The sequence below is a fragment of the Schistocerca piceifrons genome, chromosome X (genome assembly GCF_021461385.2).
Source record: "Schistocerca piceifrons isolate TAMUIC-IGC-003096 chromosome X, iqSchPice1.1, whole genome shotgun sequence".
Lineage (NCBI taxonomy): Eukaryota > Metazoa > Arthropoda > Insecta > Orthoptera > Acrididae > Schistocerca > Schistocerca piceifrons.
Genome location: NC_060149.1, coordinates 905,784,703 through 905,928,881, shown reverse-complemented (window position 1 = coordinate 905,928,881; position 144,179 = coordinate 905,784,703).

Here is a 144,179-nt window from a genome sequence, read left to right as displayed (position 1 = left end):
CACCTGGCAAGGAATGACTGCTAGTCAGACGCACCTATGCTTGTAGTATCAGTGAGCGAGCTGCCAGTGTGTAGAATGGGGAAGGCGCGCGATCTATCTGAGTTTGACCGAGGGCAAATTGTGACAGCCCGGAGGCTCGGCATGAGCATTTTCGAAACTGTACGACTTATCGATGAGTGCTGCGGTAAGTGTCTTCAACACGTGGCGAAACCAAGGTGAAACCACGTCCAGACGTCGTTGGCTTTGGTGGTCATCTCTCATTGTAGATGTCGGACGTTGTAGGCTGGACAGACTGGTAAAACAGGACAGGCAGCGAACTGTGGTGGAACTAACGTCAGACTTTAATGCTGGGCAGAGTACAAGTGTGTCTGAACATGCAGTGCACCGAGCATTCCTAACGATGCAGCCGCAGCCGACGACCCATGCATGTGCCAATGTTAACACCACGATATCGACAACTACGACTGCAATGGTCACGTGACCATCGGTATTGGAAGTTGGCTCAGTGGCAGAGCATTGCATGGACTGATGAATTCTGATTCCTTCTACGTCATGCTGATGGGAAGTCGCCAATCCGTCGTTTTCCAGGGGAACATCTCTTTGACACCTTTACCGCGAGACGCAGACAAGTTGGCGGCGGCTCCATTATCCTCTAAGGAACATTCACGGCCGGCCGGAGTGGCCGAGCGGTTCTAGGCGCTTCATTCTGGAACCGCGCGACCGCTACGACCGCAGGTTCGAATCCTGCCTCGGGCATGGATGTGTGTGATGTCCTTAGTTATGTTTAAGTAGTTCTAAGTTCTAGGGGATTGATGACCTCAGCCGGCCGAAGTGGCCGTGCGGTTAAAGGCGCTGCAGTCTGGAACCGCAAGACCGCTACGGTCGCAAGTTCGAATCCTCCCTCGGGCATGGATGTTTGTGTTGTCCTTAGGTTAGTTAGGTTTAACTAGTTCTACGTTCTAGGGGACTAATGACCTCAGCAGTTGAGTCCCATAGTCTCAGAGCCATTTTGATGACCGCAGATGCTAAGTCCCATAGTGCTCAGGGCCATTTGAGCCATTTGAACATTCACGTGGGCATCCGTGGGTCCAGTGGAGCTCGTGCAAGTTACCATGATGACCAAGGAGTATTGTACAGTGGTTAGAGAACACCTACATCCCTTCGTGACGATCATGTTTCCCGACGGCAGTAGCATTTTTCAGCAAGGTAGTATGAGCCAAGTTACAAGGCGATGAGTGTGATGGAGTGGCGAATTCCAATTTATGTGCTGCCCCCCCCCCCCCCCCCAACTCGCTACATCTAATGCCTATCGAACACATCTGGGTGCCGCGCGGGGTAACCGCGTGATCAAAGGCGGATTGTCACGGTCCGAGCGGCTCCCCCCGTCTGAGGTTCGAGTGGTCCCGCGTAAGTTAGTTTAAGTTAGATTAAGTAGTGTGTAAGCTTAGGGACCGATGACCTCAGCAGTTTGGTCCCATTAGACCTTACCACCATTTCCATTTCCACATCTGGGATATGATTGAAAGTGCGCGTCAGAGCTCATCGCCCCACTCCACGGAATTTACGGGAATTTTGGTGAATTTTGAGTGCAAATGCGATGCCATCTCCCACAGGCGACCTACTAAGGCCTCATTGCTTCCATACCACGACGCGCCGCCGCTGTTATTCATGCCGAAGGTGGACATACTGGCTATTAGGTAGTTGGTCATAATGTTCGGCTGATCAGTGTGTATTGTTTGTTGAAAGTAAAGACAGAAACATAGGCTAGCCAAAATTATTAAACGAAACTGTGAATCGTTATTGAAGCACATAATCAATGTTAACGGCGGCATGGAAAACCGTATTAAAATTCAGATTGTGTCAGGATTAACTACGAATGCCTTAGTTCAAAATTCATTCTTAGGTAAAGTAAATTTGAATGCCTATATTCCGAGGTTCTTGACTACAAAACAAGGCGTCGTCAATAAAGCTGAAACCTCCATTACGGATGACCAACTGCTAACTGAAATGATGTGTTGCTTTGAAGTTATTGCCATCAGTCGATCTAGTAAAATTGTAAACTTGAGCCGGCCGGTGTGGCCGAGCGGATCTAGGCGCTTCAGTCTGGAACCGGGAGACCGCTACGGTCCAGGTTCGAATCCTGCCTGGGGCATTGTTGTGTGTGATGTCCTTAGGTTAGTTAGGTCTAAGTAGTTCTAAGTTCTAGGGGACTGATGACCTCAGAAGTTAAGTCCCATAGTGCTCAGAGCCATTTGAACCATTTTTTGAACTTTTAGAATCGTTCTTGTCTGTGATAGTCCCACCTGACGTATCGCAACTTGTACGTCGGCCGCTGAACGTACGACGAGGGCCAAGTCGTCCTCGTAGGCTCGGCAGCGGAACATATGATATCGGAGTGGAATACTTGTGAAACGTCGCCGTAATCCGCAAATCAGTGGCTCTATCGCAATGGCATAAAGCACCGTCGACAGTGGGCAACCCTGCCGTACTGAGCGTTCCGTCCGTATAGGTTCTGTAAGTCTGCCGTTGACGAGAAGCTCGGACGTTGCCCCACGAAGGAGACGCATGAATGTCGTGGGAATCGCCATCTGGTCCATCACTCCGTTGAGGAATGCATGATTGACGCGCTCAAACGCTTGTTTGAAGTCTATGGGGATCATCTGAGCTACACAAGTACGACTCATGCCCCCTCCTCACAGCTTTACTTTCTGCCAGTACCTCGTTTCCTACCTTCCAAACTTCACAGAAGTTCTCCTGCGATCCTTGCAGAACTAGCGCTCCTGGAATACAGGATATTGTGGTGACATGGCTTAGCCACAGCCTGGGGGATGTCTCCAGAATGAGATTTTCACTGTGCAGCGGAGTGTGCGCTGATATGAAACTTCCTGGCAGATTAATTCTACCTTCCAAACATTCTTCCAGGAGTGCTAGTTCTGCAAGGTTCGCAAGAGAGCTTCTGTGAAGTTTGGAAGGTAGGAGACGAGATACTGGCAGAAAGTAAAGTTGTGAGGACGGGGTGTGAGTCGTGCTTGGGTAGAGCACTTGCCTGCGAAAGGCAAAGGTCCCGACTTCGAGTCTCGGTACGGCACACAGTTTTAATCTGCCAAGAAGTTTCATTATTTCTCTCTATTTGCCGTGTAATTAAGGTAAACTGCAGAAGGTCTCGACCCCCCTCCAGCCTACCCACGGGTTACTGTTCAGTACTTTTTTTAATCTCATTTTGCTCGTTATTGGTCGTTGTATTTCTTCGGGGCGGACGTCACAAGACACTTGTTCAGGATCATCGTTCACCCACTTACTCAGCTTTTTATTACAGAAAGCAGCTAACCCTGTGAACGTATATGCTGAGCTACCGTGCCGGCGTTTACGCTGCGCCAATCACAACCTAAACCTCACGCTAACTTAAATGGCTCATGCCTCACCCTACCCGAGCCAAAAACAACATTTTTTTAAAACGCTTTTGCGTACGCAGCTACCACATCTGTCACTATCAATTCTGGCCGAGCCCTGCTTATACCATAAATTAGGACGAATTCTGTGAAGACGAGTAGGCACGGTCGCCTTATCAGCTCTACACTCGTGAAGCCAATGCACGTCTCTTGTAACTTGTGCGAGGGGCGTTCAATAAGTAATACACCACTTTTCTTCTGAAATTAGGCTGGTTTCGTTCAGAATTCCAAAATAGCACATAATTCCTCACTCTTTTGGCTACAAAACTTTGCTTTCTAATATAATCACCGTTTAAAGCGACGGCCTTACGCTACGTTACTGGGAGGGCCTGTATGCCCGCATGCTATCACTATTCTGGTCGACATCAGTAACCTCCCCATCATCCACGTACCGCATCCTTCATTTGGCCAAACAGATGGAAGTCGGAAGTTGCTATATCCGGGCAGGAGTGTGAATGAGTGAGAACAGTCCATAAAGTTTTGTGAGCTTCTCTGGGATGCGCAGACTTGTGTTAGACATTGCTCTGTCATGGAGGAGTCAGCAGTTTTGTGGCCACGTTCGAACTTTGCAGGAATCACAGCCGTATGTGTGCGGCCGGCACGCGGGAGATATGACAGATTTGCGCGACCCTGTTGCGTCCAGCGACTCACAGTAGTTCTGTTCACTATCAGGTCTCCTTATACATTCTGCAAGCGTCTATGTATAACTGCGATGCCCTGGTTTTCCACCAAAAGAAGCTCAATGGCAGCTCTCTGCTTGGAACGCACCTCTGTTACAGACGCCATTTTGAAGGCAACAATAGCGTCACCACCTATCGCAACTTCGTGAGGCTAAAGCGGGAATATTCCACCATGTCCCACAACAAATTCCGCATTTTTTCGACCGAAACTGGCCGAGAAAACAAATGTGATGCATTACTTGCCGAGCGCCCCTCGTAAATTGTAGCGGCGCTATAACAGCTCCCTCGGGGGCCTCCTGAAATTACGTTTGCATTATAATTTCTCGGTTGAACACCTGGAAAGCACATTATAAATCAATCGCGCAGAGAAAACCCGAGAGATAAGAACAATTCCTTCCTTCATTGTCATCCAACTTTCGCAGTTGTCATAGCGCGAATGTAACATGTTCCTTTTTCCGAGGGAAGCGGTAGCAGCTCCTACACAGGGCCTGTTTGCCGGTCTCTTTCGGGACGACGTGAGAGTGTGAGCATTTGGGAGGAGGTTGCAGCGCAGCGCCAGCAGGTGGCTATGTAAATGAGCGCCTGAGCGCCGCACCTGTTGGGGTCGGCCGCCGAGGGCCCAGTGCCACTACAGCGCCGCCCGCCACCTGCAATAACATCCCCAGTCTGCGCCAACATTCCCTGTCCCCGTCGCACACATCCCGCCTTTTCTGGTTTCATTAACGAAATATTGTATCTCGGAACCGACTATAAGCGTTGACAACGTCTAAGAGCTATTTCAAGTTCGGATTATGTTAGTATTAAGTTGAGTGTAGTTTGGTGCAATGATTACTATCTGAATTCTCATTTAGGGAGCCCGCATCTCGTGGTAGTGCGGTAGCGTTCTCGCTTCCCACGCCCGGGTTCCCGGGTTCGATTCCCGGCGGGTCAGGGATTTTCTCTGCCTCGTAATGGATGGGTGTTGTGTGCTGTCCTTAGGTTAGTTAGGTTTAGGTAGTTCTAAGCTCTAGGGGACTGATGACCATAGATGTTAAGTCCCATAGTGCTCAGAGCCATTTGAACCATTTTTGAATCATTTAGGGAACACGTGTGTAGCATTCGTCGGTACATTCCCTATACTCGACGTATCAGAGAATGCTGGCGGAATTAAAATAGGAAACGAGACAATGAAAGTTGTAAACAGCTTTTGCTGTTTGGGCAGGAAAATAACTAACCATGACCGAAGTACAGAGGATATAAAAGGAGGGCTAACTTCAGCAAGAAAAGCGTTTCTGATGAAGAGAAACTGTAAAATTGCTTTCACTTCTAATATAATCAAATGCCTTTAATAGATGATAGATTCCGTGGTGGTGGTAAGTTCCTATGGGACCAAACTGCTGAGGTCATCGGTCCCTAAGCTTACACACTACTTAATCTAACTTACGCTAAGGACAACACACACAGCCATGCCCGAGGGAGAACTCGAACCTACTACGGGGCGAGCTGCGCGAAGCGTGGCAAGGCGCCCCAGATCGCGCGGCTACTCCGCACGGCTTACCTTTAATACATGAAATGTAGCAGCTGTGTAAGGGAATGACGACAGTGAAAATTTTTGCCGGACTGAACTCGAACCCTGATTTCCCGTTTTCGTGAGCAGTCGCCTTAACCGCTTTTGCTATGCATGCACAAACTGTGGTTAGATCCGAACTTCAATTTATCATCGTTCCTGTGTCACAACCTGTACTCGTGCACACATTACGTAATTTCCGTACAGGGGAGGACATTTTTAATTGCAAGTCGCTACCTATTATAGGCGGATGAATACGATACGGCTGTTCCTGTGTTTTTAAGAGAACCCATGCAACGTTTCTTCGGACATGCGTGCGTTTTCTGGTCCGGCAAAAATATTCGTTGTTGCCATTCCCTTATACAGCTGATGGTTGTTCTTACAGTTCAGTACTTCATAGCGGCTGTAGCCATCTCAGCGACTGTTCTTCCAGACGTGCGTGCTATCCGAAGGAATATTGCATCGTTCTTCTTAATAACACAGATACTGCAGTATCGTAAATACCTGTAAGGCTACAGTTATAAGAAACCTCCGTGGTCTATGTGTATTTACGTACAAGTAAATGAGGCTCTGATCGCTTTTTGTTACACTCTTGCACTATTATACTACTGCCCCGTACTCTGGTTATCGTGTTAAAAATTTCGCAAATATTTTACAGTAAAATAAATTACTATGAATCTGGGAGTCGTGTTGATATTGCACAGTATAGGGGGACGGCTGAGACGTGTAACCACTGGTCATTGTGAAGATACAAGTGGTCTATCGACGATCGTTTGAAAGTAAGCGTTTTCACATCACCATTTTTATGGTCCTGTTTAAGTGAACGGTTTTACAATGCCAATACACTTTTAGATCGTTTTACGAAGCTTTAACATAGTGTTCTGAAACAATGTACTGAGGCTCCTGAAAAATTCCCTACCTTTTTCAAAATATTTTTCAGCTAGTTGCGGAATACAGTTTTCGAAGGTCAGCACGGCGTCCACTTTATTGAGCAAATGTATTCCTGATGCAGTGAACTACTTTGTCCAACGCGTCTGCGAATCTTAAGGAAGAGCCACCCTCCATTCAGTCTCATAGCGCGTACTCTAAATCTTCGAAGTCCGGCGGTACAAAGTGGAGAGATAGCGGAACTACTGCGATAAGTTCAGTTAGCTGAAATGATGAAGAGTATCTCCATTTTGCTGATACTCGAAGTATAATATGTCAACAAATCCAAGGCTAAACCAGGGAAAACAGCGTCAGACCGTCTCGATATCTACACCGAAATGCGCTGTCATAAAAAGGAAACACTCGTATAAATAAATTGTACAGGCGTCTACCAAGTTCATACACACCCATCTGACTCCTCATCATATAACATTACTCGAGAAGCCTTCTTCAATTGCTCCACAGGTAATGACGGCTCTGTTTACACTAATTAAAGGGACGTTGTACATTTATAATTGTGTCAGTAGCTACAGGGCAATATAATAGTTAATTTCTCAGGCATGTAACAGAGATGGCTAAATTTTTTGCATCCCTGACTTTTCTACTTCAGAATTAAGCGACTAACTTAGATATGACGACATGTAACTCTTCTAAAATCTCTTTGGCGAAATACACGCATTTGTTTAATCCTGTTAGATTTTTCCCACCGTAACCTCATTCAAAACATGTTCCGAAATTTTACCGAATTATTTCAGACGGATACCGGAATGGTAAATTTGAAAAAGTCATGACACATCCTTTCTCGTCATTGTCCATCCAAGTTTGTATTGAATCCTTCATTACCTTATTATGGACGAGATGTTCAATCTTAAGTAGCAGATGCTGCAGGATAGAAATTTTGGCTCACGTAAAAATGGTTCAAATGGCTCTGAGCACTATGGGACTCAACTGCGGAGGTCATTAGTCCCCTAGAACTTAGAACTAGTTAAACCTAACTAACCTAAGGACATCACAAACATCCATGCCCGAGGCAGGATTCGAACCTGCGACCGTAGCGGTCTTGCGGTTCCAGACTGCAGCGCCTTTAACCGCACGGCCACATCGGCCGGCTGGCTCACGTAAAGAATTACTCCTAAAATTCACAGATTAGGTTACAAGACAAATTTCTGCCACATGATGCTAAAATTATCTAAGGTAGTTTATTAGCTATTTGATGTTCCATGGAGGATTTGCACAATAAATTGTAATGATGTGGAACGAGTCAATTTATCTTAATATTTCACACTGGTACATAATGTTGCTACACGCTATCCATTCACAGTTCATGTAGCTACATGCTGACAATTCATACGTTTAAAAAAAAATACGGATGAGAATTAGTATTTCTTACCAACCATATGTTTCATATTACGTAAATAGAAATTACTGTACAGAATAGAAAGTGTTGTCAAGGTTCAGTCCGTTTTCTAATTAAATTTTGCTGTCTGTCAGCCATTTTATATCATTGGGTGAGTGACCAAAAGTTCTATGGCAACATTATGCACGCCCCTTTGTGCCAAAAACAACTGTAGTGTGGAGTAAAGAATGTAATTTCTTCTTCTGGTGTTGTAACTACGTACATCATTGTTCCTTTTCAACTGAAATGGGTTGTTTATAACAAACTTCATGAGGGAATAAATATCGTATGAAATGCATGTTTGACCTTGAGCTGCTTTTATTTTCAACCTAAATAAAGACCGGTGTCAGTCATGGAACGTTCACGGATAAGGGTTAAGAAGTGTACACTTGGCATTAGTTTGTTTGCTTCTAAAAGTCCTGTGTCGACTATTACAAGACTACACTTGATATTAGTATGTTTACTTCGAAAAGTCCTATAACGTATATGGATATTCATGACATGCTCTCTACATTATTTAAGTAATGTCAAATGTAATGTTGTGGCTTAAACCATTTTAACCCATATCCGTGAAAATGTTCCATGACTGAAACCGGTTGATATTTGAGTTTAACATAATAGCAGCTGGTGGTCAAACACGCATTTTATACATTACTTGGCAGCTGTTGATTATCAACTTCCAAAAAATGTTGGAATAAATATCCTGTCTAACCCATTACCCTGGGTGAGCACCACGTATTATGCTTACAACACGTTTTTGAGCAATGAAACCTTTCTTTCTTAATGATTAGTTACCCCAGAACATTATACCATACGACGTTATTGAATGAAAATTTGTAAAATATGTTAAATTACTGATTTGTCTCTCCCCAAGATACGCAATGATTTGAGGTGCAAATATAACGAAACTGAGTTGTTTCAGAATTTGAAAAAGGTAATTTTTCCCTTTAAAATCCACATCAATATGAACACGTAAAAATTTTGAAGTTTCCACCCTACTTATTATTTCCTCACTTTGCGTTACAATTATCACTGGTGTAGTACTCATAGAACGGAATATTTTGTGTGTTTTTGAAGTTTTGTAGAAAAACACTCAGTAGCGCTTTTAACAACATTATTTACCATTTGTAGTGTTGCTGTATGTATGTCTGGACTGATAACAAGCGACGTCTACAAACAGAACGAATTATGCTTGTTGTATATTAGAAGGAACAACGTTTAAATAAATGAGAAACATTTGAGACCTAAGGTTGAGCCTTGCGGAACCCCATAAACGATTTCTCTGCAGTCAGAAGAATCTCCCCAGTTCATATATGTAGTTTTAGCGTTCTGCCTGCACACCGACCGTGAACAGAACAGGACGTATGTAAAATGGTATTAATAACTCCTGCCACACAACATACCGTACCTGGTGAAGTACTGTATATACACTCACAGAAAAAAATCGCAACACCAAGAAGGAGTCGTGCGACATAAACGAAAGTTGATAGGCGAGTTTTTACATCTGAAGGAAACTGTCTATTCACGTTTCGCGCCAGTCGCTTATGAGTGGCGCTAGTTGCACCACTATGAGGATACAAATCAGATTTGCTTTAAATACGTGCTGTAGCGGTCGTGAATGCTAAATAAACATTCACACTGGAAGTGGTGAGTTGATTCTAGTCAGGAATGCCTTTAAGGCGATAAAGATGAAAGATGCCATTAACAACACCTCACTGATTTTGAACGAGATCGTGTAATATGGCTACGAGAAGCTGGGTGTTCCTGCAGAAAGCCTTGGCGGGATTGTAGGCACCGTACATGACTGCTGGTAGCTGTAGTCCTGGGAACATACGGTCACAAGAAGACGGCTTCGTGGCGCTACCGAGAGCGAGACCACCGTTATGGCGTGTAACCCTTGCGCATGGTACTGTATCTGCAGCAGCAATTTGAACCTTAGACTGCGCCACAGTGATGCAACCATCTGTTACCACTAAGTTACTTGAAGCGCAGCTCCGAGCCAGACGCTCCATAGCGTGCATTGCACTGATCCCAAACCACTCCAGTGGCGTCGAGCGAGAGCTGATTGAAGGGCAGGGTGGAGGTCTGTTGCGTTTTCTGATGAAATTAATTCTGTATCGGTGCAGGGATGGCCCTGTGTTGTTGGAACCAGGCGAGTTGAGGGCCTGCCAACGACATGTCTGCGTGCTAGGCACACTGGAGTTATGGTCCGGTTGCGATTTCGTATAACAGCAGGTGCACTCTCGTGTCTATCCAACGCACCCTCACAGCAAAACTGTTCGTCAGTCTGGTGATTCGACCTGTTGTGCTGCCATTCATGTACAGCATTCCAGAGGGTGTTTTCCAACAGGATAATGCTCGCCCACATACCGCTGTTGTAACCCAGCATGCTCTCCAGAGTGTCGACATGTTGCCTTCGTATGTTCGATCACCAGATCTGTCTCCGAACGAGCACACATGGGACATTATCGGACGAAAACTCCAGCGCCATCCACAGACAGTGTTAACCGTCTCTGTACTGACCGACCAAGGGCACCTGGCTCGCTACTCTATCCCACAAACTGCAAACTGACATCTGGCGCCTGAATGACACAATGCATGTACGTTTGCATGCTTGCATTCAACAGTCCGGGGGAGGGTATTAAACTGGTTGTTAATGTACCAGGATTTAACATTTGCAGTGGCTTATCTCGCGCTTACATTAGCTTGCGATCTTGTAACGTTAATCACCGAATATGTTACCTGGGGAAACGTACTCTCTAAATTCCACTACTCTATATTAATTCTTTTTGGCGCTGCGGTATTTTTCCGTCAGTTACGTACGTATAGATAACTTTCACAAACAAGTAGTTTAACCCTGACAAACTCTCGTTAAAGACCGTTGTCAGTACTAAAGTTTTATTCTGATATTGTCAGGTAACACTATCTTCCAGGTTATTCCTCAATACAGCTAGTATAGCATCAGATGTGAGGTGAATTGTGGCAGAGTAAGTTCGTGAAAAAATGAGAACGTGAATATCGCGCGTCTGTATCCAGCTGCGCGTATATAGACGAGCAGCACATTTTGCGTATTGATATGGGAAAGTGAGGGAGCCGGTGCTCGGACGGAGTGTTTATCTAGAGCGGAGCTGCGGCAGGTGCTTTTGTCTGACACGGCACAAAAGACGGCCAGCCCGCAGCCCCCGCGAGCGCTGCCTTTGCGGTTGCCACAGATGCGGCCTGCTCCACGCGCGCAGTCTCCGCAGCACAGACCTCGCGGGCTGAATCAAAGAGCGTGTCCCGCGCCATATCGAGAATATTCCCGGAATGCTTATTTGCGGTGCTGCCATTCAGCCGAGGCTCAATGGGCTGCCCGGCGGTCCCTAACAGCAGTTAGAGCTGCGCTCCTTTCGCCTCGTAGGTGCAGCGTTCTAGTGACTTACTACCTACCCTTTGTTATGCTGTGCACAACTGAAAGCGACGTGAAACGCAACGGGCACGGAAGGGCGGTTGTAGAGGAGGCGACTGGACGCCTTCGGTCTACTGAGAGAATTCTGGGAAAGTGTAGCTCGTTTATAAAGAAGACCGCAAACGTAAAATACGTGCGACCCATTTTCGAGTACTGCTAGAGTGTTTACGATCACGTCCAGGTTGGATTAACGGAAGACATCGAAGCAATTCGAAGTAATTCAGAGGCGTGCTGCTAGATTTCTTACTGGCAGGTTCGAACAATACACGAGAACTATGCAAATTCTATTTGAACTCAAATGTGAATCCCTGGAGGGGAGAAACTTTCTTTGCGGGAAATTACGGAGAAACAAGTTTCTTGTGGCGGCGATTTTCGCACCAGCTGCACATAAATTACAGCAGTTCCAAAGAAGGACGCCTTTTGTATGGTGCAATATAGCACTGTAACTGCCATTTTCTGTGTCTAGGGTCTTTAGTTTCTGTAGCTTACCAACTTTCTCAGGTTTTGCTTTCAATTGTCTTTCCTTTGATTATATGCCTACTGATGTAACGTGTGTGTGTGTGTGTGTGTGTGTGTGTGTGTGTGTGTGCAAAAATTTTTAAATTTTTGTTTTATTATTTATTTATTTAGACATATATTTCTCTAATTTTTACTATTTACTGTTATTTCTTGTTTTCCTTTTACAGTTTTCATTTATATACTTTGGAGATAAATGGGATTTGTGATCATCTATTGGCATTACTGTCTGTTATATTGTCATTCTATGTAATAATGAGTGATTAGTCATATTCACTTGGCCATTCAGTAGTAATTTCTTTTCAGACTTTGTTTTGTATATGTGGTAATTTTCTTATAGGATTAGGAGGTGTCTTTCATTATTTACGGTATTTGCATATCTTACTCTCCTGTTGTACGTTTGTGATAATTTACTCTTAAGTGTTCTGCAGAAGTTGAGTGACTTGTCTCATATTTTCATGCGCTGACTTGGTGTTTGTTCCGGGTGTCGAACGTTTGCCGGTTTGTCCTGCATATCTTCCATCACATGTGTTACATTGTAGTTGGTGTATTCCCGTCTTCTGGTAGAAGTTTGTGCCTTTTTTCTAGTGTACAATTGGATTGAACTGTCTGTTCTGAATTCAAAGTTTATCCTTTATCTTTGCTGTTTAAGCTGGAGCTCGTGCTTGCAGGACACAGTGTACCACTTCAATCTTCTTTCTTGTTTTCATGTGTTCTTTGTGTTGTTGTTGTGCTTGTTTTGTGTGGTTTTTGCTGTGGAGTTGTTTTTAGCTTTCTATGTGTTGTTGTTTAATTTTGTGACTACATTACTGTTGTACCTATTGTTTGTTGTGATGATGTCTAGTCCAGCAGCTGCGCAATCTGCAGAACGTTACCACTACCAACAACATTTATCTTGCATGAGGACCCCTAAGAAAATATAAGGAAAATTTGGGACCGTACGGACGTATATGGACAACGATGTTCCCTGTCTCCATCTGCGGGTGGTACAGGAAAGTTAATCGTTAACATTAGCGCAAGGTACACTACGCCATGCACCGTGCGGTGGCTTGCGGAGTACGTATGTAGATGCTGAAATACGTAGAAGGTCTGGTGCTCTCGATTCTCTCCTTTCTCGCACAGAACTATGTAATTTTTTTTTTTCTTGAGACGGAGAATAAACACATTCGGAAAAGCAGCGGAGGTATCTCTGTGCTGCACTGAGAATTCAGACCGGGGTTTATACCTCTTACACGCATGCTGTACCAAATGCATCATTCGACGTCACCTCACGGGCCGACTGTAAGAATCCTTCGGCTAGTCCCTTTACATACCTGTTGAATTCTGCAGAGGATGTTCCACAACGCCACGGACAAAATTTTTCTGGCAGAATGGATGTTAATGACGGTTAGATTTAACCACAGGATCAGGGGACGTATTCTGCGATGGGCTTTTTGACGAGTGAAAACAGTATGCCGGACTGGGACTTGTATTTCAAAAATGACGGCTCACTGCTCGAAAGGCAGACATTTTAAAACTTCCTTTCGTCCGTGCCTCAGAACTTCCGGGGCATCACGTGAAGTCACACGCGTGGCTGTGGCGAGAGTACTCGCGTCCTTGGCGATGTGCGGTGCACAACATGAACTATGATATGTAAACTGAAGGTGGAGGGAAGGAGAAAAGAAAGAACAGTGAAGGGATTACTGATGTCAGAGACACATGTGGTACCAGCGGCAGCGAGTGAAAGTGTGTGTCAAACGGGGATTCGAACCTGCGATCTCCCGCTTACTACGCAAGTACGTTAATGGCTGCGCCTCTGCACGGACTATCTCGGCACGCCTCCCGGCCCACCCACACCGAGCGCCACCTGCCCGCAGTCCCTGCCGATTTCATCCATGCTCTCACCGGAGGCCGGACGTACGTGTGCATCCGCACTGAAACAGGTGGATCCATTGCCCATCTAGGTGAATCAGTTTTATGAATGTCCGAAAGAACAGACGCCACGCATTCGTGTATGATGAACTACGCAGCACGTAGGCATGGGGGGTAAAGAAGCAGCGGATGAAGCAGCTGAGAGTGTCCGCTTAGAAAATAAATTTTCTGTATGTGCTGCTCACATACAAGCAGTTACCCCCGTGTTGAGGCACAGAACTGTGCATCTGTGGGAGGAGGAATGGTGAAGTTTGAGAAACAAAACATCGGAGGTCATCAGTCCACTAGAACTTAGAACTACTTAAACCTAACTAACCTAAGGACGTCACACATATCCATGCCCGAGGCAGGATTCGAACCTGCGACCGTAGCAGTCGCGCGGTTCCAGACTGAAGCGCCTAGAATCGCTCGTCCACCGCGGCCGGCGAAAGAAGGTTTGTCTGTATACATCTGTGTGGGCTCTAATCTCTCTGATTTTATCCTCATGGCCTCTTCGCGAGATATACGTAGGAGGGAGCAATATACTGCTTGACTCCTCAGTGAAGGTATGTTCTCGAAACTTCAACAAAAGCCCGTTCCGAACTACTGAGCGTCTCTCCTGCAGAGTCTTCCACTGGAGTTTATCTATCATCTCCGTAACGCTTTAGCGATTACTAAATGATCCTGTTTCGAAGCGCGCTGCTCTCCGTTCGATCTTCTCTATCTCTTCTATCAACCCTATCTGGTATGGATCCCACACTGGTGAGCAGTATTCAAGCAGTGGGCAAACAAGTGTACTGTGACCTACTCCCTTTGTTTTCGGATTGCATTTTCTTAGGATTCTTCCAATGAATCTCAGTCTGTCATCTGCTTTACCGACTATCAACTTTATATGATCATTCCATTTTAAATACCTCCTGATGCGTACTCCCAGGTAATCTATGGAATTAACTGCTTCCAGTTGCTGACCTGCTATATTGTAGCTAAATGATAAGGGATCTTTCCTTCTATGTATTCGCAGCACATTACACTTGTCCACATTGAGATTCAATTGCCATTCCCTGCACCATGTGTCAATTCGCTGCAGATCCTCCCGCATTCCAGTACAATTTTCCATTGTTACAACCTCTCGATATACCACAGCATGGATAGTATGCCTCGACGAATACAGGCATGCATTCATCCATGGAAGAGGACGTGCTGCTGGGTATTAGAGGTACCGGTGTGTACTGCAATCTGGACCACCATCTCTGAAGGTCTCGCTGTATGGTGGTAAAACACGCAATGTGTGGTTTTCATGAGCAATAAAAAGGGCGGTAATGGTGCTTATGTTGATCTATATTGCAATTTTCTGTACAGGTTACGGAACCGAGGTGATGCAAAACTGCTTTTGATGTGTGTAGTTGCAGTGATCGGCTATGACTGAAGAACAAATCAGTTTGTAGCTGGCAAGTAACCCAGATTTTGTTGCAAAACTGTTTCGTGCTTCGCTTCCGGATATGGTTCCATATGTTGCCGAAATTGTTTCGATTACACAGCTAAAGTTTCGTCGTGAAACGCTTACACATCCTCCGTACAGTCCCGATTCTCTCCATGTGATTTTCATATTTTCGGAGCCCTGAAGAGAGGCTTGTAGCCGTCGACTTGCTACGGAAGAAGAGATGCACGGCTAGATACAATCATGGTTCCGCAGTATAATAAAACTATTGGATCATATGAAGGGAATGATATCGTGATGAAGACGTAAAAAGCAAAAATCCATTACTACAAAGCTATGCGAAAATGTTGAAATGTCAGTGTCTATAAATACTTAATATAATAATGATTATGGATATCTGAGAGAAAATATAGGCACTTAATAGTATTTTATTTATGCCCCAAAGATTATTTTGTACAAATAGAACGATATATGATAGTAATTTTTTGGTACATGTTGTTAGAGGAAAATGTTTGTTCTTGTGGAAGTTTATTGTACGAGGATGGAGAACAAGTTATGCGTGTTTTATTGATTTGTATTGTGAAGTGAATTGACTGAAAATAGATGCGTAATTCTCGAGAAATTCAGCCAAGTTTCACATTGTTATTGAAGTAGTAACCCGGTCACCCTCTATATAGTTACAGAAAGATGAAGCACAGAAAGGAACAGAAGAATGAGCCATCAACTTACAACAAGAAAGAGCAACAAGAAAGATGAGTATTTTTATTATTAACAGAACTGGTTATTAAAATTCGGTTGTCCTTGTCACTCGCTGCAGTGTGGCATTATCTCAGTGTGGCACATGCTGTGAAAATGTGATCAGCCACACCAATTACTGACTTACTCCAAACATGACTTGACCTCATATATTGATGCACTAAACACGTCATGTGGGGGATGCCGCTTGTCCTCTGCCGGAAATAGAAATCTGGCATGATGGGTGGATCGCGCAGTTTGCATCTCGTTATTGAAAAGGTAGTTACGTCGGTTGTCGAATATAGCGGCTGCCACGCTTCTGGAATTTAAATTGATTCTGTAACTCCTTTGGACTGTATGATGTTGTCTTAGACGATTCTAGCATTAATACTGTTACTTATAGCGGCAACGTTCGCTCTGTATGAGATTTTTGGTGACAGCGTCGATCCTGATTTCCACACGCTACGTGATTCGCGGTTGTACGGTATCTAGTTTAATGTCAGGCTGTGGCACACAATGTTGAGACATGTGTGTTCCTGAAATAAGACTGAATTGCGTTATTCATCTGTTATTTGCTATTGCATTAACATGTCCTAAAACTAAATATTCTAAGTAGTGGGAGAACATCTACAAGAGGTAACTCCCCTGCTATAATTTCTCTCTTGTTGTCACACTTTGGGCTGCTTTTGTCAAGGATATAGTAAGTCAGAAGTCGAAAATTCCAGCTCGGAATAACGTCTTTATTCACTTGTAAATCAATACTACAATAAAGAGCTAACACACTATCTGTGTTTTAGCTGTGTAGCTTTGTGAGCGGCATTGAAATCCGTTACTATAATGCTTTCCATCATCACCATCGAAAATTAGATATGGTGGATGCTGGTTCTGCATAAGCTGTAGACACCGACGCGCGCTTTCCTGTCTCCAGTTGTGGAAATTATCACAATATCGCTACGCTGAAAATGTCAGAAATCACTTGATGAATATGTGCTAAATTAGACATCTTGAAACTTCGTGCAAAGGACAGAACCGACGAGGATGCTCTTGTATCAGCTAAGTTTTGGTCCCATGATTACACAAATATTTGTGATATGTTATGTTATGGCAGCAGAGAGGATACTTAGGTTTTACTCTTCAGTTAGCAAATCTACGAGGGTTGGAACTTTAATAGTTGCAACTATTTATTTACGGCTCGTACAAAATAGATATATGTTTAAAAGTTTTATTGACCTTTAGTCACCCGCATAGTGTATAACCCGCTGCCAGCGATGTGGAAGTCGTAGGATACTCTTAGCAGTGCCAGTTGTGTTGACAGTTCGAGCGGAGCGGTCTATTTCCCGAAGAATTTGTAGCAGTTCTGAAGCGAATGCCGTGAAGTGTTTCCTTGAGTTTAGAAATTTGGTTGAACTTACGAGGGCTTAAGTCAGGGGAGTGCAGTAGGTGGTATAGCACTTAGCAGCCCCGTCAGTCAAACAAATCAGTAACAGCTTGCACTGTACGTGCTTGAGCATTGTCCTGCAAAATGATGGCCAGATCCTGCAGAAAGTGTCATCACTTCTGTCTCTAAGCTGGGCGTAGGTTGTGTTCCAAAAATGAACAGCATAGAGACAGAAGTGATGACACTTTCTGCAGGACCTGACCATCATTTTGCAGGACAATGCTCAAGCACGTACAGCGCAAGCTGTTACTGATTTGTTTGACTGACGGGGCTGCTAAGTATTACGCCACCTAGTGCACTCCCCTGGCTTAAGCCCTCATGAATTCAACTCGATTTCTAAACCGAAGGAAACACTTCACACCATGCGCTTCAGAACTGCTACAAACTCTTCGGGCAATAAACAGCGCCGATCGAACTGTCAACACAACTGGCAGTGCTAAGAGTATCCTACGACTTCCACATCGCTGGCAACGGGTTATACACAATGCTGGTGACTACTCTGAAGGTCAGTAAAACTTTGAAACATGTATCTATTTTATACGAGCTGTAAATAAATACTTGCCACTATTAAAGTGCCAGCCCTCGTATGTCGTATGTTCATGAGTTACATTTATTGTTAAAATTAACCCGTAATTTACGATTTCTCTGTCCTGTCTTGTGCCGTAAGTGCTTAAGGCATAGAGGACTACATTAATACCGTCAAATCACGTTATTACGACCACGTTAGAGAATACAAAATAGATGTAATTTATAGCCCACAGGACTTAAGTAGACCAGAAGTAAGTAGCAGATCATATAGTGCTATATCCGAATGACTATCTCGTCTTCCTGTCTACAAAATGGCGCGTGTTGGAGGATTTACACAGCGACTGTGGCTATCGGCCGGCCGCTGGTGGCCGAAGGGTTCTAGGCGCAACAGTCTGGAACCGCGCGACCGCTACGGTCGCAGGTTCTAATCCTGCCTCGGGCATGGATGTGTGTGATGTCCTTAGCTTATTTAGGTTTAAGTAGTTCTAAGTTCTAGGGGACTCATGACCTGATATGTTAAGTCCCATAGTGCTCAGAGCCATTTTTTGTGGCTATCGATTTGACGACACAAACGTTTAATCGGGTAAGAGTGCTGCATAAACAGGAAACTACTGTGAAACTTTATTGTTGTTAAAACTATTCGTGTGGAGCGGGATTGATGTTTGGCAAGAAAATTACTATTCTGAAAGATTCTGCGCTCTCTCGGGAAGACAATCAACACGTAAAAGGAAAATTAGAACCGGATAAGTACGAATTGGACTTGCAATCCGAGTGTCCCTTAAAAACTTAATTATGCATATAAATAGTTAATCCATCCCGATAATCGAGAACCGTGACGATTTATCCCTGTCATTGATATCTACACTGGTAAGATATCTATCCGAAGAATGCCAAGACTTTCGAGAATGTATTAATTTTGAGTCTCAAGTTTATATTTTTGTGTGATTTTGCATTTGGTACTGTAATTTTTCATTTATTTTATTGATTTTGGAGTTACATTAACCTGCTTTGCTAATTGACAACTGCACATGCTTTGACATTGTCTCCTCTCGTTTGTTTTGCGATTGCTGATAAGATCTGACGGAAGTGTTCAGAGAAGAAAACGGTACAGCCCGCCATAAGGCTATTGTTGTTACGCAAATCTCGAATTTTTTGTTCAAAATGGCTCTGAGCACTATGGGACTCAACTGCTGAGGTCATTAGTCCCCTAGAACTTAGAACTAGTTAAACGTAACTAACCTAAGGACATCACAAACATCCATGCCCGAGGCAGGATTCGAACCTGCGACCGTAGCGGTCTTGCGGTTCCAGACTGCAGCGCCTTTAACCGCACGGCCACTTCGGCCGGCTCTCGAATTTTTCTGTGGATCACTTCAGTGGATATTTTATGGGATGTTGGAACCTCACTACAAACAACGGAAGTGCATTCGTGCATCAGTTACGAGTATGACTTTGTTTTGAAACAGTACAGATGCTGTACCTGTTGTAAGCATGGACTGTTTCTAAGCAGAATGGGGTGGTGTGGCACGGAAGTCGGACGGCATTACACCTGTCATCACTAGACAACAGATGCATCGTTTTCACAGCGGCAGAGGACTCCACTTCATCGTAGCTCAGCCAGATAACACGAAATATTTGTAAATTATACTCACAAAGCTTCCTCTTGAATCTCTTACTGAAAACCAGATCAGAATCACTACAGTAGTAGCTGAGATTTTTGACAGATTACGAATGCAATGTACGTTTCTAATCGCAAAAATATTTTATCTGATATTGTTAGAAATGAACTATTTTCGGATTTTTTCTTTATTTTTACTGTGAAACGCTGCTTCTCGTGACATTTCATAATCGTTGGTCAACGGTAAATGTAAGTTTGTATCTTTTTATTCCATTTACTTCGAAGTTTAAATTTTTTCTCCGCCAAGGGACAGTAGATATTAGTATGAGACGTAAATTTTAACTTGATTCGTCGACCCGTTCCTGCGAAAAAAACGGTCTGAACAGTGGGACAGACGGACAAACAGGCGGAATATGAAGTGATCCTGCAAGGATTCCGTTTTTACCGAGTGAGGAACAGAACCGTAAAAAACGTTTATGGCTTCGTAAACTGTTCGTTCAATGGTGCCTTCCCCATGAATGAATGATTCTAGATGGCCCAATGGAGCATTACGCGACCACTACGCTGAGCGTAGAGTACTAGTGTGTTCTCCCATCAGTGGCTGTACAGAATTAGCTCTCTGACTTTCCTCAATGGGCATCCATCTGTCCTTTCAGCCAGAACACGTGATTCATTAGAGAGGGCTATACGTCATTAAACAGCAGCGCGTCAGCTTTAATATTGTCAATTAAATACTACTCTGTTTCTTCGACGTAGTGGCACTACACTGGGTGTAGATACCATCTGTCTATTGCCGAACAGCATGCTTGGCTGAGTTTGCAGTTGCAACTCACCCCCGACGCTAATGGAACGTGTAGGTCAGTAATTTCAACGAACGCTATTCGAAGCGGTATTATTTGTCAATTCATGACGCACTTCCTCCACACAAACGCGCAAACAAATTGCAAGCTCCGCTAGTTAGAAGATATCCCTTCCCACCCACCTCAGTCTCAAAGCCGAAGAACCTCTCATATTCAAATTGGGAAATTGGCTTCGACTATGCAGGACAACAATGAATGAAATGCAGACAGACGGTCTGCGGGTACCCTTACAAATCAATTTCGCCGTAACAAGTGTCATATTTTATAAGCGGCGGACTGTACACCCATAATGATATGACTTTATAGAATACGATTACTATGCGAAAGGTTATAGAATGCAAAAATTGATGTTTACTAAAGAAATAATAACTTTGTGTTTTTACATATAGGAAGGAAGTATTTGATAAAAAACAGAAAACTGGTATAAGAGCAACAGATAAACGTGTCAAATGAAATTTTCTCCACCAGTATTTTGATTGTAGGGAGAGGATAACTGATCAACAGATTTTGCACCACGGGTACTAGCTAAACTACAATCCGTTGGCATGTGGTACCGCCTATTGCGATCACTATGTGACGTGAGGAAATCTTACTCTCAGGCCTTCTTTGTGTTACTCGGGATTAGGAGGCTATGTATCAGCATCGAGTTTTAACTTTTACCTTCCCTGCACTTCCATAGTAATCAACAAAAACGATAGAACGTAACTCTAGTTTGTGCAAACCCTCAGCACAGCCATCCACAAAACAAACTCACAGTTGCGCGCAACTTTGAGGAATTGTGTCCTCCCTTAGAACTGTACAATACTAGGTCCAATCAACACCAATAAAAAGAGTCACTGCATTCGAACCTACCCCAACACTCAGGTGGAGAAAGTCTAATTGAGTACTAGTTCATTCTCTTTCAGACAAGTGAATCAAGAAAGTAAAAACATATCAGTACCGTTAAGAGACAGGCCACCTTCAAAAGAATCACAACTTCTTTTGCCCGCTTTATATCTCTAAAAGCATGCTCGCGTAACATTAAAACCAATATTTCATTGTGTGTTGATTGTTCTTTCGAAAGAACTTCGTCCATAGTGAATTGGGGTGAAATCTAACGTTTTGTGTCATGTGCCATAATTAAAAGTATTAACGAATCGACCTGATACAGACAGCGTAGCTGTCTTTCGGTTTTCAATGTGAAGTACATACTGTGCAAGGACATAAAGGTTTGGCGGGTAAGATGTATGTCAGGCGAGGTGGGCAACCGTTTAGGAGATGGTTGCAGAGTGTGAAATCAGAAATGCCTAAGTTTACTATTGAAACTGAGTGATGGCATGGTTTATTGTCTGCACTTGTGGAATACAGAAATAAAGTATGAAATATTTCGTAGAAGGTGGCGGCCTCATGGCCAGAGAGGTGCGGAAGAAAAGTCTGAACAATCCGAGAAGAGGCTGAAAAGAGGCCGACAGAACAACTTCACTCGCTCGCGCTTCGCAGCTATCCCGCTGATCCCACGTGCCACGTGACCCATTCCATTCCTGTGATTGGCTGCGCCCTGCACAGCGTCAGCGGTGCTCGGTCGTGGCATTACCTTGGCAGCACAAGTTCACACTCCCATCACGTGGACAGAGCGTGAAGTGGCTGGCATCCGGTGCTGCAGCTTAGAAAAATCTTCGAGAGCTACCCATGAACGAAAATTTAAAGAAATAAATAAATTTGTTGTGTACTATACCTGCCCACCTTGTACAATATATACCTATAAGTGGGTACTGCGCTGGTCATTAGCAAATACGTTGATGGTCGCCGTAATTTTTATCAGACGGCTTCAACACTTTAACAGACGCCTTGTCAGTTATATTTATGCATTTTCTATCCCAGCTCAAATAAATAAAAGGAAAGAAAAAACAGATTATGTAATTTGGGCATCGAATTTTAATTTGGACGTTTTGCTGTTGGCTACCGTCCCACTATCTTTGGCCGACTTCTGTGTAACGGTTTTTCTGACGAGCCGTTGGCATTGTCAAAAATTAACGCTCCAGTGATGGTGGCGGAGGATGGAAATTGAATCTTCGTCATTGCCAGTCACTCGTGATGGTGAAAAATCAGAAAAGTCGCCAAACAAATGTCGGCTAAAGATCCAGAGACGAAAGCCAGCAGCAACACTTCAGCAAGTGGCCACGAAAGCCTCAACAATTTAATGAACTTAATTTTACTGACCTCGATTGCTGATGCCTAAACTGAAAAGAAAAAAAAAAAATGGAATGGTCGCATGGCATTGATAGCCGGGAGTTCCCAGCCGGGGAAGTTCGGCAGCCGGTTTGCAAGTCTTTTCACTTGACGCCACATTGGGTGACTTGCGTGTCGATGATGATGAACTGAAGATGAGTCACCGAGCGGAGAAAATCTCGTCTCCGGCCGGAAATTGAACACAGGTCCGCCGCATGGCGGTCAGACGCACTGACGACTCCGCTAAGGAGGTGGACATTGCTTGAACTTAGTAGCCAACCAAAAAGGTGTGTTACTACTTTCAGATACAAATGTTTGTCTATAGCGTAACTCAGAAATGGAAAATAAAGTATTCAACAGAACGACTCAACAGTTCTTCAGAACTCTCACTGTGACTACGCGTTAACACATTTGTGTTAGGTCATGTAGTGAACTGGTTCACCACACGGCCTGTATACAGCTCTCGATGCACGGAAGAGAGGCGTAGCGCTAATAGTTTAAGAGTTAATTACGGCGTTCTCCAAGCTGCGGAAGCTCTTGCAGGGCTGTCGCAATATTGACGGGGAGATCTGCCCGTGCGGCACCTCGCAGCTGAGGCACGCTGCCTAAGACCAAGTTATTAAAGCCGCTCCTCATAGTCCCTCGGGAAGTTGCCACTTCCTGAGTAGCTCAGTCCGCTATACGTGGTGCACCGCCGCCACGGCGTTGTCACAGCCAAGCAGCTGAGCATCCGGCATCGTCCACTCACGGGCTTATCATAGTATCACCTTCTTTCCGTTTACAATCGTTACTGTACGTGTTCCACGCGATTTTATTTCTGGGAGAAGAGATTGACAGACCTATACTGCTTTTTCATCACAACCGTAACTCCACGAAGCACGCAAAATAACAAAAGTTTACATATTATGCGAATACAGAATAGTAGGAAGAATTCATTATTAGTTGGGGGAATACAGTGTGTGAAATTTAATGGAGAGAGCCTGTGTACAGCGGGAGACATTTGCTGCAGATAGCCGCCGTAAGCCAGGTGGGAATCGAGTTGAACTGTTTCAATTCAATGACAGAGTCCATCAGTCGTGGCGACTGACGGGCAGCTGCGTGCCAATCTCTCAGTAATCAATCACTAGATGTTTTCAAACGGTGAGAGGTCTGGACAAAGTGCTGATCGGTGCAATAGTTGAACACCCTATGTATCGTTGTTGGTCAGGACAGCACAGACCACATAAGTTCTTGTGTTATCTTTTTGCAAGATAGCGTCATGGAGACCTCGAAGCTAGGGTAGAAATGTAATTGCTGTCGTTCAGATTACTAGCTATGGGAACAGCAAGTGTTCACGTTCCTTCACAATGACGATGTCGATGACGATCAGGAATGGCAACGTTCATTCTCCTCGAGTCTGTACACATGCATACGTTCATGGTGATATTGTACGCAGAATTGCGACTTGTCTGAAGAAACGACTCGGTGTGCAAATCCTATATTAGAGAAACTCGTCGCATTAATAACGACCCTGTACGATTAACAAACGTAGTTCTAAATCGGTGCTTGCTCCAGATAAGTTTAATTACCTTTGAAAATCAAATATGGAAACGTCTTTTAGGAAAAAATACCACTGCCCAGTCGAGTAAGGCAGGTAGAAGCTAAGTCGGATTCTTTGGGTAGCCAACTAGAAGACAGCAAAGAATCGGAGCGTTTGCAATCAGTCAAATGCACGCTGACACACAAAAAGAAGGTTCAACATAAGCAAATAAATTATGTAGCAACACACAAAATAAGTCATACTTAAGACCGGAAAACTCAAGAATTTCGCAGCTGAATCAAATAAACAAAAAAATTTAATAGGAGGAGGGGCCCATAAATGAGAAAAACGACAGATGAACGATCGAATCACAAGAATACAGGATTTATAAGGGACAACTGGGACAGAGGCTTATGAAGCAATGTCTCAAATCTGGAACACGATTTATGATGAATATAAAAATAATATATTCAGTAATTGATTTTCAAGTGGTCTCACCTAAAACTGCAATTCTAACTTTTGAAGCAATGAACAAAACTTACACAATAATTAATGGTCATGCTCCTAAAAATGAAAAAAATTTCTAACAAAAGCAAACGAAGAGATAGATAAATTTTGGGACCTTCTCGAGAAAACTGTGAACAGAATAAAGAAAAGGAATGTAAAAATATTATTGGGAGACTTCAATGCTCAACTGGGAAAGGAATGAAAATATAAAAATATAATTGGAAAACGGAGTCCACATAACTTTACAAACAATAATGGTCGAAGACTTGTAGAACGCTGCACAGAACACAACTTTATATCTAAACCAAAATGCTTCAGGAGGAAGGTGGAGTGGCAGCTAGACAATATCGGTATCGACAAATATTTTCATAAGGAAACCTACAATATTTAAGTTCTGAGAGGAGTAGACAGAGTCTCAGACCGCTAAATAGTTGAAACTAGCTCCGCCCCGTGGTGTAACCCACTGTTAAACAGATATTTATAAAAATGTCTGGGTCTGTATTTATTCCAGACTTGTATTAGTCTATCTATTCCATCCCCTCTCTCTGCCCATTTTCTTTCCGCCTCCCTCCGTCCGTCTTCTTCCACTCGCGCTGTTCTGCTTCTGCTCTCTCCTCTCTCCTCTCTCTGTCCATCTCCTCCTCTTTTCTTTCTCTGTCCATCCCCTCCTCTCTCTGTCCACATCCTCTTCCCCCATCTCCCTGTCCATCTCCTCTTCTTCCATTTCTCTACCCATTTCCTCCTTCCCTCTATCTGTGTTCATCTCCTCCTTCCCCATCTCTGTCTGTCAATTTCCTCCTACCATTTTCTCTCTCTAAGTTATCACCCCCACCCCAATACGAGGCTGGTGGCTCTTATCCAGCCAACATTTCTTTCCAGATCCTAACTAATGTAGGTACCACATTTGGGTGATATCGTTCCAGTGGTTTAGTACGACCCTTTTACGCGTTTCTTTGGCTGCCAACGCACATTTCAAATACATTTAACACGTATTTCACACCTATTTGTGTGCATGTTTCACCTATATCTCTAGCGAATTACGCCCTCCAGTTTTATTTTCATCCAGCTCGATCTCCTGAACTATGTGTCGTACAATGACGCAATTTTGCAGGAACATGCATCGGTATATGTGGCTGCTGTCTGAGAAATTTATTGCGAATAGAGTTTGTAGTACAGAAGTAATAAATTTCATAAAGAAAGTTACCAAGTATGGTCAAATTTTCAAACACGCAAAAAATAAGAAAACGCAATCAAAAAAGGAAAAAATTCAGACAAAACATTAGGAGAATCAAGAGACGATTCCATAAAGTACTAATGTACGCTACAGAGATAAATACCGCAAAATCAGTCCCAGGAAATACTACAAAATCTTTGGGAAACAGCTGCAATTGCACGAGTACTGAAAGAGGAAGTAGGAAGACTGGCACACAATAACAAAGAAAATAAATGAAATCATGGCAAAAATATTTAATAAACTTTCAAACTGCGAAGAACCCAAAGATCCGTTACAAATACACGTAAATACCCCAGTACAAAGCACACCTTGGAAATTAGAGACGCCAGCTTCCAAGAAGTAGAAATAGTACTCAAAAGACTAAATAATTATGAGGCGTGGGGAGACGATCAGGTTTTTGTAGACATGTTTACCTATTCCCGTGACTCAGTCAAGACTTCCTTACACATGACTCTAACAAAACTTTGGGTAGCAGAAATATTTCTCAAACATTGGACCACGGCCATCATTCATGTACTGCACAAGATGGGGGATAAGAACAGTCTGGACAACTAAAGAGAAATCAGTCTCCTAGACTGAACATATAAGATTCTATACAACATCCTATATGGATGAATCAAGGGACAACTAGAACAGGTAATTCCAGGGAGGTTTCAGATCACTGAGAAGCTGTGTAGAGCAGGTTATTAGTTCAAAACTGATTATAGCATGCTACAAATCTCAGGCAATAACATTTGTAGACTTTAAGAAGGAATATGACTATCTTCACTTACTTTCAGTATTAAAAATGGTAAGGTATCCAGGACTCCAGTCAAAACTAATTAAATTAATAGAACTTACTCTAACAAACACTAAATCGGAAGTGAAATTTGGAGGAGAATGTTCTGTACCATTCCTCATAGAAACAGGGTTAAGACAAGGTGACTGTCTATCGCTATTATTGTTCAACTGTGCAGTGGTATCCATAATGAATGACACAAGGATAACTGAAAGAACATAAGAAGTGCGAAAAATGATATAACTTTATATTGCTTGGAATTCTTTGATGATCTTGCTCTCATAGCCAACAATGTTCAAGAAGTCAGACAAAAAATAAAATAACTACAAGAAATAGGACGGTAAATTGACCTTAGAAAATGATTTCAAAAAGCAGGGATTATGCTAATTGATCCATCATTTGCAAACAAAATTACAGTAGAAGAACGGAAAATCGAAATTGCTGGTAAACTTAAATATTGAGATAAAGTCATAACATAAAATCTGAATGTGAAACGAACTTAGCAAAACAGAATAAAAGAAACTGAACAATGCAAATTACAATACTGAAAACACATACATCAAGGAAAGTCTATCTATAGCTGCAAAATTAAAGCATTATAAACAGTTACACAACCAGAAATAACATATGCAACTGAAACCATCTTGAAAGCAACTAATGCAGTAGAAATTGACGAAATCCTAAAGATATAACAAAAGAAAATTTGGGAATAAACAAATAAACAATGTCAAGTAAATGAGCACTGGGGAACAGCTTCAAATGACATTGTAAACAAGAAAATTGAAACAGTAATGAGCAAGATCAGGAAGAAACGCATCTTATTCCTTCGATATCTGATAAAAAGATCAGAAAATAGAATTCATAAGAGAATAACAGAACCGTTCTGGAGCAGTAACAGCAACATATAGCGGATCACAGAAATAAAGGAAGATATAAAAGAACTTCAAGCGACATTAGATAACGTAGAAAACAAAACAGAGAAAACAAGAATACTGCAAGACACACAAACCAGACTACAAACAAAGATCAATAAAAGGACTGCATGAAGAATTATCTCAGATGAAGAAAGAAAGAAAGTATCTGAAAGAATGAAAAAATATTGGGCAGAAAGAAGAGCAAAACACCGTTAATATAACAATAAATTATAATAATCTTTGTATAACAGTTGAATTATTGAATTGCCGTAGTGAATTATTATTGAACCGACTTGACAGAAAATCCTAGGAAGTTCTGGTCTTACGTTAAATCAGTAAGAGGCTCGAAACAGCATATCCAGACACTACGGGATGATGATGGCATTGAAACAGAGGATGACTCGCGTAAAGCTGAAATACTAAACACCTTTTTCCAAAGCTGTTTCACAGAGGAAGACCGCACTGCAGTTCCTTCTCTAAATCCTCGCACAAACGAAAAAATGGCTGACATCGAAATAAGTGTCCAAGGAATAGAAAAGCAACTGAAATCACTCAATAGAGGAAAGTCCACTGGACCTGACGGGATACCAATTCGATTCTACACAGAGTACGCGAAAGAACTAGCCCCCCTTCTAACAGCCGTGTACCGCAAGTCTCTAGAGGAACGGAGGGTTCCAAATGATTGGAAAAGAGCACAGATAGTCCCAGTCTTCAAGAAGGGTCGTCGAGCAGATGCGGAAAACTATAGACCTATATCTCTTACGTCGATCTCTTGTAGAATTTTAGAACATGTTTTTTGCTCGCGTATCATGTCATTTCTGGAAACCCAGAATCTACTATGTAGGAATCAACATGGATTCCGGAAACAGCGATCGTGTGAGACCCAACTCGCCTTATTTGTTCATGAGACCCAGAAAATATTAGATACAGGCTCCCAGGTAGATGCTATTTTTCTTGACTTCCGGAAGGCGTTCGATACAGTTCCGCACTGTCGCCTGATAAACAAAGTAAGAGCCTACGGAATATCAGACCAGCTGTGTGGCTGGATTGAAGAGTTTTTAGCAAACAGAACACAGCATGTTGTTATCAATGGAGAGACGTCTACAGACGTTAAAGTAACCTCTGGCGTGCCACAGGGGAGTGTTATGGGACCATTGCTTTTCACAATATATATAAATGACTTAGTAGATAGTGTCGGAAGTTCCATGCGGCTTTTCGCGGATGATGCTGTAGTATACAGAGAAGTTGCTGCATTAGAAAATTGTAGCGAAATACAGGAAGATCTGCAGCGGATAGGCACTTGGTGCAGGGAGTGGCAACTGACCCTTAACATAGACAAATGTAATGTATTGCGAATACATAGAAAGAAGGATCCTTTATTGTATGATTATATGATAGCGGAACAAACACTGGTAGCAGTTACTTCTGTAAAATATCTGGGAGTATGCGTACGGAACGATTTGAAGTGGAATGATCATATAAAACTAATTGTTGGTAAGGCGGGTACCAGGTTGAGATTCATTGGGAGAGTGCTTAGAAAATGTAGTCCATCAACAAAGGAGGTGGCTTACAAAACACTCGTTCGACCTATACTTGAGTATTGCTCATCAGTGTGGGATCCGTACCAGGTCGGGTTGACGGAGGAGATAGAGAAGATCCAAAGAAGAGCGGCGCGTTTCGTCACTGGGTTATTTGGTAACCGTGATAGCGTTACGGAGATGTTTAATAAACTCAAGTGGCAGACTCTGCAAGAGAGGCGCTCTGCATCGCGGTGTAGCTTGCTCGCCAGGTTTCGAGAGGGTGCGTTTCTGGATGAGGTATCGAATATATTGCTTCCCCCTACTTATACTTCCCGAGGAGATCACGAATGTAAAATTAGAGAGATTAGAGCGCGCACGGAGGCTTTCAGACAGTCGTTCTTCCCGCGAACCATACGCGACTGGAACAGGAAAGGGAGGTAATGACAGTGGCACGTAAAGTGCCCTCCGCCACACACCGTTGGGTGGCTTGCGGAGTATCAATGTAGATGTAGATGTAGATGTATTGTTGAATAACGAAACAACTTATATAAACCTTAGCATAATGAGCAGAGTGGTCAAAAGAAGGCCATAAAGAAAACAATAATAATAATAATCACAATTATAGATGCGATGAATACCGACGCCATTTAATTTTAGTGTAGACATAAAAATCTGCAGTTTCCGAGGACTGTCTGAATAAAGCACGTTAGATGGATTATAAGTAGAATTGAGCTCTACCAAAACTACGGTTCGATAGTTTTGGGAAACTACATAAATGACGTAGTAAATGGTAGGATTACCAGTAATATTGATAGCATTGGTAGGGAAAGAAACATAAATGAATGTGCAAAAGAGAAATTGGGAGCCTCTAATTTCTTTTTCTTTTTTTGTTTGATTTGCACATATTTAGAACCACACATTATTCAGTGTTAGTCCACAGCATATTTTATATCGTTACAGAATATAAATTGCGTTTTATAAGTAATAAAAATTTGATTGCATACCTTCTCCTCTTTCATGTAACCATACAACTTAGTTTTGATGCAAGTAAAGTTTACATGCATAAATACTCAATAGAACATTCTTCATCATTATGGAAGACAAAGAGATTCCTGTTATTATTGAAAAGTGTGAATGTTGTTTACTAATAACATAACATGTTTTATATAAATGCGACAAAGTATTGGAGCGACATTTGATAAGTTTTTGTTTCGCATTCTTTTAATTTAAACTTTTTTTGAGGAAACTGCGTTTTCTATCGCTATATGATAAATCTGTACTGTTTCCTGTTTTCACTTCTACACCCCTGTCTGACACTACAAATCGACAATTTTCGGATAAAACCTCAAGTAAACAGAGGCAGTTTCAGTAATCTAGTAACATACTGATCGCATATGGAAACAAAGGGGTCGAAAAGAAGTAAAGCCTGATATGTAAGCAACACACCTAATGTAGATGTACCGCAGTTACAATCTTAACTGTACAAGGCAGCTAGGAAAACTGCTGTAGTCTATGCTTGCTTATGATAGCCTTTGACACTTTTGCAGCTCTAATTATAAGCAAGAACAAGATCATGACAGCTACTTCTTTTTATAGGGATGGCGTTACCAAAGAGGCTGTCTTCGACGATACAGCTAATTCTTTAGTAGATGAAGACACTGAATACAACCACAGTGATGTGTAGTATTTGGCTGCATTTCGTTAGAGCGCGCTCTCAGACAGATGCCAAAGCTAAGCACTGTAGCTTGCCAATTGTGGAACTCCCGTGTGGTCTTCCACCAGCAGTCATCATCACCGTCTAATGACCTTACACTTTTCCGAAATATTGCCAAGTTACAGCATTTACTGCTCTCAGTATCTGTCCTGATTGTTTATATTTTTAGAATTCTGTACAAATAAATTTAAAATAAAAATCGTAAAAATGCTAAACTACGTATGAGGGCTATTATGATGAGTTAATTACGTGTTTGCAGGTGCAGGCTACGCTCGTTCCGTCCGGGCCCGCAACACGCAGCACTCAGCGCGCACGCAGCAGCCATGATATCGCCAGCCAGCTGATGTGCCGTGGCCGCTGCCAGCTGCAAACCTCTCCTGCTGCTCATCTACCTTTCTGTCTCCGTAAGTAGTCTGCTGCTCTTCTGCATTCCTCTATTTCCAATGTACGGTTCGCTTTGACTTCTTTATACGCTGAGATGACAGAAGTCGTGGGACGCCTCCTAACATCATGTCCGACCTCCTTAAGCGCGGCGTACTGCAGCAACTCGACGTGACGTGGACTAGACAAGTGGTTGGAAGTCCCCTGCACAAATACTTAGCTATGCTGCCCCTATAGCCGTCCATAATTGCGAAAGTGTTGCCGGTGCAGGATTTTGTGCACGAACTGACCTCTCGATTACGTCCCATAAATGTTTTATAAGATTCATGTCAGGCTATCTGGGTGGCCAAAACATTAACTCGAATTGTTCATAATGTTCGTCAAACCAATCGCGAACAATTGTGGTCCGGTGACATGGCGCACTGTCATCCATAAAAATTCTATCACTGAATGGCTGCAAATGATCTTCAAGTAACTGACCGTGACCAATTACAGTCAATTATAAGGTCAGATGGACCAAAGGATCCGGTCCATTCCGTGTAAACACACAGCCCACACCATTACGCCGGCACCACCAGCTTGCACAGCGCCTTGTTGACAGCTTGACTCCATGTCTTCGTGGGGTCTGCGCCACACTCGAACCGTACCATCAGCTCCTACAGACTGAAACCGGGACTCATCTGACCAGGTCACGGTTTTCCAGGTGACCGCCTAGGTGGGGCGCTGTAAGCGATGTCGTGCTATTGGCAAAGGCACTTGCGTCGGTCGTCTCCTGCTATACCCCATTAATGCCAAATTTCATGGCACTGGCCTAAGGGAGACGTTCGTCATTCATCCCTTATTGATTTCTGCGGTTATTTCACGCAGTGTTGCTTGTCTGTTAGCACTGACACCTCTACACAAACGCCGATGACCTCAGTCGTTAAGTGAAGACCGTCGACCACTGCGTTGTCCGTAGTGAGAGGTAATGCCTGAAATTTGGTATTCTCGGCACACTCTTGATACTGTGGGTCTCGTAATATTGAAGTCTCTAACGATTTCCCATATGGAATGTCCCATGCTTCTAGCTCCAGCTACCATTCCGCATTGTTAATTCCCGTCGTGCGGCCAGAATCGTGTCGGAAGCATTATCACAAGGGTCACCTGAGTACAAATGACAGCTCCGCCAATTAACTGCCCTATTATACCTTGTGTATTCGATACTACAGTCATCTGTATGAATGCATATCGCTATCCCATAACGGTCGTCATGACAGTATATTGTGCACGGTTATTCATAAGCACCCCCGGGGTTTCAGTAGACGAATGCCTGAAAATTGCAAGACATACAGAAAAATGATACATCAGTGGAGAGAGCATCTCTCCTAGTTTCCATTCGTAAAAAGTACAACAGCGCTGTTGCAGAACATGCCACTAAGGGTTAAGCGTACTAGATCATTGCGTATAATAGAGACGTTCTTGCGTTTTCTGTCCTTGAAATCGCTAATTCTGAGTTATATGTGACGGTTGAGCAACGATTTTCTACCAAATATGAGGTACTAGCGCTAACAGACAAAACAGACTGTGGTGGTATAACACATCGGGACCGTAACCAGAGGAGCTGGAGCATGTGCAGGAATCATTCGTCAGAAACCCGAAGATATCGACAACACGTGCGAACAAAGAAGTGCAGATAACAGAGTCAACGGTCTGGTGCATTCGGTGAAAAAGTTTGCGTCTAAAATCAAACAGCCACCAGTTGGTAGACATCCTGACTGCTCATGACGGTGAGCTTTCTTCTGACTTTGGCAACGACTGCAGCGGCCATTGGAGGAAGAACGTTTATAACAAAAATTGGTTTCCACGACGAAGCAGCGTTTCACGTGTTGGTTGGTTGATTCAGGGGAGAGGACCAAACATTGAGGTTATCGGTCCCATCGGATTAGGGTAGGATGGGGAAGGAAGTCGGTCGTGTCCTTTCAAAATAACCAGCCTGGCATTTGCCTGAAGCGATTTAGGAAAATTACGGAAAACCTAAATCAGGATCGCCGGACGCAGGTTTGTACCATCGTCCTCCTGAATGCGAGTCCAGTGTGCTAACCACTGCGTCTCCTCGCTCGGTGCCATCTGTCTGGAAATGTGAACAATCATAACGTCTGTGTTTGGGGCACAGGACATCCGCACGAGATTGTGGAACACATTATGAGTCACCTGAAGTTAACGAGTTTTCGTTTATGTCCTCTTCAAAATGGTTTCGTGTACTTGGAGACAGTGCAGTCACAGTTTGTGCCAAGATTACAGCGAGACAGCGGAAACTTCATTTTGTAACATGATGGTCCATCAACACACTCTCCTTCAGACGTTCGTGATTACCTCGGTATTGAACTGCCTAAGCATAGGATTGGTCGGACTTTCCGTCACGAGCCTCCACTGTTTCAGTGGCCATCATGTTCACATTTCTTAAATCAATGTAACTTCGTTTTAGTGGTGTTTTGTCTGAGATCGTGTTTTCCTGCCGTCACTACTATTTAATTTGGAAGAGATATAAAGAAGGATGTGATCGCTGATATTGACCATGACGTCTTGGGATGTGTATGGCGAGAGTTCGACTAGCGTTTTTACTTTTGCCCCTTCGCAATTGGTGCCCATATTGAGTAACTGCAATGCGAGTTAAAACATGGAGAATTATTCTTTCCACTGGCATGTGTGTATTTTCTGTATATCTTGTAGTTTTCTAGCAGTTATTTTCCGTAACCGATAGGTATCGGTACTTACGAATAACACAGAGTGCTTTCTGTGTTTTATATTTCTAGGGGTGGTCTTCGTCTCTTAAATATTACCTCTGAACTACAGAGTTACGTAATTTTGTTTAATCAATTAAATTTCGGGCATTCATCCGCGCAAATACTATTTATTCATCTGGTATTTCGGCCACGTATCGTCTGGCCGTCCTCGGAGTGATTGGCAAGACTAACGACGCCTTTATGAACTCCATCTCGGCGGTACTGCGCATGCGAGTCACAGATGCTAGTCAGCGGCAAAGAGTTACACTTACACACCCGCCACCTGTGATGAAAGCGTTCAGACATACCAATCACTTATCGACATGTATTCAGCGGCAGCAACACCTTGACCACTCCTCTGCAATTTAATTATGCCCAGAGGCAGATTCTATGCATTATCCAATTGAAACCATGATCAAAGTTATCTGTTAATCTAATTTATATGGCTCCTTGAAAAAAGAATCCCAAACGGAAGAAGTGCATGTTGAAATCTTTATGTCACTGTAGTTCACCGAATGGCCCGTATATGTACAATGTTCTGTCACACCTAACTTGTCTGGCTGTAGTTCGCGTGTGTATCTTCAATGTTCCACGCACCTCTCACGAACAGTGGGCTTTGTCTGACCTACAAACTTATCACAATTTTGGCAAGGAATCTGATACAGACCCGCCTTACGAAGCAATTAATCGTCCTTCACAGAACCGAGTAATGTTACAATCTTCGTAGGGCCGGAAGATCACCCTAACACGGTGTTTCTCAAGAATACGGCTTATCTTCGAAGAAAGAGCACCCACATAAGGCAAAAACATTCTTGACCTGAAAGTCATACTTTCTTCTTCCAGACCACGTCCTTGCATTCTAGAATTCATATTGAATGCTTTGCAGATTTGTTGCTGGGAATATCCATTTGCTTTAAAAAAAATGGTTCAAATGGCTCTGAGCACTATGGGACTCAACTGCTGAGGTCATTAGTCCCCTAGAACTTAGAACTAGTTAAACCTAACTAACCTAAGGACATCACAAACATCCATGCCCGAGGCAGGATTCGAACCTGCGACCGTAGCGGTCTTGCGGTTCCAGACTGCAGCGCCTTTAACCGCACGGCCACTTCGGCCGGCCTTTGCTTTAAAAATGCTCTTGATGTGTGTCAGCTCTTCCTGAACCTTATCATTATCGGATATACAGTGTGCCTTGCGCATTAAGGTTTTAATGACACGTGCAGTTTGTGAAGGGTGATGGTAGCTACTGAAATATAAATACAGATTCGTATGCATTGGTTTACGATATACTGCATGTCCTAATGTGTCATAAATTTTATAACGAATGAAAACATCCAAAAAAGGGAGGCACCCATCTTTTTGTATTTCCATAGTAAATTTGATATTAGCCTGGATAGATTTCAGATGCTCAAGAAATCGATGTAATTCATCCTTCCCGTGAGGCCATACCACAGATGTGTCGTCCATGTAACACCAGTGTACCTCTTTGACCTCTTTGACCAGCATCTGTGACCTGCATGAGCACATAAGGCCGCACTTGGCACCTTGACAGTCCTACAGCTCACCCTGAGGATGGGCAGACAATACGTGACTGAAATATCAGTTAAAGCAGTAGTATTTGCGCGACTCCATGCCCGAAATTTAATGGATTATTCATTACGCCGCGAGAGGTTCAAAACGCACGTAGTTTTATTTGTTTGTTGGTAAAAATCGGTGATCTTGCTGCACACTGAAATCCCTGCACAACAGTACCATAACACCACTCTCGAGGAGTGAAAACAAAACTGTGCAGCCTATTGTTAAGTGAAGTATTGTAAGGGCCTGGACTGAAACCATTACGTTTGCAGGGTAGCAAATTGTGGAGTACAGTGGTGAAGGTCGGTGGGCCCTCTATGCGTGAATGAAATAGCAATAGAAAGACATATACTTATTCGAGTTAAGTGTTGCATTTGAATCATCTTTTCCGCAGCAGCAGCGAGGAGGGCTACGAAAATGTCACACTGAGTGCAACATGCTGCAGAGTAGAATGCGAAAAGTAGATCACGCGTTCACCTCAGTACATCCTGGAGGCTGTGGCCTCCATTATGGCAGCGCATCTAATACAGCCATGTTGTGCAGGGTAGCGGGCGTCAGGTGTAGCTCTTTCAGTGGCATCGACCATCCGAACGTCGATTGCTTACTAGGGCCCTCTCGTGGACATCAAAGGGGTGTGTCTGAGTAAACCCCAGCAGCTTCGCACTTGATGTGATGGTAGCGCCGAGTTACAGCACGCCTCTCCGCCAGGTGTAGATCGTGGACTTAGCATGACTCCCACATACAGCGACAGACTGACGATGCACCAGACTCCATCAGTTCAATGCTCACAAGCCGAAAGACTTCACATCAGTGCACGAGGAGTTGGTAGCAGTAGACGAGGCAGAGAGCAGTCTCTATTAGCTCTCAAGAGGTGCCCATATAGCCAGCTCAATAGGGGTATGTCAATTATGACAATACTAATGTAAGGACAACACAACAATGAGTCCCTGAGTGGAGAAAATCTACGACCTGACAGGAATCGAACCCGGGCACCTTCCCGTGAAAATCCGCCACACTGGAATCATTTGTCGAATGTTGTACAGTCTGCATCATAGCTGCTTCAGTGCAATTGAACAGTACTCGTATACAGGATTGGAAGCCTGAGTTATTTATTACTGTCCGTCTGAGGAAATGACTTCATGTCTGGCTGAGTATGACTGCATTTGTTCTCGTTTCCTGGGCTCATCAGCATACTTCACCACACCTCGACGTGACAACAGTGGCTTTCGGGGCTCCAGCTTGGTTCTTTTCCACCATGTCAGCGGGCTAAATGATGTTCTTGTGGAACATCCACTGGTTTTTGAGGCATCGCACAACGCTGTCAGAATGACGTCATAATCCCTCCCCAGTGGGGTCATGTTGCTGAATTAAAGATACTGAGTTCTCGCCTGAGTGATGAGAAGCAATGGCTGCCAGAGTGTGGCATATTATTTGCAGTATCCGCTCTTTGCGTGTTTGTCGTTCTGTTCGCTGAACGTCACGCTCGCCTCGTTTAACTGGGCTTCGCGTTGGACTGAGAAAATTTTAAGAGCATTTTGCATTTGCCTTTAATATATTTCTGTGGCATACCCCACTCCTTTACAAGAATTCGTCCTGACTTTTTCCTATGTTTGCCTCTGGAATTATCTTATGACATATATATGGTACTCGGATGTTTGTAGAACATTGTTCACAAAGGTTTTGTTTTGTTTTTTAATCTTATACTCTCTTTGTTGAATCCCTATTCTCTAATACAAGTTTCCAATCTTATTTTATGTTACATTTTTTGTTCCTTATAAATGCTATTTATTTCGCATGTTTGGCAATTGAAGATGCCAGTCAGATTTTTTTGTTTTTTGTTTTTGTTTTGTTTTTAAATCCCCCTTTTCGGTATGTCATATGGGACTTCGCCTTTGAAACAAATGTTTCCCTCACCCTTTCTCAAAATGCACATCCTTAAAACTAAGCTTACACAACTAATACTTACTGTACTACCACATACAACTTACTTGTTGGTACATTCAGTTACCTCTCTTATTCGAAAGTTATTACAGGTTCACTACACCTTGCAAAGACATACTTTCTTTTACCTTTTCTTGTTAAAACAAGCTTCCCTGCGCTCTTTGGAATTTGTGTGCATTTACTCTTAGTGATTCTGTACGCAGTTTAGGTGGTTCTACTTTCATGATAATAGACAGTTGCTACGATCTAATATTTACAAATTTCTAATTCGGCTGAAACGATGTCTTCCTGAAACTGACCGTGCTTTTAGGAACAGTTACACGACGTTGTCCACAGCTCATGGTGGCTTCGGCTACCACCGAATTCCCACGGAAGCCCCGGTGATTGTCTCCATAATGTTATACTGCTCCCAGTAGCCATTGTCTGTGGCGAGATGCTTTCCTCGAGTAGCTGTTCTCCTGAATGACGGCGTATCTGGGCACGACCATTAACATAGTGTAAGAAGAATTGTGATTCATCCGACCAGGCGATAGCCGGTCGGAGTGGCCGAGATTTTCTAGGCGCTACAGTCTGGAACCACGCGACCGCTACGAGCGCAAGTTCGAATCCTGCCTCGGGCATGGATGTGTGTGATGTTCTTAGGTTAGTTAGGTTTAAGTAATTCTAAGTTCTAGGGGACTGATGACCTCAGCAGTTAAGTCCCATAGTGCTCAGAGCCATTTGAACCATTTTCGACCAGGCGATACTTTTCCATCGGTTCAGACTTCAATCTTTATTATCTCGCGCCTTCTCCAGACGTAAATGATGTGGGGACACATAGGGGTCGACGCTACGGAGCCGCATGTTCAACAACGTGCGTTGAACAGTGTGCTTTCAAAACACTTGTGCCTGCTCCAGCGTTGTACTCTGTCGTCAGATCTGCTTCATATCCCGTGTTGCTTAGCGAGCAAGCATCCGTCCTCCACGTTCTAGATGAGATATGGGGCGCTAACGCATTGTGGCCTACACGCGGTTTCAGCGTGATTCAATCACTCCCCTAGATGTTCAGGACAGTAGGATACGAACAGCCCATCAGCTTCACCGTTTCTAGGATGTTGGATCCCTGGTGCAAAGTCAAAACAATCTGCCGTTTGTGATACTGGATTCCCCCATTTACAGCACGTATCGTCGCTAGACTGATTCCCTACTCGCCTCGGCTCCGCTTCTGTACTTCCCAAACCGCGTCACGTCCTCGCAACGACAGCAGGCGGCATTCAGTCTCAATGAGAACAGTGTTCGTAATTTAAGTATTTTATCCATCCTTAGTAACTGTAGACGCATACAACGAAATAATAAGCAACCAGCTACATAAAAGAAATTTAATTTCTTTACCGGTTTCGCGCACTTACTTCCCTTCTTCAGAAGCTTATAGTTGTCGCATTATTTGCGAGCGTCAACAATAATTGCATTCTGCAAAACACCATGTTCATGTGGTTCACAGTGTCTGTACAAAATTTGTGCAGACTCTATGAACCACATGTACGTGGCACTTTGCTGTATGCATCCAATTGTTCACACTCGCAAATAATGCGATAGGTGTAAGCTAAACAAAGGCACTAACTGCCCGAAACCGGTAATGAAATTAAATTTCTGTTATGTAGCTAGTTGCTCGTTATTTCGTTATACAGGGTGAAGCGAAATTCTCGCACTCGGGCTTCGCAGTGCGACTCCTCACATGCCAACGATGAAAAAATGTCTGTCACAAAATTTCGTCTGGTGAGTACATCTGGCAGAAAAAGGACGTTAAGGAGTGGCAGTCTGGCAACACTCTAACCACATGTATAGTAAGTACCTCTGTTGGCACATATTAGATGTGCTGTGTGGTTGGTGCTGTGGATAAAGTTTTGGGTTGGCAGCAGGAGGGTTCCATCCGGGCTTGGACGGCATTTTTTTATTTGCTAATTTTATTCTGACATTTCATACTGTGATATACACCGTTTCTTAGGTCACATGTATGCTAAATTTACAACATTTTGTAAATAAGAAATTAACAGTTGAAACAAATGACCTGTCATAGGACAGAATAACTACAAAAACAATATCAATTTCGGGGTCCTAACGATGATAGCCCAGTACAATAACACAACATCTACTTGCCATTTATACTACACGTAACGTGAGCGCTCAGATGTCGCACATTAGCCACCAATGACAATAATAATGTCCATATTAATGACTGCATGACCTTCACATCAGAATACGTTGTGCTCAGAACAGGAGATGCTCAAAGCGACCTCCCTGCATGTCCAAACATCGCACAGCCCGTCGGATCATACAGGTCTGGACCCTTCGCGTCCACGGTAACAGAAGCAATATAAACACGCGCTACCAATTTTTTCACGTACGTCAGCAGAGTAGAGTACACGTGCACCTTCAGGTGTTCCCACAGGAAGAAATTCAGGGTATTTAGGTCAGGTGAACGCGCTGGCCATACAACTGGACCTTCACGTCCGGGCCATTTCCCCGGAAATGTTTCATCCAAATACTGTCGCACATTAATTCCAGAGTGAGGAGGTGCAGCATCATGTTGGAACCATATCCTCTGCCGAATATGTAGTGGAACATATTCCAGCGCATCAGGCAGATAGTTTGAGAGGAATGCATGGTAACTTCATGCTGTCAACCGACCAGGTAACATGTAGGACCCCAAACACCTGTCGCCCAATATTCCGTCCCAGATGTTGCTACCAAAGTGAACTTGATACCCATGGTAGCGGGTGACGTGCTGGCTAACCTCACACCAATGATGGGCATTGTGTATATTGAAGACACCATCACGAATGAATGCTGCTTCATCCGACCATATTACTGTGTTCACGAAGCCATCGATGGCTTCCTGTTGTTGTTGAAACCATTTACAGAATTGCATCCGCTGATTGTGATCTGCAGGATGAAGCCGTTGTGTGAAAGCATAAAGACGAGGGTGCAGCCAATGCTCTTGCAGCACGTTAACGACTGTGCGTTGCAAGACATGCAGCTGCCTTGCTACGCTAGGTGTACTTCGCTGAGATTCTTGGTGTATGACCTCTGGAACAGCTTCCTCAGTAGCTGCAGTCCGTGGACGACCTCTGTCACGTGATGGTGGAAGGAGAGACCCTGACTCGCGAAGACACAGCTCCAGATAGCGAAACACATTTTTATCTGGATGGCGCCGATGAGGATATCTAGCAGCATATTCACGAGCTGCAACACAAGCCCGTTTATGGTTCAAATGGGTCTGAGCACTATGGGACTTAACTTCTGAGGTCATCAGTTCCCTAGAACGTAGAACTACTTAAACCTAACTAACCTAAGGACATCACACACATCCAAGCCCGAGGCAGGATTCGAACCTGCGACCGTAGCGGTCGCGCGGTTCCAGACTGTAGCGCCTAGAACCGCCCGCAAGCCCGGTTATCAGATCCATCAAGGATCAGAAGCATATCCACATATTCATCGTTTGTGTATGCCATACGTCTGCCACACTGGTTTAGAGGTTTACAATGAGAAAATTGGATATGTGTACGCATGTACATTGGAGTCTGCCATGGGCGCAATACTCCACTTGCAACTAGTCCCTGTCTGGTGGACAGTGCGTCTGGTGGACATGCTGTGAGTCTTACGCACTGATCCACCTAACGCACATTACCCCTCTGATAGATATTGTTCTGCATGATTTATCCAACACCACTAACTGTCAAAAGTTTAGTTTCAAATTACACTGTTTTATTAGTGGTAATAGACGTGATGTTTCCACAATCCCATCGCTAGAATAATAATAATGCATTGAGATACATACTAAAAAGCATGCTATTACCAGACTCAATGTTGAATGGCATAATTAGTGGGACCATGGTGATAACACATACAAATAGTAACCGAGACTGGACATTATTCGCAAAGCACATTGCTAGTCCTACTGGTAACGTAAGGCCCTAACGCAATGTAATGGACCTGAACATGGCAAGAATAATAGATGTTAATGATCTATGGGACAATTGCAGGAGGTTACAAAGAAAACAGGTGTCGCATCTAGTAGATGAGTGGTGCGAATAAATTCATGCCCACACGTGGAAAGGTTTTCTTTTAAAGCTGACCAGTCTTCCATATCTGCTATTGTAGTATGTAAGTGCAAATGTTTTCCAGAGGACCCGCTGCAATCGCTACTGACGATTAAAATGCCAGGTACCGTCGCACCAGAACTACATTTACGAAATGAAAAACATGTGCCTCAACCCAGGATCGAGCCATCGGCTTCCTGTATGCTAACCCAAAACTTTATCCACTGCACCAACAGTATAGCACAATTAAAAAGAGCTGACAGAGATAGTTACCATACATGTGGTTACAGTGTTGCTATATTGCCACTCTTTAACGTCCTTTTTCTGCCGGATGTACTCGCCGGACGAAATTTTGTGAGAGACATTTTTTTATCGCTGGCATGTGAGGGTTCACGCTGCGAAGCGTGAGTGCGCGAGTTTCACTTCATCCTCTATAGTATTCGTAATGTTTTGGCGCATCATAGCCTAGGATGATGACCTCTATTATGGTGATTCGGCAAAATCATTTTAATTTTAATTCAGTCGCTGGTTGCTCTAGTGTTGCCACAGTCGTCAGTTAACCACAGGAAGTGAAATCGTGTGCGTCGTCTGCCTGTGGATCGTGTAAACTTCGCTATCTGTGTTACCGGATTTTAACTGCTTCTGTATGGTACTTTTTGAGGCGGAGATTGGGGCCCAGCTCAGCATTACCCTATACGAGCGTGAAGAACCGTTTAAAAACCGACTCAGTCTGGTCGGTATACATCACACGTTTTAATAATAAATATACGGACAAATCGAAAAGTGCTTACGAAATTATACAGGGCGTACTTTAGGGGCATAATCCTACAGGTGTTAGACGATCTCATCTTAAAAATGATTGTTTTGAAACTATGAAGTAATGGTCTCAAATGAACATTTAGTTTCCTATTGATCTAAAGACTTGCAACTTAACAGCAACAACCTATACTCACAGCAACCGTTCAAAGTGACGACGGGCAGTCTAAATGCATCAATCATGACTGAGCTCTGCTTTCAGAACCACGTGAACCCATTTATCGCCCACGTTCCTTATGGTAGTATTGTAATCGTTCCTAGAATTTTGCTCTTCACACTCCCTTCTTTGAGATGCGCATTTAACAGGTAAGTTGCTCGAAAATGATTGATGAATCATCTACCACACGATACACACCATATTCTCAAATTGTGCCTTGCGAACAATTCTTCGCCGAGGAACTGGGCCAGCTCTCTGGGACTTAAACGACCTAGTTTCTTCTGAGCTTCTATTCACAGCGATAAATTTCTTCCAATTAAGATGATAAACGTTGCAAAACTTATCTGTGCAAAACGTTTCCGTGAGCTAGAAGCTCCTGCACCGTCCACTGAACGTATTTTCACAAGTTCCTATAACAAGTAATGCTTCATCTTCGACAGTCGGTAATGGTAAACTACACAGTGGATGTTTAGAGGGCGATAGAGAGTTGTTTTTCAAAGTCGATACGGCAGGTGTATCTCACGTGCAGTGTCCGCAGCTCGTGATCCAGTGGCTAGCGTTGATACCTCTGAATCACGGGGTCTCGGTTTCGATTCCCGGCCGGGTTGGGGATTTTCTCTGCCCGGAGACTGGGTGTTTGTGTTGTCGTCATCATTCCATCATCACTCGTGAAAGTGGCTTGATTGGACTTTGTACAGATTGGGAATGTGGAGGGGTGCTGATGACCGCGCAGTTGAGCGCCCCACAAACCATCTCCCGTGCAGTACTCAATGAAGACTCGTGTCACCTTAAATTATTCATTTCAGACTAATGGTTTCTCATCACACTGAAGATCTCGCGCCACGTTAAATATTCATTTCCGACTAATGGATCATAATCTCAGAATACTCAATTCAGAATTTGCTTCCATTTGTATCTACATCTACATACACATTTACACCTACATCTACATAGATCCTTAGAAAGTCACCGTAAAGTACATGCTGGAGAGTGTCTTGTGTTAATGCTAGCAACCCTCTTTCCCATTTCACTCGCAAATGGAGCGAAGGGAACGAGATCGTCTATACGCTTCCGTATGAGCCCTGATTTCACTTATCTTGTTTTCGCGATCCCTACGCGAGATTTATGTTGATGACAGTATGATGTTTCTGCCGTCACTCGCAAATGCCAGTTCTCTAATCATTGTCAATGGCGTTTCAGGAAAAGAACATCTACTTCGTACTAGGGATTCCCAAGTGATACAGGAAATGCACTCGCAGTTGCGAATATGAACCATATTCGGCTGTATGTTAGAATGACAACAACGAAAATCTGAGATGCGAGCAGAGTTCCCGCTTTTCGCCAGCAGCCGCCTTAACCGCTTTGGCTATCCGTGCACGAATCACGGCTGTTCTTCCATATGTCGTCGTCCTTGTGTCACAACCTGCACTCGTACGTTACGTGTATTCCTGTCAAGGAAGGACATATTTATTCACAGTCGAGGGCTTCGTATTGGCGAATAAATACTAAATAGCAGTACCTGTGTTACCGAAAAGTAGGATGGAATGTGCCTTCGGACATGCATGCATGTCGGGCAAACAGACCACCCCCATGCCATTGTCATGCCAGTCTAGAACGTCAGACCGCGTGTCTTGCAGTCCCGTTTGCCGGCCGGAGTGGCCGAGCGGTTCTAGGCGCTACAGTCTGGAACCACGCGACCGCTACGGTCGCAGGTTCGAATCCTGCCTCGGTCATGGATGTGTGTGATGTCTTTAGTTTAGGTAGGTTTAAGTAGTTCTAAGTTCTAGGGGACTGATGGCCTCAGAAGTTAAGTCCTATGGTGCTCAGAGCCATTTGAACCATTTTGTGGAGTCCCGTCAAATGTGGTTGCAACTGCACCTGCACTTTGTTGTGTGCCTCTTCTTGCCTATTGCACAATGCAGCGGCCATCTGCTGCTGTATTTGACCTCCTCCTCTCATTCGGGCAGCAGTGCCTGTGTTTAGGAACGGGAAACAAAGCTGAGAGCTGTACCAAACTTCTGGGCTATACTCGTCACGCTTTGCCCATCTTCCAGTTTCCCGACGATTGTTCCCCATGTGAAGTCCAAATGTCGTCTCCAGGTCATGTTGCAATGAAAAACATCACCACAGTGCGCCATAGCTGCTCGCTGATTGATACACACTGCCTTTTTCTCGTTAATTCAGCCGTCTCGTGTTGCGGGCCCTACACTATATGCCCTTAGCCACGCCGACCTCATATCACATGACGTTCAGCTTTCTGTGTACCACTGGGAGACCTCTGGCAACGTGGTCTCACACTTTCATTCATTTAAAATGAGTTCTTAATATGTTATATTACGTTACCTATTTCATCGTTAAGTTTGGCAGAGAAGTATATTTACATGCTTCGAGCGTCCAATCGCAGTGTTTCTGTGCCCCTGCTAATCTCTGTGTGCTGAACAACGCGTACCGTTTGAGCTGCTAGGTTTTGAAGCACGTGGCAAGGAACTGGTTAACGATGATATGTCTGCTCACCTACCGTTGTCGATGTCCAAACCAAGTGATACGATGTACTGCGGTCTTTCTCCATTCTGCATTCTAATGCCCCACCGACGATGAATAAAAAGCTGACGACGTACGAATCCCGAGACAAGCAAAGCTGTTTCGTTCCCACAGTTTTAAGACAGTGGATTCGCATTCGGGAAGACTGTCGTTGAAACTCACCTCGGACAATCCAGATAAGATTTTCTATGATTTCCTTAAATCACTTACGGGAAACAGCGGGCTGTTTCTTTTGAAAGCGTCCTTCTTTCCTTAATCTGAGCTTACGCTCCGTCTCTAATGAAATCGTCGTCGATGCGACGTTAAACTCTATTCTTCTTTATTTCATTACCGCGACGGAAGATGTGCTCTCTCCTATCCCTATTTCGGAGTATACGTAGCTTTAGAGTTTTCGTTTAGCTTAATATGAATGAAGAAAATGGAAATATCTACCTCTTACCATTCGCCATTCTAGACGTCGAAACTAAAACGTGCCCTCGACGTGACATCAGCCTTTGTCTACAGTTTGCCAGAAGCCGAGTGTGCTGTGAACACGACCTCTTCTCATCGCGTGCTCTGTGGGTATGCAGATTAAAATGACAAATTACTCCCATGAAACTAATAGGCTATTTGAAAAATCAACAGCTGCTCATATCGGAAAAAGCTATTTACTACATCCCTGAACTCGTCAGAGGACACGCCTATTGCTCATGTTTGGAGGACCTGGGCATTTCAGTTGAATAATTTACTCGAATGGTTGCTGAATAATAGAGTTTGATCTGACAAAATAATATTTATTGGAACACCACTTAGGTCAGGACATACACTATGTGATCAAAAGTATCCGGACACCTGGCTGAAAATGACTTATTAGTTCGTGGCGCCCTCCATTTATAATGTTGGAATTCAATATGGTGTTGGCCCATCGTTAGCCTTGGTGACAGCTTCCACACTCGCAAGCATACGTTCAATCAGGTTCTGGGTGGTTTCTTAGGAATGGCAGTCCATTCTTCACGGAGTGCTGCACTGAGGAGAGGTTTCGATGTCGGTCGGTGAGGCCTGGCACAAAGTCAGCATTCCAAAACATCCCAAAGGTGTCCTATAGGATTCAGATCAGGACACTGTGCAGGCAAGTCCATTACAGGGATGTTATTGTAGTGTAACCACTCCGCCACAGGCCGTGCATTATGAATAGGTGCTCGAGCGTGTTGAAAGATGAAATCGTCATCCTCGAATTGCTCTTCAACAGTGGGAAGCAAGAAGGTGCCTAATACATCAATGAAGACCTGTGTTGTGATAGTGCCACGCAAAACAACACGGGATGCAAGCCTCCTCCCTGAAAAACACGACCACATCATAACACCAACGCCTCCGAATTTTACTGTTGGCACTACACACGCTGACAGATGACGTCCACCGGGCATTCGCCACACCCACACACTGCCATCGGATCGCCACATTGTGTACCGTGATTCGTCACTGCACACAACGTTTTTCCACTCGTCAATCGTCCAATGTTTACACCAAGCGAGGCGTCGTTTGGCATTTACCGTCGTGATGTGTGGCTTAGCAGCAGCCGCTCGACCATGAAATCCAAGCTTTCTCACCTCCCGCCTAACTGTCAAAGTACTTGCAGTGGATCCTGATGCAGTTTGGAATTCCTGTGTGACGGTCTGGGTAGATGTCTGCCTATTACGCATTACGACACTCTTCAACTATAGGCGGTCTCTCAGTCAACAGACGATGTCGGCCTGTACGCCTTTGTGCTGTACGTGTCCCTTCCCGTTTCCACTTCACTATCACATCGGAAACAGTGGACAGACGTATGACACAAGTGACAGCCAATCACCTGACCACGTTCGAAGTCCGTGACTTTCGCGGAGCGCCCATTCCGCTCTCTCACGATGTCTAATGACTACTGAGGTCGCTGATATGGAGTACCTGGCAGGAGGTGGCAGCACTATGCACCTAATATGAAAAACGTACGTTTATGGGGGTGTCCGGATAGTTTTGATCACATAGTGTATAAACGTCGAGGTTATAAAACAGTTTGAGAGTGAATTTACAGAATTAAAATAGAAGAATGACAAGAAAATGAATAAATGTTAGGGTCACCACAAGTATGATGCTGGACAATTACGGTTGAGATGGTCCCTGGGCACATAGAGAACTCGAGTTACGCTTTCGACTATGATTGCAAAACTTTAAAATTACACAAAAGAAGGTATGAAATCGAACGGAAAACACAAGAGGTCATTGAATAAAGGAAGACAGGAAAAAGAAACATGACTAGGCAAGTGAGCTCCAACGAAACGAAACATGAGTGGTTACGAAAAAAAACTCAATCGAAGCAATGATTAGATTTCACAAAAAATTGTATACCAGTGCGTGAAGCGCGTGGAACATGGTAGGAAGTATAAGAAATAGGAACCGGAATGAACCCCTCTTCGTTCAGTATATTGTGATTTCCGAAGCCGGGAGTACGCATTGCAAATGCGATCTTACCTTACGTGCCACTGACGTGGCTGCCGACAAGTCGGAATGTGCCGAACTAGCCGGCACGGTAGCTAAGCGTGTTCGGTCAGAGGGTTAGCCACCCTCTGCAACAAAAGAACTGAGTGAAAGGATCAACGAAGGACGTGAACGAGTGTCATCCGACGACCGCCCCGAACAAATTCAGCGGACAATATAGAACAAAATGAGATAAAGAAACTGTGACCGCTGCTAACTGTTGCTGCGCGGAGCCGATGTGATGGGACTGTGAATTGCGGATGTCATCATGCTCCTGATGACTCGTCGCGGGTGGGCGTGAATTCAAAGTGAAACTTCGAAGACTTGGCAGAAGGTCGAGGTCGAGAAAAACGCAAACGAGTCTGGAGTCCAGAGTAGCATTACCAAGTAGAAGTAGACGTAGACGTTCGAATCAGAATACCCATACGAATCCCAATACGAGTGCGAATGCCTCTCTCAATTTTTGGTAGCCTTCCTTCAGATCTTGGAAAGGCACCCTGCACAATCTTTTCTAGCCGATTACAGAAAGGGCGAAATTGCTCTTCCATTCAGGGATCTGGATGTCCGTTCCTTAGCTCCCACCATAAAGTTAAAGATGTATCCGCCAATGAAATACGTGTATACGGAAACGGGAAACGAGTGTCACCTCGCTCCCACGTCCAAACTTGTTTGTCGAAAATTCTGGAAATTTTGTTGGGCTTTGCACGCCATTCCCACTGAAAGGGCAAAGTTTGGATATTTACAGACACACGAGTGGCTATATATTTTGCTCGAGGAAACGTGTCTCGAAACCACACATACGGTAGAAAAAGGGCAAGTGGACAGCTGAGAACTCCACCCGAAGTTTACTAACAAGGCAGTGGTTTGCCGTTCAACTGGCACCTCCTCCAGAACGTGCATAAGTTCCACCTGTTTTCACTCCAGCGAAAAGGAGTTCCCTTCGTCAAGATCAGATGCATTTAATGGAACAAACTACTACAAGAATGTGATGTTAGAGTAGTGGGTTGCCTACATCGCAACACGCTACCCCATAGCCACAACACACGATATAGGTTGAAAGTCGTCAAATATAATTGAATCGGATAATAAATGAAGTAAGAGAGTCTCGTATGCAAATAGGATATAATGTGTGTAGAAAGGGCAGAAACAGGCTGTCGCTTCACAGATTGACTGAATGACCATCACAGGAATATACTTGAGAGTAAACATTGCGGAGGACGAAATGGGAAGCGATTTTCCGAGACCCTTTAGAAAGAAATTTAGTTTACCCGTACGTTATCTAAGCTAATAAACTACTAGTTTATAAAGTTCACCAAATAAATTTCTTGTTTCTGTGACATAAACTCCTGGTATTATGTAGAGAAATGAGTGAGGAAAGTGTATGTATTTCAGATACCGTTAACTGCGTTTCTTGCTTTACAAAATTCTGTCTACAACTAAAAATTAACAGCAGATGCAAGTAATTAATAGTCAACGAAGCAGAGTCTGTAGGCAAATTGGGATGTTCACGTCACCTCGAGCTCTGTAAGGAATATGTATATTATTTATTTAACCATTGCTACATCACAAACAAATAAGATTACAATTATAGCAAACTAAAAACGTATATCCAGGCCACGAATATAGTCTATTGCTCGCTCCGTCATCACCTGAATCTGTGCTCGATCGCCAGGGAAGGATCTCAGATGACATTCTTAAATAACATGACATAAATTAATAAGAGATGATACTGATCCCCCGTGGTACGCAAAAGAAGTCAGAACATAATTGCAGAAGCAACAAAAAACGTGTGCCAACTCTAAAATAACGCAGAACCCCAAGAATGATGAAGTTTTACGGAAGCTCGAAATTTAGTGCAAACTTCAATGCGAGTTGCTCTTAATAGTTTCCACAACGGAACTCTGTCTCGAAATCTGGGAGAAAATCCAAAGAGCTTCTCGCCGTATGTAAAGTACACCATCGGAAAGACACGCTCAATACATTCACTGCGCGAGAACAAAGGTGATGTTACTGATGACAGTGCCACAAAAGCAGAGGTACTAAAAACGTTTTTATGAAATTCCTTCACCAAGGAAGATGAAGTAAATATTCCAAAATTAGAATCAAGAACAACTGTCAACATGAGAAACTTAGAAGTAGATATCCTCGGTGTTGCAAAACAGCTTAAATCACTTAATAAAGGAAAGACATACGGTCGAGATTGTATACCAGTCAGGTTCCTTTCCGAGTTCCAGATACAGTACCTCCATATTTAGCAATAGTATACGACCGCTCGCTCGTCAAAAGATCCGAAACAAACGATTAGAAAGTTGCGCAAGTCACATCAACATCCAAGAAATGATATACGAGTAATCCGCTGAATTACAGACCAGTATCACTAACGTCGATCTGCAGTACGATTTTGGAACATATGCTGTGTTCAAACATTATGAACTACCTCGAAGGTAACGGTCTATTGACACACAGTCAGCACGGATTCAGGATATACCGTTCTTCTGAAACTTAACTAGTTCGTTATTCGTAAGAAGTAACTGGGCGCTGTCGACAGGGAATCTCAAATTGCTTCAGATTTCCAGATTTCCAGAAGCCTTTTGACATCGCTCCTCACAAGCGACTTTTAATCAAATTGCTTGCTTATGGATTATTATTTCAGTTGGGCGACTGGAATCGAGATTCCTGTCATAAAGGTCACAGTTCGTAATAACTGACGGAAAGTCATGGAGTAAAACAGAAGTGTTACAGACCCTCTACTGTTCCTAATCTACGTAACCGATTTAAGAGAGAGTATGAGTAACCCTCTTAGATTGTTTACAGATGATGCTGTCATTTACCGTCTTATAAAACATACGATCAAAACAAAATTGCAAAAAGATTTAGACAAAATATCTGTATGGTGTGAAAAGTGTGAAGTTGTCAACATGAGTACTAAAAGGAATCCGCTAAATTTCGGTTACACGATAAATCACACAAATGTAAAGGCTGTAAATTCAGCTAAATATTTAGGGATTACGGTTACGAATAAGTTACATTGGAAAGAATATATAGATAATTTTGTGGAAAAAGCAAACCAAAGATAGCGATTTATTGTCAAAGCACTTAGAAAATGCAGCAGCGTTACTAAAGAGACTGCTTACACTGCGCTTGATCGACCTCTTCGGGAGTAGTGCTGTTCGGTGTAGGATCCGCATCAGATAGAATCGATGGAGGACATCGAAATAGTTCAAAGAAGGGCAGTTCGTTTTGTGCTATAGCGAAATAAGGCAGAGAGTGTCACGGATATGATACGCGAATTGGGGTGGCAATCATTAAAACAAATTCTTTCCTTGCGGCAGGATTTACTCATGAAATTTCAGTCACCAATTTTCTCCTCAGGCTGCCAAAAATATGTTGTTGGTGCCCATCTGCGTAGGGTGTAATGACGATCACAATAAAATAAGAGAAATCAGGGCACACACGGAAAGATTGAAGTGTTCGTTTTTATCTTGAGCTGTTTGAGAGTGGAACGATAGAGAAATAGCTTGAATGCGGTACAGCGAACCTTCTGCCAGGCCCTTAATTTTGAATTGCAGAGCAATCGTGCAAGTGTAGATCTAGATGAACCGTCTCATTTTCAGCGCCACAGTCACAACTCGGAGAAGTTATTTTATTCCACTTGTGCAACGAGTCAGCACACCCTCCAGTGTTGGTTCTTATTTGGCTAAGAATCGTCCATCTCTTGCGTTGCAATTCAAAAATAGGTGGCTTGGATGATATGCATGTTGTCTTAAGTTTTTCTGTCGTCGCATTAATCTGTCATGTGTGCCTCCAGCAGTCATTAGTTTCTTGTGGTTTACAGGGGTGGCTGGCGAGAGTGAAGCCTAACTTTTATTTAGCTTCGAATGTCTGCGTCAACAGGGAGGTTAGAATTTTTTTGTATTTTTTGTACTTCCGTACAAGCGCATTTTCCCGCCTCAGAGATGGAGGTGGTGGTGGGTAGCCAGAAATTAGGTGTGGGTCTGACGGCACCGGTTATAAGACACATCCTATGGTTGAGCACGTTTTGTGTGAGCACTGTTCATCCTTTGCTGGTGACCTATATTGATCTACAGGGTAAATCCCGGAGCTGAAGTAAGGAGTGTTGATGCAGTTGATTCCCATGATGTGCCACACTGTTTCTGGATGACGTTATTTCGAGTTTTGATTTTGACAGCTGTTCTTAATAAATGTTTGCAGCTTAGCGTTCTGTTAAGTGTGACTTTAAGACTTTTGGATTTCTGTTATGTCTGAGTATTCTTCATGGTGAACAGTGAGTTCTTTGTTGGCAGTCTTGCTGTTTAGGTGAAATGTCGAGAGTTCTGTCTTAGCGACACTTGGCTGCAATCTCCGTTTGCAGAAATACTGACCAGTAGTTGATTTATCACTAGTCAGTACGGACTCGGTAACTTCCAAATCCTTATGCCTCATTGCGAGTGCCCAGTCGACAACATACCCAAACTTTTTTGATGTGATTCCAGGCATAGCTGATTTGTACAAACTGAACAGGAGGGAGGTCACGACAGACCCTTGTGGTAGCCCATTCTTTAGTTTCTTCTGTCAACTTAGTTCGATGCCTATGAGTACTTGCAAGCATTGGTTAATGAGCATGTCATTGATGAGATTGCCAATTTTCAGGCTTGAGATGACTTGTAGGAGTTTCAGTATGACACCTTGCCTCCAGACAGTATCATACACAGCTTTCAGATCAATGAATGAGGCTGTTGATCTTCTCTATTCTCGAAGTCAGCTTTTGTCAAGGTCGTTAGTGACAAGGCTTGATCCGTGCAGCTGCGATTAGGTCTGAATCCTGCCTGTTCAACCGGTGTATTTTCGAAGATCTCGTGACATATTATGTTGCACACCATTCTGTCCTGTAGCTTATACAGCATGCTAAGGAAAGCTACGGGTTGATAACTTTCTGGCCTGTCATTTGATTTTCCGGTTTTCAGTAAGGCTGTGACTTTTGTCCGTTTCATGCGGTATGTTAGCCGTTTGCAGAATGTTTGTGAAGAACTCAGCCAGTCACTTTTTCACATATTTGTCACAATGCAAAAGGAATACTGCACGAATGCCACCAAAGACTGGGGATTTCCCTGGTATCATTTCATTTATGGCAGTCGTTACTTCTTCAACGCTGAATAGCAGAGTATTCGATTTAGTTTTGCAATCTGTTTTGAGTGCCTTTATTTTCTTCCTGGCAGCCACAGTATGTGCTTGGACTTGAGGAGTTCTAGAAGTGGACAAAATGCTGGCTGAAACTTCGGCGTGACAGCATCATATGTGCGATGTCTTGGGTGCTACCACCTAGTTTTCTGAGCAAAGACCTTCCTGCTTGATGTACGGAAGTGCAGGGATTCAACGGTCTCAGTCCACTTATAATCCACCTGTGCCGATGTTACTTAGCATCTTATCTGCGATTTCATGATCATTACTTTCACAGAATCCTTTGTACAGATTTCACTCTCTTCTGTCCAGCCACGAATATATACTTTACAGAGACCTCTTGGAATATACTTCTTTGCTGTGCTAATTGCAGCTTCAATGACTCGCTTCTAGTGCGAACTTGCTGGTGGGATCTATCCTACACATTTATCCAGATTTTCTGAGAAGGTGCCCCAATGGGGATTTGAAAATTTCATGTGGGCCTAGGAAATACTCTTATCGAAAGGATACTTACTCCAAATTCAAGAAAAATTGGGTGGTGTTGACTGTTTGGGAAGTCTCCAAGTACTTTTCTTGATACTGGAAGTCGTTGTCTTTTACTATCAGACGAGACAAAGCAAAGATCAGGATTGTAATGTGTGTTCCAGGCTCCAGATCTGAAAGTCTCGCGATCCTTAGCATCAGAGATAAGGTGAATATCATGCTCTTCGGCCCAGTCCACCAAAGCGCTTCCAAATTCATATTACTGTGCCTCTATTTACACATTTCATGACGGCTATTGAAGTATGTTGCTGGGTGGTTGTGAGAATTAAACACTTTAAAAGGCCAACTGATACCTGGAAGTTCATAAACATTAGCTAGTCATTTCACCTACTCTTGTGACAACGTTTTTTATATCATCAGCATAGCTTATACACTCCTGGAAATTGAAATAAGAACACCGTGAATTCATTGTCCCAGGAAGGGGAAACTTTATTGACACATTCCTGGGGTCAGATACATCACATGATCACACTGACAGAACCACAGGCACATAGACACAGGCAACAGAGCATGCACAATGTCGGCACTAGTACAGTGTATATCCACCTTTCGCAGCAATGCAGGCTGCTATTCTCCCATGGAGACGATCGTAGAGATGCTGGATGTAGTCCTGTGGAACGGCTTGCCATGCCATTTCCACCTGGCGCCTCAGTTGGACCAGCATTCGTGCTGGGCGTGCAGACCGCGTGAGACGACGCTTCATCCAGTCCCAAACATGCTCAATGGGGGACAGATCCGGAGATCTTGCTGGCCAGGGTAGTTGACTTACACCTTCTAGAGCACGTTGGGTGGCACGGGATACATGCGGACGTGCATTGTCCTGTTCGAACAGCAAGTTCCCTTGCCGGTCTAGGAATGGTAGAACGATGGGTTCGATGACGGTTTGGATGTACCGTACACTATTCAGTGTCCCCTCTACGATCACCAGTGGCGTACGGCCAGTGTAGGAGATCGCTGCCCACACCATGATGCCGGGTGTTGGCCCTGTGTGCCTCGGTCGTATGCAGTCCTGATTGTGGCGCTCACCTGCACGGCGCCAAACACGCATACGTCCCTAATTTGCTGGGAAGTGGCGGTGCGGTCCCCTACGGCACTGCGTAGGATCCTACGGTCTTGGCGTGCATCCGTGCGTCGCTTCGGTCCGGTCCCAGGTCGACGGGCACGTGCACCTTCCGCCGACCACTGGCGACAACATCGATGTACTGTGGAGACCTCACGCCCCACGTGTTGAGCAATTCGGCGGTGCGTCCACCCGGCCTCCCGCATGCCCACTATACGCCCTCGCTCAAAGTCCGTCAGCTGCACATACGGTTCACGTCCACGATGTCGCGGCATGCTACCAGTGTTAAAGACTGTGATGGAGCTCCGTATGCCACGGCAAACTGGCTGACACTGACGGCGGCGGTGCACAAATGCTGCGCAGCTAGCGCCATTCGAAGGCCAACACCGCGGTTCCTGGTGTGTCCGCTGTGCCGTGCGTGTGATCATTGCTTGTACAGCCCTCTCGCAGTGTCCGGAGCAAGTATGGTGGGTCTGACACACCGGTGTCAATGTGTTCTTTTTTCCATTTCCAGGAGTGTAGAAATAAGATGTGCGTTTTCTTTGTCTTGTCTGACATACGTTGCCATACCATAAACTTGGTAACAAGTAGCACCCAGTAAGTCAAATCCAGGTATTTGTCCTCCTGAAGTAAGTTGAGCTTCGATTGATGTGTGGGTTTCCTGGATTACAACTAAATCAATTTTATTGTTAACTAAGATCTTATGCAGCACTTGGTATTTTGCTATACTAATTCTTTCACTATTCAGCACACACAATACATCTATGTGGGTCAGACCAACGAGAATGAAACTTCCATTGAAATTCATTCAGAGGCTTTTCTGAAATGCACGTCGTCGTAAATTAGAACTGTGCTGTGTGTTCATGTGCTGCTACATCTGTAAAGTTCACTAACCCACTCTCTCGATGATTTCTTCTGTTCCGCGGCGCTAGTGAACACTTATAAAAACAATTTGGCAAACACTGGACTCGAATCGAAAGATAGTATCATTGTTGCAACAAATGCGATTCAATCATTTATATTTTAATGGGCGTTGAATATACTGGTACATATTGGATACTATCAAGAATGAGATTTTCACTCTGCAGTGGAGTGCGCGGTGATATGAAACTTCCTGGCAGATTAAAACTGTGTACCGAACCGAGACTCGAACTCGGGACCTTTGCCTTTCGCGGGCAAGTGCTCTACCAACTGACCTACTCAAGCACGACTCACGCCTCCTCCTCACAGCTTTACTTCTGCCAGTACCTCGTCTCCTATCTTTCAAACTTTACAGAAGCTCTCGTGCGAGCTTCTTCTGTAAAGTTTGGAAGGTAGGAGACGAGGTACTAGCGGAAGTAAAGCTGTGAGGACTGGGCGTGAGTCGTGCTTGGGTAGCTTAGTTGGTCACAGAAATCACATCGGATGTATCCTTTCTTTCAGGAGTGCTAGTTCTGCAAGGTTCGCGGAGAGCTTCTGTAAAGTTTGGAAGGTAGGAGACGAGGTACTGGCAGAAGTAAAGCTGTGAGTACCGGGCGTGAGTCGTGCTTCGGTAGCTCAGTTGGTAGAGCACTTGCCCGCGAAAGGCAAAAGTCCCGAGTTCGAGTCTCGGTCGGGCACACAGTTTTAATCTGCCAGGAAGTTTCATATCAGCGCACACTCCGCTGCAGAGTGAAATTCTCATTCTGGAAACATCGGATGTACTTTTTCTACCGGACAAGACCTTTTTTCCCAAATAAAAGAAGTATGCGGTCAACTGAATCGCTGGGCATGCGAAAAATATTTGTATTCGTACGATATTAAGTCCGTGATGGATTATTGGATGTATTTACAAGAACAACACGAGCTCATACGGAGTCATACGAAATACAGGACTTACGTTTCCAGTTTTGTAGGAAGTGTTTTTCACAATCCGCCCGACAGCTTGGGTGTCCCAGAAATGAGAAGACTCCTGCAGCAGAACGGCTAGAGACAGTACTGCGCGGTTCAATTACATTGGCATATAGCACACTGAGAAGAAAACTGGCTCCTACCTGTTGGCGCCAGTTATGACTGGATTATGTTAACGTGAAAAGAAAAAAAAGAAAAAAACTACACAACGATGGTAAACACTGAAACCGCCTCAGATAATGGTCCTACGAATGGTCGACGCTGGAGAAATACATGCCGCCCACAATGGCAGAAATGGTCAACATTATATGGCTTTCTGCCAGAATTATGATGCGGCACCGCGTGCTGCAGGGATTGTGATGCAGATGATAACTTCATTTTGACTCACGCCCGTGACTATATTGTCATTTACTTTATTCATGTTAAAAAAAAGAGGGCGGCCTTTACGTTGATTTTATGGTTTCAAAAAAGAAAAAAAAAGATGGTAGAGCACTTGCCCGCGACAGGCAAAGGTCCCGAGTTCGAGTCTCGGTCCGGCACACAGTTTTAATCTGCCAGGAAGTTTCATATTGGATACTATTTTGTCTTCTTTGGGGCGAAGTGTGTGATATGTATTTCCAGAATGCTCTTCTGATATCTGTGTCCAAAACTGTTGTTTTAATGTTAACTACTGTGCAAGTAAGCCATCCTTGGGAACAGCCTGAAATTTTCTGGTAGCTGCTTAACATAATTCAGCTTACAATAACCAAACCCTTGTGTCATTAGGGACACATGGTTCAGATGTAGTGTACTAACTGGTTTAGAGTTGCAGAATTTTACTCGCAATAAGTGCCTAGTCCTCGTTTGGACCGAAGGACACGCTGTAGAAAAGTGCTGGTGCAACTGCGATACGCTGTATCATGACTTCGTTAACCAACGATAAAACACAGAAACAGTAAGTTTAAATCTATTTATTGTTAAAGACGTTAAGACAGTCACCACATTCAAATACTGTTGCGTTTCTTACAACAGCAGTTGTTGCTTATTTCATATCAAAATAAAGCATGCAGATGGAACTTAAAAAAGTAAACAACATAAATTCTATCACTCTACTCTACACTCTACGTATTACAGTGTTTTTCCCATTCATCTGATCTGTTTAACAAAGTTATTTCTGGCTGCGATCATTAGGAAGAGATGTGCTAACATATGCGTGTGCTTGTCCACTGTAGAAACAGCAAACCCGTAGTGTTCGAACCAGCAACAGTAGCGTCCCGATCGTCACAGTCACTTCGTTTTAATATCTGGACGTAACGTTGAAAAGCGATATGGAATGGAGCGAAAATGTGGGAACGGCAGAAGGCAAGGCGAATGCTCGACTTCGGTAAATTGGGAGAGTTTGGGAATGTGTAGTTCATCTGTGAAGAGGATCGCTTGTAGAACGCTAGTGCGATCTTTTCTGGAGTACTGCTCGCGTGTCTGAGATCTGTACCATGTCGAATTAAAGTAAGCCATCGAAGCAATTCACTGATGGGCTGCTAGACTGGTTACCGGTAGGATCAAACAATACACAAGTTTTACAGAAATGATGCGAGAAATCACATGAGAATCCCTGGAGAGAAGACGACGTTCTTTTCGAGGAACACTACTGAGAAAATTTATAGAACCGAGATTTGAAGTTGTCTGTAGAGCGATTCTACTGGCGTCAACACACGTTTCGCGTAAGGACAACAAAGAGGACGTACGAGAAATTAGTGATCGCACGGAGGCATACAAATGTTCAAGTGGCTCTGAGCACTATGCGACTTAACTTCTGAGGTCATCAGTCCCCTAGAACTTAGAACTACTTAAATCTAACTAACCTAAAGACATCACACACATCCATAGCCAAGGCAGGATTCGAACCTGCGAACGTAGCGGTCGCGCCCTTCCAGACTGTAGCGCCTAGAACCGCTCGGCCACCCCGGCCGGCGGAGGCATGCAGACTGTCGTTTTTTCCTGTCTCTATTTGCTAGTGGAACACGGCAGGAAATGACCCGTAGTGGTTCAGGGTACCCTCCGCCACTCTCCGTACGGTGGCTATGTATGTATGTAGATTAAGATATTGAGGTTGGTGATGAATGACCTCTGCAGTGGATGGTGGAGGCGTACTTCTAGCGGATAGGGAGGCCCATAGTTCAACACGATAACCTTCTGTTCCGTGCCAAAATACATGGTTGAGGGTGGGGTGGGGGGAAGAGTTGGGATAGCCGGCGGTCAAGGACCCCAAGGCGCATGCCGGACTCGGTCGGCGATGAAGCGTACTTGGGACTAACAAGCGGCGTCTTGTCAAGGTTATGGAACCACGTGGGACTGCGCAGCAGGCGGTGGCGGTTGGACGAGGCGACGTGGTGCTGCGGCAGCCGCACCTATGGCTACAAATACACGGGACGGAGCGGGACGCACCGGGGCGTGCCGCATCAAGCTGAGGACGGCGGCGGTTGACAGCGGTGACGTGTGTGCGCACAGGCGATAAGGGACAGCCAACAAAATTTGCTCAAACTGTCCGTCGAACTGCGACAGAGTTTGCCTGTGCAGACGATGATGGCTGGTCAGCTAAATGCCCAAGGCACGAAACGTAGGTCCGCAGGGTAGGCGCCCAGCAGTGCATGGAAGTTAATCAGTAGGTGGCGAGCCACTTGAAAAGCAGCAAGTCGGCAGAATTCGGACTTAGTGCGGACAGCGGAACCGCAGCTAACTTGTTGATCCATTTCTAGTCGTAGACTGACGTAGTTCTCCCTTCGTAGCTAGCTATTGGCGGCGACTCATACTGCCTATCCAAACTGGGCAGTATTTATGTGAACTCAATCCGCAAATTTTTCTGAAATGGTATCGCTTCTCTCTCCTAATTCACATCAGAACCGGGGCCCCAAAGCATGGCTGTTAGACAGTCATGATATCACTGCCCCAGGCTTTCCATTGTGTCATCAATTTCACAGCTCTGGCCGTGTCACGTCAGTGCAGCGAGTTCGCCTTTCAGAAGCGGTTATGGGCTGTCAGCATAACAGGCTTACAGCATCTTGAGCAAGAACATCTGAACTTTGGTTTCTTGTGTCAGTCTACTACGATATATCCAGCTAAGTCGGTCACGGGATTTTTGTATTGAGACAGGTGCAGCTGTCGCGCAACAGGGATCCTCACTTCGGAAGTTCCGGTCCACCGGATTTTAGACGGCCTACATACCTGGAAATGGTCTTGACAACACATCTCATAATTTGTCATATACACTGAAGAGCCAAAGAAACAGGTACACTTGCCTAGTATCTTGTAGCCACCGCTAGCACGCTGAAGTGCCGCAACACGACGTGGCATGGACTCGACTGATATCTGAAGTAGTGCTCCAGGGAATTGACACCATGAATCCTTCAGGGATGTCTATAATGTTCGTGTCTAGGGAGTTTGGTGGCCAGCGGAAGTGTTTAAACTCGGAAGAGTGTTCCTGGAGCCACTCTGTAGCAATTCTTGACGCGTGGGGTGTCGCATTATCCTGATGGAATTTCCAAAGTTCGTTGCCAATGCACAATGGACATGAAAGGCTGCAGTTGATTAGACAGGACGCTTACGTACGTGTCACCTGTCAGTGTCGTATCTATACGTACCGGGGGTCCCATATCACTCCAACTGCACATGCCCCATGCCATTACAGAGCCTCCATCAGCTTGAACAGTCCTGTGCTAAGATGCAGGGTCCACTGATTCATGAAGTTGTCTACATACCCGTACACGTCCATCCGCTCTATACAATTTGATGCGACACTCGTCCGATCAGGCAACACGTTTCCAGTCATCAACAGTCCATTGTCGGTGTTGACGGGCCCAGACGAGGCGAAAAGCTTTGTGTCGCGCGGTCATCAACGGTGCACCAGAGGGCCTTCGGTTCCAAAGCTCATATTGATGATGTTTCGTTCAATGTCTCGCACGCTGACACTTGTTGATGGCCCAACATTGAAATCTGCAGCAGTTTGTGGAAGGGTTGTACTTCTGTCACGTTGAACGATTCTCATTAGTCATCATTGGTTCTTGCAGGACCTTTTTCCGGCCGCAGCTATGTCAGAGATTTGAGCTTTTACCGGATTCCTTATGTTCACGGGACACTTGTGAAATGGTCGTATGGAAAAGTCGCCACTTCATCGCTACCTCGGAGATGCTGCGTCCCACCGTTCGTGCGGCGACTATAACACCACGTTCAAACTGCCTTAAATCTTGATAACCTGCCATTGTAGCAGCAGCAACAGATCCGACACTCCACCAGACACTTATTTTATAGAGGCGTTGCTGAGCGCAGCGCCGTATTCTGCCTGTTTGCATATCCCTGTATTTGAATACACGTGCCTATACCAGTTTCTTTGGCGCTTCAGTGTATATGTGTGTGTACAAAACATTATGATTCCCCTCGTACTAATCCAGCGTGAACCACATATCAATTGCCTGTTTACTAAATAATCATTATTTTTCAAGCTTTAACCCTGTCGCCAGTCGGAGTAGCCGTGCGGTTCTAGGCACTACAGTCTGGAACCGTGCGACCGCTACGGTCGCAGGTTCGAATCCTGCCTCGGGCATGGATGTGTGTGATGTCCTTAGGTTAGTTAGGTTTATGTAGTTCTAAGTTCTAGGGGACTGATGACCTCATAAGTTAAGTCCCATATTGCTCAGAGCCATTTGAAACATTTTTTAACTCTGTCAACTGGGAGTTAAAACATTGCAAACTCATACAGGTGGGCGATTTTTTGCTCAGATGGATATAGGCTGCATAACAGTAGTACTGGAAGATGAGACATTCGTCGAAACGACTCTGCTGTGTAGTTCATTACAATATTGCTGCACATGCTGGACCATGTGCTCTGTAGTAATGAGTTCTTTTTGAGTTGCTATTAGCCCAGTGATCTTCTCGTTCTTTATCCTTACGCATTACTACACTGAATCATCATATTACAAATGTAGAGTACCAACTACAAAAATAATATCGCAAGACTCTTCCTCCTTAATAAATCCCCTTGACAAATTGTCTCTTAACAAAAATGTTCACACTCGGTTGATTATTTATACTCTGCATTTCTTCATGTTTATCATAGGGTTCCTTAATTCGCCGTTTTCGTGCACCTCCCGGGACTTAGTCACTGAAACAAAAGTTCGCCTTCAGCTTTCACAGGAAATTCTTCACTAAAACTACACTGATAAATAATCTACAAAAGGTACTGAGAGTACCCATTACGGTACTCCCACTGTGTTTGTGTGTGTGTGTGTGTGTGTGTGTGTGTGTGTGTGTGTGTGTGTGTGTGTCTGTGTCTGTGTTTGTACGGTATGGCGAATTGGAGGAGAAAACGAGAGGGTGTGTAGTCGAGTGCCAGCATTCGTCAAAGAAACAGAAATAGGCAACTCCACAGTATCTCATTCCCAAAAATCTTCTCTTGGTTCAGTTATTGTCCTAGAACTAAAATACGGACGCACGTGTCCAAGTTCGCATGAACACTTACGAAAACGTAATAAAGACGCCAATTTCAGGGAGGCTACACTGAGCGAAAACAGGTGAATTCGGGAGAAATGATGTTAATTAAATACGAAAGACGAATGTTACATACAGTTTAGGAAGCAGTTTAAAGTTTCTAAATTACCTTCAATTTTAATTTAGCAGATTGTCAAAGGAGAATGAGATCAATTATGTTCTTCATCTATTTATCTTTAGTCACTGTGGGTGACACACATTAAATTCTGATAAAATATGTGCAGTAACATTATATTCCACCAACTGATTTATGTGAATATATGAAGTGCTCAATATTAAAAGAGCCTCCAGCTTTCCTTTAACTATTGTGAGCAAGCTGCAATCCCAGAGGATGGCGAAATGGGTGAAAGTGTTTGATATCGGCATTTCTCGTAACTACTTCGGATATGGAAAAAATGTAACCACTGCCACGTTTTCTCGTTGTCAGGAGGCAAAGTCCCACTGCACCTGTAACGTGTTCTGATTGGGTGGAAGTCTTATAGCAAGCTTTCTATCCCGTTATGGTAATTACATAATTAAAAAGCTACTCTTGATACATTTCATCTCGTTATTTTTATTGATTCAAGGTTACAGTTAAGTTAAATAACTTTCTGACGTGCTGTTGGATCGAAGGATAGGTTAGAACGAGTATAATGGTATATATTATTGCCCACTGTATTTTTCTATCAAACAGTTGGTTTGAACTTGGCTTAACCGACACCGGACACTGCGAATAAATAGAAAAGCGATTGAGGCTGCAGCAAGTTTAGTTCTTGCTAATCAGTCCTTGTGGTTCCGTGGACACAATATTAAAAATTTTTGACCAATCAGTAATTTGTTTCCAAACTTGCAGCAAAGTCATTTTCTGGACGCTCTCCGCTACGAACAGCAAGAGTTTGAATTGCCATCGAGCTTAAAGAATTTCATCCCCTCATGTCATAAAAATTCGTTTATCGTTCGTTATCCTTCAAAAAATTTGCGACATTAGTTTTGCTGCCATTGTTGCAAGTAAAGTACGAATCGACATTAACACAATCAAGAACATTGCAAAATACAAGATAAAGTAAAAAGACGTTGGGAGTAGAAGTAAAGCTTTAGCGATAGAAAACGTCATATAGGAGTAGGCTTTAACTGTCATTACAACTTCTCATTCTATGTGATGAGATGGCCGATAATTTTCCCAAATGTTTCAATTAGAAACATACATAGCCAACACAACACCTACATCCATAGAATGTAAATTACTGCCCCAGAGCTGCCAAGATTTATTGGCATTGCATGCACGCTTTCTTCCCTTACAAAACACACACACACACACACACACACACACACACACACAAACAGATACCACAGGCGTGCTATTGCCACAGTTACTTGGACGCAGTAATTATCCTAAAAACATACTACACCTCTGGTACCGCGCGCCACGGAATTTTACTCCGCGCTAGACGTTATGGACGTCGAAGACCCACAGAGGTCGCTGCACCGTAAGCTGTGGCGGCGCGCGCCTCCTGGCCCGCTTTTAGTGTGGGGACGCCACAGTGGAACACGTAGTCCCAGCGGCCAATAGCGGCGCCCCCGAGAGCGTACTTAAGCGCCGGCCACTAGCTCATCCAGTTCCCTTGACCTCTAAAACGCCTATGACCGTGTATGGTATCCCGGTCTCCTCTTTAAACTCCAAACCTACGCCTTTCCCAGCAATTTTGTCCGTCTGATCGCTTCCTTCCTCTCGCACCGTCCTTCCTATGTCACCCTCCACAACACCAACTCCCGTATCTTTTATCCCACGGCTGGCGTCCCCCACGGTTCTGTCCTCTCCCCTGTCCTTTATCTCTTGTATATGGCTGATATGCCCAAGCCACCCCCACCAGTCCACCTTCTCCAGTATGCTGATGACACCGCCTTCCTGGCTCTCTATCCTACCCTTCAACAGTCTCAACGTACCCTCCAAACCCACCTTAACCAGTTCACCACTTGGTGTAACCAGTGGTTCCTCCGTCTCAACCCCTCCAAAACCCAGGCAATCATCATAGGCCGCACCACTCGCTCCTTTCGCCTCCATGGTTTCTACCTCACCCTCTATGGTCGTCCCATCCAGCTCACCCCCACCCTTAAATACCTTGGCTTCACCCTCAACCGACACCTCACCTGGACCCCTCATCTCCAGACCGTCCAGCAGAAAGCCCATTCCCACCTCCACCTTCTGAAACTTCTGTCTGGCCGGACATGGGGATTGCATCCTTCTACCATCCTCCACACCTACAAATCCCTCATCTGTCCTATCCTCTGCTATGCCAGCGTTGCCTGGATCTCTGCCCCCACCCGCTTTTACAAGGCCCTCCAAATCCTTGAATGCCATGCGCTCCGCCTTGCCTTCTTTATCCGCCTTCCTTACCCCACACGGCTCCTGTATGACCTGATCCCCTTCCCCCACCTCCTCCTGTTCCTCCAACATCTCCGCACCCTTTACATTGTCCGCAGGCTTGATCCCCCCCACCCTCTGGTTTCCTCCTTCCTCTCCACCCCCCACCCGTTGCCGTGCCTCTATTGCTGTATCCCTCCCTCTCTCCACCACCACACACTCCCGTCTCCTTCATCAGGGCAATTTCCAACGCGTCCCCCTCCTGGATGACGAACTTCGCCGTGACATCTACCCTTCCTTCCAACTATAACCTGGCCTTGTTCCCCCCGCCCCTCCCCAGGGCCCCCTTTCTCCTGTTCCCTCCTTCACCCAGAGCCGATTTTCCTCCTTCCCCCCCCCCTCCCCTGAGACCCTGCACCCCATACTTGCCTCTTTCCTTCCCACATCCCTCCCTACCTGGCCCTATTGAGCGCGCCCCCCTCTCATCTCCCCCATCTCTTCCCCTCCCACCCTTCTTCCGGCCTCCCGCATCTCCTTGCACCTGGCAGATCCTCCGTTTTGATCATCGTCAGTGTGCCACATCAGTGTTGTGTTTAGTGCTGTTTCTCCTGTGCATCAAGAGGTGTGATTTGAATTGTGTACTGCCTTGAGGTTCGCCGTCAGTGTTTGTTATGTGCTACGCCATCCGTCGATACCTTTTATGCTCCAGTCATACTGTGCCTTGTGTTCTTTTAATTGTCGCAGTGTGTGGCTTTTTGTGTGTGCTACTTTTAAACAGTTTTTTATCTCCATTTTACAGTCACCCCATTTTTTGTCTATTGCCTTCCATGATGTTCCCCCTTTTTTTATCTCTCCTTTGTTATTTTTAAATGTCTTCTATTGTTTGTTCTATGTCTTTCGGCTGAAGAGCAGCGCATATGCTGCTGCCAGCCCGCCCCGCTGGGGAATTAAAATACAATAAAGAAAAAAAAAAGCTCATCGAGTCAGTCCTGCGAAGTACTTGGGGTTACCCTGGATCAGCGCCTCACCTGGCGCCCCCATATTGATGATGTGCGTCGTAAGGCAATAGGGCGGCTATGCCTGCTCTACCCTCTCATCAAGCCAACCTCTTCACTCCCTACACACCTGGCTGTTAGATTGTACACCTCCCTTGTTCGCCCCATCCTTGAATACGCGGTGGTGGTGTGGGGCAATGCTGCCCCCACCCGCCTCCGCCGACTCCAAACCGTCCAGAACCGGACCCTCCGGCGTGCCCTCCACCTCCCCTTCGACTTCCCTACCCAAGAGCTCCACATCGTGGCCGAGGTGCCGCTCCTTCGTACCCGCATCCTTTCTGCAGCCACTTCCTTTTACCAACAAACCCGTCATTCTCCTAATCCCTTAATCCTTTCTCTGGGCACCCGTGTCCATCGTCTAGCCACCACTCGATGGCCTGACCTATTCCGCCCCCAATGACTTCGCATACACTAGCCACCTCATTTCATGCCGACTACTCTCTCTCATATCATCGATTCATTTCCCCACCAAGTCATGTCATCCAACCCCCCCCCCCCCCCCCCCCACAGAATGCCACCCCCATTCGACTGCAAAAGTCTGGAAATCAACGTACCAAGCAAAGGTGTGGTTCCATTGATGGTCTTTATGCTACTACTTGCGGCCTATTCGTGTCGATTCTCAGCGACGATGTGTCTAAAATGTTTTCCAAGGCCACTCATAAAAAAAACCACCTGGCTTCCAGACTGTGCATCACAGTTCTGACTTTCGTCGCAGGTAGGTCAAATGAAGGGCTGAAATGTTTGTAAAGTGACCTTCCCATCGTGTGGCAAATCCACGGCCGCGTTGGGCAGAATGTAGTGGCAATGTGACATCATGAATCAGATGAGCGCTGGCCTTCTTTCAGCATATGTCGACACCTCTTTGAAGCGTCACCGAGCCCCACACTGAGGGCGCAGGGCGCCATGCTTTTGCACCACTGCAGGGGAAGTGTGTAGGCACCGTTAAGCTAAATTTCAAACTTCCTTGTCGCAATGGGAGACAATTACGACGTTTCGAAGAAGTGGTCCTTAAATGTATTCAGTGGTTCACAGTAGCAAAGACGAACACATGCTCTTAAGGTATGCACTTTCAAGCCCACATTTACTGGACATTTTTTCCTTATTTTGGTTCACACTACTACCTCTCAAAACATGGAAAGCAAAGAATTTGAAGGAGTAGAGGTCCACTGTCAGAGTTTTTAGAACGATCCCTTAACCCATTGTGATTCATTTACCCTTCTCCGTCATCCCCGAAAGATTGTAACATCATAACGATAACCCACTGTACATACTGCGTGTCCCTCCTGAATCGTCAGGCGTTTGCTCTGGTGTTTCGGCAGATAACTGAAATTTAGTTTTCCCGATGTGTAGCTGGCGTCACCCCATACAAATATTGCTCATTACGTCTTTCATGCGACATCCAGTGTGGAAAACAATCTGCAAATCAAAAAAATGGTTCAAATGGCTCTGAGCACTATGGGACTTAACATCTATGGTCATCAGTCCCCTAGAACTTAGAACTACTTAAACCTAACTAACCTAAGGACAGCACACAACACCCAGCCATCACGAGGCAGAGAGAATCCCTGACCCCGCCGGGAATCGAACCCGGGAACCCGGGCGTGGGAAGCGAGAACGCTACCGCACGACCACGAGATGCGGGCAATCTGCAAATCACACTTATGTGTTTGGAAGAGGATTCATCGAACAGCTTCACAATAATTCTCTATTATTCCAATCCCGTAAATCGTGCGGAAGAAGCGAACACCTACATCTTTCTGTGCGATCTCTGATTTCCCTTATTTTATTACCAGCGTCAACAAAATATTTTCGCATTGGGGGGAGAAAGTTGGTGATTGAAACTTCGTGAGAAGACCCCGCCGCAACGAAAAAAAGGCCTTTGTTTCAATGATGTCCACGCAAAATCCTGTGTAATGTGCATCATACTTTCTCCACTATTTCTCAATAGTACAAAACGTACTGCCCGTCTTTGAGTTTTCTCGACATACTCCGTTAATCCTATCTTGTAAGGATCCCACGAGGCGCAGCAGTTTTCCAAAAGAGGAACGACGAGTGTAGAGTAGGCGGTGTCTTTAGTAGATCTGTTCCATCTTCTAAATGTTCTGCCAATAAAACGTAGTCTTTGGTTTGCCTTTCCCAAAACATTTTCTGTATGTTCTTTCCAAATAACATTGTTCGTAATTGTAAATGCTAGATACTTAACTTTAGATTTGACTGATTTATCGGGTAACCGAAGTTTAAAGGGGACCGAAGGCCCACTCGTGTACCCTTGAGGACTCCACGACACAAAGCTTTACGCCTCGCCTGGGCCCCCCAACACCGACATTGAACTTTTGATGACTGGAACATGTTGCCTGGTTAGACGACTCTCGTTTCAAATTGTATCGGGCAGATGGACGTGTACAGGTATGCAGACAACCTCATGAATCCATGGACCTTGCATGTCAGCAGGGCACTGTTCAAGCTGGTGGAGGTTCTGAAATGTTGTGGGGCCTGTGCAGTTGGAGTCATGTGGGATCCCTGATACATCTACATACTCTGACAGGTGACACGTATGTAAGCGTCCCGTCTGATCATCTGCATCCATTCATGTCCATTGTGCATTCCGACAGACTTGGGCACTTCCAGCAAGACACTGCGACACCCCACGCATCCAGAATTGCTAAAGAGTGGCTCCAGGAACACATTTCTGAGTTTAAACAATTCCGTTGGCCACCAAAGTCCCTAGACACGAACATTATTGAGCATATCTGGGATGCCTTGCAATATGCAGTTCAGAAGAGATCTTCACCCGCTCGTACTCTTACGGATTTATGGACAGCCCTGCAGGATTCATGGTGTCAGTTCCCTCCAGCACTACTTCAGACATTAGTCGAGTCCATGTCACGTCTTGTTGAGGCGCTTCTGCGTGCCCACGGGGGCTCTACTAGATATTAGGCAGGTGTACCAATTTCTTTGGATCTTCAGTGTAGATAAGGAACAGCAGATGGCTTTTAACACTACCTTGAGGAACACCAGAAATCACTTCTGTTTTACTCGATGACTTTCCGTCAGTTACTACGAACTGTGACCTCTGTGACAGGAAATCACAAATGTAGAGGCATAACTGAGGCGATATTCCACAAACACACAATTTGATTACAATCCGCTTGTGAGGTACGTTGCCAAAAGCCTTCAGGAAATCTAGGAATACGGATTCAATGTGAAATCCTTTGTCGATAGGACTCAATACATCGTGTGAGCAGAGAGCTAGTTGTGTTTCACAAGAACGCTGTTTTCTAAATCCGTGTTGACTACATGACAATAGACCGTTCTCTGTCGAAGAGTGAGTTGTATTCACCAAAAGCTTTCTGACATACGTGGAGTATGAGATAAGAAATACGCTGACGGGTAAGGCCAATGGATTCTTATTGGACAGAGAGCTTAGCTTTTACTACTACGACTAGAATAGTTTGGCTTGTCACGTACCTGGGATGTGAGCGCACCACATTACGCCCGTCCGTGCGAAAGTGACGTGAACACATTTGATCACGACCAGCTTGTGTGTTCCGAACGCTTTGGACTCGTAATATGTACATCTACATACACTATTTGGAATGGTGCATGGTGGAGGGTACCTTGTAGTATCGCTAGTTATTTCCTCTCCTGGTCCAGTCGCAAAAGAAGCGAGGGACTAATGACAGTCTATATGCTTCCGTACGAGTCCTGATTTCCATCATCGTGTTTTTGCGGTCCTTATGTGAGGTATATACATGGGTGACAGCTGGATCGTTTTGTATTCTGTCGAAAATGCCGGTTCTCTAAACTGTCTCAACAGTTTTTTTTTGCTAATAGAACGTCTTCTTCCCTCCAGGGATTACCATTCGAGTTCACGTAGCGTTTTAGTAAAACTCGCGGTTTGATCGAACCTACCTGTAACAAATGTAGGTGCACGCCTGTGGATTGCTTCGGAGACGTCCATTGATTCGGCGTGCTAGGGATCCGAAACACTCGAAATTGCCAGTTGGCGAACCATTCTGATATCTTTTCTAAGTCGTTTTTCAACCATGAATTGTAAAGCGAAAATAAAATGATTTGTCCACTGTACAATGAAGAAAAAAAAATTCCTACAAAAATTAAAATAACAAGACATAATTTACCTTCAGAATCAGGTTCTAAAGATTGTCAAAGAAAGAGACGAAGAGAACTTCTTCGTAACTGGTATTTTAAAGCATTTATTTGTGAAAAATGTGAAAAGGACATTAAAAATTCTTCTAAATATGTTCGTAAATGTGATCACTCGAAAGATGGGAAATTAGCTTTAAAGTATCAAAGAGATAAAGAAAGAGATTAAAGAAAAGTTGAAGGTTTCTGTGGAAAACGTATTTGTAAATTTTATTTACCAAGACATCAAAAATTACCATATCATGAAAAATATTAAAATCAAATTTATATTTCAATTTTTTATTTTTTGTTTCATCTTTTAAGCAACTGTTTAATTCGTTTAAGGAATCACGTTTATCACTTTTTATTTTATTTGGATTTAATTTATAATGACCATATGGTAATGTATTAATTCCTTCACTAAAACCGAGTTTACACGCTCGTTCCATTTCAAGTCGCTTTGCAACGTTCGTCTATAAATTTAATCTACCTGCCTGTGCCGAGCAGCACATCTCCATGAATACCTCTGTTCTGTGAAATCTCCCCACGTGGGTAACAAGGTTTTGATGAGCGGATTTTGCTGTCGACGATCGTGGATTGTAACAGCCATGAGCAGACAGATCTTCCACGCTATGCGGTGCCTGTACCTGCTGCACGTCGCAGGTTACACAAAGTGACTACGCTGCAGGAAATGATTTCTGATATTTTCACCAATAACTTAGGCGCCCTACATAGAGCTAGTAGGAAGGCAACCCAGAGGTACAGAATTCCACGATCACGTCAGAGACCGATGTACCTAAAACGGAATAACATATGAGTGACAAGAACTCTCATTTATTAACATAATATACATCATAACATACTCAGTTTTTGTTTTCAGAAGAGGTGTGGCACTGATGTAAATGTTCTGAATTTATGTAAAATAACTAATTAAAGTTCAGTGTGGACTACAGTTAGGGAATTTATCAATTCAGTCTCTCAATACGAAAATACTTTGACAATCACTGCAGCGAATCTGCACTCGATGTTAATTGTCCGACGACAGGGACAGGTTGACAAGTATAGATAACTTACTAGCAACTCAAATTGAAACCAAACGAGTGTCGGCTTGCGGCAGGTTAAATAATGTACTCTCGTATTAACGTGCAAAATGGGGTCTATTTGGCGCACAATATGTACGGCGGGAAGGTGAGTTTACATTGTGTGTAGCGCTCTCTGAAGTGTATTGCTGTGTTCCTCATTTAGCAGAGACACAAGACTTTCTTATCTACTACCAAAGTGAACGACTTCTACATTGTGGAGTATCTGACATACCGTGCTGACTGTATCTAATATGACGTGCCTGAAGCTGGAGTTAAGTGACCACGAAATCGATGGCGTTTGAGTATACGGTGATCAAGAACACGGTTCATAATGGGGAATAAATTTTGTGAATAAAGAATAGTGCTTGGCTCTTAAAGAGTAAGATATCGAGTGACGGGGAAGTATTTCTCATGCGTCGTTGTCCGCAGAGGAGCAGCTTAATTAGAGTCGAGTGGGTAGGATGGAGCCTTGTTAGGTCGGGCTAGAGAGCCTCCAAGAGTATCTGTTGAGCACCGCATTCTAACACGCTCCAGATACAAGATACGATCTCAATGAAGAGCTATTCAGGGTGAACCGAAATTCGCGCCTTCGGACACAACAACGCGTTTTTGCGTACTAACAATACAAAAATCGCTGTAATAAAACTTCGCCCTGTGCATTTTTACGGTATAGGATGAACGTGAAAGAAAGGCAATTTGGGAACACTGTGCGACATATATGTTTATTCAGTATTGTATAACTCTGCTGCCTAGTTTGGTCAACGAGGCGAAATTCACCGATATGTGGCGTAAAGACCACCCAAGGCAAACGGCATTCACCTACGTTGCAAATAACACTGCAAACCCACCTGACCGTATACAGGGTGTTTGGAAATTCCCCTTACAGACTTCTAGGACTTGTAGGGGGAGTGAATACATAACATTGTGAATAGGAACCCATGTCCGGAAACGTATCGTTTCCCTCTACGATGGTTTCAATTCAGATGTTTATCACGTTCACGCTTGCTGAGGGAAAGGGAAAAGTCTCACAGTTGCTTGTCCTGATGTGCAATAGGACAGACGGGAGAAGTGTGCGATGTCTGTAACAACGTTGGTGGTCGCCACATAGAACTGCTGTTGTAATGCATCAGAACTGTTCTATACGTACAGTATGCTGGGTTCTTTTTTGTTTTGGGATAATATAAACACGTAACGTTTAAATGTTAATACAAACAAATGTGCTTAAGTGATAAATGGATATTTCATTTTGTTTCCTTTCGAACTGTTACCTAGTAATTGTACTGCGTCACGCCTAATTCAATTCCTCAAGCAGAAGTGGATGAGTTAAACATCTGAATTGAAACCGTCATAGAACGGAAACGGTACGTTTCCGAAATGAGTTCCTGTTGAGAATATTATTTACTCACTCCCCTCTAAATGTTGTAGAAGTTTGTAAAGGGAATTTTCGATCGCCCTGCACGCGCGCTGAATGAACTTAGCTTTCCTGACCACTGTAGCTGTCATTTTCTGGAGGCAAGCCAAAGAAAAGCTATATATAGCACGGGGCCTATGGCACCTAAATGTCAAGAGCTTGAAGAGTGACTTATTTCAGACGAAGATCGAAAAACTTGGGGAATTTTGTGCCACTTCTTCCTCCATCTTTCAGAAGCGCGTTGTTTGTTGATTATTCCACCCGAAACAATAACTTACACGCCTCTTACAACAATCTTCAAAAGAAATTGCACATTAGAGATGTACAAAGCTAAGGCTGCGGAACTAACGTTTATTGCTACACAGGAATTTGTCATCATTTCTAGGCATACCACAGCAGAGTTTCAGAAAGAATCCACAAAATACCATATTATGAAAGAGGTACACAGCGCACAACATCAAACCATAAAATCGCTAAAAGAGCCATACGGCCGTATATGTGACGCCCCAACACGAAATAAAAATCTACGTTTTACGACACTTCCAGCATCTTTATTGTCCTACGGAAGCGCCAGGCATTCATATCCCGCCTTGGCTGTTCCAGCGTTCACACCAGGATATGATTATGAACTTGGATAACCAGCCACTAGTACTACCTATCGTTCAAGGTGAAATGGTTGAAATAATGAAACAAATTCCTCCTAATAATTCCCAGGGCATTGATGAAATCCCCTCATAGTTTTATGATCGCTACTACTAAGTGATAGCACCGAAATTGAGTCAAATTTATAACCACCTACTACGAGCAGATGCGTTACCGCATAATATCACGAAAGGCGTCACCATCTTAACTGATAAAAATTTTTCTCAGACAAAAATACGGCACATTCGGCCAATAACGGTCTCAAAACTGATTTTAAACTTCACACTCATGGTTTCACTTCACGGCTAAAACAAGTTATACACCGAGCCCTGGGTGATTATCAAAATAGTAAAATTCCTAGCTGAAGCATGAGCAATAAAATGGCGACATACCGTGATGTGACAGTAACGGCATAGCAGGCGAATGTTCCTGCACTATTGGGGTTCTTAGGCCGCATACGATCGAGTGTATCGTTCCTATACACGAAAGCGTTTGCGTCAAAGTGCTGTCACCGACCGATTTGTTGAAACTGTTACGGTGTGTCTTGCTAACACTGCTACCAAAATTAAAGTTAACCAGTCCATCACTGTGCCAGTATCGTTACGATTAGAAGTCCACAAAGGCTGCCCATTATGGCGTACATTATTTGCTTTTGAAGTGCAGCCGTTGCTGCAACAGTTATACACAACTCACACTGGTGTAACAGTTTATGGCTGTGGCTTATCGATGTAGGCATAAACTGACAGCAGTGAAATCTTGGCAGATTCCGATGACGTATTTATAATGCCCCGCATTGTTGAAGCGTATGAACAGGACATGAACAAGGATAGGCCCGCCATCTTACAATCCAGGTCCGGAAGCCCACCACCTTATACGGACTGGCTACCGAATGTAACAGATCGAAAACAATTAGGATGTATAATCTGGCAGACCCTCAGCTTATGGTTCAAATGAACTGGCAAATTAGAGTGCGCTTCATGCGTTCGGGAACTTCGGCAACGGCACGTAGAACATTTAAAAACATTGCACTTGATAAACACTTATGTTCTACCCAAAGTACAATAGATAGCGTTCGTCTATCCTACGGCACCTACAAGAATGTAGATCCTATCAGCCGGGGCGTGTATCATATGCTCAGCAAAACTATCCATAAAGCACCATTGCTAAATACAGAAACACCAACCACAATCAGAGGAACAAGTCTACAAAATCTGTAGGTTCATCTATATCTACAGACACACTCCGCCAGCCACCGCACGGTACATGGCGGAAGGTGCGTTGCACCACTACTAGTCATTCCCTTCCCTGTTCCATTCGCGAAGGAGCGAGGGAATAACGACTGTCTATGTGCCTCCATCCGAGCCCAAATTTCTGTTATTTAATCTCCGTGGCCCTTACGCGAAATGTACGTTGGCGGCTGCAGAATATTCTGCAGTCAGCCTCAAATACCGGTTCTCTAAATTTTTTTAGTAGTGTCTCTCGAAAGGAACGTCGTCTCCCCCTCCCTCCCCCCGCCAGCCATCCTCCAGGGATTTCCATTTCACTTCACGAAACTCCGTAACACTTGCGTGATTGTCGAACGTACCGGTAACAAATCTAGCAGAACGCCCCTGAATTGCTTCGCTGTCTTCCTATGATGTGACCTGGTGGGGATCCCACATAACCGTACGATACTTGAGAATGGATTGCACTATTGTTCTGTACGCGTTCTCTTTTATAGATAAGCTACAGTTTCCTAAAATATTCTCAGTAAACCGAAGTTGACTATTCGCCTTTCCCACTACCGTCCTTACGTTCCATTTAATGTCGATTTGCAACGTTGAGCCTAAATATGTAATCGAAGTGACTTGGTCAGGCAGCACACCACCAATGCTGAATTCGAACGTTACAGAAATGTTTTTCCTACTCGTTTGTATTAACTTACATTTTTCTACTTTTAGAGAAAGCTGCCATTCCTCACACCTACTAGAAATTCTATCCAAGTCATTCTGTATCAGCCTACAGTCACTTAACGACAACAGCTTCCCGTACACCACAGCGTCATCGGCAAACGCCCAAATTGCTGCTAAATCTGTTCGTCAGATCATTTACATATACAGAGAATAAGACCGGTCCTATCACATTTCCCTGAGGTACTCATGAAGATACCCTTGTCTGCAATGCACACTCGCCGTCGAAGACAATGTACTGGAGCCGGCCTCTGTGGCCGAGCGGTTCTAGGCGCTTCAGTTCGGAACCGCGCGACTGCTACGGTCGCCTCAGTTCGAATCATACCTCGGGCATGGATGTGTGTGATGTCCTTAGGTTAGTTACGTTTAAGTAGTTCTAGGGGACTGATGACCTCAGATGTTAAGTCTTAGTGCTTAGAGCCATTATTGAACAACGTACTGGGCGCCGTTACGTATGTACACTACTGGCCATTAAAATTGCTACACCAAGAAGAAATGCAGATGATAAACGGGTATTCATTGGACAAATATATTATACTAGAACTGACATGTGATTACATTTTCACGCAATTTGGGTGCATAGATCCTGAGAAATCAGTACCCAAAACAACCGCCTCTGGCCAAAATAACGGCCTTGATACGCCTGGGCATTGAGTCAAACAGAGCTTGGATGGCGTGTACAGGTACAGCTGCCCATGGAGCTTCAACACGATACCACAGTTCATCAAGGGTAGTGACTGGCGTATTGTGACTAGCCAGTTGCTCGGCCACCATTGACCAGACGTTCTCAATTGGTGAGAGATTTGGAGAATGTGCTGGCCACGGCAGCAGTCGAACATTTTCTGTATCCAGAAAGGCGCGTACAGGACCTGCAACATGCGGTCGTGCATTCTCCTGCTGAAATGTAGGAATTCGCAGGGATCGAATGAATGGTACAGCCTCGGGTCGTAACACATCTGAAATGTAACGTCCACTGTTCAAAGTGCCGTCAGTGCGGACAAGAGGTGACCGAGACGTGTAACCAATGGCACCCGATATCATCACGATGGGTGATACGCCAATATGGTGATGACGAATACTCGCTTCCAATGTGATTTCACCGCGATGTTTCCACACACGGATGCGACCATCATGATGCTGTAAACAGAACCTGGATTCATGCGAAAAAATGACGTTTTGCCGTTCGTGCACCCAGGTTCGTCGTTGAGTACTCCATCGCAGGCGCTCCTGTCTGCGATGCAGCGTCAAGGGTAACCGCAGCCATGGTTTCCGAGCTGATAGTCCATGCTGCTGCAAACGTCGTCGAACTGTTCGTGCAGATGGTTGTTGTCTTGCAAACGTCCCCATCTGTTGACTCAGGGATCGAGACGTGGCTGCACGATCCGTTACATACATGCGGATAAGATGCCTGTCATCTCGAGTGCTGGTGATACGACGCCGTTGGGATCCAGCACGGCGTTCCGTATTACCCTCCTGAACCCACCGACTCCATATTCTGCTAACCGTCATGGGATCTCGACCAACGCGAGCAGCAATGTCGCGATACGATAAACCGAAATCGCGATAGGCTACAATCCGACCTTTATCAAAGTCGGAAACGTGATGGTACGCATTTCTCCTCCTTACACGAGGCATCACAACAACGTTTCACTAGGCAACGGTGGTCAACTACTGTTTGTGTATGGGAAATCGGTTGGAGGCTTTCCTCATGTCTACACGTTGTAGGTGTCGCCACTGGCACCAACGTTGTGTGAATGCTCTGAAAAGCTAATCATTTGCATATCACAGCAGCTTCTTCCTTTCTGTTAAATTTCGCGTCTGTAGCACGTCATCTTCATGGTGTAGCAATTTTAATGGGCAGTAGTGTATGTATGTATTGAACTGGGGACCTAGAAATGACGCAGAGGCTTCGTCCTCGCTGTAGCCCTCGGTGGTACACAACCCCACAACAGCCTAAAGCAGTCCACTCACCCCACCCCCGCCCCACACAGAACCCAGGGTTGTTGTGCGGTTGGCCCCCAGTGGACCTCCCCCCCCCCCCCCCCCCCCAACCCTCCACGCCACGCGAACGTCTCATACCAGACGAGTGTAACCCCAATATTTGCGTGGTCGAGTAATTATGGTGTACGCGTACGTGGACACAGTGTTAGCGCAGCAATCGCCGACATAGTGTAACTGAGGCAGAATAAGGGGAACCAGCCCGCATTCGCGGAGGCAGATTGAAAACCACCTTAGAAACCATCCACAGGCCGGTCGGCACATCGGACCTCGACACTTATCCGCCGGGTAGATTCGTGACGGGGAACCGGCACGCTTTCACTCACGGGAGACAGTGTGTTAGACCGCACGGCTAGCCGGGCGGGCTCTATTACGTAAGAAGTCCTCAATCCACTCACATATCAGGGTAACTATTCCGTATGCTCGGACATTCGTTAACAGTCTGCAACAGAGGACTGTGTCTAACGCTCTTAATTCATTTTCGCATGTTCGTAATGACGACGTATCGTATCTTCCAAGTGGCAAAAAATTCTGTCACAAAAACTTTGATGTTCCACTGTAGATCTACAGATATATCGTCTTAACACACATGCCTAGTTCAGAGTCTCCCTCTCCAAATTTAGAGCAATATGACAACGATGCTAGTTACTAGTGAGGAAAAATTATACAGAAGAGTCTATACGTAGATTTTTTTTAGTTTTCTAATTTTGGCTCGCACGATTATGCTATCTGGTTTCTTTCGCGTTATACAGAAGTTTCAACAGGTGTTACAGAAACCACCCACAATTGTTAGTAAATACTAATACAGAAATGACAGTACAGTAATTTCTATTATATTAAGCCAAGAGTTCAGAGAAACACGATCCTGCTAGTTGGTAAATGTTTGGAGACGAAAGGAGATCGAGCTGAGCATCTGTACTGGAGAGTACGTATGCTCTGTGAAAGACATGCTGTTACCGATGGTGTATTTAAAATATTACAGCTGTCCGCTCTTACTGAATGTAATAAGTGCGTTTAATATTTCCACATTGATAAATTTTGTAATTACTTCTGTGCTATGACAGGCGGATTATTTTTAACTGATTATTACTCTTTATGAATAGTGCTGACGTGCCTGACCGATAACTGTGATGTTCGACATTAAAAAAAATGATCTGTGGGTTACGTATCATTTAGTAAATAGTGTATACTACAGCGTTGTTGTGCAGATCAGAATTAGAAAATAAATGAAAGAACATCTGGACCTGGAATAGACCTCACAAAATCGAGTAATGAAATCTAAGACTCTGTCCAGTGCCCTTACTGGGCAGAAACGTTGTATTTATTGAACAAAGATTCTTGTCGGAGATGCACTTATGGCATTACCAAATTGCTTTTCTTAGACGTCCCGTTTCTACAGAAAATATGCATGACACAAAATTTTGTAAAACATTTTTGTAGTATTAATTTAGCCCATAAGGAATCGCGCTGTAGCATCACTGTGCACAAATTTTGACTTATCCTGTATACACGAGTAGATGTTTGCGACCCGATTGTCTTTGCGGTACTTGAAAACTAACTGAAAATAGGTATAAATGGTAGCAAAATCATCACTTCAGAATGGAATTTGTCAGTAAGATACTCTGCCGTTGCCCATTATTTGCCACATAAAGCTCATGATGTCAAGGAAGAGAAATGTCAACACGAATGGCGAAATAATTTAGATGCAGGGTAACAATTATTGAACAATATGAAAAAAACGTAAATTAGTTACAAACTACGGCGTGCTCACGCTTTATTCAACATGTAAACGTCACTACAGATATTTAGATTTAGATTATGACATGTTCGATATGCCTGCAATCATTGGATGACCACCTGAATGGATATTTTCAGTTCAGCAATGGTTTTGGTGGTTTTGCTGTACACCTTGTCTCTGACACAGCCCCACAAAAAGGAGTCACGTGTGTTCAGATGCGTAGAATATGGCGGCCAATCGAGGCCCATGCCAGTCGCTTCTGGGTAGCCCAGAGATAGAATGCGGTCCCCAATGTGCTCCTCCAGGACATAAAACACTCTCCTTCTTCGATGGGATCGAGCTCCGTCGTGCATGAACCACATCTTGTCAAAATTAGTGTCACTGTGGATAAAGGGGAAGAAATCGTCTACCAAAACTTTCACGTACCGTTCGGTAGTCACCGTGCCAACAAGGAAAATTGCACCGATTATTCCGTAACTGCACATTGTACACCACACAGTCACCAGTTGAAGGTGAAGAGACTTCACGATGGTGAAATGCGGATACTCAATCTCCCAAATGGGCCAATTTTGCTTACTGACGAACCCATCCAAATGAAAGTGGGCTTCGTCGCTATACCACTCATCCTAATTCCCATCATGCCCTGCGGACAGTCCTGCAATTTGGACGTCCTGACGCAAACCGTTCAGAAGTTATGACGATTTTATTTATATAGTTCAATAATTGTCACCCTGTACATCACAGAAATGCAAACTTAGAAGGAATGCGCATATATTGCGACTGGAAGAAGCAGTGATAAGCGGGCGTGCTGAAAATTAATGTCATCGAAATTTTTATGTGAGAGCTCTTAAAGTTTTTTTTTAAATAAAACGTTCTTTATTAACATTCTACATCTTTATTCTTCAGGTCTACATATTTTCTGCTCTCTGCTGCTAGAGGGATCCGAATTGTACCGTTTAACATGGCTACGGGTAACGTAAATGTGTCGGTTCGTGAGGAATAGCGTGCTGTATTGGAATTTCGAATTTGAAGAGTTCGTCATAGTAGCCTCTCCTTCAGCATGGCAATGCCACACTCCACACGAGCGCTGTGACATCAGCAACAATCCGACGCCTTATGTTCGCTGTCATCGATCATCCTCCATGCAGTCCCGGCTTGGCCCCCTCCGATTTTCATCTGTTTCTAAAACTTACAGAATCCCTTCGAGGGCACCGCTTTCATAGTGATGAAGTGCTGCAAGCAGAGGTGAGGTTGTGGCTCCTTCAACGAAGTGAAACATACTGCAGTGACAGTGTCAACAAACTGGTCTCTCGTTGGGAGAAATGTCTTCGTCGCCAGTGTGACATTGTTGAGAAATAAATATGTAGACTTGAAGAAGATGTGGAATGTTAATAAAGTTTGTTTTGTTTCAAAAGCTTTAAGAGTTTTCAGACTAAAAATTCCGAGGCATTACTTTGATGCACGGCCTTGCAAATTGCGATGTTCAGTACCCACACTTTTGGTAGCTGTATTCAAAATGTTTCCCATTTTTGTTGTAAAAATACTGTAAACGTTGGAGCCAAATAAAGAAATCACGAAATCTGTGTTTCAATAAAGAGATTACTTACATGTAATGCGCAGTGAAACAACGAGATTAGGTGGGTTGTGCCTTAGGTTCCATGGCAGAAAACGCGCCTAACCGTCTCAATGCAGTTAATCTGAAAGAAAGTCGAGATACTACGAGTCAGATCACAAGTTCAGAATGGATGCAACTGCGGAAGGAGAACAGCCGTGAGTTTGTTTCAGGACCACCACAATACTACAAAAACTACAGCTAATTAACTTCGTAAACGGCTGCAAACATTTTGCACTGTAGATAACAATAACGGGACCCTTATATTCTGTACATCGTGTGATACATGCTAGCTCACGAAATCCAATACAGGAACTCTGATACATAGATTCTAAAAGGAATGAAAACGACTAAGCTGGGTAGCTCTAGAATTTTCCAATACATTTTGTGTTTACGTATGACAAATTTTCTGTACATTTGTCCGCTCTTCTAGACAACACTGTTGTTTCCGAGAACAATGATTCTCTAAATCTCACTTCATTCCTTTATTAACGAATATATGCCCTATTTTCCTTATGTACATAAGCTAAGAGAACTTCGAGTTCCACGAAAATCATTATATTATGTTGACACTATGCAAACGAAACTATTTGCGTGGCTCTCCAGTGCGAGACAGTTTAGTGCGCTTGCATCTCAATTCATGTGTAAAAGTTTTGAGAATAGTGATCCTGACTAAATCGTAGGCTACGACGCACAGTATTCGGACTTCAGTTGAAGCAGGACTCCACGGAGAACACATTCTGGTAACATTCTACGTGGCCGCGTACTTGACAACTTAGAGGCTGAATGTCACCCACAGGTTCATTTCACGCCGGTGTGGAATGTTCTAGAGGGCCAGACAGGATCAGGACAGGCAAAGACAACATGAGTAAAGGCAATATCTACCATAGTACCCGTCCTTGCTAGGCATATTGGCCAAACCGGAATGCAAATCACTGTCCTCGCGAGTACAAGACCAGTGCTTGAACACTACGACACAGGAAGAACAGCATGATAGTATGAGTCGCGGCTTTCCCTGTACAGTGGTCGTGACGATCTTACCTGATGTGCCGCTGGGATACGTAATTATCCTGGCATGACAGGCCAAGTGGTCTCGTGCAGAGCGTCACAATGTCAGGTACGATATCCCAGTGTATGTTTTGTTAAGAAGAATGAAGCAGTGTTCCTTCGGACGTGCATGCATGACACCAGGCAGTGACTTTCAATTAAAATATCCCTCTTGTACGGGAACTACATTGAAGCGCTAAAGAAACTGGTATAGGCATGCGTATTCAAATATAGATTTATGTAAACAGGCAGAATACGGCAGTGCGGTCTCCAACGCCTATATAAGACAAAAAGTGTCTGGCGCAGTTGTTATATCAGTTACTGCTGCTACGATGGCAGGTTATCAAGATTTAAGTGAACGCGATGTTACAGTCAGCGCACGAGCGATGGGACACAGCATCTCCGAGATAGCGGTAAAGTGGGATTTTCCCGTATGACCATTTCACGAGTGTACCGTGAATATCAGGAATCTGGTAAGACATCAAATCCCCGATATCGCTGCGGCCGGAAATAGATCCTGCAAGAACGGGACAACGACAACTGAAGAGAATCGTTAAACGTGACAGAAGTGAAACCCTTCCGCAAATTGCTGCAGATTTCAATGCTTGTCCATCAATAAATGTCAGCGTCCGAAACATTAAACGAAACTCCATCGGTATGGGCTTTCGGAATCGAAGGCCCACTCTTGTATTCTTGATGACTGCACGACACAAAGCCTTACGCCTCACCTGGGCCGGCCAACACCGACATTGGGCTGTTGATGACTGGAAACATGTGGCCTGGTCGCACGAGTCTCGTTTCAAATTGTATCGAGCTGATGTCAGCAGGAGTCTCTGCAAGCTGGTGGAGGCTCTGTAATGGTGTGGGGCGGATGCAGTTGGAGTGATATGGGACTCCTGATACGTCTTCATAGGACTCTGATAGGTGAGACGTACGTAAGCACCCTGTCTGCTCACCTGCATCCATTCTTATCCATGGTGCATTCCGACAGACTTGGGCAATTCCAGCAAGACTATGTGACATCTCACGCGTCCAGAATTGCTACAGAGTGGCTCCAGGGACACTTTTCTGAGTTTAAACACTTCCGTGGCCACCAAACTCCCCAGACATGAACATCATTCAGCATATCTGGGATGCCTTGCAAGTGCTGTTCAGAAGAGATCTCCACCCCGTCGTGCTCTTACGGATGTATGGACGGCCCTGCAGGATTCATGGTGTCAATTGTCTCCAGCACTACTTCAGACATTTGTCGAGTCCATGCCACGTCGTGTTGCGGCACTTCTGCGTGCTCGCGGGGTCCCTACATGTAGGCAGGTGTACCAGTTTCTTTGGCTCTTCAGTGTGTGTAATGTGTTTCTAAGAGTGCAGGCTGTGACGCAGGAATATCGAGACATAGAAGTTTGGGTTTGGCCGTGAGTCGTGCACGGATAGACAAACCGGTTAGGGTCACCGCTCGCGTAAAACAAAGATCCAGCCAGGTTCGAAAACCGGTCCGGTGCAAATATTCACTGTCATCATTCCCTTATGCCGTTGACGGCTGTTCGTATTCGCAACTCCGAATACTTTTCATGTATTTCATACAATGTTATGTGTACATACGCCAGTGCAGCAGTTTCTTAGAGGTATTGTAATGCCGACAGTCTATACGGACGTTCATCTCGCAATGCTATGTGCACATGGTCCTGAGCTTGCCCTTTCAGACCCTCTGGCTATAGTTGTGTACATTAACCTTTACATTGTCTTGGCAGCAACAGAAGTATTTGTTCCCAATGCAGACCTGAGGTACACATTTGTGAATGTTCAACCATTTCATCATGTGCGAGTGCTGCAACTCTTGGGCATCACAGAGAAAATATCAGGAAGTGCGTAGCAGCTCGTGACAACCAGAATACACGGATGTGGTTGATTTGCTCTGTTCCATTGTGTGATTGAATATGGTTGCTGATAATCCGCATAGTAATTATTGAATGATAATTTTACTGTTTATTACAATAGAGAATATTTCGAATTAGTTATTTTAGTCCATAAAATGAAGGCAAGTGTACAGATTATTTTTTGAAAACGGGTACATATTTTTGTATAAATCTTGCATCTAAAATCATTGAAAAATCACCTAAGGGCGTTACCACATAAAAAATACTTTCCTTCCTCCAGAAATAACTCTTGTCTGAAAAGATTAAATTTGATTGATGGTAATTGCCGACTACATGTGGTTGGCCTGGTGGACTAGTACGGATTTCAGTGTGTGAATCTCCCTCACTGAAGTTAAATCCTACTGAACATTCATCGGACGACCTAGACAGAACAACGTCCTGACACTGTCACCACGGGCTTCTGTTGTCTACCAGATCGTACTAGCCTGTCACTGAGAGACATGCTGGCCGGCCCCAATACACATAACGTGAGCCACTGAGCATCCTATGTCACCAATGGAGGAGAACATATCCCATACGGATGTTCTGAATCCATGGGCAGAGAAGCAACATATCAGATCCTACCCACTTGTACGTGATCAGTTTTTATCCGTACCACTGCGTCACATGTTACATAGATGCGAGCGTACAAATTTCGTCGTGGCTTATGTTTTATATTTTTTTATGAAGCTCTCTTGAGTTATAGACGTGATTATGGATTAGCAGCACTCACATTAATATAAAGTATGTGACGGAAAGCATTCTGCATTGCATCTGTGGAAGGAAGAAAGCGTGAAGAATGGTCGCTTACATAACTCTGTGCTAGTTGTTATTAGTTCGGTCCCAAAGCAATGGGCACGGTAAGTTAGAAGCTGAAAACTGCACATTGATTCTCCCATGGAATTCAGTCCATTTAAATGGGAACTTAATCGGAAAGTTTATATTATGAAAACGTTTGCACTAATTAGGTCAGTGCTGGTGGTAACTTCCTATGGCACCAAACCGCTGAGGTCATCGGTCCCTAGGCTTGCACACTACTGAATCCAGCTTAAACTAAATTACGCTAAGAACAACACACACACCCATGCCCGAGAGAGGACTCGAACCTCCGACGGGGGGAGTCCGCGAACCGTGGCAAGGCCCCCCCCCCCCCCCCCCCAGACCGCGCGGCTATGGAGCGCGGTTAGCTAGGTAAGTATTCAATACCGAAATCAGTGGCGATTAATAACCACATATTCACAGTTCTCTCTCAAAATGGTTCGTTTTTGGGCTCGTGATTACAGCAATGTTTTTGCTTCAATTGTTGCACTTTCATCTGTTTCAGTTTTCCCTATTAATTGTAATCCAAACTGTATGTCAACCTCTGTATTCCACATAAATAATTGAGTGACATAACTATTTCGCAGCTCTGTGAGAAAATAATATAGAGAAAAAGATCTTCTTGTGGTGGGCTGAATATTCCCTAACCTGAGTTTTACGCTTCTCTCTATAATATACTATTTCTTCGAAATAGGGAGCACTGTGTTAACTCTCTGACGCCTCTTTAAAGGTCTGAATGAACGTGTGGTTCCTGAAGAGGGGCAGCAGCCTTTTAGCCTTTTCAGTAGGTTCAGGGGCAACAGTCTGGATTATTGACTGATCTGGCCTTGTAACACTTACCAAAATGGCCTTGCTGTTCTGGTACTGCGAACGGCTGAAAGCAAGGGGAAACTACAGCCGTAATTTTTCCCGAGGACATTCAACTTTCCTGTATGATTAAATGATGATGGCGTCCTCTTGGGTAAAATATTCCGGAGGTAAAATAGTCCCCATTCGGATCTCCTGGCGGAGACTACTCAAGAGGACGTTGTTATCAGGAGAAAGAAAACTGGCGTTCTACGGATCGGAGCGTGGAATGTCAGATCCCTTAATCTGGCAGGTAGGTTAGAAAATTTAAAAAGGGAAATGGATAGGTTGAAGTTAGATATAGTGGGAATTAGTGAAGTTCGGTGGCAGGAGGAACAAGACTTTTGGTCAGGTGAATACAGGGTTATAAATACAAAATCAGATAGGAGTAATGCAGGAGTCGGTTTAACAATGAATAAAAAAATAGGAGTGCAGGTAAGCTACTACAAACAGCATAGTGAACGCATTATTGTGGCCAAGACAGACACGAAGCCCATGCCTACCACAGTAGTACAAGTTAATATGCCAACTAGCTCTGCAGATGACGAAGAAATTGATGAAATGTATGATGAGATAAAAGAAATTATTCAGGTAGTGAAGGGAGACGAAAATTTAATAGTCATGGGTGACTGGAATTCGAGAGTAGGAAAAGGGAGAGAAGGAAACATAGTAGGTGAATATGGCTTGGGGCAAATAAATGAAAGAGGAAGCCGCCTGGTAGAATTTTGCGCAGAGCATAACTTAATCATAGCTAACACTTGGTTTAAGAATCATGAAAGAAGGTTGTATACATGGAAGAACCCTGGAGATAATAGTAGGTATCAGATAAATTATATAATGGTAAGACAGAGATTTAGGAACCAGGTATTAAATTGTAAGACATTTCCAGGGGCAGATGTGGACTCTGACCACAATCTATTGGTTATGAACTGTAGACTAAAACTGAAGAAACTGCAAAAAGGTGGGAATTTAAGGAGATGGGACCTGGACAAACTGAAAGAACCAGAGGTTATACAGAGTTTCAGGGAGAGCATAGGGGAACAGCTGACAGGAATGGGGGAAAGAAATACAGTAGAAGAAGAGTGGGTAGCTTTGAGGGATGAAATAGTGAAGGCAGCAGAGGATCAAATAGGTAAAAAGACGAGGGCTAGTAGAAATCCTTGGGTAACAGAAGAAATATTGAATTTAATTGATGAAAGGAGAAAATATAAAAATGCAGTAAATGAAGCAGGTAAAAAGGAATACAAACGTCTCAAAAATGAGATCGACAGGAAGTGCAAAATGGCTAAGCAGGGATGGCTAGATGGCAAATGTAAGGATGTAGAGGCTTATCTCACTAGGGGTAAGATAGATACTGCCTACAGGAAAATTAAAGAGACCTTTGGAGAAAGGAGAACCACTTGCATGAATATCAAGAGCTTTGATGGAAACCCAGTTCTAAGCAAAGAAGGAAAAATAAGAAAGGTGGAAGGAGTATATAGAGGGTCTATACAAGGGTGATGTACTTGAGGACAATATTATGGAAACAGAAGAGGATGTAGATGAAGATGAAATGGGAGATATGATATTGCGTGAAGAGTTTGACAGAGCACTGAAAGACCTGAGTCGAAACAAGGCCCCCCGGAGTAGACAACATTCCATTAGAACTACTGACAGCCTTGGGAGAGCCAGTCCTGACAAAACTCCACCATCTGGTGAGCTAGATGTATGAGACAGGCGAAGTACCCTCAGACTTCAAGAAGAATATAATAATCCCAATCCCAAAGAAAGCAGTTATTGACAGATGTGAAAATTACCGAACGATCAGTTTAATAAGTCACAGCTGCAAAATACTAACGCGAATTCTTCACAGACGAATGGAAAACCTGATAGAAGCTGACCTCGGGGAAGATCAGTTTGGATTCCGTAGAAATGCTGGAACACGTGAGGCAATACTGACCCTACGACTTATCTTAGAAGAAAGATTAAGGAAAGTCAAACCTACATTTCTAGCATTTGTAGACTTAGAGAAAGCTTTTGACAATGTTGATTGGAATACTCATTTTCAAATTCTGAAGGTGGCAGGGGTAAAATACAGAGAGCGAAAGACTATTTACAATTTGTACAGAAGGCAGATGGCAGTTATAAGAGTCGAGGGATATGAAAGGGAAGCAGTGGTTGGGAAGGGAGTGAGACAGGGTTGTAGCCTCTCCCCGATGTTATTCAATCTGTATATTGAGCAAGCAGTAAAGGAAACGAAAGAAAAATTCGGAGTAGGTATTAAAATCCATGGAGAAGAAATAAAAACTTTGAGGTTCGCTGATGACATTGTAATTCTGTCAGAGACAGCAAAGGACTTGGAAGAGCAGTTGAACGGAATGGACAGTGTCTTGAAAGGATGATACAAGATGAACATCAACAAAAGCAAAACGAGGATAATGGAATGTAGTCGAATTAAGTCGGGTGACGCTGAGGGAATTAGATTAGGAAATGAGACACTTAAAGTAGTAAGGAAGTTTTGCTATTTGGGGAGCAAAATAACTGATGATGGTCGAAGTAGAGAGGATATAAAATGTAGACTGGCAATGGCAAGGAAAGCGTTTCTGAAGAAGAAAAATTTGTTAACATCGAGTATAGATTTAAATGTCAGGAAGTCGTTTCTGAAAGCTTTTGTATGGAGTGTAGCCATGTATGGAAGTGAAACGTGGACGATAAATAGCTTAGACAAGAAGAGAATAGAACCTTTCGAAATGTGGTGCTACAGAAGAATGCTGAAGATTAGATGGGTAGATCACATAACTAATGAGGAGGTATTGAATAGAATTGGGGAGAAGAGGAGCTTGTGGCACCACTTGACTAGAAGAAGGGCTCAGTTGGTAGGACATGTTCTGAGACATCAAGGGATCACCAGTTTAGTATTGGAGGGCTGCGTGGAGGGTAAAATCGTAGAGGGAGACCAAGAGATGAATACACCAAGCAGATTCAGAAGGATGTAGGATGCAGTAGGTACTGGGAGATGAAGAAGCTTGCACAGGATAGAGTAGCATGGAGAGCTGCATCAAACCAGTGTCAGGACTGAAGACCACAACAACAACATGAGCTATAGTGGAATCAAAATCTGCGAATATCAGGCGTAATAGGACTTTTGCCGAAGTTCATTTAATTTTTGCTACTATTATTGCTGTACACAGGGTTTCCCAGGAGGAATCATCAGTATTCAGGGGTACCACCGGAACGCTTATTTGAAGCAAACACTCTCATATTCCTAATGGTTTCCGAGACAAAATACATTTACCGTGCATTTCTTTTTAGCCTAGTGGTGCCCGTCATACCCACCCATTCTCCTTTACGTTTTATCCTAGCCCATCCTACCTCGTCGCTTTTTTGGAAAATTCGTTTGTTAGTATAACTAACTGGCCACTAAGATCGCCACATCTTACTCCCATTAGATTCTTGTTTATAAATTGGACAAAGTCTGAGGTGTACAAAGGGAAATACAAGAGACGAGCTGTTTGGCCAATTTTTGACGCCACTGTACTCTTTATGGAACGTGCAGAGGCACTCAGACAAGCAATACAGCACTTCTCCCCACAGTGCACTGAAGTTAACGGTGGGATATTCGAACATTTATAGTGAACTATACAATAGCTGTTATGTGGCGTCTACGACAGTGTTTTGAGATGAATCTGTTAAAAATAAGCTTTCTTATTGGTAATTTGTAAAACACATGTCGTAATGTTTACTAACTTTAGTACATGCGTAAATTTCACAATGTATTGAAAAATACAGGAAATAAATGACAATGTACATGAAATGTGTTCTGTCTGGGCAACCGTTCAGAATAGGACATAAGTCCATATGAAGTTTTTTGCTTCTAATGATCGTTCATATCCTTGAATACTGGCCATTTTAGGTCTACAAAGACTTTTAGTGAAGTAATGTCGGGCCTGGCATTCGTGCGGTATAGCCCGTGCCTGAAGAGCGGGTGGTCGGGGCATTGAGTCCCGGTCGGACTACTGAAATTTTCAATCTGCCTTTAATCTAGCCGTCACCTCTCAACGATGTGAAGAGTCACCAGGAACGACGCGTGGTTCATATTCCATGTGAAACAGTAGGTCTCTTTTCCCTGGTTGGATAACTGGGGTAGACTAGGTTCAAAATGGTTCAAATGGCTCTGAGCACTATGGGACTCAACTGCTGAGGTCATTAGTCCCCTAAAACTTAGAACTAGTTAAACCTAACTAACCTAAGGACATCACAAACATCCATGCCCGAGGCAGGATTCGAACCTGCGACCGTAGCGGTCTTGCGGTTCCAGACCGCAGCGCCTTTAACGGCACGGCCACTTCGGCCGGCGGGTAGACTAGGGACACACAGGTCATCTTAGTGGCGTCCAAACGAAGTACTTGCACCTGACTATTGAGCTGCACGAAATTAATTAATTAAATTAATAAAGTAATGTAATATTAGCTGACGCTGTGCCAACGTATGGAGAACTCATGATGATCAGCAGAACTCACATACAGGGTGATTCAGAAGTAACTATACACACCTCGTGCATGTAATTTGTGCATCAGGATAAGAATAAAATGTTAAACAAAGTTTTGTCTGAAACTGTTTTATTTCCAAGATATGCAGAAGAGTAGGGATCGCAAGTGCAACGACAACAAAAAATTCTTCTCAGAAAGCAACGACACGAAGGCACCCAAAATTAAAAACACCCATCTACTGTAGATTTATCCCAGAAAATTCAAAATGATGCCCACGTAGATGACGACAGTGCAGTGCTCTGGGAATGTAGCAGGCTAAATTCATCTCTTCTGTACAACTGTACAGCAATTTTCAGTTCGCTGCTGTAGTTGTGCTACATTCTTAGTTGCAATGCGATAGGCCGTCCGGAGTGGCCGAGCGGTTCTAGGCCCTACAGTCTGGAACCGCGCGACCGCTACGGTTGCAGGTTCGAATCCTGCCTCGGACATGAATGTGTGTGATGTCCTTAGGCTAGTTATGTTTAAGTAGTTCTAAGTTCTCGGGGACTGATGACCAATGTAGTTAAGTCCCATAGTGCTCAGAACCATTTGAACCAACCATTTTTCCAATGCGATATACGAATTTGTTGAGACAGCCCCAAAGGTAGAAGTCCATATGGTTAAGGTCCAGAGGTCTGGCGGACCAAGTATCTGGTCCTGCATGACCTCTGCACTAATCGAGATAATCAACACCGACATACTCCCTTGTCTCCCGACTGAAATGTGGCGGGGCACCGTCGTGTATAAACCATAAGCTGGTTCTACGGCGAGTGAGACATCATGAAGCAGACCACCCAATTCATGTTCCAAAAACTGTCGATACACTCTGCAAGTCAGGCCCTGTGGAACAACGTGTGGTCCGAGTAACTGACTGTCCACTACGTGACACCAAATGTTCACTACCAAACGATGTTGATATCTTCTTACTGTAGTAACGCGAGGATTCTCACACCCCCACACGTGCATGTTATGAGCGTTCACGATGCCGCAAGGGTAAAGAGGCTCTCATCCTTAAACGCCGCAAACGGTATCCGACGACCGAACAGTGGATCAGCAGAATGGCTCTCGGGCAACCATTGACAAAAATTCTGACATCTATTGTAGCCCACAGGTGTCAGCTCATGTACCTTCTGCAGGTGAAATGGCTAGAATTTGCTGTCTTCGAATCAGGCACCACACAGTAGATTGATGAATCCCTAAAAAAAAAAATGGTTCAAATGGCTCTGAGCACTATGCGACTTAACTTCTGAGGTCATCAGTCGCCTAGAACTAATTAAACCTAACTAACCTAAGGACATCACACACATCCATGCCCGAGGCAGGATTCGAACCTGCGACCGTAGCAGTCGCTCGGTTCCAGACTGTAGCGCCTAGAACCGCACGGCCACTCGGCCGGCTGAATCCCTACAGTAGCACTTACATGGCGGGTACTTATGGTCGAATCTTCATGTACCATATCCACGATGTTCTCAATACACATGATGTTATGTCTTCCACAAATGACAGTATATACCATAACTAGGAAATAACGCAGTTTCAGACAAAACTTTATTCAAAATTTTAGTCTTATCTTGATCCACACATTACACCCACGAAGCGTGTACTGTTACTTTTGAATCAACTTCTGTAACTACAATTTTGAAACCACACAGCTTCAATTTAAAATATTGTTTAAATAAAAATGAATTTTTAAGATATCATGTTTTTAAATCAGACTAGAAAGTATAAAACAGTTTCTCTCATCACATACAGATTCATAATCCCATACAGATAGCTCTAAATTTTTGCTTGTGAATTCTATATCTACATCTACATCTACATCTACATCCATACTCCGCAAGCCACCTGACGGTGTGTGGCCGAGGGTACTTTGAGTACTTCTATCGGTTCTCCCTTCTATTTCAATCTCGTATTGTTCGTGGAAAGAAAGATAGTCGGTATGCCTCTGTGTGGGCTCTAATCTCTCAGATTTTATCGTCACGGTCTCTTCGCGAGATATACGTAGGAGGGAGCAATATATTGCTTGACTCCTCGGTGAAGGTATGTTCTCGAAACTTCAACAAAAGCCCGTACCGAGATACAGAGCGTCTCTCCTGCAAAGCTTTGCACTGGAGTTTATCTGTCATCTCCGTAACGCTTTCGCTATTGCTAAATGATCCTGTAATGAAGCGCGCTGCTCTCCGTTGGATCTTCTCTATCTCTTCTATCAACCCTATCTGGTATGGATCCCACACTGGTGAGCAGTATTCAAGCAGTGGGCGAACAAGTGTACTTTAACCTAATTCCTTTGTTTTTGGATTGCATTTCCTTAGGATTGGGACTGGAACAGGGGAAGGGTGAATCAGCAGTGTTACAGAAAGTTCCTTCCACCACACGTCAGCCAAAAATGCCAGTTAATATCGCTTTGTCATCCAGTTCCGAGCTATGTTGAACCTGTCAAGTCTACAGCTCGACGGGGTAACAAACTACCCTCCACTACACACCAGAGAAGAAAATGAGTTAACGTTGCGAGTTCATCCAGTTCTGAGTCATGTTTAAAACTGAAAATGTGTAGCTCACCGGGAAGGTAATTTAAAAGCAACTGCAAAATTATACCGACCAAACAGACAGAAAAAAAGCTACCTAATAAAAAAGTGGAAAAATAAAATTGATGCCTGTAGCTCAGTGGTTTATAATGTTACGAAAACACGCTGTTCACTGTTTTTATGAGACCATAGTAGATATTCGTCAAAATAATAATAGATTATCAGTCCGGAACCGCGCGACTGCTACGGTCGCAAGTTCGAATCCTGCCTCGGGCATGGATGTGTGTGCTGTCCTTAGGTTAGTTAGGTTTAAGTAGTTCTAAGTTCTAGGGGACTGATGACCACAGTAGTTAAGTCCCATAGTGCTCAGAGCCATTTGAACCATAGATTATCAATATTTTTCATCTATCAAAAATTATCTAAATCGAAATAGTGCCTTACTTCGTGTGTGGCATTCGAGCGACGCTATCCAGAGATTACGGGGATGGACTATTTGAAATTTCCTTGTTCCCTATTCAACAAGAGGATCCGACTGAAATGACGAGAGAGCTCTGCCTTTTCTATAAAAAAAAAACTGTTTTACGAGGACGGCTTACACTACCATTTTCAATGGCGATACGCCTTTACAGTACACGAACAATACGAGACTGGAATAGAAGGGAGAACCGATAAATGTACTCAAAGTACCCTCCGCCACACACCGTCAGGTGGCTTGCGGCGTATGGATGTAGATGTTGATGTAGTCGTTCATCCTCAGTGTGAAATCATCCTAAGTGATTCCTGGCTCTGTGGCTAAGTGGCTAAGTACGTCGGCCTGCTGAAATGCAATACCCCATTTTTTTATTTTGTTCTTAAAATAGGCTGAGATGTTACACGTCATTTATACTATCTGGTGAACTTCCCCGCTTCGCTGCCGCAAGTTAGAACCCTCTGCCACTAGATGCCTTCTAATTGAAGTGTGTAACGTGGCAGTATGTAATGTAAGATGTCGGTGCGAGAGAGAGACCCTCAGAAAATTGAAAGCACGAATTCTATGTTTTCGTCCACACAAACATGGTGCGACATCTGCAATAATCTGACGCCTGGGGTTCACTGTCACTGATAATCCTCCATACAGTCCTGACTTGGCTCCATTCAATTATCATCTGTTTCCAAAGCTTAAAGATCACCCTTGATGGTGATGAAGTGGTGCAACTAGAGGTGAGGTTGTGGCTTCGTCAATAAAATCAAACGTTCCACAGTGACGCTATCAACAAACTAGTTTCTAGTTGGGGGAAATGTGTTCGTCGCCAGGGTAAATATATTGAGAAATAAATATGTAGACATGAAGAATAAAGGTGTAGACTATTAATAAGTTAGTTTTATTTATAAAGCTTTTAGGGCTTTCACTAAAAAATTCGGGGCGTTAGTTTTTGGCATTTTCTTGTGTAAGACTACTTATTCAAGAATCCAGTGTTCAGTGGTCAATCTTTCTTACTTTCTCGGTCAGTTATGGATCGTTTCACCTCCGACAGTTATCTGTCAATATTTTAAAAAAATGCCTATTTGTGCTGTTTCATATCTCACAGTAAACTGTGGGTCACTTCTTATAACTGGGTGGGTAAATCAGTTCGAAGATCGAAAGGATGCAAGGGCATACCACTTCTAACATCACGACGCCTAGTAAAGAAATGCGTTGTTAAAACCAACACCCGTGTTGATAAGAGACTTAATTCATATAAGGGATTTAGTAGATAAAGGAGACTTTTTGATGACAGTACTTACATGCACATCGTTAGGGAACAGTTTTGATATCGTGGAAACTCCACTGAAAAGTCAACATTTGGCGCAAGTATTTAACTGCATCCACTCGCCGCGGCGGGCCCATCGGTACCGACCGACCGCCGTGTCATCCTAGGCTACCGTGCGCCCGGCTGTTGCCACTTTTCGTGACCCAGAGCCGCTACTACGTGGTCAATTTGCTCCTCAGTTGGCCTCGGTTGGAATATTCAGTTCCACCCCTTTTCAGTCCTCACACCAGGAAAAAATCCCTGGTCGTACCGGGAATCGAACCCGAGTCCTCGCATAGCAACCAATGTACTACTAGAGGAAGAACAAAAGAAGCTGAAGTTCCTTAACACTTCTCATACCTTTAAACAAATTTACAAATTGATTTGCTTACGAAATCGCTTCGCTGAATATTGCTTCATGGAGTGTGATCTTTATGAAGTACAACTAACTAAACAGTAAGAGAATTTCCAATGATGAACTGCAAAAATTCGTATCAATCACCGTTTGAGATGATTATAGAAAGGGGGGGGGGATCAAGAAAAGACAGAGAGAGACATTAGAGGAAAGATATTACGCAAGGGATAACTCTCAGACTATAGACTACCATCTTCTTGAGTGGAATCAGTAAAAGTACGTGTTATATCGTACCACTAGATATGCCGTTCTTGAAATACAGTTCTCTTGAAGCCTAGTTCTGCGATTTTTTGTCTGATGCTCTTGATCATCGCCTGCCAGAGTAGCCGAGCGGTTCTCGGCGCATCAGTCTGGAACCGCGTGACCGCTACGGTCGCAGGTTCGAATCCGGCCTCGGGCATGAATGTCTGCGATGTCCTTAGGTTAGTTAGGTTTAAGTAGTTCTATGTTTTAGGGGACTGATGACCACAGATGTTAAGTCCCATAGTGCTCAGAGACATTTTCTTGTTCATCAGACTCCCTAGATGGAGAGGGTAAGCTGGGTTCGCCAACCCTGTTCAGGCGAATCTTGCTTATCCTATGCATGTGGGGTCCGATAAACAAGAGCATTAGACAAAAATTCAAGTGTATTTATGCAGGAATTCCATGGTCTCTAGTAGCCTGTTGAAGATTAACTTAATGTAACTGCCTTACAAAAGTATCAAGTTACATGGACTGTCATATATTTGCAGCAAGGATTCACAGACAAACACACGTCACCGATTTCTTACCTTCTGATAAATGTTTTCTAATATAGTGTGCAATGGTATTTGGAGATAAAAAATATAAATAAAGGACGTAGTGGATACATGAATGAAACAACATTCATAGGACAAATGCTTGACTCTTCAGTACTCACCACTGCTTGGAAACATTCTCACTGTTTCAAATACTATAAGGGCAAGTTGTATAAGACGTAATATCACTTTTGTTTCATGAATGGTTCAGAATATCTAAACGAGCTTTTCATCAGAAGATATTTCGCAGTGGTTCCAATGGCTCTGAGCACTATGGGACTTAACTTCTTGTTGAGATGTGTGTGAAATCTTATGGGACTTAACTGCTAAGGGCATCAGTCCCTAAGCTGACACACTACTTAACCTAAATTATCTTAAAGACAAACACACACACCCATGCCCGCCGGGACCAGCCGCACAGTCCATGACTGTAGCGCCTCAGACCGCTCGGCTAATCCCGCGCGGCTTTTCGCAGTGGTTCAAACAGCTCTGAGCACTATGGGACTTAACTTCTGAGTTCATCAGTCTCCTAAAACTTAGAATTACTTAAACCTAACTAACCTAAGGACATCACACACATCCATTACGCAGTGCTCACGTGATTTAATTATTTGTTCAGTCCTTTTAACTCTTGTTGAGATGTGTGTGAAATCTTATGGGACTTAACTGCTAAGGGCATCAGTCCCTAAGCTGACACACTACTTAACCTAAATTATCTTAAAGACAAACACACACACCCATGCCCGCCGGGACCAGCCGCACAGTCCATGACTGTAGCGCCTCAGACCGCTCGGCTATCCCGCGCGGCTTTTAACTCTTGTGATAATGTGATATTGAATCAAGTAGTTTATTTTCACGCTAAAATTTATCGCAAAACTATCAGAAATATGTGCTCAAATTTAAACTTATGACATCTGGAATTGGATATTGCGGAGTAATCGCCATCAAGTGGGGATACCATATCAGGCTACGTCGTTGCATCACGCCTTCCAACTTTTTGCTTGGTTCTGAAAATGTCGTACAGTTCAACATGAGCTTGTGCACATATTGTAAGATATGATCGCCAAACACCATTGGAATTCTTCTTATAGGGAGCTGTGAAGCAGAAGTTGTACTCTACTCGACGCGCGGGGTAGTCGTGCGGTCTCGCCCGTCTTGTCACGGTTCTCACGGCTCCTCCCGTCGGAGGTTCCAATCCTCCCTCGGGCGTGGATGTATGTGTTGTCCTTAGCATAAGTTAGTTTAAGTTAGATTAAGTAGTGCGTAAGCCTAGAGACCGACGACCTCAGCAGGTTGGTCACATAGTCCTTACCAAAAATTTCCAATTTGTACTCCACTCAACCGACGACGGCAGAAGGTATGAGAGAAAGGATTGTGGCGGCTTTCCAGGCAATCACACATTAGCCATTGAATGATGTCGAGACAAGTTTCTTACAGAGAGTGCAATTGTACATTAGGCGAAATGGGAAGTTGATCGAGCATCTGAGGTCCTAAATTCCCAGTGATAACCATATTACTCAGGCCTAACGATGTGCGAAGTCTGCTGCGCAGCCTCTACGTGGTGCACATTGGGTGCCGATAATGCGGTTGATATTTGCTTTCAGGTTAATACCTACAGTAGAATTTCAAGGCCATTTCAAGTTCACGAAATTTCACCAGTGGAGAGTGTTCAGAAACCATACAAGATTTTCATAGAAAATTTTCCCGATCTCGCTTCGTTCTCGAGATACTGGTAACCTGGGAAAGTTACATTGAAGTGTCCAGAGGCGACAAACCATTGGTTTTCCGAAAAACTGTTCCCTACAAACAATGCGTTTTTTTCACGTAGAATGTAAATATGGTATAAAAAATAGGGGTTATCTTTTGCAGAAATGCACTTGACCTTTGTTTGAACCATGAAAACTGGATTCAAGGTCATTTCGAGGAAGCCACTCCATGACCCCCTTCAAACCTTACGACCTTTACTAGAGATTTATTTTGCAGAATTGTGCCGGTCCAGAGACATCGGCCGGTATAGATTAAAATGAGACACCTGATGTATACAGGGTTATTCCATGGACATGGATAAATGTATCAATATGAGGTAAGGATCCCTGCACAGTAAACGAACGAGTCGAAAGTTATAAGTGAAAACCGTCGTGATACTTCTGCCAGTGAAATACATGTACCGGTACTGTTGTTGCTGAGACTGAAGGGTTGACAACTTTTAGAGATGGTAGTGTGGATCAAAATAAGAAAAACGTCTGGTAAACGTGGGCTCTAAAAGGTGTACCTTAAGAGCTATGAGAACTTGTTCCATAGCGGAGGTGTGTTTCACACTAGCGAAGATGAACAGCACTCAGCTCCTCAGGTTGCATTTAAGATCCCACGTTTACTAGACGTTTTTTCTTGTCTCGGTCCATACTATCAAGGCTGAAAGATGCATACCCTACGTTCTTGACAACAATAATATCGGTACATGTATTTAATTGTCGGAGGTATCAGAAAAATTTTCGCCTCTAACTTTCGACTCGTTCGTTTCCGTGTCAAGGACCCTGTCCACAAGGTGATACATTTATCGTTCTGCATCGTCTAAGAAAGATTGTTACATCATCACGGAATTATCCTGTATATACATACATTAGCAGGAGCCGGTGCCCTTAACTTTGACACTCTGTTACGTCGTTGGATGACGTTTCTGCATCTGGGTTCCTGAGGAAAACTGGGTGTACTAAGTATCTTATACAACCTCTGGAAATGTGTAACGTGAATTGTGAAACACCCTGCATAAAAATTGACTTAAAAATACCGAATAAAGCAATAATTCCTAAGCAATCATACTGCATAACGTATAGTACGACACGAATATGCGTGTGCAAAAAGAGTGTACTCATAGTGTGGAGTCCTTGATCATTGACTCGACCACGGGCCGGGTCGCTGTCAGAGGTTGGCGGCCGAAGCCACGCGCGCTGCCGCCAATCCGCGTCCTCCGGCGGGGAGAACCTCCCCAGCCAGGGAGCGCCGCGCCCCGCCGGAAGGGTTGAAAAGGCGCTCACCGGCCAGCTCGTGGCCAGTCTCGCTTCCGTCTTCGGCTCGTGCTTTCGCGGTTGTATTTGTCACCTCCGCATCAGCGGATCGGGTTTAGTGAACACTTTGACTGAATTGTGGTCTGCCCTGTATCTGGACGCTGCATCGAATAAAGTTAAGTAATATCAAACTGTCGCTTACTAAATGTAGATCGCCTCGTCGCTTTTTGTGTTCGAGTGCCAGATCAACTTCATCACTTACATGCGAAACGACACGGTACCAATAGTATTAACTGAAATAATTTTTGTTTTATAAATGAAGACTCTTTGGAAGGTAAAAACTAACTGTGAAAGTGTGAAATGAAGGTGTTTTGTTTGTTATTGTGCGCTGTGTTCCGTATAAAAATATAATCGCAAATATGTAAATGAAGACGTCACTGATATTATTTAAATGTACAACACACGTAACTGAGCACATTAAACTGAATAATTCTGTCTGGACAGGGACAAATTTCAGTACATGAGCAAATAGACCGCATTATGAAGTACAACTAACAAAACAGTCAGAGAATTTCCAATGATGAACTGCAAAATTCGTATCAATCACCGCTTGAGATGATTATAGAAGTGGAGGGGGGGGGGGGGGGGCAAGACAAGCCAGAGAGAGACATTAGAGGAAAGATATTACGCAAGGGATCACTCTCAAATTAGTGACCACCATCTTTTTGAGTGGAATCAGTAAAAGTACGTGTTATATCGTACCATGAAATGTACCGTTCTTGAAATACTGTTCTTCTGAAGCCTAGTACAGCGATTTTTTGTCTATTCCTCTTGTTCATCGGACTCGCTAGACACACAAGTGAAGCTGGGTTCGCCAACACCGTTCAGGCGAATCTTGCTTATCCTCTGCATGTGGGGTCCGATGAACAAGAGCATTAGACAAAAATTCAAGTGTATTTATGTAGGACTTCAATGGTCTCTAGTAGCCTGTTGAAGATTAATTTAATGTAACTGCCTTACAAACGTATCAACTTACATATACTGTCATATATTTGCAGCAAGGTTTTACAAACAAACACACGTCACCGATTTCTTACCTTCTGATAAACGTTTTATAATATGGTGTGCAATGGTATTTGGAGATAAAAAATATAAATAAAAGACGTAGTGGATATATGAATGAAACAACATTCGTAGGACACATGCTTGACTTCTCAGTACTCACCACTACTTGGAAACATGTTCTCAATGTTTCAACTACTATATTGGGCAAGTTGCACAAGACGTAATATCACTTTTGATACATGAATGGTTCAGGATACCTAAACGAACTTTTCGTCAAAAGATATTTCGCAGTGGTTCAAACAGCTCTGAGCACTATGGGACTTAACTTCTGAGTTCATCAGTCTCCTAAAACTTAGAATTACTTAAACCTAACCAACCTAAGGACATCACGCACATCCATTTCGCAGTGCACACGTGATTTAATTATTTGTTCAGTTCTTTTAACTCTAGTGCTAAATAAGATATTGAATCAAGTAGGATATTTTCACGAAACAATATACATTTTAAACGTCATTCGGAAGCTCTTGAAAAGACTAGTGCAGCGATATAGCGCTTATTAATTTTCACGCCGAAATTTATCGCAAAAGTACCAGAAAATGTCCTCAAATTTAAACATGTGACATCTGGAATTGGATATTGCGGAGTAATCACCATCAAGTGGGGCTGCCATATCAGGCTACATCGTTGCATCACGCCTTCCAACTTTTTGCTTGGTTCTGAAAAGGTCGTACAGTTCAACATGAGCTTGTGCACATATTGTAAGATATGATCGCCAAACACCATTGGACTTCTTCTTATAGGGAGCTGTGAAGCAGAAGTTGTACTCCACTCGACGCGCGGGGTAGTCGTGCGGTCTCGCCCGTCTTGTCACGGTTCTCACGGCTCCTCTCGTCGGAGGTTCCAATCCTCCCTCGGGCGTGGATGTATGTGTTGTCCTTAGCATAAGTTAGTTTAAGTTAGATTAAGTAGTGCGTAAGCCTAGAGACCGACGACCTCAGCAGGTTGGTCACATAGTCCTTACCAAAAATTTCCAATTTGTGCTCCACTCATCCGACGACGGCAGAAGATATGAGAGAAAGGATTGTGGCGGCTTTCCAGGTAATCACCCATCAGCCATTAAATGATGTCGAGACCAGTTTCTTACAGAGAGTGCAAAACTGCATTAGGCAAATGGGCAGTTGATCGAGCTTCTGAGATTCTAAATTCCCAGTGATAACCATATTACTCAGGCCTAACGATGTGCGAAGTCTGCTGCGCAGCCTCTACGTGGTGCACATTGGGTGCCGATAATGCGGTTGATATTTGCTTTCAGGTTAATACCTACAGTAGAATTTCAAGGCCATTTCAAGTTCACGAAATTTCACCAGTGGAGAGTGTTCAGAAACCATACAAGATTTTCATAGAAAATTTTCCCGATCTCGCTTCGTTCTCGAGATACTGGTAACCTGGGAAAGTTACATTGAAGTGTCCAGAGGCGACAAACCATTGGTTTTCCGAAAAATTGTTCCCTACAAACAATGCGTTTTTTTCACATAGAATGTAAATATGGAATAAAAAATAGGGGCTACCTTTTGCAGATATGCACTTGACCTTGGTTTCACCATGAAAACTGGATTCAAGGTCATTTCGATGTAGCCACTCCATGACCCCCTTCAAACCTTACGACCTTTACTAGAGATTTCTTTCGCAGAATTGTGCCGGTCCAGAGATATCGGCCGTTATAGATTAAAATGAGACACCTGTGGTATACAGGGTTATTCCATGGACAGGGATAAATGTATCGATTTGAGGTAAGGATCCCTGCACGGTAAACGAACGAGTCGAAAGCTATAAGTGAAAACCGTCGTGATACTTCTGCTAGTGAAATACATGTACCGGTACTGTTGTTGCTGAGACTGAAGGGTAGACAACTTTTAGAGATGGTAGTGTGGACCAAAATAAGAAAAATGTCTAGTAAACGTGGGCTCTAACGTGTGTACTTCAAGAGCTATGAGCACCTGTTCCATAGCGGAGGTGTGTTTCACACTAGCGAAGATGAACAAGCACTCAAAGCTCCTCAGGTAGCATTTAAGATCCCACGTTTACTAAACATTTTTTCTTGTCTCGGTCCATACTATCACGGCTGAAAGATGCATACCCTACGTTCATCACAACAACAATATCGGTACACGTATTTAGTTGTCGGAGGTATCAGAAAGATTTTCGCCTCTAACTTTCGACTCGTTCGTTTCCGAGTCAACGACCCTAACTTCAATCAGATACATTTATCGTTCTCCATCGTCTAAGGAAGTTTGTTACATCATCACGGAATAATTCCTGTATACACATACATTAACAGGAGCCGGTGCCTATAGCTTTGACACTCTGTTACGTCGTTGGATGACGTTTCCGCACATGGGTTCCTGAGGAAAACTCTGTGTAGTCAGTACCTTCCACAACCTCTACAAGTGTGTAACGTGAATTGTGAAACACCCTGCATAAAAATTGACTAAAAATACCAAATGAACCAGTAATTCGTAAGCAATCATACTGTATAACGTATAGTATGACACGAATATGCGTGTGCAAAAAGAGTGTACTCGTAGTGTGGAGTCCTTGACTATTGACTCGACCACGGGCCAGGTCGCTGTCAGAGGTTGGCGGCCTAAGCCACGCGCGCTGCCGCCAATCCGCGTCCTCCGGCGGGGAGAACCTCCCCAGCCAGGGAGCGCCGCGCCCCGCCGGAAGGGTTGAAAAGGCGCTCACCGGCCAGCTCGTGGCCAGTCTCGCTTCAGTCATCGGGTCGTCCGATCGCGGTTGATGTCAATCATCGTCACTTGGACATTTGTCACCTCCGGATTTAGTGTACACTTTCACTGAATTGTGGTCTTCCCTGTATCTGGACGCTGCATCGAATAAAGTTAAGTAATATCAAACTGTCGCTTACTAAATGTTGTTGGTCTCGTCGCTTTTTGTGTTCGAGTGCCAGCTCAGCCTCATCACTTACCTGTGGAACGACACGGTACCTACAGTATTAACTGAAATAATTTTGTTTTATAATTTAAGTCTCTTTGGAAGATAAAAACTATGTGTGAAAGTGTGAAATGAAGGTGTTGTGTTTGTTATCGTACGCCGTGTTCCGTATCAAAATATAATCGCAGATATGTAAATGAAGACGTCACTGATATTATTTGGATGTACAACACACGTAACTGAGCGCATTAAAATAAATAGTCCTGTCTGGACAGGGACAAATTTGAGTACATAAGCAAATAGACCTCATCACTCTTGAAAAGCTTTCTCTAAGTAGAAATTAGTGTTCATGTACTTTAATATACCAGATGAATGTAGCACGCTGCCTAAACTCGTTGTGTCTGTAAATATTACTAAATTAAAGTGACTGAAGCTGAAAAATTATTTCGTAAATTTAATATATAGTATCGTATGTCACATAAACTGATGCCAAAAGGATACAAGTTTTACCTTAGTATCGTAGGTCTATCATATGGCTGCATATTATGACGGAGCGTGGCACGAGTACGTCACTTGGCCATGTTTACACTGCATTAGTCGATACCCTTCAATTTGAAATCTTCTCTCATATAGGTTTGCGAAATGTTTCATCGCAAACGTTAACGAGCGCTGTATAACTCTTCTCGTATTTTCGAGAGCTTTCGAATAGCTTTAAAAAATTACGTCGTTCTATAAAAAAGAACCATACTTGTTTCAGTATCTCTGCTGATGCAAGAGAAAAACCAACTAAACACGGAACACAATTACGTTCCACTCTGCGTTCTATCATCTGTCAAAAACTTCAGTCACATATTTTGAACCTTTCCCAAAGTAAGGATATTATGTCTTACGCACTTCGCCTTGCACAGCGATGCGACTGTACAGCAATGAGATAGAACAGTCGCGTCTTCTATGGCATCTCAGATGATTGGTAGAAAATGGTCCTGGCAACAGGATAAATTGAATCAACAGCTGAGCGTCCATAAATCAAGTTATTAATATCATATCAAGTGAAGATATTAAGATATTCTAAAAATCAGCTGATTCTGAAAATTAAACAAACCTAAGTACACACAGTGACTCAAAACCTTCATTATTGGCTGCTGCAATTTGTTGGATTAAATCATTCAACATTCCCATCATGCATATATATATAAGGGGCGATCAAAAAGTTTTCGTTTGGGGCATTGCTGCTACGTGTCTGCAACCCAACGCGACTCCCGTGGGGGTATACGGAGTGATTCAAGTGTCCATACCGCTGTTGTTTTATGCAACCAGCAATGTTGTATCTGCCCTTCAAAAACCACGCATGATGTTTTCATGTTCTCTCGCTCGATACGAGCAAACTATTAGTCCTACAGAAAAGTATGAAGGGAACTCTTTTGTAGGAAATTTTATGTAGTGGGATACGTTTCCACTGGAGGGCATGGTTTCCGAGTTATTCAAGGAAAACGCTCAAAAGTGGCCTTCAAACGCACCTCCAGCTCCACATTCATTCCTCACCAGTCAGGATTTTGAGTATAGTGTTCGTGACACACTCTCCTAGCACTGCACAAATTTTCCAGCTACACGAACCATTCCCGATATTCGACCTTTTTTGGCTATTACGCCACCATCGGCTATTTCGTTAACATTATTCCTTTAAATGCGCCCGTGAGGCTAATGAAAGAAAAAAGGGATTTTCTAAACATTACGCTACGTTGACAATTCGATCCAGTCTTAACCTTACAAGCACAATAGTTTCATATTCAGAAGGCCTGACGCAAACAACTATCTAATTGTTTGTTTCATTCTGTTAAAATTCACAAGACTGTTAGGTAAAATTTACACAAAAGTTAGTTTCACAACTTGTAAGTTCCCGACCAAGCTGGTGGCGTAATAAGACCAGTCAATGAAGGCAAAAAAATCGAATATCAGCAATGGTTCGTGTAGTCAGAAATTCTTGTGCAGGTGTAGGAGAAGCTGCTGTGAAATCCTAACTGGTCAGGGTTGAGTGTGGGGGTGGACGTGTGTTTTAAGGTCCATTTTGTACGTTTCTCTTGACTAACTCCAAAACCATGACCTCCTGAGAAAACGCATCCCACTACAGAATTTAACTACATCAAATTTCTTGCGGAAAAGGTCCTGTTCATTTTTCTGTAGAACTAATAGTTTGCGCACAGCGTGCGAGAGAATATGAAAATCTCGCGCGTGGTTTGGGGGTTGCATAAAACGTCGCAGGTAGGGGCAACCGACTCTCACTGTTTAGAAACCGACATGTAGGTAAGAGGTTAATGTGGCCTTCGAATGGAAAATGTTTGATCGCCCCTCAAGTTATTTCAAATTAACATTTTCCGACGAAGCGGAATTTCTGGTACGGTTTATTTTCACTAGTCAGATTTATTACCGTGTAAGGAATTCTTGCTACAATGCACGTAATTTTTAGAGAGTTTACACATTCATGCAGGGTGAAATTTTGTCTCTTGAAGCACACGCTACACGAACACGCGGAACATGTCTTGCACGTAAAGTAGGAGCACACAACTTGTCTATCGATTGTTTTTTTCCCCCTCTCATTTAGCGTATGTGATCGTAGCCTGGATAAATCAAAAAAATAATTGAATATCTGGATGAACAGACATTGCTCAAGGAAAATAGCTGTCCCAAACTACTTGAAAATAAATTCGCTCAATGTTAATAATTTGGTTTCAGCTGTGTTAGGAATAGATGTAGTACCAATTGATGATACATGAAAATTTGTGGCGAACTATGATTCGAACACGGTATTCTCGTTTATTGCACGCTGAATGCGAATAACTTGGCTTCAGCTGTGTTAGGAACAGATGTAATAACTACAGGTCACATTGAAAGTTTGCACCGGACCGTGACTCTAGCCCCGGTTCGAGGCTCACCGTTATAACTAGATCTGTTTAAGAAATACTTCATTCATAATAGACCCTTTGTCATATTTTCATCTGGTTCAAATGGCTCTGAACACTATAGGACTTAACTTCTAAGGTCATCAGCCCCCTAGAACTTAGAACTACTTAAACCTAACTAAGATAAGGACATTACACACATCCATGCCCGAGGCAGGATTCGAACCTGCGACCTTAGCGGTCGCGCGGTTCCAGATTGTAGCGCCGAGAAACGCTCGGCCACTTCGGCCGGCTCATTTCCATCTGGGTGATCGATTTGTTTTGCACAATGTTTCGACACTGAGACCACTTATCGATATCTCATGGGGAATGAAAGTGTTAATCAAGCTCTGTGCTCGCAAACCTATCAGTTGCCTCTCACTCCCGGGAACCATAAATAATCGATCTATATATTGTATAACGGCTGTACGGAATAAGTAGTCATTAACCAACAACGCGTATCGAGTAGATGAAGGCTGTGCAATGGCTGACGGTGGAAGAGCAGAGAAGGGTGTCAAGGGCGCTGAGGCGAGGACAGGACTTCCAGATGGCGGTGGGCGGTCTGCGCTGGTCCCCTCGGTCACATACAGCCGGAGACCGCACAATCCCCCTCCGGTTGCGAATTTCCACTCGAGTGCCGGAGCTGGCGGCGAGGGCTGATGGCGGACCGCTGTCGCCGTTTATGGGTGCCGCCGTCTCTGCCCGACCCACTGCCCCAAATAACCAACAAGGGGCGCTGCGTGACCTCTCGCTTTCTCCGCCGACCTTCTGACCTCACACAGCTTGCGGCCTTCGCGGTGACTTGGGCAACGCCACACGTGTCCACAAGCAAGTGGGGGCAGAAAACATCTTTCTACAACGACACTTATTTTGACTAACTAGCCAAGACGAGTGACAGAATAGGATTACAATGAGGTGACGAAAATCGAGGGATAGGTATACGCACATGTACAGATGGCGGTATTTATCACGTACACGAGGTATAAAAGGGCACCGCGTTGGCGGAACTGTCATTTGTTCTCAGATGCTCCATGTGAAACGGTTTTTATTTGTTATTAACAGAATGGTAGATGGAGGTAGATGTAAGGGACGTACTATTTCGTAAATCGTTAGGGAATTGGACATTCTGAGACCCAAGTTGCTAAGAGTATGCCGAGAATACCAAATTTCTGGCATTATCTGGCATTACCTCTCACCAAGGACAATGCAGGGTACGATAGCCTTCACTTGATGACTGCAAACAGCGGAATTTGCGTAGAGTTGTCAGTGCTTCCAGACAAGCAACACTAGTGAAATAACCGCAGAAATCGATGTGGGACGTACGACGAGCGTATGCGTAAGGAGAGTGTGGCGAAACTTGGCGTTAATGGCCTATGGCAGCAGACGATCAATGCAAGGACCTTTGCTAACAGCATGACGTCGCCTGCACCGCCTCTCCTGGGCTCGTGATCACCTCTGGAGGTGTGGAGAGCCCACGATTGCAAAGAGGTTCCAGAAATCTACAGAAGCCAGTTTAAATTAATGATCACTATAATATCGTAGACGTTTAGATGGCTTACGTAGCTGCGTGTATAGGGGCGTGAAGTTTGTGCCAATGAGGTAGTCCGATAAATAATTAATAAAATAACGGTTGTCGGTACTTACTTTCTTCAACTGTTGTAACTGGTCCTTGATATTCTGGATACTGCAAATAGGGAGGAATTGGATTCCGCCTGGTCCCACACATGTCCTGTTGGGGACAGATCTGGAGACCGTGCTGGCCACGAGAGTACTTGAGCATCACACAAACAGTTCATAAGGGCACGAGTATTATCCTGCTGAAAAATGGCACCACGATACTGTTTCATGACAGATAACACATGAGGATGCAGGTTGTCCATGCTGTACCACTGTGCTGTCGAAATTCCCTCAGTCAGCAGTAGCCGTGACCTAAAGTCATACCAGGTAACTCCCCATATCATGACGTCAGGATTAACAGGACGTTAGGAAAGAAAGCGACCTATCCCACAATACTCTCCATCGATGGTCATCTGGGATAGTGCAGCACCTCTGCTCCTCGATGAACACAACGCTACGTCACTCATTGGCAGTCCAGGTCTCCCGGAGACGGCACCACTACAAATTCAGGAATTTGTATTGCGCTGTCAACGGTAGGCTATGCATGGTAGGGTAATTCCTCAGTCCTGGAGCTTCTAGTGCCCACCTATGGTGCGGGATGCCACTTCCGAATATTGCATGATTAGACCAGCCAACCGATATGTTGACCCATAATGAGGTCCCTTTCAAACTCTGTCGGGAGCTGATAACGCGGTTTATACTCCTGCACAGCATCCCTGAGGCCTTGACAGTGGCCACTCAGTATCTACACTGCTCACGCCCCTTATATTATAAGGTGACAAAAGTCATTGGATACGTCCTAATATCATGACGGAGCTCCTTTTCTCCGGCGTAGTGCAGTGACCGGACGTGGCGTCAACTCAAAAAGTCGCTGGAAGTTCCCTACAGAAATATCGATCCATGCTGCCTCTACAGCCGTCCATAATTGTAAAGGTGTTGCCAGTGCAGGATTTTGGGCACGAACTGATCTCTTCATTATGTCTAGCCTCCAACCGATACGTTCACGAGCCCAGGTGAGGCGCTGCGGGCGATGTCGTGCTGATAGCAAAGGCACTCGGGTCGTCGTCTGCTATCATAGCCCGTTAACGCCAAATTTCGCTGCACTGTCCGAACGGATACGTTAGTCGTACATTCCTTATCGATTTCTGTTGATATTTCGCGCAGTGCTGCTTGTCTGGCAGCACTGACAACTCTACCCAAACGCCGCTGCCCTCGGTCGTTAACGTCGTCGTCCACTGCGTTGTCCGTGGTGAAAGGCAATGCCCGAAATCTGATATTCTCGGCACACTCTTGACGCTGTGGATCTCCGAATACTGAGTTTCCTTACGATTTCCGAAATGGAATGTCCCATGCTTCTAGCTCCAACTACTATTCCGCTTTCGGAATCTGTTAATTCCCTTTCTGCGATCATGGCCACGTCCGAAATCTTTTCACATGAATCACTTGAGTACAAATGACAGCTCCGCCACTACCCTATTCTACGTTATTTATGTTCTACTACCGTCATCTGTATATGTAGCTATCGCTGCCCCATGACTTTTGTCACCTCAGTTGAAGTTCGTTGCTTATTTATTCGCGTTGCTTATCAGTTGACATTGAGAGGCAGAGGCGGTGTCCACACAGGCCTACCCACTCCGTATCATTCTAAGGCGTTCACCGAGGATGAACCTCAGGTCAGCACCCATCGACGCTAACCACTAAACTATGGTCGTAACATCTGCAAGCTGTCAACAGATGTTTGAGTTTGAAAACATTAGGTTTCTCACGCTGTGCATCGGACAATCCCGTGGTAACAGAAAAAGTGAAAAATCGGTAACTGGGAAATTATTGCCACTGACGACAGACGGTTCCCAAATAAAATCGAAAAAAAAGTAAAAGGCTTCATGATTTTGAATATATCTACTAGGCCAATAATTATTTTCCATGGACAGAAACAGTTTTAGTACATACGAAGCTACAGCTCATCTCTATTTAAACAGATTTTACGTGTCGCATAGACGGAAATTTTAAGAAACAGAGAAAGTTTATTGATTAACGTAGTATCATAGACGGAACACAGGCTCTACATTAACATAAACAGAGAGGAAATCGACCATTTACTCACAGATAAACTACCTGCATTTGCCCGTATACATTTAAGAAAAACTGCGGGAAAACCTAAATTTGTATGCATGAATCAGAATTTGAAACGTCACCCATCACTAATTCGAGTACAACGCCTTAAAATGTTGGAGAAACTGCGTACTGACGTTGGAACGTCCTGCGAGGGACAATGACACTTTCCACTCGTCCTTTAACTATGCTACCACACAGTGTACTGACCAGTCAGATCACCAGGTGTAATCAAAAATTAATTTTTTTCGCTGATTCTATTAATTATTGAAACTGTTCGTGTGTCGTGCTGTTACCAGATCTGGTATGGTACATACGGGGTGTGAACAGCTTCAGATGTTGAGTGATGGTGTCAAGGACACGGAAGCGTTACGCACTCGTGTGGCCTCTGAGTCTGAAAGGGGCCTCGGTTTGTATTTCCATTTGATCGGTAGTGGAATCGTGTAACACCCGGATTTATGTATGAAAGTGGCCTAATGTTGGACTACACTCGTCCTCAAAGTTCCAGCGACCTCGTGTGACGATCGCAAGGGAAGATCGTGGTATTATGCACCAAGCGCATCTCAGCCCCTTCACTTCCGCGTCTGCCGTCCGAGAACAAGTAATGGGCTCCCTGTAACATTCTGTACCACTGGTCGCAGACTAGCAGCAAGCGTCTTATGCATAGGCTGCCACTGACACTAAACGCAAACGGTTGCGTTTGGAGTGGTCTCGCAATCATAAAGCACCGACTGCTGATGACTGGCTTCGCATCGTGTTCAGCGATATATCGGTTCTGGACTACCCCGAATAACCATCGTCGACAAGTAAGGATGCGGCCTAGGGTGAGGTCCTATTCTTCCAATATCCTGTTAGTCCTGGAGGGATCGGGTATGACTTCAGGTGATTCACGGAACTCTAACGGCACAACGGTACCTCACGGATATTCCCTGCCATGTGTATGACCATATCGCGGTACCATTTTTCAACAGGATAATGCTCGTCCATACAAGGCAAGTGTCTCTATGAACTGTCTGCATGATGTTTAATTACTCATGTGGCCAGCAAGACTCCCAGATCTGTCCCCAATAGAACATGTGTGGGACCAGGTGGGTGGTCAACTCCGTCCTAGTGCCGGTATTCAGGATATCAATTCCCAATTACAACAATTGTGGGCCAGCTTCCCCCAGGAGAGCAGACAGTGGCTTTATGACACCCTCCCCAATCACGCATCCAAGCCAGAGGCGGTGCAACGTTATACTGATAAGTTGATCCGTACTGTCAAGTTCTTTGTAAATTTGACAAGATATTCTAATCACTTAAATAACATCACAGGCCATGGTCGAGGGATAGCGTCTTTGATTACTAAACAGTGTGGCTTTAGCGGCCGTCCGGAGAGGACGTGCCGCACCTCCGCCTGCGGAGCGTGTGAGCTGGTGTTTATTTACATTGCGACTTAGTCTTCGCGCACTGAGATCATGGCAGATAAAGTCAGGAAATCGATAGCGCGTTCCAACTTTTGCCCGAAATATGCACGTCCCAAAGCCTTAGATGTATGGCTTTCCGGACATACGGCTCTGTTCATGATCACAAGGCACAACGCTGGGCCCACTTAGCACGTACTCTGTTCTTAACGGGGTGCGTCAGATCACACTTCATCTCCGCAGCCATGTTCCGGCTTATCTGACCATCAGCGGACGTCGGCCCGTAATCGTGTACGACTGTCAGATGCGTACTTGTTCTGGGTGTCTAAAAGAGGGACACGTCAGATCTGAATGTCTGCAGCGACGGATGACGCAGCTACCAACTGGAGGAGTAGTGATTCCCTCGTCGTCTACAGAACTTGCGATCACAGATGCGACGGGGCGTAAGTCTCCGCCGGCAGCCCGGCGGCACTCGGAATCAAGTGCACAGCTGATGGATAACGTTTCGCTCCTTCCTGAAACGGTTGCGGACGAGTTGACTGACGATGTGACTTCCGCCATGTCCTCAGTTCAGTGGTTGCTGCGGCTGCGCCCGTGGCCGACGCTCATGTCGAACGTGACTCCTCGGTCGACTCTACGGTTTTCCCGACGGTGGCCGTTCTGCTCGACCGGCGCGACTCTCTCCCGTCTTCTGACACTGAAGGGCGATTGCATAAACAGTGCTCTCCTAAACGGCGCAAAAGAAGGCGTCGTACGACGTCGGAACGATACTCATCACCCTGTCCAAATGATACATTACCTGTTGAGGAAATCAACGTTTCGACGTCGGAAACCGTGAACGACGGCGTCGTCAGTGCGTCTGTGGAACGGCGGCCCTCAGTGGAGTGGCTCTCGTATCGACGGATCGGAATGTTCTGCTTCTGAAGTCCCTACCGAAGAAGGAACGATGCCAGCCGATCTGGCAGTGTCAGCAGCCGTTGAACATATGGATACTACGGGGAACGCGTCACCACGGGCGCGGAGCGAGGTTTTTGAAGAAACATCAGATCCCGCACAGGGGAGGCAACCTGCTCATGTCGACTTCTACGCTGACCGAGGTGCGCCGGCAGCCCCTCCTGCCGGATGCCCCCGCATATTCACAACAGTGACCCGCAGTTCCCCACCACGGTAGGGCACAGCTCCACGCATACCGTATAGCGACACTGAATGTCAACGGCGTCCGTGCATCAGTCAAGATATATCTTCTGAAAGAAATGATATGGGCTTCGGAAAAAGACATCGCATTGTTACAGGTGGTGCATTTAGCAGCCCTACCCCGCACCAGAGAGGCAACTCTGACGTTGTGGTTGATAATGGAAGCAAGACTAAAGAAAAATCGAGACACGTCCATAGGATTTGTCCACCTCGAATAAGCGTTCGACAATGTAAAATGGTGCAAGACGTTCAAACCCTGAGAAAAATAGGGGTAAACTATAGCGAGAGACAGGTAATGTATAATATGTACATGAGCCAAGAGGGAAAATTAAGAGTGGACGACCAAGAACGAAGTGATCGGATTAAAAAGGGTGTAAGATAGGGATGTTGTCTTTCGCCCCTACTGTTCAATCTGTATATCGAAGATCGAAGAAGCAATGATGGAAATAAAAGAACGGTTCAACATTCACTGATGACAATGCTGTCCTGAGTGAAAGTGAAGAAGAACTGCATGATCTGCTGAATGGAATGAACAATTTAATAAGTACAGAATATGGATTGAGAGTAAATCGAAGAAAGACGAAAGTAATGAGAAGTAGCAGAAATGAGAACACCGAGAAACTTAACATGAGGATTGATGGTTACGAAGCAGATGAAGTTAAGGAATCCTACTACTTGGCAGCAAAATAACCAAAGACGGACGAAGCATGGAGGACATCAAAAGTAGACTAGCACTGGCAAAAGGGGATTCCTGTCCAAATAGAACTCTACTAGTCTCTAACATACGCCTCAATTTGAGGAAGAAATTTCTGAGAATGTACGTTTGGAGCACAGCATTGTGTGGTAGTGAAACACGGACTATGCTAAAAGAGGAACAGAAGAGAATCGAAGCATTTGAGGTGTGGTGTTACAGACGAATGTTGAAAATTATGTGGACTGATAAAGTAAGGAACGAGGAGGTTATACGCAGAATCGGGGAGGAAAGGAAAATGCGGAAAACACTGACAAGGAGAAGGGACAGGATGATAGGACATATGTTAAGACACCAGGGAGTGACTTCCATGGTACTGGTGGGAGCTGTAGAGGGCAAAAACTGTAGAGGAAGACACAGATTGGACTACACTCAGCAAATAACTTAGGACGTCGGTTGCATGTACTACTCTGAGATGAAAAGGTTGGCACAGGAGATGAATTCGTGGCGGCCCGCATCAAACCAGAAAGAAGAGTTATGACTCAAAACAAAAACAAACAAAAATTATTGATTTCATGCTGGTAGTATTGGTTGAGTCGAGCGAACTATTCTGATTTTTCGCAACATGTATAGTCTGTTAGCGAAAATCAAATAATTCAAACTTAATGAGACAAACGTAGGTATCTACGGTTATTTCATTCAAACCAGTTCTCAGAGATTGGCCCATATTAATTATAATCAGTGTCTGTTTCATCACCAGCACATCGTACAATTTTCCTGTACTCGCAATCGAACGGTACGTTGCCACTCTATTAGAGTGTACTCCCAACTCTTACATTAGCGAAGTTAAACGCAGGCTCTTCCTGCATATTCTATGCCTTACGTTCCAACAACGGTATGATACTCAGAATATCTACGCCTCCTTTCTGAAACAAAAGAAAAATCATCTCCCTTGACCTGTCTATTTCCATGTACTCTGCGGTAAAGACGAAGCAGCATGGAATGAGATATTCGTGTCTGTCATCCAAGGTCTGTCTGACTTGGTGCCACTCCCGATTGGAGCCATTGTTGAAGGCATATTTGGCAACTCCAAGCGTTCAAGTGCCCAGAATGTATACCTCGAAATCACGTACAGATATATTCATATATTTTTGTTACTTTATTTTACACAAACAATAAGTAAAATTTCATTACTTTCTATTATTATTATTATTATTACCGGATGCATCGCCTGTTTTATGTAAGAGTTTCGCCAGCGATGTGCTATAGAAAAATCTTAAAGAAACAGTTTCATAAATATATTTTAAAAGACTGAATGCAATTTGTATTTGATTTAATTTCTTACACTTCACTCTCGTTCACTGGTTGGCTTTTAACTCCCTCGTGTCCGTCCCTGATTCCACGTGCACAATGACTGGTCTGTGGCCGGTTTTATCACTCATCGCCTTTTTATGTACAGCTATTGCTGCACGTATCGTTAAATATAGAGAGATCTGTCGCCACAGACCTGCCGAATAACAGCATGGAATTGCTACTGGAAGCTGACCTGCAGTAAGATCAATTTGAATGTTGGAGAAATGTTGGAACACGCCTAATAATACTAACGTTACGAAGTATCTTAGAGGATATGTTGAAGGAAGCGAAGCCCACATTTATAGCATTTGTATATAAGAAAAGTGTTTTTGTCAATGAAATACATTCATGGAAATTGTTATGTTATAAGGGCTTAAATGCAAGGAGGGAAAGATTACCTATAACTAGTACAGAATCTAGGCAACAACTACAACAGCCGAAGGAAACGGAAGGTGGAAAAAAAGGAAAAAAAGGAAAAAAGGAGACGTTCAGGCGGAAAAAATGAAAACTTCATAGTTTGCTGATGAAATTCTGTCAGACAGCAAAGTACTTCCTGGAAGGTCAGATGAACGGAATGGACAGTATTTCGAGAATACGAGCAGTAATAAATAGAAACAAGGTTCATGGAATGCAGTTCGATTAAATCAAATGATGGTTATGGGAGAGTAAAAGTAGTAGATGAGTTATGATATTTGGGCAGCAATACAACTGACGATCGTATGAGCAAAGAAGTCATAAAATGCGGAGTGCCAAAAGCAAAGAAAAATGTAATTTTTGAAAGTACACTTTTGTGATATAGCTTACATTAATGTGACTCTTAGTCAAGAAACAGTAAAGACAACAAGGAATAGAAGCGTTTGAAATGTCGTGCTAAAGAAGAATGCTGAAGATGAGATGGGAAGATCGACGAACTAATGAAGAGGTATTCAAATGAACTGGGAAGACGTGAATTTTATGGCACATCTTGATTAAAAATCGATTGACGACAGTAAGCAGATTCAAATGCTTGTAGGTTGCAGTAGTATTGCACAAAAAGAGTATTCTGAGCAGGACAGGCTGGTGTTTAGGGACCACCAAAACAGTCTTCGGACAAAATACCATAACAGGGGGTTATTGTTGTGAGGGTTGTTTTGTATTCTTCAGATAAGAAATATTTCTGAACATATTATCTATTCTATGTGCCAGATTGTGTTCATTTTCGTCACTTCCGCGCGTTGTTTGGTCCTTTCGTCTATAATATAGGCTTTAACGTGTCGTTTGTAAGTGTGAGTGTATCTTTACCAATAAGATACACGTATAAGAAATATTCATTTAATAATTGAGTTATAGCTGTTGCGCAATATACTTAGGCTTAACGACCAAAAACGTTTAAACAATCTACAAAGAACATAAAAAGCCTGCGAAATACTAGGCTGAGAAGTCCACATTTGTTCACCATCTTCGTGACCACAACCTCTCGCCCACAAACGTGATAACAAAAAGGAAAATTACTGTCACAGTAGGAGACTAGAAAACAGTCATGGTTTTCACATCATCTAGAAGCTTTAGAGTTATGTATACACAGAAACATGAATTGAAGAACAAGTAAATATATGAAAGCGTGATTTGTTTATGCTAACAAACGACATAGTAGTCGACTGCCGGGATCAAAACAACCACACCTCAGATACTTGACACATTACCAGTAAACAAATAATCAAACAGCGAACTCACAAAAAATATAATGTACACTCATCATAGGTGCCTCGTTTCATACAAACGCACAAAAATTGGTAGATAACACACGAAAGAAAAGCCAAACTCCCGGGGGTAAAAACACTGCGAAAAAGAGAAGCCTCCATTCAAAAAGCATGTACACCAAATGCAGCCGGTCCCCGGCACGAATCAGCCCGGCGGATTAGTGTCCAGGTCCGGCGTGCCGGCCAGCATGTGGACGGTTTTTAGGCGGTTTTTCATCTGCCTCGGCGAATGCGGGATGGTTCCCCTTCGATTGTTGCGTGATGCGCAAACACTTTCTTCACGTACACCGTCATTACTCTACTACGCAAACATCTGGGTGGGGCACACTCGTCTGGCGTCTGGTATGAGATATGAGACGCTCCCGGGGCGGCGGCGGGGGGGGGGGGGGGGCGGAGGGCAACCGCACAGTAACCCTGGACCCTGGGTTTGGTGTGGAGCGGCGGTGGTGGGGTGGGTGGACTGCTGCGGCCTGTTGTGGGGTGGTTGTGAACCACTGAGGGCTCCAGCGGGACGAAGCCTCTCCGTCGTTTCTAGGTCACTGGCTCAATACACACACACACACACACACACACACACACACACCAAACGCAGGAGAGTCAGAAGGCTATGCTCGTAGCCAAAGCTGTGGCAAGTACACAAAAAAGAAGGTAAGCTAAAGAGATTAATTTCGATTATTCCGGCGTACTATCTTTGATGAGTGACTATAGCTCGGATAATGTCGATCTCTTTCGAGAAACCACACTAGATCCTGTTGTTATGACAGATCCAGCACATGTTAGTGGAGGAGATTATATCTTGGCTAAATTTCAACAACGAAAGAGGAATTCATACAGATACAGATATGTCCGCAACACATGAAAATTACTGGAAAATGACCTCGAAATCATATCTCTATAGTCTGTGCACATAAACAGAATAGTTTTTCAGTTAAATGAAAAAGATGTTTTGCTTATTAATAAGAACGATGGGATGAGGAAATTCCCGCTTCCTAATGTTGCTACTGGGGCGGGAAATATTAAACAAGGAATCTGCTTTCTACAGTCCTGTTGATGTTCGCGAAGAAATGTCAGAAGGTGATTCTGTTTTACATATCTCTTATTTTTGTGTTAATGTCAATATAAGAAGTAAAATTGTGGAGAGTTCCTACCTATTGCCGGGTGGTTTTATAGTATTAAAAATAGGGGAGACAAACAACGGAAATTCGGTAGTTCTTTCTGACGTACGTTTCACGCCATAAATTTCCGAGAAATATACTAAACAGAAAAATCCTGGTTATACATATGTATCGTTTTGTGTGGTCTCTATATCTTTTTAAGACCTCAACCTTCTATATTCAGTGTACATAACAGTATCACGTGTGTTTCATATTTTGGACGAGTCGTATGATGTTTAAGAATTTCAGTCCAAAAATGACAGATTTTCTTTATTTTTTTCTAATCTTTATTTGTAGCTTTAAAAAAATTAAATACACTTTCGTTTCAAAGCAGCTTAGACACACTAAAATTTACAGTTTTTTCCTAAGAATTAGCTTTTTATTTCAGAAATACAGACGAATTTTTTGATTTTGCAGCACGTTTAGGTCGCCTCACCTTACACGGATGGCAGAACTACAATACAGAGACACCTTAACTACGAGGAATAATGAAGTTCGCGAACTGAAACCGAAGATCAGGCTGACCGACCTTTTCTGAGCGAAAGAGGAGACCACGTAAGTGTCACAACCAAACTTCCCAGAAACTACGCTCAGTGGAAGAGGGGTCAAAGTAAGCGGGCACGTGTCTTAGCTTATCCGTAGACAATCGACTGTTTGTAAGGAGACGATAGTGAAAGTTTCTGAGGTAATTTATGTGCCTTTTAGCGCGTATTAAGTCCAACGTTAGCGGTAGCACAGTGGCTAGTGTCACGGCTGTACAATCTCGAGCCTCGTGTTCGAACCGCATTATTGTTTTCATTTTGTACTCTTTCATTTATCTACCCATGCCCGTAGAAGATTACTGCACGAATGTTCTCCATTGTTGAAATGACATTGTTGTTATTCGTCTACTAATTGTCTGTCTTGTAAACAGGAAATGAATGGGAAAACTATTTGAAATTGTTTTCGGTGAAATTCCTGTAGAGCATCTTGATTCGTAATCAGCTGCAAGCGGCAGTTTTCTGAAAGATGATCCGTTATGCGTAGGTTGCCACCAAATTGTTACCTACGTGTGGAATCTTCAGCAGTGTTACCGACATTCCAGTCCTGAGTGGGATTCATGCGAAGAAATATCACTTTGAAACTTCCTGGCAGATTAAAACTGTGCGCCCGACCGAGACTCGAACTCGGGACCTTTGCCTTTCGCGGGCAAGTGCTCTACCATCTGAGCTACCGAAGCACGACTCACGCCCGTTCCTCACAGCTTTACTTCTGCCAGTATCTCGTCTCCTTTCATATCAGCGCACACTCCGCTGCAGAGTGAAAATCTCATTCTGGAAATATCACTTTGATAAACCTGCCTTCGCCCGATGCTCACAGTGTTCAAAATTTCTATGTTTGGAATGTTTGTACCATCGATATCATCCAAGGGAATTCACCAAATCTTTCTGAAGAATAAATATAAGAATAAAATGTAAGAATTAATACGTTAATTGATACAAAAATAAATATAAGACTGTGAGAATTCAAAAAGATTTTAATCCCTGAAGAAACCACACACACACATATTATATTATAAATGTGTGGCAAATATTGTGAAATTCAATTGTAATTTTTCATTCAATATAACGCCATCGCCTAATTTCACAAGAAATATTTGTGTAGTAATCTTATACGGTCATGGACAGATAAATAAAAAATATAAAAAATAAGAACAATAAGCGGGTTCCGAACACGGGGCACAAAAACGTGAAGCCCCGATGCTATGTACTATGCCACGATCGCGGTGTAAATAATCGCCCGCTAAGAGGCATATAAAGTACGTCGAAAACTTTGATCGTCGGTTTCTCAGAAACGATCGAGTATTTGTGGATAAGCCGGGACATGTGTTCGTTTATTTTGGCTCCTATTGCACTGAGAGGCGTTTCTGGGAAATCGAGTGATGGCACTTGCCTTGCTCTTCACGTAAGAATATTCCTGGGTGGAGGAGATTAGTGTTTAACGACCCGTCGACAACGAGGTCATTAGAGACGGAGCACAAGCTATGGCTAGGGAGGCATGGAAAAATAAAACGACCTTGCCATTTCGAAGGAACCATTACGGAATTTGCCTTAAGCGATTTAGGGAATCACGGAAACCCTAAATGAGGGTAGCCAGACGCCGGTTTGAACCGTCGTACTCCAGAATGCGAATCCACTGTGCTAACCACTGCACTACCCCGCGCGGTAAGAATATTCGTGGTGAGCGCACAGAGTTACCCCAGTATATAACACGAAACGAGATTGTAGAGTGAAAGTAAGCAAAGGTAACAAGACTTCGTGCTTGAGTGTCAGAGACAATGGCTATCATTCTTACAGTGAATATAGTACCGTTCATTTCTGCACAAGATCTCGAAAGTAATACTTCCAAAAAGTCTTCGAAATACCCACAGTCGTAAGAACTTAAAATGTTCAACTTCACTAGTTGTTTGAACAGCTCCGGACAATAAAATTTCGCTTTTTTAAGAGGTACGTGTCAGAAAATATATTCATTGCGTTTTGTTGCTGTTAAGAGTTAATCTGTTATTTGAAAAGCATGCGCTAATGTTACTAACTCCCGGCGACCGTTGTGGCCGAGCGGTTCTACGCGCTTCAGTCTGGAACCGTGCGACCGCTACGGTCGCAGGTTCAAATCCTGCCTCGGGCATGGATGTGTGTGATGTCCTTAGGTTAGTTAGGTTTAAGTAGTTCTAAGTTCTGGGGGACTGATGACCTCAGATGTTAAGTCCCCTAGTGTTCAGAGCCATTTGATTTAATGACTCCCCTATTAGCTGCAGTGTTGACATTACGTTTCACATCTTTCATAACAACACTTGCGTCACATGCAAAGAAAGTAATTTTTGTGTTATCTCTCATGTATAGTGTCAGATCGTTGTCACATATCAGCTTTATATGACCCCAGCCAAATTCAAACCTCTTCCCTGTTTACTGACAGCCAAATTCAAATCTCTTATCCTATTTACTGACACTGGAGGAAGACCTTCTACTTCCTACCTTGCAGATACAAGTGAACTATTCTTGAGCTTTCCTCCTAATCCCATAATGTTCCAACTTATGCAGAAATTTATGGAGGTATATTCCATCTTTGCAACTAACTGAAAGGCAGTTCGTTCTTTGCCATACTCGTTTCACTTCTTTTATTTATAAGAAGACGAAAGCCTGAAAACAGCCGTTCTACCTTGGCTGAGCACCTGATAAAACATGGACATGAATCATCCAACATGCAAGCAGACCTGAAAATTTTTAGAGTGAACAATTACAGAAAAATCTCCTCTCATTAGAGGAAAACGTTCATAAACAAAGAGCCCTTGCAATGAAAAAGAAAGTAATTAATGACCAAATCAATGTAAGCAGTGACTCAGTGATCATGTTAGCCACTAAAACAATAACAAACAGAAATGTGAAACATAACCAGAGTATGTAACTAATGAGTCTTCCTCTGCCTACTCTCTTCCTGTCTCCCCCCCCCCCCCCCCTTAAACACACACACACAAATCCACTCACATAAAGAATAACATATCCACACATTAAAAAAAGTACTCCCACAAAGAATGACACACAGACACACACACACACACACACACACACACACACACGAGCGAGGGCGCGCAAACACTCACGCTAAACACAAAAAGAAAACCAAAAATAAACACAGAGCGACAGCTGGCAACACGACAGACTGTAAACACACACATAGTAACCAATCAATAAAAATTGCAAGTGATGTGTTGTAATAAATGTCGGTGAAAAAACACCTGGACTACAGAGATCGAATGATCACATCTCCAGGATCACACACAAGAACCAGCAACATTGGAAGTCGTAAGTAACACCAAGCGATAATGTAACCTCATGAAACTTGTGCCACAAAAGTTTTTTGTGACCTGAAAAACAAGAGAAAAACTTGAAAAAACGTAATATAGTAACATATTTGTAACTACTACAAAATATATGTAAACGCACAGGGGATCAGCAAAATAATGTGAGTAGTGGTAGTAATGGGATGGTTGTGTTTGACGGTGAACAACGCAAAATAGGCCCGTGTCGCGGTGGACTGTGGGTGTTCAGTACGGGCTAGGCATCAGTGCAGGTTGTTTACGAGTTGTTCGCACTTAGAATTTGCATTTAGAGACCGAGGTCGACGTGCACTGAAAGACCTAACAGAGTTCCAGAGAGGGCAGAATGTGGGGGTCCGATTAGCTGGAGCATCAGTAACGAAGACAGCCAACTTACTGAATCTTACAAGAGCAACTGTTTCAACAGTCATGACAGCCTACACAAAACATTAGAAGACACCATCGTGTAAGCGTAATAGTGGGCACAAATCAAAACTAAACGACAGAGATCGTCGTACGTTAACACGAATTTTGTCAAAACAACAGAAAACTACGGCGGCTGAATTGACTGCAGAGCTCAATAGCCATCTTCGAGACCTCGTATCTATCGTCACTGTCCGCCGAGAGCTCCATAAAGGGAATGTTCATGGAAGAACTGCTATACCGAAACCGTTAGTAACGACAACCAACGCAGAGAAGCGTAAAACGTGGTATCAGGAGCATGAATCCTGGGCGGTTGATCAGTGGAAATACGTCATATGGTTCGACGAATCAACGTCTCCATTTTTCGAACATCGGACGGGGTTTACCTCTGGAGAATGCCAAAAGAAACCAACAACCCTGATTGCTTGATTCCAACGATTAAGCACGGAGGTGGAAGTGTGATGGTGTGGGCAGTCATATCACGGTATTCCGCTGATCCCATCATTACTATCAAAAGCCGTGTTACATCTAACGATTATGTGAACATTTTATGTGATCAGGTGCACCCTCGGTTTCAAATGCTGTTCCCCAACAATAATGCTGTATTTAAGGACGATAATGCACCCATTCACACAGCCAGGGCAGTACAATCGCGGTACGAGGAGCATGCAACTGAACTGCAGCGTCCTCCCTGGCCATCACAGTCTCGGGACTTGAACATTATCGAAGCCTTGTGGGCGGTATTAGAGCCCACCTCCCTTGTCACTACAAGAGTTAGAAGACGTTATGATCAAAGAGTGGTATAACACTCCACTGGAGACTATACTATCATTATATGCCAGTATTCCAAAAAGAATCGCAGCTGCATTACGGGCAAATGGGGTCCAATCCCTTATCAATAAACCATTCCCAAATAAGTACAGGTATTCACATTATTTTGCTTATCGCTGTATATTTCAGGTCACTGAAGGTGCTTCATAAATAAAAAAAGTGAAACGCGTCCGGTAAAAAAACAGACTGCCTTTCATTTAGTTGCTATGATGGAACGTACCTCCACGAATTTTGAAGCTTCTAAGGAACGAAGGAAAACGGGAAGAACTGCGGTTATTCAAAAATGTTGCTATGTACGTACAACCAGTAATCGGTTGCCTTTAATCATTTTATTTCCCGTATTCCACTTAAAATTTTCAATTATCGTATTAAAGACGTGTATGCATGTGTTGGCATAGTCGGTATTAGTTGATAATGTTTTCTCCATGTGAGTGTGTGGTACTGTTGTGTGCAGATGAAGACGTAGAGACGCAATGAACGACACGGACGTGGTGGTCAACGGCACGGTGGCGCCCCCGGCGACGGAGGTGTCGGGCCGGTACTCCATCCCGGAGATGGTGCTCATCGCCATCGTCGCCGGCTTCCTCAGCCTCGTCACCGTCGTCGGGAACTCCATGGTGATGATCTCGTTCAAGATCGACAAGCAGCTGCAGACCATCAGCAACTACTTCCTGTTCTCGCTGGCAGTGGCCGACCTGGCCATCGGGCTCATCTCGATGCCGCTGTTCACCGTGTCCACGATCCTAGGCTACTGGCCGCTCGGGCCGCACATCTGCGACACGTGGCTGGCGCTCGACTACCTGGCCAGCAACGCGTCCGTGCTCAACCTGCTCATCATCTCCTTCGACCGCTACTTCTCCGTGACGCGGCCGCTCACCTACAGGGCCAAGCGCACCACCAACAGGGCTGCCATCATGATCGGTGAGTTCACTCCCACGTCTGTCGGAGCAGTCCTGCTCGCACGTTGCTTCTCCTACTGTAGTGTCCATCGAGCTAATTCACACTTCGGCATCGACCAGTTACTGCTGATAGTACTATTGCTAACAGGTAAATACCCTCCGACGTAAGGTTTATGTTGGGCAAACAGGGAGGACCTTCAAAACGAAGTTTAGGGAACATGTAATTTTAGTGAATCCAATCCTGCAGAATTTAATGCTCATTTGAGAGAGTTCACACATTCTGCTAATGAAATCACTAACAACATTACAATTCCTCACTGGTCAGAAAAGGCAGATTATTAAATATCCTAAAAGAAAGAGAGATCTACACTCACTGGCAAAACACCTGCCCTCAATGAGCAAACACAGTTACGGAATAACATGTACGTATACAGGGTGTTACAAAAAGGTACGGCCAAACTTTCAGGAAACATTCCTCACACACAAATAAAGAAAAGGTGTTATGTGGACATGTGTCCGGAAACGCTTAATTTCCATGTTAGAGCTCATTTTAGTTTCGTCCACCTACGCTCAATGGAGCACCTTATCATGATTTCATACGGGATACTCTACCTGTGCTGCTAGAACATCTGCCTCTACAAGTACGACACAACATGTGGTTCATGCACGATGGAGCTCCTTCACATTTCAGTCGAAGTCTTCGTACTCTTCTCAACAACAGATTCGGAGACCGATGGATTGGTAGAGGCGGACCAATTCCATGGCCTCCACGCTCTCCTGACCTCAACCCTCTTGACTTTCATCTATGGGGGCATTTGAAAGCTCTTGTCTACGCAACCCCGGTACCAAATGTAGAGACTCTTCGTGCTCGTATTGTGGACGGCTGTGATACAATACGTCATTCTCCAGGGCTGCATCAGCGCGTCAGGGGTTCCATGCGACGGAGGGTGGATGCATGTATCCTCGCTAACGGAGGACATTTTGAACGTTTCCTGTAACAAAGTGTTTGAAGTCACGCTGGTACGTTCTGTTGCTGTGTGTTTCCATTCCATGATTAATGTGATTTGAAGAGAAGTAATAAAATGAGTTCTAACATGGAAAGTAAGCGTTTCCAGACACATGTCCACATAACATATTTTCTTTCTTTGTGTGTGAGGAATGTTTCCTGAAAGTTAGGCCGTACCTTTTTGTAACACCCTGTATACAGAGTGATCAGAAAATGTGTGAGTTGCTTGTAGGGATGTTACAGGGCAGGTTGTACTGAGACATAAATGTTCAGAAAGAAATTCGATACGTTGCTCCGCGTCCGAGTTATTTAGCATAGAATTTAGCCAATCGGGGCGTCCGCGCTCGCATTCAAGCGGCCTGCCATGGGAGGTGTTGCCCAACGCGTGCTTTGTCTCGTTAGCTGAAACTTGAATTTACGCGTACGACGATCTGATTCGCTAACTTCAATGCTAAATAACTCGGAAACGGCGCAACGTATCGAATTTTTTTTGTAACATTCATATCTCAGTACAACCTGCCCTGCAACATCCCTGCAAGCGTTTCAGACATTTTCTGACCACACTGTATAGAACTTTTACGATGTTTTACCCAGATAAGTTCAGGTTGAAGTTTTCTCCATTTTCTTTCATGTATATCTAAATAAACGTTGACAAGGTACGTTAGTACGTCCTTATACACTCCTGGAAATTGAAATAAGAACACCGTGAATTCATTGTCCCAGGAAGGGGAAACTTTATTGACACATTCCTGGGGTCAGATACATCACATGATCACACTGACAGAACCACAGGCACATAGACACAGGCAACAGAGCATGCACAATGTCGGCACTAGTACAGTGTATATCCACCTTTCGCAGCAATGCAGGCTGCTATTCTCCCATGGAGACGATCGTAGAGATGCTGGATGTAGTCCTGTGGAACGGCTTGCCATGCCATTTCCACCTGGCGCCTCAGTTGGACCAGCGTTCGTGCTGGACGTGCAGACCGCGTGAGACGACGCTTCATCCAGTCCCAAACATGCTCAATGGGGGACAGATCCGGAGATCTTGCTGGCCAGGGTAGTTGACTTACACCTTCTAGAGTACGTTGGGTGGCACGGGATACATGCGGACGTGCATTGTCCTGTTGGAACAGCAAGTTCCCTTGCCGGTCTAGGAATGGTAGAACGATGGGTCCATGACGGTTTGGATGTACCGTGCACTATTCAGTGTCCCCTCGACGATCACCAGTGGTGTACGGCCAGTGTAGGAGATCGCTCCCCACACCATGATGCCGGGTGTTGGCCCTGTGTGCCTCGGTCGTATGCAGTCCTGATTGTGGCGCTCACCTGCACGGCGCCAAACACACATGCGACCATCATTGGCACCAAGGCAGAAGCGACTCTCATCGCTGAAGACGACACGTCTCCATTCGTCCCTCTATTCACGCCTGTCGCGACACCACTGGAGGCGGGCTGCACGATGTTGGGACGTGAGCGGAAGACGGCCTAACGGTGTGCGGGACCGTAGCCCAGCTTCATGGAGACGGTTGCGAATGGTCCTCGCCGATACCCCAGGAGCAACAGTGTCCCTAATTTGCTGGGAAGTGGCGGTGCGGTCCCCTACGGCACTGCGTAGGATCCTACGGTCTTGGCGTGCATCCGTGCGTCGCTGCGGTCCGGTCCCAGGTCGACGGGCACGTGCACCTTCCGCCGACCACTGGCGACATCATCGATGTACTGTGGAGACCTCACGCCCCACGTGTTGAGCAATTCGGCGGTACGTCCACCCGGCCTCCCGCATGCCCACTATACTCCCTCGCTCAAAGTCCGTCAACTGCACATACGGTTCACGTCCACGCTGTCGCGGCATGCTACCAGTGTTAAAGACTGCGATGGAGCTCCGTATGCCATGGCAAACTGGCTGACACTGACGGCGGCGGTGCACAAATGCTGCGCAGCTAGCGCCATTCGACGGCCAACACCGCGGTTCCTGGTGTGTCCGCTGTGCCGTGCGTGTGATCATTGCTTGTACAGCCCTCTCGCAGTGTCCGGAGCAAGTATGGTGGGTCTGACACACCGGTGTCAATGTGTTCTTTTTTCCATTTCCAGGAGTGTATTCTTGTCTGAACTAGCAACAGCATTAAATAGCAGGCACTGACGGAAAAAAGCACAACAACAACAACAACAAATAATTAATGTAGATAAATGAAATTTCGGGAGTACACTTGTCTAGGTAATATATATATATATATATATATATATATATATATATATATATATATATATATATATATATATATATAAGTGATTTACATTGCAAGGACACAAGTTAATGTACGCGCGAGATAAGTCACGGCAGATGTGCAGTGCTGGTGCATTTAAAACCGGTGTAAAAGCCATAACTCCGAGAGCAGGTGTCGGATATTTCCACTTGGTCGGTTAAGACAGGGACGATTAATGATGGTTGTGGATGAAACTGGAATTATCGTCCGATGATGTCGCAGATGTGCTCGATTGGAGACAGATGTGATGATCGAGCAGGCCAAGGCAACATGTGGACGCTCGGTAGACCATGGTGGATTACAACAGCGGTATGTGGAAGAACGTTGTCACGCTGGGAAACACCCTCTGGAATAGGGTTCACGAATGGTACAACAAGTCGAATCACTAGACTGACGTACGATTTTGCATTCAGAGTGCGTGGGATAACTAGAGAGTGCTCCTGCTGCGAAACGAAACCGCACCCCAGACCATAATTCCATGTGTCTAGCGCGCAGACAGGCTGGTTGCAGGCGATCACCTGGTCTCCTTCTGACAAACACACAGCCATCACGGTCACCGTGGCAGAGCCACCTTTCATCAGAAAACACAAACCTCACTCCGCTCTCCAGTGAGCTCTCGCTTGACATGACTGCAGTCGCAAATGGTGGAGGTTTGGGGTCACTGCAAAGCACGCTACAGGGCTTGTGGGTCTGAGTGACCGATTGTTACAGTCAGTTGAGACGCCGTGGTGCCAACTGCTGCTCAAACTGCTGCTGCAGTTACAGTTAGATGCGAAAGAGTCGTACGCCGAGACACATGTCCACATGTCTCAGTAGTACCACATTGTCGTCCGGAGCCCACTCTTCTTGCGACTATACATTCTCGAGACCACCGCTGCTAGCAATCATTTTAGCTGCTACATTTCTGCCAAGTCTTTCTGCAACATCGCAGAAGGAACATGCAACTTCCCGTGGCCCAACTAAATGACCTCGTTCAGTTAGTTGATAATGGCGTCTTTGTCGTCTCAAGGCATTCTTGACTAACATCAACTCACCTCGTCCGCTCTCGGAAGTAACTAACGACGACGACCATTACAGTGCGTATTTAAAGCAAACCTGATCTGCATCCTCATAGTGACGCTACTAGCGCCATTCTCATGCGACTGAGGCGAAAACTGAATAGACATCATCTTTCAGGGGTAGGAACACGCCTGCCAACTTCCGTTTATGTCGCACATGGTGTTGTGATTTTTTTCCGTCACTGTATTTTCGATAGTAAGAGTGCTATCATACACTATGTCATAAAAGGTATCCGGACACCCCCAAAAATACACGTTTTTCATATTAGGTGCATTGTGCTGCCATCTACTGTCAGGTACTCTATATCAACGACCTCAGTTGTCATTAGACATCGTGGGAGAGCGGAATGGGGCGCTACACGGAACTCACGGACTTCTAACGTGGTCACGTGACTGGGTATTACTTGTGTCATACATCTGTACGATTTCCACACTCCTAAACATCCCTATGTCCACTGTTTACGATGTGATAGTGAAGTGGAAACCCGAAGGGGCACGTACAGCACAAAAGGGTACAGGCGGACCTCCTCTGTTGACTGACAGAGACAGCCGACAGTTGAAGAGGGTCGTAATGTGTAATAGGCAGACATCTATCTAGATCGTCATCTCACAGGAATTCAAAACTGCATCAGGATCCACTGCAAGTACTGTGACTGTTAGGCGGGAGGTGAGAAAACTTGGAGCGGGATTAGCTGTGCGGTCTGAGGCCCTGCAGTCATGGACTGTGCGGCTGGTCCCTGCGGAGGTTCGGGTCCTCCCTCGGTCATCGGTGTGTGTCTTTGTATTTAGGTTAATTTAGGTTAATTCATGTGTAAGCTTAGGGACTGATGACCTTAGCAGTTAAGTCCCATAAGATTTCACACACATCTGAACATTTTTGAGAAAACTTGGATTTCATGGTCGAGCTGCTGCTCATAAGCCACACATCACGACGGTAAATTCCAAACGACGTCTCGCTTGGTGTAAGGAGCGTAAACATTGGACGATTGAACAGTGGAAAAACGTTGTGTGGTGTATGGCGAATATCCGGTGAACGTCATCTGCCAGCGTGTGTAGTGCCAACAGTAAAATTCGGATATGTTGGTGTTATGGTGTGGTCGTGTTTCTCAGGGAGGGGGCTTGCACCCCTTGTTGTTTTGCGTGACAATATCACAGCACAGGCCTACATTGATGTTTTAAGGACCTTCTTTCTCCCCACTGTTGAAGAGCATTTCGGGGATGACGATTTCATCTTTCAACACGACCGAGCACCAGTTCATAATGTACGGCCTATGGCGGAGTGGTTACAAGGGAATAAAATCCCTGTAATGGACTGGCCTGCACAGAGTAATGACCTGAATCCTATAGGACACCTCTGGGGTGTTTTGGAGCGCCGACTTCGTTCCAGGCCTCACCGACCGACATCGATATCTGTCCTCAGTGCAGCACTCTGTGAAGAATGGGCTGCTATTCCCAAGATACCTTCCGACACCTGATTGAACGTATTCCTGCGAGTGTGAAAGTTTTCATCAAGGCTAAGGTTGGGCCAACACTATATTTAATTCCAGCATTACCGATGGAAGGCACTACGAACTTGTAAGTCATTTTCAGCCAGGTGTCCGGATACACATAGTGTAACACTCGGTACGCAAGTGATTACCAGTATTAGAAAAATGGTTGATTAGAACTAAACAGGGCTGAGTTGTCATTTTGGGAGATGGGGAGCTGAACGTTTAGGACAAAACTTTTGAGATCCCAAAATTTGTTCTCACAACAATAAAACCAAGGTCATTGTGCAAATACATTACAGATATATCTTCCATATACAAAGGGCCCCCATTTATCTAGACCGCTCCAAGTATGTATTTGTGCAGAAGCAAAATAAAGAATGTATCTGGCCATTGTCGTTTAGCTACCAGGACATTACTCAGCATATTTGCCTTTCTTATAACTGTGGTCGTTACAAAGTTGTGGATAGCAGTACGTCTATTTTAAATAGTACTCTATATTTTTATTCGATAATCCACATGCTATCTGAAACTCCCGTTCAGAAACGTACACAGTGTATCACTCATGTAAACATAATGCAATAAAATCAAAACACAAAATTGACTGAATGTGCATCATTTTCAGTCAACTGTTTTCAGTTGAAGGTTTGTGTGAGTAACATTTAAACCAACAAGATAGGGTAGAAATGCCTCTCATCTATGGAGAATATAAGTTAGCAGAACAGTAATTGCAATAATGTTTTATTATTTTCAAAACCAGTAGATGGGCGAGTTATATTCACTGCGTTGTGTGCTAGTACAAGAGAATACATGTCAGTTTTGTGTTACATTTCTGACAACGTCATGTTTCCGTGAATGGTACACTGTAATATGTTTTTGAACAGGTATCGAGACGAAGAAGTGGTCCACCGAATAAAAAATGTACGGTGATACTTGAAGAAATAGTGCTGTTTTACATGCTTATCTTATCTTCGTAACTAACAAAGACACAAAAAAGGCATTCGTGCTGGTTGCTAGACAACAGCTGCTTGGCACGTTTTTTTTATTTCTCAGATGTTTCAAATTGCTTTAAGCACTATGGGACTTACCATCTGAGGTTATCAGTCCCCTAGAATTAGAACTACTTAAACCTAACTAACCTAAGGACATCACACACATCCATGTCCGAGGCAGGATTCGAACCTGCGACCTAGCAGCAGTGCGGTTCCGGACCGAAGCGCCTAGAACCGCTAGGCCACAGCGGCCGGCTGTCGTTCTGAATGGGGAGACTTCAACAGAAACAAGCACTCGTCTCTTCACACTGAAGAAGATTGTATGTGCCTGATCAGCATGATCGGTGATCTACATATTCAAAGGCAGTAAGTAAACATTAAGGTGTCGGTATTTTGCAGTTCTCCTAACGGTTTCAATTGACCATCTTGTTGTGCGATTCTTTTGAGATGGGTTTTGTTGTGTTCCTCTGCACACTGGAGGGTCAAGAACATGTTGCCCAGGTTTCAGCAACGTTTCAGACTGAATTAAGATACAGTATCGCTATATTAGGAACTTTCATTATGAGCTACAACATGACGACCACACGCCTTTGAGAAGTGACGACTGGGTATACGAAGCAGATTTTAAGATCGTCGGAATGTTTGACTAGCATATCCACTGAACTCGTATCACGGGTTCTCTTCGAAATCCTGATTTTTTATGCGTTTGGCCCTCCAAGTAAGTTTCAGAATTGTGTTATAAATGACAATACGAATTGTGAATCTTCGATGATTAGTCTTCGCTGTTTATGTTTCCTTTAATAAGCAGCCGGCCACTGTGGTCGAGCAGTTCTAGGCGCTTCAGTCCGGAACCGCGCTGTTGCTACGGTCGCAGGTTCGAATGCTGCCTCGGGCATGGAAGTGTATAATGTCCTTAGGTGAGTTAGATTTAAGTAGTTCTTAATATAGGGGACTGATGACCTCAGATGTTTAGTCCCATAGTGCTTAGAGCCATTTGAACCATTTTTTTAATAAGAATGAAATTGTTTTACCAAGCTCAGACGGCAGAATACATTTTTACTATTTTACAGGTTGTTTCTGAATCTCAATGAAGGATTTTAGAAGTATTTATGTGAAGTTTCAATTAGGTTGTGCAGGACGTAAATCCATGAAAGACAGAAAAAGTCCAACTTGTTTGCACAGTTTACACAGTTTGAAAAGTGTTCTAGCAACTGCCAAACGCTTTCTGTGATGTTGGAAAGTGACAGGTGCCAAACAGACTGCCATAGATAACATCACCATCGTTTCTGGTAGTATCGTCAAAATGGGCAGGAATTAGGAGGGCCCTATAACTCACTTGAAATGGTGGGCAACAGAAATACAGTGCGTTAATCACTGCCTCATTTTACTCACAAGGAACATTCCCAGGTGTAAACTAACGATCTTGATGAAACTTAAGTGGTATGAGTCAGAATAATGCAATATGTATTTTTTGTGTTCGCCCAATTTCACTTTTAAGGAGAAAAACACACCCCGAAAGATACTTTGGCCTATTAGGTACAGAAGGAATCCTTGAAACCAAAATATAGAAGAAAATTATTTCATCTAAAAGTTGAAATGTAATGGACGTTACTGAAAGCCTTATTATCGATTTTTGTAAGAATTAGAAATTTTTGAAAATATCCCACTACCATTAATTAATTTTGAAGATTGAAAACGTCTTCCAACATAAATTAAAGAGGTTTCACACCATATCCACCCTAGTGTGACGAAGCTGGATTCAGAAATAACATATTTAGAAAATAAGGTGTAAGCAATGTGCTGTCAGAGTATTTTCAACGCAATTAATTAAAATATCTAAACGTTCTTTATTATTGTATTTATTTGTTTTATTTATTTTTGTTATATGTTTTAAATTGTTGTTATACGTTGCGCTTTCAAGTTTTTATTTCTTTCTTTAGTTTATGTTTTCACGTACATCTACACTCCTGGAAATTGAAATAAGAACTACGTGAATTCATTGTCCCAGGAAGGGAAAACTTTATTGACACATTCCTGGGGTCAGATACATCACATGATCACACTGACAGAACCACAGGCACATAGACACAGGCAACAGAGCATGCACAATGTCGGCACTAGTACAGTGTATATCCACCTTTCGCAGCAATGCAGGCTGCTATTCTCCCATGGAGACGATCGTAGAGATGCTGGATGTAGTCCTGTGGAACGGCTTGCCATGCCATTTCCACCTGGCGCCTCAGTTGGACCAGCGTTCGTGCTGGACGTGCAGACCGCGTGAGACGACGCTTCATCCAGTCCCAAACATGCTCAATGGGGGACAGATCCGGAGATCTTGCTGGCCAGGGTAGTTGACTTACACCTTCTAGAGTACGTTGGGTGGCACGGGATACATGCGGACGTGCATTGTCCTGTTGGAACAGCAAGTTCCCATGCCGGTCTAGGAATGGTAGAACGATGGGTCCATGACGGTTTGGATGTACCGTACACTATTCAGTGTCCCCTCGACGATCACCAGTGGTGTACGGCCAGTGTAGGAGATCGCTCCCCACACCATGATGCCAGGTGTTGGCCTTGTGTGCCTTGGTCGTATGCAGTCCTGATTGTGGCGCTCACCTGCACGGCGCCAAACACGCATGCGACCATCATTGGCACCAAGGCAGAAGCGACTCTCATCGCTGAAGACGACACGTCTCCATTCGTCCCTCCATTCACGCCTGTCGCGACACCACTGGAGGCGGACTGCACGATGTTGGGGCGTGAGCGGAAGACGGCCTAACGGTGTGCGGGACCGTAGCCCAACTTCATGGAGACGGTTGCGAATGGTCCTCGCCGATACCCCAGGAGCAACAGTGTCCCTAATTTGCTGGGGAGTGGCGGTGCGGTCCCCTACGGCACTGCGTAGGATCCTACGGTCTTGGCGTGCATCCGTGCGTCGCTGCGGTCCGGTCCCAGGTCGACGGGCACGTGCACCTTCCGCCGACCACTGGCGACAACATCGATGTACTGTGGAGACCTCACGCCCCACGTGTTGAGCAATTCGGCGGTACGTCCACCCGGCCTCCCGCATGCCCACTATACGCCCTCGCTCAAAGTCCGTCAACTGCACATACGGTTCACGTCCACGCTGTCGCGGCATGCTACCAGTGTTAAAGACTGCGATGGAGCTCCGTATGCCACGGCAAACTGGCTGACACTGACGGCGGCGGTGCACAAATGCTGCGCAGCTAGCGCCATTCGACGGCCAACACCGCGGTTCCTGGTGTGTCCGCTGTGCCGTGCGTGTGATCATTGCTTGTACAGCCCTCTCGCAGTGTCCGGAGCAAGTATGGTGGGTCTGACACACCGGTGTCAATGTGTTCTTTTTTCCATTTCCAGGAGTGTATTTTGTTAGTTGAAAATATCAAGTAACTCATTATTATGGCACGAAATCATTACAAACTGATAACGTGTAAACAAACGCTTAAAGCATAACTTTTTTACACCATGCACATCAAATGAATGAAATGTCTTCACGTAATACTCAAGACGAACAACAGAATACAAAACAAAATTCAACAGGAAATATTGATGCGTGATCCTTTAAATATCACCATTTATACCAGGCATATTTCAGTACTATAGAAAACCTTTGCGAACAGAATTGATAATGTACCAGTGGATGCAGATTGATTATATTATTTCTCAAGTGGAGATTGAAAACATAATCGTTCAACAGTACTAGATCTGAAAATTTTCTCACAAACTTCTACCAACATCGAAGGCGACGTACATCCAACTGATGTACCTGTCCTGTCGAGTCTTTTTGGATCACAAGATAGACAAGGTCCTTGGACTCAGGTACGACACCCAAAACGGTTTTTTCACATTGACCACCCCCAGAAACTAAAATAATACATATAATTTTCCTTCACTGGGAAAGGAAACGTCTCTCAAATGTATTTTGACGTCGTCAGACAATAGTTTAGTAGATTTTGATGACGTCACAAGAATATTTGGAGCTTCAAAAAGAGCTTCTGAAATCCTAGGTCCAAATGGTCCATTAGCTTAAAAAAAACTATGAAAAGGGAGGTGGTCAGTGTGAAAAACCGTTCCGAGCATCCTACCTGAGCACAAAGAACTTATTCATCTGGTGATCCCAAAAGACTCGACGGAGCAGGTACAGCCGTTGGACATATACAGCTTTCGATCTTGAAATAACTTTCGTGAAGATTTTCTAATCTAGTTCTGCTGAATACTTATGATGGCAATTTCCAGTTGAGAAACGATATAATCAAGTTGCAGTCACCAGTACATAATCAATCGTCTTCCCAATTTTTGCTTAATTTACTGGTACAAATCAGAATATTTAGAAAATATCCCGCCATAATTTGAGATTCCTGTTGAATTTTTTTTAATACTGTGTTGCCCATTGTTTGTATTATGTGGAGAAATTTCATTCATTTTATGTGCATGGCGTAAAAAGTTGTGTTCTGAGCATTTCTTTATAGATTGTCATTATTGTAATAATTTTGAATCATAATAATAAGTTACTTATTATTTTCAGGTGACAAAATACACATATGTAAAACGGTAAACTAATAAACAAAAAATAGTGAATGTGAAACGTAAAACAACAATTTAAAGTACAAAGAAAAATAAGTAACAAATAATTAGAATAATAACGAACGTTTAGATATCTGAATTATGTATGTTGAAAATACTCCGAGAGCACATTTCGCACAGCTTATTTCACAAAAAAGGTATTTCGGGAACCAGCAGGATGGATGCGCTATGAAAGCTCCTTTAATTTATGTTGTAACAAAAATTTTCATTTTTGAAAATTAATGGCGTTGAGGCATTTTACAAAATTTCAGATTATTGAGGAAGTTGATTATACACTATTCAAGATCGTGAACTACATTTCAATTTTTATACGAAACACATTTTTGTATACCTTGGTTTCGGAGATATTTCCTCTGAATTTAATAGGCCAAATTACTTTTTGGGGTGTGCTTTACCCCTTAAAAGTGAAATAAGACAATAACCAAAAAATACGTATTGCATTATTTTACCCTTCTACACACCGGTGGAGTTTCATCAAGATCGCTTATTTACCCCTGGGAATGTTCTCTCGTCAGTGCGTTAGTCACGTGGTGATCGTCATGTGATCTCGTGGTGTCACTGGTCCTCATTTCGGTTTCAGATAGTGATGTTTACGTCAAGAGTGCTCAGCTACCCATAACCTATGTCGAATAAAAAAAATGGATCATCTGTTCTAGTAGAACAAACAGCACAGTCTTCTGTTTTGTCTGACTGTCGTGTAAAACTGATACTATGAATTAATGTGTAGTTTGTTTTTCACTGCAGCACCACTGTGGTCCATCAAGAATAGGCAGCGACCTCTCATGAGTGTCATTCTTTCTCAAGTGAATAATTCGTTCAGTATTCAAAACCTCACGAATAACTTTTCAATATACATTTCTGCTCATCCCACCATCCTTTTAAACACTTAATAACATTCTTTATTCGCTGTATTTCCTCTCTCGCAACTCCTGTCTGCAGAGTGAGTGCACGTTCGAATAAAATAAAAAAATAACATTTTTTCTTGCTTCTAGTGAGTGAGTGAGATGTGTGTTGGTAAGTCGACTAAATCCATCAACACAGTCAGAAGAATGTTTTTTTAGCTTGTAATCACAATTTTTTTTATTTTTCTTAGAGTATACCGCTTTCGATATACAATTCCATCCCCAGGCCACTCTATGATCAAAAAAATCATAGTAAACACTGAAATTAGTAACGCAAGAAACATTTACAAAATATTTTTTTGTCTCTGTGAAAGCAAACATATGGTACAAAATCCTGCCTTAAGATATATACGAAGGTAGCCCCATTGCCTTGGTAAGCAGCCGTCACGCTAGCTTTCCAAACAGGTGTTTCAACTAATAAAAGTAAAGGTCAAATCAATGTTTAAATAGAAGTAAACTGCGTCCGGCAATGATAAGAGATTCTTCTTTCTTAAAAAAGGGTCACATCATACAAAAACCAAAGAATAAAACTAGCACGAAAAAATAAAACATACGAAAGCACGTAATAAAACAAAGAATGAAACAGTCCCCACACAAAAAAAAGAGAAAAAATAGCAAATTTAGGCGACCATATTTGCATGCACATCGATATGAACATGAACCATTTAATCGAGTAAATGTCGTCATAATATTATCATCATTCAGTGAAAACTCGAAAGTGTTTTTTTTTCGAAAAGGTATTCAGCATCCAGAGGGGTCAGTAGCGCAGTGAGGCTAAGTATTACTCTGCGAGAGTCAGTTAATGATCTATGACCTCCCTTCCAGTGCCATGTATTTAAAATAGTATGTTTCTAAGGCCCCTGTTATCTTAAACTCGACTTACACTCCTGGAAATGGAAAAAAGAACACATTGACACCGGTGTGTCAGACCCACCATACTTGCTCCGGACACTGCGAGAGGGCTGTACAAGCAATGATCACACGCACGGCACAGCGGACACACCAGGAACCGCGGTGTTGGCCGTCGAATGGCGCTAGCTGCGCAGCATTTGTGCACCGCCGCCGTCAGTGTCAGCCAGTTTGCCGTGGCATACGGAGCTCCATCGCAGTCTTTAACACTGGTAGCATGCCGCGACAGCGTGGACGTGAACCATATGTGCAGTTGACGGACTTTGAGCGAGGGCGTATAGTGGGCATGCGGGAGGCCGGGTGGACGTACCGCCGAATTGCTCAACACGTGGGGCGTGAGGTCTCCACAGTACATCGATGTTGTCGCCAGTGGTCGGCGGAAGGTGCACGTGCCCGTCGACCTGGGACCGGACCGCAGCGACGCACGGATGCACGCCAAGACCGTAGGATCCTACGCAGTGCCGTAGGGGACCGCACCGCCACTTCCCAGCAAATTAGGGACACTGTTGCTCCTGGGGTATCGGCGAGGACCATTCGCAACCGTCTCCATGAAGCTGGGCTACGGTCCCGCACACCGTTCGGCCGTCTTCCGCTCACGCCCCAACATCGTGCAGCCCGCCTCCAGTGGTGTCGCGACAGGCGTGAATGGAGGGACGAATGGAGACGTGTCGTCTTCAGCGATGAGAGTCGCTTCTGCCTTGGTGCCAATGATGGTCGTATGCGTGTTTGGCGCCGTGCAGGTGAGCGCCACAATCAGGACTGCATACGACCGAGGCACACAGGGCCAACACCCGGCATCATGGTGTGGGGAGCGATCTCGTACACTGGCCGTACACCACTGGTGATCGTCGAGGGGACACTGAATAGTGCACGGTGCATCCAAACCGTCATCGAACCCATCGTTCTACCATTCCTAGACCGGCATGGGAACTTGCTGTTCCAACAGGACAATGCACGTCTGCATGTATCCCGGAGCCACCCAACGTGCTCTAGAAGGTGTAAGTCAACTACCCTGGCCAGCAAGATCTCCGGATCTGTCCCCCATTGAGGATGTTTGGGACTGGATGAAGCGTCGTCTCACGCGGTCTGCACGTCCAGCACGAACGCTGGTCCAACTGAGGCGCCAGGTGGAAATGGCATGGCAAGCCGTTCCACAGGACTACATCCAGCATCTCTACGATCGTCTCCATGGGAGAATAGCAGCCTGCATTGCTGCGAAAGGTGGATATACACTGTACTAGTGCCGACATTGTGCATGCTCTGTTGCCTGTGTCTATGTTCCTGTGGTTCTGTCAGTGTGATCATGTGATGTATCTGACCCCAGGAATGTGTCAATAAAGTTTCCCCTTCCTGGGACAATGAATTCACGGTGTTCTTATTTCAATTTCCAGGAGTGTATTATTTTAAGTTGGGATACACAAGTTAACTATGTACGTAAAGTGATCTCATCACTTACAGACTCACAGGGCTGCCGGGATTAGAACATTAAAATATAAGTATTAGATTAAAGTGCCGTAATAGGATTACAGCCACAGCACAAAGCGGTTGTATGAATGAGTGTTGTGGCCTTCTCCCAATACCGCAGCAGATCGATGCAACCTCTCACAACTGCGCGATACGTACGAGGAGTGTTTAAGGCCGTGGCGGGTTGATAAACTGCAACACGGTGGAGAGGAAATACGATTCCGCGCAGCCCAGAACCTCAGCGTACACACGGAAACTAGTGGGATAAACACAGCACTGGAAAAGCGGACAGATATCGTCAGTTCGCAGCTGCAAGGAAACACTTGGCCTCACTGCGCCGCTAGCCCCCCTATACACTGAATATCCTTTCAACAAAAATACTTAATTGTTTTCAATGTACACTGAAGAGCCAAAGAAACTGGCACACCTGCCTAATATCTTGTAGCCGGCCGTGGTGGACGTGCGGTTCTAGGCGCTGCAGTCCGGAGCCGCAGGACTGCTACGGTCGCAGTTTCGAATCCTGCCTCGGGCATGGGTGTGATGTCCTTAGGTTAGTTAGGTTTAAGTAGTTCTACGTTCAAGGGGACTGATGACCTAAGATGTTAAGTCCCATAGTGCTCAGAGCCATTTGAACCATTTTTAATATCTTGTAGGGCCTCCGCAAGCACAAAGAAGTTCCGCAACACGATGTAGCATGGACTCGACTAATGTCTGAAGTAGTGCTGGAGGGAACTGACACCATGAATCCTGCCGGACTGTCCACAAATCTGTAAGAATACGAGGGGTGGAGATCTCGTCTGGAAAGCACGTTGCAAGGCATCCGATATATGCTCAATAGTGTTCATGTCTTGGGAGTTTGGTGACCAGCGAAAGTGTTAATCTTAGAAGAGTCTTCCTAGTGCCACTCTGTAGCAATTATGGACGTCTAGCGTGTCGAATTGTCCTGCTGGAATTGCCCAAGTCTGTTGGAATGCACAATGGACATGAATGGACGCAATTGATCAGACGGGATGCTTACGTACGAGTCACCTGTCACAGTCGTGTCTATTTGTATCAGGGGTCCCATATCACTCCAACTGCACACGTCCCACAACATTACAGAGCCTCCACCAGCTTGAACAGCTCCCTGCTGTCTTATAGGGTCCATGAATTCGTGAGGCTATCTCTATAATAGCCAATAGCCCAATAGGCAAAATAAAAAAATTGCGAGTATAGACTGAAGAAAATACTTCTTTCGGAATGCTCCTACATGAATGAATTATTACACGATATACATTGGATGCGATCATACAATTTGAAACGAGACTCATCCGACCAGGCAACATGTTTCCAGCCATCAACAGCTCAAATCGATGATGTTTCGTTGTATGGTTCGCACGCTGACACTTGTCAGCATTGAAATCTGCAGCAATTCGCGGAAGGGTTGCACTTCTGTCACGTTGAACGATTCTCTTCAGTCGTCGTTGGTCCCGTTCTCGCAGGATCTTCTTCCGCTCAAGCGATGTCGGAGATTTGATGTTTTGTCTGATTCCTGATATTCACGGTACATTCGTGAAATGGTCGTACGGAAAAATCTCCACGTAGTCGCTACCTCGGAGATAATGTGTCCCATCGCTCTTGCGCTGACTGTACCACCACGTTCAAACTCTCTCAAATCTTGGTAACCTGCCATTGTAGCAGCAGTAACCGATCTAACAACTGCGCCAGACACTTGTTGCCTTATATAGGCGTTGCCGTCGCAGCTCCGTATTCTGCATGTTTACACGTCACTGTATTTGAATATGCATGCCTATACCAGTTTCTTTGGCAGTTCCGTGTATAATGCTATCATTATGATGATATTTACTTGATTAAATGTTTCGTAGTCACATCGATGTTTTATAGTAACATAAACCGTATATAAACTATGAATGTAAACATGGCTAGCTAAATTTTCTATTTTGCTTTTAATGTTTTATTGCAGTGGAGACTGGGTTATTCTTTTTTTTTTTTTTTTGTTATGCGATTTCGTAAATTTTATTTTTTCCTACTATTTTTATTGTTTGGATATTGTTTATGTACATAGACCATTATTTTTAGTGTTTGATACACCAGCTTTCGAAGCGAGCGTGGCGAATGCGTGCCAGGAGAAATGGGCTACCTACAATGTTTCTAAATTGCACTCTGTACCTTAAGTTCGCTGTCACAGAGAGAAAATACTGTATATTGTAAATATATCTTGGTTTATTAATATTTTAACTATGTACTGTGGTTTTGTATCATAGAATGGGTTGAGAAATCGGTAGCCAATAGGCAAAATAAAAAAAAATTTGCGATTATAGACTGAAGGAAATACTTCTTTCGGAATGCTCCAACATGAATGAATTGTTGCTAACATATTATACTTGATATACATTGGATGCGATCATTAACAACCATAAGTTTACTGTCATAGAGAGAAAATATACCGTAATTATTTCTTGCTTTATTACTTTCTTAACTATGTATGGTTTTGTATCACAGAGTGGGCTGAGAATGGTACTGTGCAACGAAATCGGTAGCCAATAGGCAACATAGAAAAACTTGCGATTATAGACTGAAGCAAATACTTGGTTTGGAATGCTCCTACATGAATGAATTATTGCTAACGTATTATACACATTATACATTGGATGAGATCATTAACACAGGACCAAACGTCAGAGCTCACATTGTCTTGAACAAATCCTCCAGTCGTGCACAGAGTTGGCGGATGTTCTCGTTTGAGACACTATTCTGCAGTGACAGAAGTCATGGGACACCTCCTAATAACGTGTCGCACCTTCTTTTTCTCCGGCGTAGTGTAGCAACTCGCCGTGGCAGGGACTCAACAAGTCGTTGGAAGTCCCCTGCAGAATATATTGAGGCATGCTGCTTCTATAGGCGTCCGAAACTGCGAAAGTGTTATCAGTACAGGATGATGTGCACGAACTGACCACTAGATTATGTCCCCTAAATGTTCGATGGGATTAATGTCGGGAGATCTGGGTGGCCAAATTATTCGCTCGAATTGTCCAGAATGTTCTTCAAACCAATCGCGAAGAACTGTGCTCCGGTCACATGACATCATTGTTCGGGACAATGAAGTTCACGAATGGCTGCAAAGTAGCCGGAAATAACCACTCTTAGTCAATGATCGGATCAAATGAACCAGAGGACCCAGTCCATCCATGTAAAAACAGCCCACACCGTTATCGAGACACTAACACCTTGCGCAGTACCTTGTTCGCCACTTTAGTCCACGGTTTCGTATGGTCTGGGCCACACTTGAAACCTACCGTCAGTACTTACCAACTAAAATCGGAATTCATCTCACCAGGCCACGGTTTTATAGTCGTCTAGGGTGGAACCGATATGGTCACGAGCCCAGTAGATGCGCTGTAGGCGATGTCGTGCTGATAGCAATGGCATTGGCGTCGGTTGTTTGCTGCCATAACCCATTAACATCAAAATTTCCCACACTGTCCTAACGTATACGTTCGTCGTGCGTCCCTTATTGATTTCTACGGTTATTTCGTGCAGCGTTACTTGTCTGTTAGCACTGGCAACGTTACGCGAACCTCGCTGCTCTCGGTCGTTGGCCGTTTTGAGAGGTGTTGCCTGAACGTGGTATTCTCGGCACACTCTTGACACTGTTGATCTCCGAATATTGAATTCCCTAACGATCTTCGAAATAGAATGTCCCGTGCATCTAGGTCCAACTACAATTCCGCATTCAAAGTCTGGTAATTCCCATAATGTGACCGTATTCAAGTCGGACACCTTTTCACACGAATCGCCTGAGTACATATGACATCTCCACGAATGCACTGCCATTTTATGGCTTGTGTACGCGATACTACAGCCATTTGTTTCTGTGCATATTGCTATTCCACAACTTTTGCCATGTCAGTGTACAATAATACTGCCGAATGCAGTAACTCGAGCACTCAGCTACAAGAACATCGTAGTGCCGAGAGACCTACGACTATTATACTGTAGGCGATGTAAAGTCAATACTAAAACTACAATCTACGGTGAATGAAAGTAAGAAAATAAAAACCAGTCTTCACCTTACTTAGGTGTCATTAACGGCGAAAACGCTAAAGACTTGACAGAAAACGAAAGAGTAAGCTTCTGCCTGAGGACTGTGCGTCTGCCACATCAATACTATACTGAATGCAATAGGACGACTCTTTTATTGTCAGGGACGGATGGCGTTGCTGCTGCGTATATGCAACGTGGCGCGGCTCCGATGCGCGTATATGAGCACCGGCGTGTGGGCAAGTGATTAGTGTGCGCGAGGTAAGTGCAGAAACGTGAACTGTGGCTACGCCATTACGAAATGCGCCCAAACAGCACCAAAGTGCTGTTCTTCCTGGCTGCCGAAGGACCAACACCGGTAGACACTGTCGGAAACTACCGCTGTGAAAAAGTCCGTCAAGTTCCATGCTGGTAATGGTCCGAGACGAGACGCCGGTGGATCCTGTAGTCCTGTTGTCTCCCCGTACGATTATCACATATTCGGTCACTTAAAAATGACCTCGAAGGGTCGACGATTCCCGCCGGGCGAGGTGTGCAGCGGCCACTTACGGACCAGCTTTTTGATCGCCCTTTATAAATAAGATACAGTCATCACGACCTCTTCTCCGCTGTGGCAGTAACCTATCTAAAATGGTGACGCTAAATGACGAATTTTGAGTGTTTATTTTCAATTCCCGCTGTCGTATTAAGTTGAAAATGACTGTATTACCATTTAAATTGTCACAACCACTAGCAATTGAGTTAGAGCAAGTACTAGCAATTTTCAGGCAGGTGTTCGTGACATTCTGAGGCAATATGCCGAACGAGAACCATATTAAGAATTAGTACACTGTTATTCTGTGACCAGTTGTGTCCGTGGGAGCTTGCAGTTTTTCTGTAAGAGAATGTTACCTGCCCACGTTGCGAGCGTTCTGCGGTCAAGGACTACTTCCAGCCCTGCCCGCTTTTTTTTCGTGGTTGTCTCCTTCATCCAGAATGCGCCAGGTTGAAAACGCCACAGATTCGGCTTTCACCCCCTCCCGTCTCCTTATTAATGATTGTCTTAGTTCTAACTCATTCACATACTCGAAATATCAACAATTTTGTTTTTGGTATGGATGTCTGTAAATTATTGCCATTTTTACTTTCACAAGTATTTAGAGCCCGTTTTCTGCATAATATTCTGTTATAGGTACGATAACTTGGCTGTCTGCAAAGCGTATTACGATTATTGCTATTTATTTATGGCATTGTCAACATACTAATTAAAGAGATTAGTTGATACATGGCTCCTTTATCTAGATCAGTGAAGTGTAATTCTTTTTCAACTTCAGATATATGTTCTGTCATAGACGATTTGTATTACCGTTACTGAATGTTACGAAGGAACCTTGTCAAGCAAGACTTGAAATAATTTGGTTCTATTTATGTTTAAAAAAGCTCTTTCATTGTCTGGTATAGTCCCAGCGGTCGTGGCTCATGCAGATACTAAAATGTGGGGGAAAGCCTCAGCAATTTTTAAAGACCACTGTAGCTAGACACCTTTTACCCCGCGTATACGTGTAGGCGTCAGTAGGCATTTGTCTGTCTCAAAGAATTTAATCACTTGTGTCTGCTGGAGTAGTACACCTCTAGGTGGAAGGCACGAGTAATATCTTTGCTTTGGCGGAACTCAGCCTATAGGGAAGCTTGGCAGCAGAATCGGTTAGCAAGGCATAGTGGCTACCAGTCAAAGGCTCACCAACTCCCCTGTCTGCGCTCTTGTTTCCACTTGCTGCTGTGACGTCATCACGCTCGGGGACTTCGTTTTGTGATACTGCACTGGGTATATTAAACTGACTTCGTTCTCAATTGTTCTAAGTCGTGAGCGTACGTTGCGTGATTTTCAGATTATACAGGAATAATTTTTTTCCGTGATAAATTTTTGCCGTCGAGGTTAACGTAGAAAACTTAAGATCTTCGTTCGTCCATTCAGCTTTTCATTAAGATCAGTATCCAGTCTTGCTTCAGTTACCTATGTCAGTACCATCAACCAGGTCGTTTGTGTAAATCTCAAAAAGCAGCGGACCTATTTCGCAGCCCTGGGGCACACCTGATGTTACGCTTGTTTCTGTTGAAGTCTCCCCATTCAGGACGACAGCCGGCCGCTGTGGCCGAGCGGTTCTAGACGCTGCAGTCCGGAGCCGCGCTACTGCTACGGTCGCAGGTTCGAATCCTGCCTCGGGCATGGCTGTGTGTGATGTCCTTAGGTTAGTTAGGTTTAAGTAGTTCTAAGTCTAGGGGACTGATGACTTCAGATGTTAAATCCCATAGTGGTTAGAGCCATTTGAACCAGGACGACATGCTGCTCTCTGTCTGTTAGAAAACTTTCTAGTCAGCCGCATATGTCATCGGATAGACCGTAAGCGCCCACTTTTTCGAGCAAGTGACAGTGCGGAACTGAGTCGAACGCCTTTCAAAAGTCAAGGAATGTGGCATAAACTTGGGAGCCGTTATATATAACTTGTTGTATATCATGCACAAAGAGGGCCAGCTGCGTCTCGCATGACCGCTGTTTCCTAAAACCCTGCTGGTTTCTGCAGATGAGCTTCTCAGAGTCTAGAAGTCATTATGTCTGAACACAAAATGTGTTCCATGATTCTACAACAAATCGATGTCATTGAAATTGACCGGTAATTATGTGCATCCGATTTTCTACCCTTTTTATAGACTGCTATGACCTGGACCTTCTTCCAGTCCCGTGGAACTTTCCGCTGTTCCAGTGATCTCTAATAGATTGTGGATACGAATGGTGCTATATTTGTCGCATAGTCAACATAAAATCTTACGGGGATACCGTCTGTGCCAGATGCCTTCCTGGCGCCTAAGGATCTTAACTGTTTTACAATCTCAGATACATTAAACACTATGTCAGCCATCCTTTCGTTTGTCCTCTACCGTAAACGAGTTTTTGAAAGCTAGGTGTAGAATTTCGGCCCTCTGTTTATCATCATCCGTTACATTACCTGTACTGCAAGAGAAGGTATTGAATTATTTGTAGCGTTCATAGATTTTACGTAGGACCAAATTTTTTGGGGTTATTTTTAAAAGCTGCAGATAAATTACTGCTTTCAAATTCGTTTAAAGAATCTCTCATTGAAGTTTTGGCAGCTGTTTTCATCTCGCATAATTTGTCAGCGGGGCAGTGACTACGTTTAAAACGACTGTGCAGAATTCTCTGCAACTTCCTAATGTGTTTTTTTGAACAAAGGTGGATCCTTTCCCTCCCCTATATTTTTGCTAGGAGCATATTTCTCTAGCACGTGGTGGCCAATATCTTTAAATTCCGGCCAAAGATGCTCAGTATCTTTGTGTCCCGCGGTGAATGCTTTTTTTTTTTTTTTTTTTTTTTTTTTTTTTTTTTTTTTTTTTTGCAGCTTCCACTGTCATAGAAGCCACAACGTCATTATGGTCGCTAATACCTTCTTCCAGATTAACTTCCTCAAAAAGATCAGGTCTGTTTGTCGCCAAGATATCTAATATGTTCCCGTCTCGAGTTGGTTTTCTAACCAATTGTTCAAAGCAATATGTTGAGAGCGCTCCTAGAATAACTTAACACGAGTCTTTGCTTTTGCCCCTGTGATAAACGTATAATTTTCCCAGTAAATAGACACCAGATTAAAGTCTCCACCTATAACTAATAGATAATTTGGATATTTGCCGGCCGCTGTGGCCAAGCGGTTCTAGACTCTTCAGTCCGGAACCGCGCGACTGCTAGGTCGCAGGCTCGAATCCTGCCTCGGGCATGGATGTGGGTGATGTCCTCATGTTAGTTAGGTTTACGTACTTCTAAGTTTTAGGGGACTGATGACCTCAGATGTTAAGTCCCATAGTGCTCAG